We start from the raw sequence: 119,574 nt of genomic DNA, 5'->3' as shown, positions 1-119,574 counted from the left end.
TGATAATACAGGGATGTTTTCATTACCGCTGAGCAGGGCTTACACAGAGTCAAGGCCTTTTCTGCTCCTCACACTGCCCTGCCAGCGAGTAGTCTGGGGGGGCACAAGAAGTTGGGAGGGGACACAGCCGGGAAAGCTGACCCCAGCTGACCAAAGGGGTATCCCAGACTATATGGCATCATGCTCAGTATATAAAGCTGGGGGAAGAAGAAGGAAGGGGGGTACATTCGGCGTGATGGCATTTGTCTTCCCAAGTAGGCGTTACGTGTGATGGAGTCCTGCTTTCCTGGAGATGGCTGAACACCTGCCTGACGATGGGAAGCAGTGAGTGAATTCCGTGTTTTGCTTTGCTTGTGTGTGCGGCTTTTGCTCAACCTATTAAACTGTCTTTATCTCAACCATGGGTTTTCTCACTTCTACTCTTCGATTCACTCCCCCATCCCTCTGGAGCGGAGTGAGCGAGCGGTGCTGTGGTGCCTAGTTGCCAGCTGGGGCTAAACCACGACAACTTCAAATCTCTTAATTTGAAAAGCTGCAGAGGTAAAATAATGCACAGCTTAGAGGTATTAAAAGGAATCTAAAATCAATTTTAATAGCTAGTTGGTCAACTGCGTGTGTTTTCTTAAAGTAGTTGCCCAGCCATTCCTCACAGCCCAGGACAGGAACAGGCTGAATCACTTGTTTGTCTGGTTGTCACCTCGGTTACTAGTACGGAGTAAGGTAAATTCCAAGCAGCAAGTGATGGCATTCAGGCTAAAATCATTATGTATGAGCGATGCTTCAAAATCCCAGTGTTCTGAATTTTCTGAACATTTTTATTAAAAATAACCTTTATAAGTAAAGCTGCTAAACCGCTCAATACAACTAAAATACATTCCAAAAAGTTTTGAAGTTACAAACTAATGTATTTTCTTAGACAGAACTCTTACGGACTGAAACTGAGTTGTAGTCAAAATACTCCATGCCTCATTATCTTCCCTTTAGTGTCACACACATACCTTTTACTAGTGCAGTGACTTTCTCACACATGTACATTTTAAATAGTTTTCTTCAAAAATAATTTTACATTTTACAAAATTTTATTTCTGTTTGAAGATTTGTAAATATTTAAATATAATGCATGTCACATGAGTTCTAAATATGTATATTTAGCAGTATTATATATTATTTCTATTGGACATATTATAGTAAACATTTTAATATTTTGTTAATAATTAAAAATAAAGTTCAAAAATAGTTTTTCATTTTTAAACCTGTTTTGACAACAGTATCAATGGACAGGGCCCTAATTAGAAGTCATTACTAGACATCAGGGTTCTTTGTTGAATGAACATAGGTATCAGTTCACCAATATCTCCTATAGTCTGAAATTTTTAAATATTAAAAGAGTAACTGGCCATTATTTTTATCAGTAACGAGTGGTTGTGTGGTTAATTTTTTAGAAAACTACTTACATTTATAAGACTGAACAGAGAGAAGAGCTAAATCCTTAATTTTCCAATTGGTTAATAAGTAGCTAGAATTGGCAAGAACCACTTTTGTGTAAAAATCTTACTTACCTCCCCCTTTCTGCCCCCGCTGTATCCCTCCCTCTCCCAAGCGTGGTCACGGACTGGACCCCGGGACCCTGCAGAAGCTGGTTTCTCCAGGTGGCAAGTGTCAGCCCGCAGCTGCCCCAGGGACGAGCCCGGGGACTTTTCCACCTCTCCTTTTGGCCTGGGCCTGGCTGCCAGGTTTGGGATGTGCTGGCCAAGCAGGTAAGAGGGATGCCGGCGAGGAAGCTCAGCACCACGTGTCCCGGGGGTAAATCTCTATCGGCCAAACCCTGGTAAGGGTGAAAGCAGGGGTGATGCTGAAAATGCCAAAGGGGTTATCGGCTCGATGGCGGTTTGTGATCTGCAGGATTACCAACCGCTGTGGGGTAGGAGCAGCCTTTTATAAGGCTCTGCTTGGTTAGAGACACCTGCAGTGCAATTACCTAGTAGAGGCAGTGAGAAATAGGAACTGCATCAACACCTTTCAGATTTCTAACCAGCGCTTTAACTGAGGAGCCTGTAAAACCTAACTCACTGTGGCATCCCAAGGAAGACGTAGTCCCTCTCCTGGAGACCACCTGCATGCCACAATATTTTAACATAATATACATGTGTCTCAGTTAATATGCCTGCATGATTTCAGAAGGGAAAGGCTGGAGTGAGGAATCACCTTCAAATTCAATAATCCTCATTTTAAAGTGCATCCTATTGCAATTCATTGCTGAGTAAGAGAGATATGTACAGTTCTGATACTTAGATTCCACTGATGTTTCAAAATTAAATGCAATATATTATGTGAAGTACCTTTTTAAGACAACTGACTCCAGATTCGAAGACTATATTTAGTGTTAACTGTAACTTTCATTGCTCTAGCAGAGAAACTCTAATTCACAGGTTGTGTTAAAGAAATGCTTTGGGTTGGGGAGATTTTTTAACTGAAATGCAGACTCTGTGAAGGCTTCCAGGGAAGGGTACTTCACCTGGCAGGCCACATCAAAAGCTCTGCCCCGCTTCTAAACCACAGGCTTATTGCAAAGCATTGTGTGCCTTTCTACCGAAATTCAGTCTGATGCAAACCAGGTCTATTTGTATTCATACCTCTACCTAGTTCAGTTTCTGGCATATATTCAAAATGCTGGATGAAAATACACGGGTACGTGAGAAGTCCCCATCTGAACTGATCTCAAAGATTAAGTGAGGAAAATGCCTGAAAACTAGAATCAAAAACACTTACCGCCTCAGGAAAGTAGCAGGTTCTTTTGCTGGGTGTGGGCAACCTGAGGGGCTCTCGGGAGCTAAACATTAGATATATGATATGAACACAGAGGATGTTGGGAGAAGATGTTGGAGGACATAGGAGTTGTGTGACTGAAAGTTGGACAACTTCCATCAGTCCAGAATGGATCTCGTCGCCCTGCTCTCAATCACAGGTCTCAACTTGGCCAGCAGCCCCATCCTAAAAGCACTCCTTTCTTTCCAACCCAGCAACAATAAAGGGAGCCTGGCACAACTGCGTCAGCGATGGGTGCCTGGCTTGTAGGCACCTGGACTTCACTGAAGTGGCCCCCACCGAGCGCGGAGCGAGCTTTGCTTCTATCGGCTGCATGCTGAGGCGGCAGGCATCCAAGGTTTGCTGCCTTTTGCCACAAAGTGCCTCCTGGCGATGCTGATTTTTTTTCTCTCCAGCAGATGGCCCAGCCAGCCTTGTCTCGCTGTCCCTGGCACTCGCACCCCAGGTACGTTTCACGGTGGCCTCTGCACGTTGTTCTAGATCGGCACATTTGAAATCAGTCCGAGTTTTAGATGATACAGAAAAGTAATTTTACGTACACCCAACTGAATATTCATTAGTACCTTAGAAAACTGCGGTTTTGAGTTTGAAATGTTTTTAGCAATAGTGGCTCCATATCAATAATGACCCAATACCACCACTTCACAGCTGCTGAGTCTTCTGTGAAGAGATGGTCCCAGGTCAGTGGTGCCTGGCGAATTTACTTTCTGTAATAACAGAGACTGAAACGGAAAACATGCAGCTAATGCATCAATTCTGCTTTTTAATATGACTATCTTACTGTCTCCTCTAAGCTACTGGAAATACCTACATGATGTATTTCCCTTTCCAAAGATCAATACCTACAGAAATAAACACTGTTCTAGATGGAAAGCTGGCATTCAACAGCACTTGATTTTTCACTTGCTATTTGCTGTTTCCAGTAAAGCTAGATACATATCGAGACAAGACATGTACAACCATACGATCTGCGCTTTATATGAAGTGTTGACTTTTCCATAGAAAAATCTGTGCTATCTGTTAGCTCACTGGTCTCTAATGACAAAGTACACCACTTCATTAGTTAATTATGCTCCTTCGTGCTTTCCCCCCATAAGAATACAAGCCTGTCTTTTGTAAACCTTACTAATCCAATCGCTCATATTTCACGTGGATTTATCTCTATGTGTAAAGGGAAGGATGCGGAGTGTTTTAAGTAACATATTCTTTAAGAGAAGATGAACTGGAGTGGTGCGATGTATCGGCAAGCTGCCTCGCTGCACTAGTCATCCTGGGTCAGAGGCATGGAGAGCAAAGGGGACAGTGAGGCAGGAGAAGACTAATTCCGAAGTAACTGGAACTGTGAGAAACAAAATGGCAGCAACCGTGACCTGATCAACTGCTGTGTGATAAAAAGCGCAGGTCGGGAGACGGTGCTGCACTGGACCTTTACTCTCGAGTTCACATCCACAAGGCACAAGGCAGGATTCCACGAACTCTGATCCCAAGTGCTGGACGAGTGTTCTCACAGCATCAGACCTCTGGCTCTGGGCTTGGGGTTTGAGATTTGCATGTGTGTGCAAACCTGCACGGTGGCTCCATTCATGCAACATCCTGACCGCGTGCCAGGCACCGGAGTTGTAAACGGCATCACATCAAGGCACAAGGGGAATATTAAAGAGAGTAGGCTGGGTCTTGAGAAGTTTAAATATTCATTTATGTATTTCAGACAAATATTTAATTGCAACATCACACTGATGTAAACAAATTTCAGATTTAACACGTAACGACTTCTAGTCGTGTGTGTTTTGAAGCTAATGCTTCTAAAACGAGATGCTTTTTCTTGCAAAATTCAGCCATTACCAATAACTGAATGTAGTCTGAACTGAGAACAGCATATTATTCTACTTATCATTTGCATCATTTCTGTATATGCAAAATTGGGACTCTGCAGATTTGTTCCTGTACGTTTTCTTTGAATTAATAAATTGAATGATTCAACACTTACTACAGGTTAATCTCTCCAAAGTTACAAGGAAATATGGAAGTAAAGATTAGACAGTGATCCAAATTAACTACAGATGCTGATTTTATGATTAAGAAGTATGAAAACAGTCTCTTGATATTCTTAGGTAATTTTCACTTGAAGAATCATAAAAACTTTGTCAGACCAAATTTAGAAGACACACACTAACACCATGAAACTAAGATATAAAAGCCATTTATTCAAAAAAATGTGGTGGTGTCAAATCACATACACAAGCCAATATTGAGCTACAAACACAGACCAAACAGTTCTATAAACAGAAATTGGAGTGTTCATATACCATAGTACCTGAAAAAGACCGTTAATAAAAAGGAGTCCATAAGTATTTCATTTCACTTTTTCTATATGGCTCCTTGCTGAATGTCTTTGCCTAAGTTAGTGTACAATGAGCCAGAGGTAGAGTCCCAAGTAAAGCATCTAATGCCTCAGGGCTCCATTAAAAACCTTTATTCTTCTAAACAAAAGGAAAGCCTAGCCTATAGTTTTCTGTATGACACTGAAGTAAAGCCTCTTTGCTTGAACCGTACGGCATTCCCAAGCGCATTTGGCATTAACCTAGATTGAGACTGTGCTTTGTTGAAACCGTCTCAGTTCTCCTCCCCTTCGGACTCCGACTCTAGAAGAGAAGTAAAACACTTCATGTAGGTTACGCAAGGACAGCGATGTGAGCAATTCCGTAAAAATAACAGGATAATCCTTCCAAAATTCAAGCGAAAACTTTCATCGCACCTAGCACTTCCTAGGAAAGGTTGGCAGATTAAACAGAGCTAAGCCAGAAAGAAACTCACAGCTTCAGAAGACAAAGATCTACTCTGCTGCCCTCCACTGCCGAGCTCTTCGTTTACAGAGCTGTCACTAGAATTTTAACCAGACCACTATGAATTATTCTGGTCCTTGTCTGCAGAGCCATGCGATGCCTATCTGAGCTGAGTTTAATAAAGCACCGGCGTTATTTGCTCCCTCTTCTAATCTCCGTGAGGAGGCCGTACTCCTAGCATCCAGGAAGCACCCAGCAAACTATTTGCTCTGCAAATATCAGTCATCAAAGGCGCTCGTGGTGTTACCCCGTGGCAGGTATGAAACCTGTACAAACAACATTTTTAATGATTTATATAGCATAAGATAAAAGCAATTTAGAAGTAGCAGGAGAGGAAGTAGAAGTAAGAAAAGTAGAAGTAATTTAGAAGTAGGAACACACAGGGTGTTTTTGTCACCTAAAGCTACTTTGCATCATGCTGTATTTCTGTCTGTTCACCTGACAGGAAAAGGCTTGCTGCCAACAAATATTACACATCAGATCAGATTTCTCAGAGCAAACATGGTCTGCATGTTCTTACAGTAACATTTTGTCTCCATTTGTACTGGACTTTGTAATTAAGGACATCTGGCAGAGGGGACATGCAGGAAAGGATAAAAATAAAGAGCAACAGAAAGGCATACAAGCAGAAGATTAAAAGGGGGGAAAAAATACTTAATTAGACCAAGACTGCTAGTTCAAAGTCTCAAGTGTCGAGCTACCATTTTTATACTGCTGCCTGCACACGTGAATTGCTGCAGTCTTACCTGCTCCTTGGCATTACTACATATTCTAAAACCAATTATCTTAGAATCAGAGAATGGTTAGAGTTGGAGTTACATTAATTACATTTACATTTAATAAATACATTTAATTACATTAAATGGATGCAAATGAACACTAATAATTATATCCCTATCTATTACACATGGATTTATCTTCCCAACTGAGGTGGAACTGCTTTTCTATGCAAAAAAAAGATATCTTATTCATTCAAAGTATTTTCCTATACAGAACATGAGAAAAAGAAAGTTAAGGACTAAAGAAACCAGTTCCCCATCCCAATAACTGTTTTAAAGCAGTAAATACAGACCACGTATCTTAGCCTGATCATTCAGCTAAAAGCAATTTCAGCTGCAGTGGCACGGGCAGGTTGATGCTGCGCTCACGTCTCCAGAACAGATGATACTAGCAGGGAAAGCACTGAGAGAGAAACGCGTTGGGTTGCACATGCTAACAGCAAGGTACTTCACGCTGTCATCAGTGCAGCGTTCCTCCCTGCAGAAGCTTCAAGAATTTATCTACAGACAAGTGGTACCCGATGACTTAAGGACTTCACAAGGACACCACAAACATTAAAAAGCAGCAAGTGGTGTTAGGCTCGGGCATGACTGGAAACAATTTGGAGCAGTCATGCCTGCTGTTTTCTATTCTAAATCTGTACACTTCATAGAATCACAGAATGGTTCGGGTTGGAAGGGACCTTAAAGATCATCTAGTTCCAACCCCCTGCCATGGGCAGGGACACCTCCCACTAGACCAGGCTGCTCAAAGCCCCATCCAGCCTGGCCTTGAACACTTCCAGGATGGGACATCCACAGCTTCTCTGGGCAACCTGTTCCAGTGCCTCACCACCCTCACAATAAAGAATTTCTTCCTAATATCCAATCTAAATCTACCCACTTTCAGTTTGAGGCCGTTACCCCGTGTCCTATCATTACACTCCCTGATGAAGAGTCCCTCCCCATCCTTCCTGTAGCCCCCCTTTACATACTGGAAGGCCACTATAAGGTCTCCGCGGAGTCTTCTCTTCTCCAGGCAGAACAACCCCAACTCTCTCAACCTGTCAAATGTCTCTCAGCCTGTCATATGCACGGTACAATTAAAATCTGGAAAAATCAATTTTATTTGCCAAGACACTACCATATTTTTTTTTAATGAATCCGTACCTTCTTCAGCGTTTTGCAGCCACTCCACAAATTTCTTCATCTGGTCAAGAAAAACACTTTTGCCTTTAGCAACATGCGCTTCTTTATACCACTTGAGGATAGCTTCTTCACTCAGAACATCAGCTGAAATACAGATCAGTGTTTATAAAAAAATGAATGTATTTTTTTAGAGGTTAGAAGATTTTGAACATGAGGGAAGAAAGGGTTTTTTTTTTTAAAGGCAGCATAAAAAAAGTTAAATATGATCACAGTGGAACAAGCTTTGCATGAACTATATTAGGCTACAGCTACAGAATATCTGATGCATAAAAGGGATTCCAGATGCAATAAAATGTGCAATGTATTAGACTTAAAATAAAGTACCAAATGTTGAGCTTCTGTAAAGGACAGTTCTCTATTCATCTGCTTTAAATACACCATGTAAGATGGTTGGATAAAAAAAAATTAAAAACCCAAGTCAGTCTGCACATCTTGGAAGTTAGCACAATAAGAAATACCATGCTTTTTCTTGCTGTTTGATCACAAAACTGTGCATGGTTCTAGAAATGTGAAGTGACAGACACCTCCTGTTTGAACAGTTAAATGACAGCCAGGAGGGATTTTTTTTTTCTTTTGCAATCATTTTCCCCTAAAGGTTTTATATTGTTTTTAGCTAATAAGTTCTAAAGCCACTATTCAGACCACCCAATTTTAAGGGACTGGCTCAGACGGACAGCACAGCTGACATTTTTCTGTCAGGCACCAAGAATAAAATAGCTGTCAGTGAGGGAATGTGAGGCTGAGTGAGGCTGAGTGAGGCTGAGAATAAAGGAACCCTAACAAACAGCAAGGACACTTATTGTTTCCAACAGATACAAATTTAGGTCTAGCAACAGACCTCTAGCCCTAGGAACAAAGCTCCTGCGATCCAGCCAAGCCAAATATCTCAGTAATTGATGGCTGTGGAGGCAAAATCTGGGATCCACAATGGCATTTTGGCAGTTACGTAACGCCAGAACAAAAAAAAAAAAAATCCAACTGTATTTGTTCTATAAAAAGACTAAAGACAGCTTTCTACATCTCATTAAAATTTCCATTCTTTTGGTCTTTGAACAAACTACCCTCCCTTGCTCTGCAAAATCAACACATTTACATCGAGTTCTTCCTGGCTTCCTTGAGCTCCTCGGTGCCATCCCACCCATTTGGCACCGACCCTGACCATCACCTTCTGCTTCAGCCTAAAGGTTACAGCAGATGTGGCGGGGAAGGGAAGGCGGCAAACTGAAATAAATAACACCAAACCCCCAAAGCTTCTGATCAAACGAGACAGAGCAGACACATTTCACAGATGCTGTAAACAGATGGAAGCAACCAGGGATACGTCTGAACTTCATCAAAACTATCCCAAGACATCCAACAGTAACCAAATATGAAGTATCCCTGAAAATGTGGAATTTAGTGAGTGTGTGTGACTGGAAGTTACCTTGTCCCTCAGACACTTCTCCAAAATAAAACCTCTTCTGCAGTTTGCTGCAACTGACAGTAAGCTGAAAATGCAGGGAAAACAGGACTGCGCTGGCTCTGGGCTTTTTTCAGTACTTGTAAAGTTGCACTGAGGGAACCCTACAAGTGGCACATTAACCTGTATCTTCCGGAAATCACAACCCACCACAATAAACTTTTTTCCCAATGTAACACAAACACTGGAGCTAAGAGAGAGGTTTCAAACATGTTGCATTAAATACTTGCCATTAGTCTTTAGCAGCAGCTCAAAGGCATTAGAGCATTTAACAAATCCGGATTTTCACTTAGCAAACTTGGAAATATTTCACACAGACTCTTATGAAAATGCACTTTTATCCCTGCATGTAAAAAGCTTCAGTTCACACAACTACATCCGCAGAATTACTCAAGGTGTGATATGTTTTATGATCCTTAGGGACAGGCAAAGAAAATCAGGAGAGACTTCAGGAAAAAAAAAAGAAAAAAAAAAAGGAAAAAAAGTAAAAAAAAAGGAAAAAAAAGAAAAAAGAAAAAAGAAAAAAAAGAAAAAAAGAAAAAAAAGAAGAAAAAGAAGAAAGAAAAAGAAAAAAGAAGAAAAAAGAAAAAAAGAAAAAAAAAAAGAGTAGAGCAATCTCCTTTCTGGGGCTCAAGCAAGCTCTTGGGCATTGTGGATATTTAGAAACACGGAGATGCTGTATCGAAGCAGCTGCAGAAGCCCACTGCTGCATTACAGCTCATATTACAATACCGTACAAGGAAGCGCCTCCAGGTAGGCACATAATCTCAGTCCAAGAGTAATAGGATTTAGGTTTATTTTTCTGATCTGCAGACTGTAAGCTCAATGGGTTTGTTACCAAAGTGGAAGGAGGAACTTCTCCCTCCCTCCCTCCCTCCCTTCTCAAAACCCCAAACCTGATAACAGCAGCGTGCGATCTCGCTGCCTGCCTCGAAGACTAAAACATTCTCAAGTCAGGTGGATGAAAAATTTGCCTGTATGTAACTCCATAGCAATAAGCCTCCTGCACTAACACAGACGAACAAAATGCATTCAACTACAAAAAGGACAACTGCAACTCTCTCCTTTCATTTCTGAGCAATATTATTTGTAATACATTCATGCCTCCAGTGCTCCTAAGAGATGATATTCTCCTGTCAGCACAGAGATGCTCAATTAAACAATCATGCAGGACAGGGTGTAGTTAATCATACCTCTAGGTTGCTTTGAAGCAATGGGAACACTGAGGAGGAAGGGAATGATTCATTTTGTGTATATATATAGAGTTATTCCTCATTAAAGCTGATTATAGATGTATTTTAACAGCTGAACCTGAACACTGTGGTTTGTGGGTGTGTGCCCATCGTTTTCACTGCAGTCCCAGGTGATGTCAGCCCGAAAGAGCTGGTTTTCCTGCAGGTGCAGCCAAATGCCACTCAAACCACCCACAGCCAGAGCCTCTAGGGACGCCCCTCATGAAAGGGAGAAGCTGAAGAGCAGAGACTCTGAAGAGCCCAGCGCCTTTACTGCAGGCTTAACTGGGAAGTTACTTGGAGTTCAGGTCTCAGCTTTGTACGAAATCACCCGGTTCAAATGAGTTTCGGCTTTCAACTCAAACTGCATAGCCATCGGCAGTAAAGGGAAAAGCACACCCTTGTCAGCTGCCAACACAGTCAATCAATCTGCAAAATTCAACTCTATTGCAGCTAACTCAGTTGGGAGGACAGAGCCTTAAGGCAAAGGCTCTTTCAACGCAAGGAATGTCACCCACAGTACAGTTAAGGTCTTTATGATTGGGTTTTTTTTTTGCTGGGAAAATTTTGCATCCTGTACCAGAAGAAAGTAGTTGAATAATGAAGATATTTAAAGATAATTGTGTTCCATAAAAAACTCCAAAACCTGCGTATCGAGAGGAACTTGAAGATTTAGTTCTTTTAAGTGCAGGATTCCTGCAGCCTTTGAGAAGACAGTCTGCATCGTTTGGTTACGACATCTCTGTACTGCAAAAGAGTATCTCTGAGGCCTAATTATGCTGCCACGCTACTTCTCATGTACTTGTGATTTATTTTTTTTTTTTCGGTATTTCGTAAAGGTTGTCTTGAATTCTAATGCAAAAGTACACAGAGGCTTTGTGCCTGCTAACGACATTTGCTGTTCAAAGGGTGGAACTGTGATCCTTGTGAAAGGAATGGTAATTCATTCCAATAGCATCAAGATTTCACACTTGAAATTTCCAGGTTGGACACAAACTAAAAGAAAGGAGATTCTGCAAGTGAATATGATATATAGCACGTAATCCAATAACAACAATGTTTATTTTAGACAGAGTTGAGGGACACAGTGCAACATGGAATGGACTAAAGACCAATATACGTCTTACAGTGCAAGAATAACTAGCTAAGAGGCTGGCAAACTCAGCAGGTGTCACTCAGGAGATATCAGTAATTCTTATTCTGCAACTGGCTTTTAGATTATTGGTGAAAATGCAGTTGGTAGATTTACAATTGCACTGGCTTTTAAGTGATAACCAGAGAAGCAACATCACTGCCAGGGATCAGTACAGAACTGGACAGGTTTTTTTCCCTCTATACTGTACCAGGAACACAAAATAATAATAATAATAATAATGATGATGATGATGATGTCAAGAAGCCTTAACTGACTACAGAACTGCTTTTGCAGATTACATCTACAAGCTGGTACAAAGCTGCTACCACGTAAGGGAAAATGGGGCCTGGGCTTTCACTGGGGGAAAAGTGGATATTCCTCCTTGTTTAGAGACAGAATTAAAAAAACAACCAACACCACAGGCTTCCAAGACCTTCTAGGTGCTAATGAGTCCCGCCGTTCCTGTTAATATGTTTAGGTATTTCCGGGTAATTCCCAGGAAAGTGATTCAAGGGCTATTTCATGATGGAAATATGGGAAGGATTTAAATGTAAGATATTGGACATGCTGAGGAGAGCAACTAAATTTGTCAAAGCATGAGTGGCATTTGCTGCCTATCGTCACTGCTGATTATCTTCATGCCGAGGAAGCACTCCCTTATAATGAGTAATAAGCAATAAGTCCATATTCGTGCTGGTAGATAGCTGCATTTCTGTCTGCCCATCCACAGATAGAGTCATAGAATCACAGAATGGTTCAGGTTGGAAGGGACCTTAAAGATCATCTAGTTCCAGCCCCCCTGCCATGGGCAGGGACACCTCCCAGTAGACCAGGCTGCTCAAAGCCTCATCCAGCCTGGCCTCGAACGGTACTTCAGATGCCTTTATTTGTCACTAGAAAAAGTTCATTAGGTACCCTGAAACCTCTCCAGATCCTGTGCAGGTTACACCTGAAGCACAACAGAAAGGGAAATATGGGTGTCTGTGGTTCCCTCACCACCAACACAGCCAGTAATAGCTTTTGGGGGCTGTTTTCCTTGACTATTAGGAAACAGAAGACACGCTGTCAGCAGCAACTTATCTACAGTGAAGTGCATGTCTCTAAAAAGACTTGACGGCTTGCTTCTAGTGGATAGGTATGAACTGGGGAGAAGGAGAGGGTGAGATCTACCAGCATGAAAATGAAGCAGAGGCAGGCAAGCCAAAGCCACGAGCTGTTAAAGCTCAATAACATCATGTGGGAGAAAAGACGAATTGGAGGACTAGTGCTCCCAGAATCTTCCCTGGTTAACGCGTTAGCGTGTCCTCACCTAATGGACACTGTTTAACTCCAAAGCTGGCTTAAATAGATGGAACTAATGACTTCCTTACTGTGTCCAACACTCAGCTAGTGGCTGTAAAGTCAGGCAGGCAGTGGCTAGTAGGCAGCAGTAAGTCTGCCAAACAGGGGAGATCCAGCTCCAGCCTAAATGGGGTCAGGAAGGGCTGGCAGTTGCACCACCGCATGACTGCATCAGATGGCAGAGAGGCAGGTGCTCCGGCATGCCTGTCCGAGATATTCCAGGCAGGAATACGGGCACGGCGAGTACTGCACATACTGGACACTCTCAACTCACGGCTTCCATCGACAGGCCACGCTGTAGCTCCAAACACTCTTCTGGACATTGCGTGAATATCCTAAATGATATTGTGGCACCTGTAGTGCTGAGTCTTCTCACCCTCCCTAACAAGCCTGCCCGAGTACATCTCCAGAGTCAGAACAAGAGCGCGTGGGGTGAGCAAAGTAGGTGGGAACTGGGTTCTTGGGGCATGTTAAACCTAACGTACAATTTAGTTATTTATTTTCTTTTTTTAAAATACTTTGAATGTCAGGGTTGCTCTTGCAGGCTAATGCAGTAATTAATTTACAAAAATTCTGAAGGGAATCCTACACAAGACTATTTCTGGTTTAACTATCACTTACAATCTGACCGCACAGCAGCTACGGCGCTCATTCACCGTGCCCAAAGTGAATTTTCTTTTCCAGAGAAAACTGAATAAAGCGCTTGCTGTAGGTTGCAGTTTCAAGTTTGTCCTCAGTCATTAATAGCGTTTACAAATCATAGAATTTTAGAGCAGAGGGATAAGGTGTATTGCTTTTTCTTGTGATCATTGAGGCCATGCTATATTGACACAAGGATGGAAATAAATCCACACGATTCACTTCTACCTTCTGAAGCCATGAAACTATTTTAACAGCCTGAACTTGTTTGCCTTGAACATGTACCTGGACACAACAGGGTGAACAAAGATCAATATTGTGTTTCTACTCCTGCTGATTTTTCTCCTTCAACTATTTATAGCAAGAATGTCGGAACAAACTACTTGGCACCCACCCACCACATGCAGTGCAAGACCATTAGTCTCTATGACAACCTGATCAGAATAAACTTGCGAAGAAGTCAACTTCGCAATAAAAATTAAATCCCTCAAACTACGGCACCTGCAAGAAATTGGCAGGGAAAGGAAAAGAAGAATAAAGCAAGCTCCTTCTGGCGGGAAGGGAGTAACAAACAAAAACCACAAAACAACCCTGAAAAATCTTCCTGCCAAGAGGGTTTGCACTTTCAAGGTTTCCTAAAACCAAGCTCTAATCTACTTTTTAAATCTGTCAGGAATTTATAGAAATGTATTCCTAGAATCGGTTTTACACAAGGACTAAACTGCATTTGATCAGACTGTGGATGGTGCTTGGATCCTGTTCATGCTTCTTGACTACGGGATAAGCGCAACAGAGAGAGAAGGGCTTGTTTTGGCTTTTCCTGCTGCCACGTGCTCCTTTAAGCTATCAAAACATAAGGTATTTCAGAGTTCAACACAACCTTCTCCTATACAATACCCAGAGAACGTCCGTTTCCTATTACATTTTAGGTGAGTCGTTGGCATAGAGAATCCACGCATAGAACAGTGCAGAGAGACTTGTACCTTTATAAAAGAGTACCACGATCTTCTGAAAGGCTTTCATGAAGTGGATGTTGTCATAACAGTACTCCTGCACCTTCTGGAGAAGAATCAACTCTGACTGGCCTTGAGTGCTGAACACAGCAAGCAGGGGGGCATATTGCTGCAAAGAGGATAAAAAAACAAAAGGCATGTCAGTATACTGAAAATAAAAATAAATCAATTTTTTTTTTTAATGCAGGCATCATGAATTTAATCCCTGAAAATCTGTTTCACTGAAACCTTAGATTTACTCGCCAATTGCATTTCCTTAAAGATACTCAATGCATGTACATAAATATCCATCAGCTTTTGTGAGACATGCTGCATCCTGTGAGCTAAAATTCAGTATCACTTATAGATACTGAAGTTTGCATGATCAATTTATAAAGTCCATATCTTGGAGTACTGCTGTTCGTACGTTTCACAAGACAGCATGCTGCTGATTCAGGAGCGATACTTTATTGATGTTGGTAACGTAAGACATCCAAAGATGAAGCACATGAAAATACAAATCTGTAGTTTCACAGGGGTTTCAAAAGTGCCAGGAAATTGAATTACATTAAATTATTTCAGGCTAACTGTGATCAAGTGTCATTATTTTTTCTTGTTATCACCATCAGAGTATCACGACAACCTTTGCTTTGGTAAACAGCAATGTTTTCAAAGCACAGCATTAACTGCTAAGTTTATTCTGAAAAAACAGTAGCAGTATATTTCATTATCTTTTCCCAGAATTTATTAATATAATAAAAGATAAAGCAAAAACTTCTTTGGTATGATTTTTTTTCCCTCTAATTTCAGATCTTAAAGAGTTATGTCAGAGGACCATATCCCGTTCATTCTTTCCTTAAAAAATATGGTGTTTAATATCCATATCTCTCCAATTTCCTTTCCTCTTAGCTTGTAGTGAGTCCAGCTAAGACTGCAATCTTAAATTTAAGTAATATTAACAGCATTTTTCAGAGCTGAAGGAAGATAAATAACCCTTAATCTTCAGAGCCCCATGCCAAATAAGGTTACTATTGTTCTTGCACTGCTCAGTTCACTTTTCATTGTTTTCAGTTACACTGTCAGTTTGGCATTTTTCAGCTGGATTTGCAATGGCAAATGGTCTGCTGATGGACGCAGTCAGGTAGCAAATCACCCACCAGCCACAGCACCGATGGACGCGTTAAAGAGTGCGTACACTTCAGGGCTTCTTTACCCAGAGCTAAATCCTGAGGGTTTTACTCAACATGATCCGTGGAAAAAAACCAACTATTAAAACACATGAAAATTGACTAAAATATGAAAAGTCGGTCCAGAATGTCTTTTCCAAAATAATGATCGTCTATTAATTTAAAGACAGAGAGCGCAAGAAATCACACAGCAACTGTAACAGGAGCAGCGAGGCAGGCAGACAGCATTATTACTTTGGGAAGAAACTTCCTTAACAAAGTAACCATGAGAAATTACCAGAAGTAGCTAACATCGGAGGGCGAGTTTTTCACTTCTGGCAGGTATAGCCACATCTTTAGAAACAACGTTACTGTTTTGGTAAAAGCACTGCAAAACTTGTGCAGGCTTTGGGTAACAAGACTCTCTTTTTCCCCTTTTGGCCCTTGATGCATCCGGCGGGGATCTAGGCAAGTTGCAGGGAGGCAGGGCAATATACAGTGCAGTTCCTGTATTTAACAGCATCAGCAGAACCCACTCCCATCCACAGGTCTGTGAAGTGCTGTTGCCTATAAGCGTTAAGTAATTTATAAAAAAAATTCCTATCTTTTCAGTTTAGAAGAGAGATACCTTCATTTTGCCACATCTGACTGACTCCTTTCGCGTTCTTATCTCCTCAACTGGTACAGACTTAAAATTATAAGTTTCACAAGTGCTAAGGAACCGTAAAATAAGCTTCCTCTCATCGCCAGCTGAGCTCAGTGGCATTATTTTCCATTTGCCTCAGGTTAGGTAGCAGTGGGTCAGCAGCTGCAGTGCCATGAAGGTCAGACCAAAGCAGCGTGAATTGTCTGGAGGCTTCTCCCCACCCGCAGGGAATGTCTCTTCTCTGCACTGCAGATGGCCTAGGGGCCAAGCCCCAGTGTCACAGCAAGGTTACTGGGACGATAAAAAGCTTATCCTGTATGATTCAGGATTTAACAGCTTGCCCTGTCTCCTCTTCAGTTCAGCGCCTGCCAGTCCTGCCATGCGGATGGCACACGTGGCATTTACTGGTTCATGGTTGCCCACCACCTCCATTAGGAAGCCACCCATCCAGTAAAGTTTGTTAAGGAACTGTAAACTAGGTCAATATTCTGTGCCTTGACATATCTTTTCAGGGACCCCTCGTATACAGCTTACTAAAAGAAATTTAATAAATCCAAGAGACTAGTATCCAGATGTCAAAGCTTTGGGAACTGCGCTTTGTGAAAGTTATCTGTCAGGTACAGCCATACAAGAATAAATCCCACCACCTGAAAGGTCCTATGTCCAGTATGTATTTACACACATCCTGACTCATGCCACCAGGGCAAAATAACTCCAGGATTGTTTCAGGGCAGGTCGGCACACAGGAGGGCACAGGAACTAGGCTCTGTGTCAGGCTAACAGCGTTAATCTCGTTTCTGGAGTTCACTGACACATTGGGTCAGCTGAGAGCCCACTGAGAAGAATCCAAGATCTGTCTACCTATCCATAAAGGAAGGACGTGAAACAGATGCTGTTCATATTTGAACACTGAAATGTAAAGACGCAGCTAGCAATGTCTAAATTTCTACTTCTACTGCTTCTTTTAAAATCTTACCTCTAAACGCAAACAGTAAATACCCCATACAAATTTGTCCTCTGTTTTTAAACAGTAGATGTAGCTAGAAAGATACCTATCTTATATAAGCAAGATGTTTTACCTAATTTAGTAGGGTTACATACATAGCTGATGTCTTGTGTCATTGAGATGCACAGGACTAAGCACCCAGCCAACAATATTTGTACAAAGCCAGCCATGTTTCTCTTTTCCCAATGTTCAAATATTCCAAAAAGTGTTTGTTAATTTGCCCTGCAGTACTGGACCATAAATCTCAATGGATACTCTGTTACAGCTGAGAGAGATATGATCTTTTTTTTTTTACATCAAAAGAACAAGAAAAACGATGTCTTCTCCTCCTTCTGGAAACTATCTCGTCTTTCTACTGCTGTTTGGGTCACTTGAGAAGACTTCAAGGCATTTAGTTTTACCATCAAAGACTACACAAGATCCCAAGCAACTACATTTCTAAGATGACTGATTGGGAAACCAAATTCAGATGAAAGGACAGCAGTAGTAGGAGCTAAACCAACGTGGGAACTCCAAGTATGGAGAGGCATCCAATATGAAGAAGAAAGGAATTCAGATCAAGCTTAAGATCCATTTTACCATAAAGAATAAAGTAGAGATTGCTTCTGTCCTAGGGCAAATCTTTGTAGCCTTGGCTACGAGGAAGTATTCTCTTGCTCATGGTTTACCAGCTTAAAAGGACTAATTCTGCCAAAAAGCCTCTCTGCCTCTGTTCTCAGTTCAAGTGTCTTGCACTGCACAATTCCTTCAGACTTAGATGAGGAATACCGACCATAGCAATGACTCCGATGCCTCTGCACTTTTTTTAGGTTTGGGTGTTTTTTTCCACTCCAAAGTCATAAGAGTTTTTGTACCAACGTGCAACTGTGATACTGCAATCTGTCACCACTTAGCAAACCACAGCCCGTCTTTCTATGCTTTCAGTTCCCTCATCCACAAGGACATACCTGGATCAGAGATGACCCACGCTATAGAGCGCGCATGCTCTCAAGCCAGCTCCTGGCTTATTAGTTGACAAGTTGCTGAGTATCCAGCTCCTACAGACAACATCGGTAACAACCATTTCACTGATTCTGAGCTCTGCCTGGATCTAACTAACTGTGCAAAGCCAGCAGAGGTGTCACCACCTCACCATGCTCCCAAAACTTCTTTGCTTCTGGCAAAGACATCGCACAGGCGGTTCCTGCAGGCTTACTAGTCAGATGTGTGCAGATCTGAGTCTCAGCATTGTCCCCAAGGAAAAGAGCCCCTCAGGATCCGGTACATTGAGGAAGCACGAGGCAGAGGCGCTCAGGCTGTGACTACCTCCGTTTGCCCTGGTTCTCTGCACTCTGTGCCTCAGGGTATCCCATAATCTGAACTACCTCAATTTTGCATTCATTTGACTAAAGCAGAAGGGACTATACACAACGCTTGGTGTGCCCGGTGTCAGCCTTCAAAACTCTAGATCTCCTGGATTTAAAAGGTAAAAATTTGACAGCTGTAGAACGTATTCTGGTAATTCACAGCAGCCCCCTCCCCACCCACACACACACCTTTAGATGTTTGAGGGCTTGCTCTGCAACCAGCTCTTCTTTCTTGTTCCATTCCACAGCATTCATGACACAGGTCCACAGGAGACCGATCACTGCCGGCTCTGGCAGCTCATTTCTTTTCATTTCCTCTTTTACATAGAGCACTACCTGGAGCAGGAAATAAACTGCTGTCATAAGCAACGCTCCCAATCAACCAGAAACGATGCTGACATACCAAATACTTGCAGTCATTTACAAATAACATCATGTTATAGAAGTAATAGGAAAGGAAATTAGAACAAGAATAAAAAAGGAAGCGTTTAGCATGTTTTTATTTAGCAACATTACTATTACTTGACTACAAGTTTTGTCCCTCCCCTCCAACCTGACTCTTAATGCAGTTAAGTGAAATACATTCTCATCAAGCCTAGCTGAACAGAGAAAACCAAACCCCATAGTGGGCTGCACTCGCAAATCCAGAGGATGTTTTGTTGCTTTACTCTTAAGCACAGAGTGAACTGATGAATAAATTAAAATAATTTAAAGAAAAGCAGCGGAAATCTACGCAGAGGTGCTCATATCTGTTCCTCTTCACTTACTGTTAAGTCTTTGACTATTATTATATAAACAGAAGTCATAAAACCCCCCACTTTTTACCTCTTTAATTGGGCATTCCTGAGAGAGACGTTCTTGTAGCTCTTTTTGAAGTTCTTTACGAGTCCCCAGTGACTGCTGAACTCTAAGGAAATCTGAGAGCTCTTTTAGACCTGCTTCAGTGAAATACTTGGCAAAATGGTCCACATTCTGCCGGTTGGCTGGAAATAGTTCCTAAAAAGACAGGAATGCTCTCTGTTAAATAAATAACCAATGATGACTCTTGACAGAATGGAAGGAACAATTTTTAAGAATGAACAGTGGGAATCACCTGGTACTGCACTTAAAAAAAAGCCGATGCTTGTATTAATGCTGGAAAAGTCAACACTTCAGTCATAGTGTGTTTCGTCATAGTGAAGGGAAAAATGATGGTCAGTGGCACAAATAACCTAACACCCTCTCCACACAAAGTGCACGTACTTATGAATAGCTGTGAGCTTATGATGTCGCTCAAAACAGTCCTCAAAGAAATTGCGCCTTTTCCAGATTCCAAGAGTCTTGTAGGGAAAGCACAAAGGAATAGATGGTAAAGCCATTACATGCAAAGCACATTTATCGTGCCCTCCCCGTGCATCCACACATTTACCCCTTAAGAAAAATACACTTAGCAATACATACATGGCCCAGCATCCTGGCCTGATGTCGCTACTCTGCTGAGCAATGATTAACACTAATGCATCATGTCACAAAAATCACAAAATCCACTTTGTACTGTTAACATTAACTCCTGCAGGCATTTCTAATTTGAAGACACTGTCATTCTATGATTTGCGGAAGTCCAGATACTTAGAAAAGGTAAAATAATTCTTTAGAACAGCAAATGCCCCATCTTGGCAAGGATTCTATGGCATTTGCTTACCATCCAGTTCTTGGTGGTTAACAATGACCTGTGGGATGGATAGAACTTTTTTGACAAAGAAGCTAGAGACCCTCAATCTGTCCACTTACCTAAAATGAGATTAAGAAGGCATGTATGCCTAAAGTATCATCTGATACTTTATAGTTCTTTAATGAGCATAATGAGAGCCAACAGCTGAAATCTTAAATCAGTCAAGTTTGAAATAGAAATAAGATGCAGTTTGCTTCCCCCCCCTCAATAAAAAGTGTCATTAGCCCACTTCCCAGATTTATGGCAAATTATTTATGACTTGGACTCTTAAAATCAAATACCAATTGAAGAGATGAAGGGGTGTGGGAGGTTGCTTCACTTTTGAAATTTTCTTGCCTAATCATAAATTATTGAGGTAGAAACAGGAAATACTGCTGAAATTCTGCAGGCAGGATGTAGCACATTTGATTAGATTATCGCAGCAGCAATCTTTTTGAGGATTAAAAAAGCCCTATTGATCTTCAGAAAGACACTGGGAGAGAAAGGCACATGACACTGATGCATATTCATATATACTCTAAATACCTCAGGCCATTGCTACAAACCCAGAACACAGGTTTTAAGTCCTGCCTTCCTGCATTGCTCCTACTGGGTCTGCTGTCATCACTCCAAGAGCATTTATACTATCCAGATGGCTGTTGCTGCAGAAAATTAGCTTACTGTGCTTTTGCTATACTATTTAAATGCTGTCGCTTTGGAAACTTATATTCTAATCATAACCCTTTATACTTTATTTATTATTTACAAAAGTAAAACATATTTCAAAAAATAAAAGTCCTCACGCACAGTCGCTGGTGGTGTGTGTTTTGTTAGCAGTGGTTAGAGAAAAAAACCCCACACATTTAATTAATTCCCAAGCCCCATATATACAGTATTGCAGAAGGCATTTTACTACAGGAAAAATAGCGACAGAATGTAAAAGCATGCGATATTTAATATTCCTGAACCTGTATCAATGCTACAGCCATAACAATATTGCTGTGATTCATAATATTTAAAAAATGCTAAGAGAGTCTGAGGGGAAGTTAACATGCTTACAGCAAACTACCATCTGCATTTTATTTCCTTCTCTTTCCCAAGGAGAGATAAGGATAATTGAAAATATATTGTACTTACTAGCAATCTCTTATCGAGGTTGGCTTTCCTTAAAGCAGAGGTAACAGAATTGGCATCTTTCTCTGCCATCCATGCTTTAAAAAGCTTTACAGCAAAAGAGGCTGCAATCCCTGTTTCAGAAAAAACACAAAACATGCTTAAGCAATTTTCAACATGAATTAGAGATGGCTATAAGAATTACAAGGTTACAAAATGGTTACAAGAATACGGAACGAAAATACACTTACGACAACAGGACCAAACACACAGAGCTGAAATGCTCCACAGAGCTGAAATGCTCATTTTTCTCTTTAATGCAGTATTAATTTCCTGAAGTATGCTAGATTGTTTGAAAATCTTTTCATTCTGTATCACCCATCTCCATTCAATTATTCAAAGATTTTCTTTACAATTATTTTTCCTACCTCTCCAATTTACCGACCAAGTCCAATGCATAAGGAAAAATTATGCGTTAAATCAGTGAGGAAATGAAGGTACAAAATAATAAAGGACAGTCAGGATTAAGAACTGAAAAAAACCCATCTCTTCAAAGGGCTTTTCAGCAAGTCCTGGAACAGGGTTAAATAACTTTGCAACTTCAAGGTAACTGTTTGTACCCCATTCTCCTTGGAGGCATTTAGTAGCTGGCAGGACCAGGCACAAATGCTATTTTAAGTGTAAAAATTCCTTCCTCGAGGCGCAACTTAGTATTTTGTGCGTTAAATCAAACAAACTCTGCCTCCAGTAGCTGTAGCTTTCCCAGGGGAGCTAAGAAACCATTAGCCCCATACCTCTTACTTCTCTGTTTCCTAGAGCAGCACCGCCACGGCTCTGCTCCAGCTTCTCGCCTGCAAGCGGCAAGTGCAGGGAGCTGAAGGAAGCTGAAAGGTCTCAGAGACGGAGACCCAGCTCATCCTTGAGGAAGGTCCCCTGCAGGCCAGTTAAGCTTCTCCATACTACACTCATGTCAACATTTACAGCACTACAGAGGGGGGTGATAATGATAGTGGTACACTATGTTACAGCCAGTCATTATAATTTTCTGTTTCACCTCCAAACAGTCCTGAAGCTCTGAGAGCTAGATGGGACCTACTGGTAGGAAGTAGCTTTGTCATTCTTAGCCACTTTCTAGACAGATATCCATTCTTTTTATTTCTAGGATGCACTGACTAAATGAGTCATCAAACAAGAATGGAAGAGATTATTCCCAGAGAAGCGTGAACTTCATTAACATTCATTACAGACCTTGACTGTTATGACAGTTTTGGCAACCTTATTTCAAGAGCTTAGTCGTAAGACATGATCCTCGGAAAAGTACTATATATGGAACCATGATTGCACAATGCCACTCCAAGAGAGGCCTACAAATACGACTTTGGGCTTGTTTTACATGTTGTACAGCAGGTTCCAAGTGAAACCAGCACGATGAAGCGATCGTGAAGTTCTGTGGGCTGACATGTCAAGGCTGACAAAGCCTGGCCAACCAACAGGGAACCTAGGTGTAATGTCAACCTGTAATTTCTGACCTGCAGACATAGTTCAGCGTATCTGATGTGCTTATGAGTTCAATACCAACATCTCTGGTCTCTGTCACCAAGCACTGTCCCCAGTACCCATGTCCTAAACCCTTTTTCAAGTTTTAGCTTAAAACAAAACAAGTTTTATGCCAGTACAAATATTAGAGAGAGGCTGCTCCAGGGCTTCACTACCCACATTGTTTTCAAACTTACTTCTAATTTAAAGTTCAAATTTATTGTTGTCCAGTTCCTATACTCTATTCGTGTGCTGCCACTGTCTTTTCCCATAAATAGCTCTTATCTTTTTCTGGTGTTTCTCCTATTTGCAGAAAACAACTTCAACCATTCATTTTATTGATTAACGCTGTTCGCTGATCTTTACATTTACATTGGTTTTTCAGCATGGGTGACAAGAAGGGTATACTTAACCCTCATGAAGTTTCACCACTGCCTAGACCTTTCTCTGTCTCTGCTAGAATTACGTCAGCAATCCCCAAAAAGACATTTTTTCCCACCTATACATCACAGTAAAAGTAATGACAACACTGAAAAAGGGTAATCCTAAAATGGATTAGGTATTTGTCCTCAAGCTTGATAGATCAGCACAATCTATTCTCTCTCCCTTTCAGCCAACTCTTTGCCAATGTTAACAATTGCCATGCTGATCAATAACTCCCTCAGATAATTTTTTCCTCATTTATTTTAACCTCATTTGCCTGCAGCATTGTTTTTTGTAAATCAAAGTAAGTATCAAGTTTATTTTTAGATCTACCTGTTTTAAGCCTTGATCATTTTCCTGTTTTTCATTTATCTTTGCATCTTTAATTATTCTTCCATAAAAGCTCTATTCCAGAACACTGATTGAACAATCTTGTCCTCAAATGCTGACACATCTACATTTTTAGTATACATAAACCAAGAACCAACAGTATATGTAAGCTCCCAACAAAAGTTTAGGGTTCCTAGAAACAGAAGTTCATAATGCAAATGGAATTTGTTCTAGGAATTGTACGTAACAATTGTATTCCTAAAATATTAAATTTTAAATATAACAAACTACTTGCGTTTTAAAGATTTGAGTTTTCAGAAGCCTCTTGTCTTCCCATAACTACGAACAGACTTTGACTTAAAAACATTGCAGGCAACCTCCCTAAGACATGGATTAGTGCTTTTGTTTAAATTTTCTCCTGGTTTAATTCTGATTCCAAAAGCTGTGGGTGATGACAGAGCAAAGCTGCAGCTGTGGCTTTTCTTTCTGCAGCATTTAAAAAACAAATGCAATGGCTAACATGCTGCAAATGAGAACACGAAGTTAGAATACTTTTTTTTTTTTAAATGAAAGTTAGAATACATTTTAGCTAATACATAGCTCTAACAAAACCAAATGATTTCAAGAAAAATGTTCAACGCTGACAATGCATTTGCAATTATTCCAGGTAGTAACTGGCAGAGAAAGACACTGTTGAGCAATCATTTGGAAAATCAAGACTCCAAGGTAGGTGGCTATAAATGAATAACTAAATAAAAACCCTTAAAAAGAAAAAGCAAAAAAAGTAATCTCAAAAAGGCATTATACCCTGAGACTGAAAGAGCAGTTACTCATCATATGGTACACAAAAGTCCACGGGAAAATGTATCAATCACTGATCACTACTGGTATCAAGGCAAAATGAGGGTTTGAATTATTATTATTTTTTTCTTCTGCAATATCCCATTGACCTCCATGTGCTCTCTGTGCCACTTCACACTCATGTGCACAAGATATTGGCAACACTTGAAAAAATGCTAGTAGCCATATCTCAGGAATAGATGTTATACTTCACACTTTAATAGTATCACAATAATACATATATTCTACAATTTTGCACACACATGTATAACTTTCAAAAACCATAAATCCTTGGGGATTTGTTTTTGCTTTTTTCCTATGTTTGACTGCCCTCTTATTAGATTTCACAAAGTATGTTGGCCATTGCTACCTGTATACACATCTGCTTTAAAATACTGATTTCCGTTGTGCAGTTTCAGGCTTCCAACATACAAAGTATACTGCAATAAATACATCTCCGATTAAAGCCAATGTAAAAAAAAAAGATCATATAGAAAATTACCTTCTTTGACTATATTGTCAGTGAAGAGACTTGTTAAAATTGTAGCAGGAAGAGTCCCGTTGGCTAACAGGATGCCAGAAAGCATTGCCAGCTTTGTCTGTTCTGTCTCAGTAAAGGCTTTAAGAAACAGCAGAAGCTGTGGGTCAGACAAGAAAAATAAAATAAAAAAAAAAGATACATTTGAGCCATGGGCAATGATAACAGGTAGAGACGAGTATTAGCAGTTTAATTTCTTATTTCTCAAGAAGTCCCACCATAAATAATAGCAATCACGTCACAATCACGGCAGTGCTATTTCACTAATCGCTTATAACTTCACGTTCCGTAAGAACGCAAGCATGTGGAATATGGCCTTACTAAGGGAAATAAGGCCTGCCTTCTCCAGATATAGGTACACATGTATAAAAATAAAAGTGCTTGTTAAAGGCTTGAGACCCACAGAAATTCTGGGATCACAGACTTGCTGATTTCAACAGGCTGACAGGAGCCTGCCCATTCACGTCTTCTGACTTCGGACTAAGCCCCACACAGTTGCAGTTGATCTTCTAGCTTACAAAAGCTATTACTCATGTGAACAATAAAAGGATGAGAAAGTTTCCTGTTTTCCTTTTGGGGAAGGGAACACAGCACAATTACGATAGTTTTTTCTATTGACTAAAATAAGAAATATATTTCAAGTTCAGACATTCTTGATAAAGCTGACAAAGGAGAGACGGGAACAAAAGCTGCTTTAAGACCTTGCCATTCCCACTACTAATTACAAGAGGAAAAAAATAGCTTGAGAAAAAATTACAAGTCTCACAATCTTAACTGCTAATAAATCTGACATATGTATTTACCTCTTACAAGTCTAAAAATGGCAACTAAGTCTATTTTAAATATCTTAATTTCATATGTTAAAATGAATGATTTGAAAGCGTACCACTGAAGTACACTACACCTCTTTTCCTTTACATCAGGAAAAAAAATGTGCAAAAGCAGGTTTTGTCAATAGCATTCCTGTTAACAATAATGTTTTCTCAACATGTTGTTAGCAATCACAACATGGGTGATGGGAAAAAGGAGGCTGGACAGCAAAGGGCAGCTTCATTCATTGCGAAAAGCTGCTGACTCCATCAGAAGCTAGCTTACAAATTTACCATCCCCACAAGCAAAAAAAGAAAAAAAAAAAGAAAAAAAAAAAAAAGACTGCAGACATCCATTTCTGAAGTTAAAAAACCAATACTCATCTCCCTCTTCAACTACCAGCACTTTATTCACCTACCTTCTGCTGTCATTACGCCCTCCTTCCTTCTCCAAATAAGCAATAAACACAATCAAAGCAGAACAGCTCATTCTGATGGAAAAGTCCCACCTGGTCTCCAAATTAAGGGTATTTCTTAATTATAAAATCCTACCCATACAAAGGGACAGAATATCACACATGTCCCTGGGCTTGTTTGTCACCGTGGACACTGAGAGCTCTTCTCCAAGATCACAGAATCTTCATGGTTGGAAAGGACCCTTAAGATCATCGAGTCCAACCAAACAACCTACAATCTCTGCCACTAGAGCACGCCCTGAAGTGCCACATCTAGACGTTTCTTAAACACCTCTAGGGATGGTGACTCAACCACCTCCCTGGGCAGGCTGTTCCAGGGCCTGACCACTCTTTCAGTAAAGTCATTCTTCCTAATATCTAATCTAAACCCCCCCTGCCACAACTTCAGACCATTTCCTCTGGTCCTGTCATTATTCACCTGGGAGAAGAGGCCAACACCCACCTCTCTACGACCTCCTTTCAGGTAGTTGTAGAGGGCAATGAGGTCTCCCCTCAGCCTCCTCTTCTCCAAGCTGAACATGCCCAGCTCCCTCAGCCTCTCCTCATGTGACCTGGTCTCCAGACCCCTCACCAGCCTGGTAGCTCTCCTCTGGACACGCTCCAGCACTTCAATGTCCCTCTTGTACAGAGGGGCCCAGAACTGAACTCAGTACTCGAGGTGAGGCCTCACCAGTGCGGAGTACAGAGGCATGATGACTTCCCTACTCCTGCTGGCCACGCTATTCCTGATACAAGCCAGAATGCTGTTGGCCTTCTTGGCCACCTGGGCACACTGCTGGCTCATGTTAAGCTGGCCGTCCACCAGCACCCCCAGGTCCTTTTCTGCTGGGCAGCTTTCCAGCCACTCTGCCCCAAGCCTGTAGCATTGCTTGGGGTTGTTGTGACCAAAATGCAGGACCCGGCACTTGGCCTTGTTAAACCTCACACAGCATCGATCCAGCCTGTCCAGGTCCCTCTGTAGAGCCTTCCTACCCTCAAGCAGATCAACATGCCCGCCTAGTTTGGTGTCGTCTGCAAACTTACTGAGGGTGCACTCAATCCCCTCATCCAAATCATTGATAATATCAGCTATCTAAGTAGCTTATCATTAATTGTAAAGCTTTCTCAACATAGTGATATTTTTAAAATCCAGATAACTAATGAAGCAAGTTATTAAAACTCACGCAGTGTTTTATGAATAGCTCTGCTCTGTATCAGTGAACAGAACTGATAAAAACCTCATTCATACGGTAGTACTTACATAACAACATCACTTTTAAATTACAGCTTACACAGGCCTGAATGATTCAGCCACAGACTAATCATTTGGCTGAAGCCCACTTGAAAAAACCCAACCAAACAAATGAGCGCAACATGCAGTTTTAGCTTAAAAGAAAAATTATGAAACTATAAAATCTCAAGGTGTAATTTTATTTCGGCAAACTGTGACTCACAACCAAAAAATGTACGAAAATTTGGGACGCAGATGAATGGAATTATAGTTTCTAAATATACGTGTGAGAAACAAGTGGTGTGCTGTGTTTCCAAATGCAGCAATTAACTGGCATATATAATAGTGCAGGTAAAGGAACTCCAGGGCCACATTTAATGGGAAGAATGAAAACATTTTTACAGGATTTCAATATAAACCTAGTACAAAATGGAGGCCTGGTGATTTAAACCTTTCTTTATATAAGCTTTACCAACAATACTGTACCAAAATGAGATCTGCACAAGAAAAAATTGGAGTTAGACCTTTTGCTCTTCACTGTAAGTACTGAGACTGTTAATAAAGAGGAAACAGCTTTAGATTTCTGTGTAGCCTACTTTAACTCTTTTTCCTTCTGCTCCCATATAAGTAAGAGATGTGGGTTTTGATTAGAAAGTGGTCACACTGACTACTTTAACATGACAAACCAGGTTTTGACATACTTCTGAGCTGTAACCTCCCTTGGGTTTTGTCAGTAACGAGTAGGTCATGAACAGTTCTACCCCTTCAGATCAGATTTGAGTCACGAAAGCAACAACGGCAGGAAATCCAGCTGCAAAGCTGGGGTTACGCAGCCCAAGGTGGAGAAGGATTCTAAGAGAAGGACATCCAAATATTTATCAGCTTCAGTTTTGAGAAATACACATTTGTTCAAACGTTTTGCAAGGTCTGAAATCACATATCTACGAAGTTCACAGCCCCACCCTCTTCCCTTTCCTTTGAAATACGGTTCTTGAAAGTCTCTTAGCATGAATCTGCATTATGGTGTTCTTGAACTGTACCCCATTGCAGTATGTTTTGAGCAGGAGCCTTGTCTTCTACACGTCTCTCACTATTTAAAGTACTGCTTGGTGCTACTAGCATGATTTTTGTTTTACTAACATTTTTGAAAAGCAGCTCAAATAAACTTATACATGTCATTTTCTGCTGCTCAAGGACATTATTCTATATTTTCAAGCAATTGTGAAACATAGTTTCACAATTAAACATAATTTAGGGGGAGAATGGGTGATAAGGAGAATGAAAAGCTTTAATAAACCCACTTAAAAACCACCAAAAAGAACAAAACATTCAGTTCAAAGCTGTTGTTTCAGATTTTTACTGCTAATTACTTCAGGAGCTCTTCTTTTACCACCACTATTACAAACCTCAGCAGGGAAGTCACAAAATGTCCAAGTCACTTCAGAATAGTATCAAACCACCCACAGAAAGTTCCCGCTGATGCTTAGCCAAGGATTGGAATTACTGCTTTTGTTAGCTACAGACTGATTGCAGGCATAAAATGCGCAGTTCTGGCTCAGAATTTTGTATTTCTCTCATAGCTATAAGAACTCCCACCTATTTAAGTGGGAGTTCAGAATGCCTAATAAGCACAAGACCAGACCTAATGTGCTGTTCCATGCTATTTTTGTCTTTAAAGAAAAAGTCTTTTAGGCACAAAGTGTGGGCATAAAAGATACGCACAAGTAAAGATACGCACGGAACATTAAAAAGCATATAAGAAAAGTGCTTCTGCTCTCTTGCGATCTGGAAAACTTAATAGTGAAAATTAAGGAATTTTATCCACACAGGGAGTGTGGTGTCTTTTTATATCTTCGTTATCTGAAGTGGTCTGTTGCTTTAGCATCTGAGAGTTTGTCACATCTGTAGACAAGCAGCAATGGAGAAGGTAGCTAACATAACAACAGATACCCGCTGACTGATTCTTGCCTTTCATTTAGCTGACTTAAAGCATCTCTGTTTACGCCCCATTTGATCTCAGAATGTTAGTCTCTTCTTATTTCATAATCCCCAGCTTGATTTAGGGTTGCTTCGTTAGGAAAATTGGAACACAAACAAAGGACCTCATAACGTCTCCCAGTACTTCAGACATTCTCATAAGACTCCATAATATTTACCACCGTTAGGACAAAAACATACTTACCTGTACTTTTTCCCAATTCTGATAAAAAATCCCCCAACAGCATATAGAATGCCACTTAAACATGCAAACACACTATATAGAAAGCTAATAGTGCATTCTTTATCCGCTGACCTGAACAGAAATACATACATAAGAAAGATGAACACAAATTTGGAACTGAGAATTTTGCTAAAATTATTGTAAAATGTTGTTATAGGTCTATGCTGGTACACTGGGCAGTGCTCACATGAACTTAAGCTGCCTATATCAAAGCCCAACGGGTGAGAAATGCATATAAACATCTTTGTCTTTTGTTGAAATTGCTTGCACAAAATAATTCAGATGTAAAAATTTCGATGTATGGTTTGCTTATGTCACTAGAACAAAGAATAACTGGCAATTTTGGAGGGAGAGAGTTAAGAAATAAAACATTTGAAAGCCAGAAGCAGACAAAAAAAGGGAAAGGTGCTGGAAAATAATAATGTCCTAACAACAAAATTATGAACTAGAAGACATAAAAGCAAATACTTGTACAAATACTGCCATTTAAGACAATCTCTCTTGAAAGAGAAGTCCCACTGACACCATCTGCTTCTTTAGAGTGAAACTGCTGGTTTTGCCTTGTTTTTTTTAGCATGACTTTTTCTGTGAGAAGAGCTAATTTTCCCCCCAAGTGCCCTCGCTGCCTAACGCATCTGCCAGAAAAATCACTTTCATTGCTGGGACAGTGACCCATGAAACAACATCAAGGAGTTGCTCTCTTGCTTTTCTAACTACCAACTAACTGCAGTAGTCTTTGAACTATTAAATCTTGCAGAACCACCTTCTAGAAATACTAATGTATCTATCTTCTGACCGTCTGTGAGCAGCTACTCTCACACAAGTTACTGCACATGGGGATTAAAGCATTAAATAGTTAAAAACCCAGCAGCCTCATCAGCGAGAAGACAGTCACTTGGTGGGTTCACGCAAGCAGGGTGAGGAAGAAAGTAAGCAAAAGGCATCTACCAATAGTCCTCAAGGTTTTTAAGGCAATGACCACACAGGTGTGATACGCAGGCCCAGACTTTCACAACCACCTTCCCAGTTTGTCATTGTCAGATAAACTGCCTTAACTGAGGAAGAGAGTGCACCCAGCACCCCCGCCGAAAGGCCAGGTCCCCAGGAGCCACGCTGAGATTCACACCAGAGCTAAGGGTGGTGATGGAAGGGCAGATGGAAAAATTACCCCCCAGCCTAGGACCCCTATGCAAACCTCATCTTGTGATCAGGATATAATCTGACACTGAAAACTATAAAAAAGATGTATGCAGAATTGAGATTTGCAGTCTGTAAAGTGAACAAGCCCACTCTGACCCTGTGCTACCATGGCTAGGGTGCTTCCAATGCTTTTAAATGAGCATCATGACTCCAGTCACACAGTACCTCAAATTATTTGCATTCTCTCAAGCTGGTTTCTTCCTCAACTAGAGAGTCAAATTATTATACATCTACCGTAGTCTCATCTTGTTATTAAGTGCGCAAAGTGAATTCTTAGAAACTTAAAGGACTCAAACCCAGGCAAGTTACAGAAGAGCAAGGAGGCGGCTTGAATTGACATGGCACTTGCTTAATATGCTGAACACTCTCTGAAACTTGAATGCTATGAGTCAGCGCTTCTCATGTCAATGATTATAGTAATTAACAGCAAGAACATTAGATTTGTGTGGGGAAAGAGGTAAATTTAGGTCTTTAGAAGGATGTACTGAGCAATCAGCATCAGTTAATAGGCATGCTGGCCACAAGCGTGAAAATAATTTCCTATATGAGCAAGAATGTATAAATCAGAGCCAAATTTATCAGAGCCACAAGAGGTGGCGGGGAGGCATCGTGCTCCAGACTTACCCTCACTTGACCCTTGAAGCAATCTTTCTAATGCTTAAATGATATGGAAACACACTTTTACTTTTAACAAACATGGTATTTTAGTCACAGGACAGGTTTTGTCATTATCAGCATGCCTGTTAACTCACAGCACAGCACAGTGATTATTACTTGTTCAGGCCATTAGAAAAAGATATTTACATCTGTTACTAGGAACTCAAAATAGACAAAATAAATCTGTATTTTGTTTTTCAAAAATTTCTACCCAGGTTTCTCCTGTCTCCTTAGAATTCAGTATCACAAAACAAAACAGTTTCCATAAATATCCAGTACAGTCTAAGAGGCAAATCCTGTGCACTCTGACAGTGGTGATGACTTTCTCTTGCACATATCTATGCCCTCAAATATGCAAACTTGTGGTCAGGATTCATTCCACAATGCAGGAGTAGTTTAACACTCATACATCAAGTGACGTTCTGCACAGCAGACTTGCATTTAATTCTATAGAAGAAAGCCACGGACAGCTGTTCTCTTAGCAGGATAGCAACACTACCTCTCATTAAGAGCTATACCCCAAAGCATATCGAAGTTCTGCACAGAAAATCCTGGGAGAAGAAGATGAGTTTGGTCAAAGCAACCAAAGGAAGCACTAATTTAGAATTACTATACACCGAGTGTTGCCAGCAGTATTCCCACAGAGATAAATTTGCAGATGAAAGCTGCCACCTCTAGATTCCACCCTCTTTTCCAGCGGAGATAAATAAAATACATAACAGTGCCGCATTTATACAGCTAAAGTTATATTAGACATAGGTTAAAAAATATTAGCACTCAAGAGGAGACTGCCACCAACATTACCTTTTTGATTTCATCTTCAAATGCTTTCTCCAGGTATTTGTATCTCCTGATAAGTTTATTGAAGACCTAAACATAAACACAGATTAACATAAAAAAATGTAACAATTGCAGCAATCCTGCTCTACAAAAAGGCAAAGGGAAATAAGACTGCTTCTACAGAATCCATAAAGAGTATCTTTGATTAGTCCATGATAAGACAATTTTTTTTCTTTTTATTATCTCCACAACAGGAAAGATAAAGTAAGAAACACTGCTGGCTGCTGATACTCTACTATTCCACTGCACAATTATTCTTTAGACGTTGTTTCCAGGAAATAAGCAGCCAGCGGAATGATATTTCTCCAGTCATCTGTGGCGTTCTCTGTCTCATGGCAGAGCATGAAACATCCTTCTCTATTAGTTTGTTCGCAAGCGGAAAAATACAATTTTTGCAATTCTTCCTTCAGAGTGCGATGTTTGAATTGGAGAATTTCCTGCAGGTTTGAGAGTCGTCTTTTTCATATTTCTCAAAATTTTATCCCTACACTACTTTTCACCCTATCCATAGATCAAAAGCAGGGGGGAAAGGAGCAGGAAACTCTGCACCCTTCCCCTGGGTAATGGCAGCTCTCCGGGGAAGCTGTCAGGTGTAAACCGATGGAGCGCGGCAGTCAGGTAGCACTGCTGGCCATCTTCATAGATGCAGAATCTTTGTCAAATCCACTAACACAAATGCTTACAACAAAACACACTACTGCCAGGCAAAGAGGAAGAACATTTGACAGTTTGTACAAGTATGTTCTTCGAAACACTTGTTCTCCGGTTTTCACCATGTGTTTCCCATCATGCGACCACAGATTATGAAAGCAGAAGCAGCACAGGTGCAGGGTGCATTCAAATGGAAGAAGGGAGAGATAAGAAATTAAATAAAAAAATCACTGCTCTCACTACTGCACAAAGGGCACAAAACACGAGACTCACTGCCACAGCTAAAAAGGTTTGTATGGGGAACAAATGACATTATTGTCAGGCTGGATGGTGGTGGGGGGAGAAATTAAGTTTAGAAAGTTTCAATTCATTTTCCAAAGAATGAAAAATACATCCAGACATCCCAAATGGTAGGATTTTTGGCTCAGAACAAGTGAAAATCAAATTGCGTACATGCTGAGAGGCAGAGAGATGCAGAATTCTTAAAAAATAAGGTGTAGAATAAGGTATAAGACAAAAATGTAAGCTAGCATCTTGTTCATATTTCCAAACAAAATTTTGTATATTTTTGTAAGTTCCTGTAAGTGACAGAAGTACACTTCATAAGCAAATAGTCTGCTAAAATATCAACACTTGCTTTAGTCTTTTTTGTTGAAGACTTTTCACTCTTTGAATTTTTTCCGTGACTAAAACCACAAAAACCGAGCCACACTACTGGTTTATGTGGGACTCAGAGTAAAAAATTACCTAGAAGATAAGGAAGATCCAAACACTATTTTAGCCTAGCTCCACTCTTTCATAATACAGAAAGAGCTCTATTTTCCACTATGCATGAAAAAAAACAGGTGAAGTCTATAAAAGGACACATCTCTTCAGGCATTAACTACAAAATGTTGACTTAGTTTGGTGGCTTTTGGTTTGAAATGCAGAGAATACATTGAAAATTCCACTGCTTCAAATCCTGAAGCCTTTCTTTCAATTTTCCAATGTGTAACCTTTTATTTTAAAGTTAAATTTCTCCCTGGAGGACTGGTACTGCCAATTTTTGTGATCAAACCATTAAAATATTAAAATCCAAGATGACAGAATCAACACAAGATATATCGACCCCTTTTCCTGAAATAAGTATATTTCACTTCCTCAGATTATCAAAGATGCGTTTTCAAAGGAGCTTTCTGCTATTTAACAAACATTTGTTACTGATGCAGATTCTGATCCCAGCACCCTTTAATTCAACCATGCACCTTTTCAGCAACTTACCACCCTCAACACCTTAGCAGGGACAGGGACTTTTATGCTTTCAATCCCAATAATAACTAGTTATTTAAAAAGATAAATATGTGACTCAACTAACAATAGACTTTTGACACATGGGAGTTTCAATGGTATTGCATTTTAATGCAATACTACTCGTATCCAAAATTGTGTGGTGGCTTTGAACTTTCAATAGAATTCTTACTGTATTTTCTCATATAATATTATCTTCCATTAAGGAGTTACGCAACATTAGCTTCTCTTCAATAATGTTTTAGGCTTCGTTGCTTATTTGTGTTAATTTCACATAGGCCTATTTGTGCAAGCCTCATTCCTGCAAAAAGAAATTATATATAACTTACACAGGAGAAATGAAAGCTCTTGGAATAATATGCCCTATTCCTAACTAGTTATACAACTAAAGGTTGGAGGCGTAAGCTTTATATTTTTTGTCATTCATATACTTCATGTGTTTCTAAAAATACGTTCATACAAATCTTTCAGGCTGAATACAGAAAAGGTCAACAAAAATAATAAGGATGGTGTCTAAAAATATACTGGACCAACAGCAGAATGAATTAAGTAAGACCCTGTAAAAGAAAGCATTGCTAACTGTGCTCAGACTATCTCAGACATCCAATTTTCTTACCTAAAATTTATAGGTTAGGGTAGATTACTGGTTAACTGGATTTTCAATTGCCCTGTAAGTAGCCTATTGCAGCCTAGACAGTCTGCAGATGTTCCACGATAATCCCTTTTCATACATAAACAGAAAACAGCAATCAACCACGCCTTTATTGACCTGAGCATAATTTCGGATGGCATCATGATCTTCATCTGCAAAAAATACACAGTGGTTGGTCATCTTGGTCTTGTCATTGTCATCTATGCGTGTGCCTCCAGGAGCTAAAAGAAAGAAAGAAAAAAAGAAAGGCAAGAAACAATTTCTCACTTTAGAGAATGTTCTATAATTACAAGATTTAATAAGTCTTATGTTAGTATTACTTAGGCAAAAGGCAAGAGTAAGAGCTAGCGGGGGGAGGGGAGGAGAGAGAGAGACAGAGCTTTGCCAGGCTGTGGTGGCACCGGACAGAAGGGACAGCTGGCTGATATGCTGCATCTTAGATCACACAGACCTCACACGACTGAGACATTCAGGACTTAGCTGTTTTTGAGAGCACTGAGTATGATCCAATAAGCACGGGCTGGAGCATAACCCTTGCGCATATTTTAACTACTACTTCTTTAAACACCACAATGACGTAAATCCTTTCCAAAGAGAAAAGTATTAGCACTCTGTTACTAATTTGAGGACTTGGAACATCTGATATCTTTGGAACAATGGTATCCTGGGGTGCACTATAAAAAGCGTGGCCAGCAGCTCAAGGGAGGTCATCCTCCCCCTCTACTCTGCCCTGGTGAGGCCACATCTGGAGTACTGTGTCCAGTTCTGGGCTCCCCGGTTCAAGAAGGACAGGGAATTATTGGAGAGGGTTCAGCAGAGGGCTACAAAGATAATCAAGGGACTGGAGCATCTCTCTTATGAGGAAAGGCTGAGACACCTGTTTAGCCTGGAGAAGAGAAGACTGAGAGGGGATCTCATCAATGCTTATAAATATCTAAATGGCAGGTGATAAGAGGATGGGGCCAGGCTCTTTTCAGTGGTGCCCGGACACAGGGCAAGAGGTAACGGGCACAAACTAGAACACAGGAAATTCCATCTAAACGTGAGGAAAAACTTTACTCTGAGGGTGGCAGAGCACTGGAACAGGCTGCCCAGGGAGGTGGTGGAGTCTACTTCTCTGGAGACATTCAAAACCCACCTGGACGCGTTCCTGTGTAACCTGCTCTAGGTGACCCTGTTCCAGCAGGGGGGTTGGACTAGATGATCTCCAGAGGTCCTTTCCAACCCCTGTGATTCTGTGTGATCTCCCTAACCCCTCCAATGCTTACCAGGCCCACGTAAACACTCAAAACACCGCTGCAAAAGTTTTCTCCCAGCTTATTTTGTTGAGAGCTTTTTTCCTAGATACTTCCGCTGGCTTTTGTGTCCTGCGTTACCTCAAGTCTTACAAAAACACCTTTTATTTTTACATACCAAAGAGCAGGAAGCAGGAATCAAATGAACATGACCAGTAAAAAGAGCCACTTGTTCAAAATACAGAGCAAGGCGAAAGACATTTTTTTGCCCATGCTGCCAGTGACACCTAGGAGAAATGCCATGTGAACATGCACTAGGCACTCATTATCCTTCACTTCTCTTAGCTAGCCTTTGTTGCAATGTCTACAAAGCAAGCTTTGCAACAGATAATAACCTGGAGTGCTGTATTACACCTTTTCAGGCTAACAAATTCCTCTGTTACCCCTAGTTAGCATCTCTCTCACTTTCTTTGCTGTTGCATTTATGTGCTCTTGCAGCTCAGACTGACGGCTTCTCAGAGCAGCGTCCATTTTTTCTGGTATTTGCAGAATGCCTCACACAATCAAACGCCTAGGTATTGCCGCACTACAAGCAATAAACAGTTCTATGATACGAGATCCAAGAAGTATATAGGTAAGTGAAATAGTAACACAGTTTATAGTTTCCACTTTGTAAAGGAAGACAGCATGTTAAAAGAAACAAGGCTGATCCTCAAAATTCTGCATCAGGTACACTGCAGTTTACCTAGCATGCTGCCAGCTACCAAAATATCAAAGAGTGTGTCAGCATAGCGGCGATAATCAAGCCGTGAGCCAGTTGCATCCAGAAACTTGGCTATAGCCTCCAGGTCATTCCCAGCTTCATTGAGGCCTTGGACAATCGTATCCCTGAAGACTGTGGGTTCAAATTTCTCCTTTTCATCTGGAACAGAGATAAAGGCAAAGGACAGAGTGTCAGTTTGAAACTTTCTGTTTAAAATCCCCTATCAGCCAGAAATTGAAATGACCGTGGCACCTAAGCATATTCTTCCTGTTCTGGTCAATGCACCAAGAGTTTTGTTGGTTGGCTTTTATTGTCTTTGGGAATTTTGCAGTGTTTACCCTTGCTCCCGTCTCCTCCTCATCCCTCCAAAATTCCAAAACACATACAAACATACAGGAATAAATAATTAAAAGGGAGAAAAAGCAACTATTGAAATTGTTTTCAAATTTCATACTCTTGCTTCTCTTGTTGAAGATATCGTTGAATGTGCATATCATTATGCATCGCTAAATCTGATAGCAGATTAAAGGGTATGTCAGTTATATGTAAACAATCTCACTGTAGGAACATTTCTGGATATTTTTCTTTAAATAACTACGGTTGCGTATCTCAAATGTTTTCAAAAAGACAAGTCTTCAGGAAAAGAGGAGATCAAGGTATTCATAACAACACTTTTTATGTAAACATTTAGGACTCTGCCACATGGCGTAACCAAGAATTTATCTTCCATATTCACAAACCTAAGCAGGGCTATGAACACAGAAATGCAGTGCTCACATCACATTTTCTACAGCTGTCCCTGGTTGAACTCAATTAAGGTACAGTCTGACCTCCAGACAACGTCCCTATGTCAAGGCCATTAGCCACGACAGATGTAACTGCAACCTCCAGACAAAGCTAGGTGGATTTACCCCTACCTCCTGCTGCTTTTTCTTGCAGGCTGTTAACAGCTTACCAGACACTTGAAGCTTCTTAGCAAAGCAAGTCCTGACTTTATACAAGGGCACATACGAAATGCTCGTTACCGTCAAAATAATGCTGAAGTTCATAAACACAACTGTGAACTGTTCTGTGACACTCAAAAACCAAAACAAGTTTGTTATCACCTGCTGACACAAATGTTGACACAAGTTCTTGAAAACACCTGCACATGTTATATCCAGAAGATAAATCCAGGGTTTTTATTTACTAAGACGAATGAGGATTGGTAAAATTCCTGTCTGAACATGTGCACTCTGAAACGTGCCAGCTGCAACCTTCACAGGCTGTTTGGGAGAAGAGGTTCTAGACATTACACATCCTTTGGCTGCAGGTTTCCTTTCTCTGCGACTCAGTGCAGTGTTTTATACCAAATATTAACCAGAAGACCTTGGTTTCCAATAGCCTTTCTTCCCCTAATCCCTTTTCTCCAGCCACATGAGCCTCACGGCAATTAAATAACTATTATACACACAATGCCTACTTTTATCAGCTTTAATATTTCTAATACATTGTTCTCTCTTCTTATTCCCCTGCACATACCTGGGATGTGCTCATTCTATCATCTTCAGTGCATCCCTTGCACATTCTCCCTCTCTTTCAATGCATTCCCTTCCCCTATAACAACTGTACCCAAAAAGCACAAGCTGTCCCTCCCACTCAGTGTCCCAGGCCACTGGGGAAGCTCAGGGGTCCAGTCAACCCATCCTTCCAGCATGCAGCAACAGCAGCTCCAGGCTGTCTGTCAAGTGCTCAGCAGCACTGTAAAAATGAGGCATCACCTTTTTTTCCAGAAATCCCCTGCTATGCCTGGCTTTTAGTGGCTTGTTGTTTCTGTTGCCTATCTCCAAGCAGGGTGCTGCCCCATCCCCTGAAGCTGACCTTCTCAGACCAAAGCTGAGGGTTACTCAGCTCCACGGATACCCACATACATGTGGCACTATGACTGTGTGCATTGCTCGTGCAACCACCTGTTCCCAACCCCAGCTCACCCTGAAGCCATGCACACAATCATAGTGCCAACATTGCTTCTCCCCTACCACACTCTCAGCATCCAATAAACTACTCAATATGCCCCTTCTCTGAACGGTAAGTGACTTCACAGGCTTTTACTTCACCCCAGACCTTGGAGATATTCAGGGTCTTAGTTGTGTTACCTCGACTTTCAGCTGTGATGAAGATCTGGAGTCCGCCGTTTGAGTAACCACCTCTCGTATCTGCAGGGCATGCCCGTGGTGGACAACCAGAGAGGGTCAGGTGGGGAAACTGAAGGACCGTGCCTTTGCTCTGGGAAAATGCCTACAGAGAAGTGTACCACCGGAATCCCACCTGAGCTATCAGACTGGTTGCCAAATACTCAGTTGCAGCTCTCTTCCAACTTGAAGCACTAAAACAATCCGAAGCAAGCAACAAACCAACCAACCCACAAACAAACAAGCCCTTTACTGGAGTAAGCGTAAGTACTTCAGTGTGTATACTTCAGGCAGTTGTATTTCCGCACAAGAAACCCAGATCCACCCATAAGTAAGTATCTGAGTATAACTGTTCTCTTTCGGGTTACCAAATACGTATGTAATATTTGCAGGGGGTGTGTGGGGGGAGCTTGATGACTCATTAACCAGTGAAATGACAGAGTTCTGTTAAGAGATGAGTTAAAAAAAATAACGCTATTTTACTTTTTCATTGGTATTTTGTCTAAAAATTTAAGATGCTCAAATCTAAACTGAAAGGTGTTACATGCTTGGTATCATGGGTACACAGTGCTCAGTACAAACACAGTGTGATTAACGTTTCTTAGCTATTTTAAAGAGATTCTTCTCCTGCCCCAGAAGTCCTCCTCTCATCTGGAGCACCCTACTATTTTCTAGTCTATCACAATCTAAAAATCTACACAGGAAGAGGAGGTAAACTCATTGCATGAAAAATGATTTATAATTTTATTGAATCATTTTCCTACCAAGCTAATATACTGAAGAGGAATATGCTGATGTAGTACAACAGGGTGAGTAAGAAGCCATCATCAAGAACTGGTGACAGTATGTTGAGCTGTGAAGTACATAATTACTAAACAAGCAGAGTTTCAATCACGGGCTAGCGGAGGCAGGTGTAGCTTGCAGATGTGATGCATACAATACCCAATGCAGCAGTGCTACACACAGCTTTTCATTTTCATCAGGTTCCCAGATCCTTATTTCCTTTCTTTTGCTTCTAAGAAAATCACAAGGCACACTTATACCTCCCTCCTTAAGAATGAATCTTAACTCTTAAACAGAAGGCCTGCAGTTATATCTCTGGAAGAAAAACGAGATGCCCTCTTTGGCTCCCTTTCTGCCTTCATGTTCACATTCAAGGTGTTAATATTGACTTTTTACTAGATAATTTTCATTCTGTAAGTAATATGCATTGTTTAGCTTTCCTTCTTTTTATGCTACCATTTGCCTTCTTGCACATTTTTTAGCAGATATTAACTCTATGTTATCTATACCCCGGGAAAAAACTTGAGTCTCAGCCTACTTGAAACAATATGCACTGTTTGTTCCTGTTAATGCTACAGGGTGAAAAGCTTCCTGGAGGTGTCAACAGTCTGGATACATACATTTTCCTTATTTCCTATGGGCAGTTTTGCTACTCCTACTTCCTCTTCTTCCATTTCAGAAGACACAAAGACACCGATTTGCATATGTGCAAGTACAGCACAGTCAACACAATCCACATTCCATGTATCTGCACCATAAGCACAAATCCCAGCCAGATGCCAACTACTGCTGACCTTCACCAAAAAAGCAGTATTCAACAGGTACAGAGACTATACTAAGAACTAACCAAACTTTTTCATTGCCCAGATTGCTAAAAACTTGGTATGGAACTGTGAGATGTCTCCTTCCCTCGGAGGGTTTTTCCCTTTACAACATCATTTTTCTTCTTTCAAATCTTTTTAAAGTTATTTTAATGCCTGCTACTCTATATGCTGGAGGCAAGGTTCATACCTTTTATTAGGTCAACTAATAGACCTGGAAGGAGTGGGATTTACAAGCTCTTCCTTCATAGTCCTCTCTCAAAAATGTTTTAGACACTAAGCACAATTTCAAACTTTAAAGAAAAAAAAAAAATCACATTCCTTTTTTGCTCAGTGACAGCTCAAAAATGGTTTGCATTCAGAGATTAGTGTCAGTAATAAGAGTTCATATGGACAATTGCAGCGCTCCTGGGAGCTGCAGAAGAGGAAAGAGAATATTGAAAGACACAAATTAACTGGTAAGAACAGACAATCATCTCTCAAGCAGCTCACTCCCCCCACCATTTGCACATTTCAGACCCCCCTGCCTGCCTGCCTGCTACACACAACAGAATAGCCTCAGAGGGCTGAAATGCCATGTTCAGCCACAGCCACTGCACTCCTTCCTGCCTGGGTGAAATATCATGACTCCCTGATATACTGAAAGTCAAAAGAAAAAAAACTAATAGCATCTTCTAGTCTAAGTCTAAGACATACCAATCTGTGATACTGCTATGGTACAAAAAGTATATACAAACAGGAGGGAATAAACATGCTAGGAAGCCATTTCTCTTCCTTGAGCCCTCTGCCTCCAGAAAGAAAATAGGTATCTACAATCCTCAAATATTAAGGCACCCAGGATCCCACTGTATTTGAAGAAGAGATTTTATGTTTTAAGCACATAAAGAAGTGTTTGCATGTTAAGATTTCTATATCCCCAATCTCGTTTAAGTAATCCCTCAAAAAAATCCAAAATCTAGCCCTCCAATCTTCCAGGCTTCCCCAAGTCTTTTCCTTCTTCCATCTAGTCAACACGTCTCTATTGTCACTTCCAACCACTGTAGCAGACATTCAAGAGATAGGCACAGAATTACAAATAAAAGCTCTTTATTTATTCTAATTATTACTTGCATTAAATAGGAGTCAAAGACCAAATCTGTATTAGGACCCATTATGCCAAATACATATGCAAAACAGGGACTGAAAAGAAAATATTTATGAGAGAGAAAATGTTTTCTAAGACAATTTTAGCAAATAACATATGTACCATAATCAACTAACCTAGACTGAATAACACGTTGGTTCAATCCAGCAGTATGCATATCTGATTCCTTTTACTGGTTGATCTGACAGGTATTTCTTTAGGGATTGTTAATTCCACTCCTCCAGCTACATCTACGCTGTTGGTAGTTAATGAAGTGTACAGCTACTGCACAGTGCTCTGGAACATGCTGATAGAAAGTTAATCCCAATAATTACTGGAGCATTGTGACATTTATATACAAACAATACCTGTTTTTTTAATTAGTTATACCTACAGACGTTGTATGTACATCATAGAAAAGACATTTTCCATTTAAGAGACCGCACCAGTCAAACTAACTGAGGAAGTGATGTGTGCAAGGGAGGAAAGACGAGAGAAAGCTGGCACTGCTTTTTAACATGACTGAAAGCAAACTATTTTGCAATTTTTATCCAAGCTTCATGATCATCCTAAATCCTAAGACTCTCGCTGAGCACTTCAGACTATGACAGAATTTGTAATTTTCTGAGAAAGGTTACAAGCTCTTTTTGTTTCTCTCACGCACACTGAGAAAATGCTCTTATTTACATTTTCTGTCACAAGACCTTAAGACCAAGCATGAGCTTTTGATCACAAACAGGAAAGTCAAGATGGAAAAAGTCTGTTACATGACAGACAGGAACCCCACACCTGCGTGTGCTATAATAATCTGCTATTACAACAGCAAAAAACCTAAGCCTTCTTTTCACAAACCCGACTTTTTTTTTTCTGAAAAAAAAAAAAAAAAAAATAATCATTGATTTCATATAGTTTTGCTCTCTGCCTCAAAGTGTTGGGCATTCATCTCAGACACCTAAACCATGACAAATGAGCTCTGAGTACAGTATGAGCAGGCACGTTAGGATGACACTCGCTGTAGAGAACACCTGCATGATCGCTATAATTAGCACCACTTAGCTTTCTTTAACAATTGATGCAATATTGTTCATAAGGAAAGAGAGTGTTAGTCACGTTTACAGAAAATCAGTATCACAATGAGTAAAATGGGTCTTAGGCAATGGTAATTGTTTTATTTTAACAAGAAAAAAACAAAACTACGCTAACACAGCAGAAACAAATATTTGTGAAAAAGGAGCTTTCTGACTTCTATTGTTACAGAAAGCAGGGCTACATGATGATCTGATCATCTCACAGAGAAGGAAGGTGAGGGAATTGCTTTTTAGATGTGAAAGGTTCAGTTATAGAGATGGTATTGATTTGAGTCAAAGAAATAAAAATAAAAATCAAAACCAAAAAAGCTACATTTTCTATATGCAACCTTTAAATAAAAGCTTATATTTTGCTTTCTTAGTTGAAAGGGACATTCTAGAAAACACCTGAAACAAACATCTAATACAAACATCTAAGAGTTTTCTTCCTCGTATGTAAATATACCATAAACCCAGCAAGAATGTGATGTTTTAACTAAGGCTTCTGCAAGACTTAATAGCTACTAAACCCAAATTTTATAGAAAGCTCTAAGATATATAAAGAAAATAATTAAAAGAGTTTAATTAAAAATAACATCTACTCTCTTAATGTGGCTGAAGAGAAAGGGAGAAAAACTGTAATCCTATTGAACTCTCAGTTTTTCCACTTGCCTGGTTACTAGTAACTTTAACAAAGAGGAAAATAAAGTTAAAAATGCAACATAACCTACCCCTCTTCCTAGTTTTGAACCGCTGGCCTGTTAGCACCGGCTTCTGATTCTTATTCATAAAATTTCTGGAGAAAAAAAGAGAAAAATATATTTTTACTATGGCATTTACAGACAACAGCTTAACCTAAAGGCAAAATAAACATCCAGTGTAGGAAAATCCCAACATGTGAAAGTTCGTTCTTGACATATACTCAAAGAGTACTTCACATTATTTCAAAGACGAAGAACACTGTGATCCAAGAATAACTTTGATGAGACGTGCTTCTCTCAAAACCTGGCTCTTAGCATCCCTACAGAAACCGTGAAGGTTCCAACCCGAGCAGGAAGAAGATGGAGCCTCTGTCCCTACTGCGGGGCAGGGGTACAGCTGCGCTGCCCACGCAGCTGATTGGGATGCCTGGGGGCACAGAAGCCTCTAGGGACACAAGATTTGGAATGATCCCAGCAGGGCTCCACGCCACACAGGTCTTGCCCTCTGACACGTTCCCCGGGCAATCAGATTCCCAGAGCTACACGCCATCCTTCTGAAGAAATGGCTGTGGTCTAACCACAAAGACAATGTTTTAACAATCAAATCCCTCTCAAGTGTTTCTTCCAAGCACCACTGTATCTTAGGAACTTTTAGTTCCTAAAAACCTGTATGTGTTGTACAATTAATAAAAGATAATCAACTTCTCCCCCCATTAATTTGTGTATAAATACATAGTTATGGACCTACATGGCATGTCATATAACAACAACAGTAAAAAAAAAAAATTGAGCTTCTATTACTTCAGACCCTAATGGCAAATCTCAACATGCAACATTAAAAAAATTGGGAAGTAATCAGATATTAATGCCATTTTATCTAAAGAAAACAAAACTATTTTTCAGCTTTGGATAGAATTAGTTTAATCCCACGAGACGCAGCTTGAGCAATGAGCAGCTAGATCGACAGCTGAATGCAAACAGCAGCGAACACAAGGAAGCGTGGCAGCACGTGGCAATGGTCACGGGTCATCCCCTGTCCTGCCAACAGCAGATGCCAGCGCTGGGATTCACGGGACACCTATTTCACAGCCCGCAGGTCATTAGGCCACTGTTACATACGATTTGCTTGTCCGGAATTACCATGCAAGAACCTTTCTCCTTTAGGCATGCTCTTCTAGTAAGTTTAGTTTTACAAAAATTTATATTATTTTTATTTCTTCACTGTGGACTGCATGTCTAGTTTAAAAGTACATACATTTGCCAACACTTTTTCCTACCATGAGCAAAGATAAACTCCATGGCTAGAAAGACGCCATCAATCACACGTTACTATCCAATTAATGCTCTCTCTATCCCTGAAAGTTAATTTAACAACTCTGTTAATGATGCTCCAGTTATGCAATATGTTCCCATTCACCAGACTACCTCTTCTAGTTGCAGCATCACCAACTGGCCATTTCTGCAGCATTTGAAATGTTTAACGTGGCAAACCACTGCTTTTCTAGCCTAGGTCTACCATTTATCCGCAGTCAAAAACTGCCCGCATGCACTGGCAATAGCCAGTAAAGTTCGGAGTGGAGACTGGTTTTGCTTCCTGCAAGTCATAAAAAATACAAAGATGCAACAAGCAGTTAAACTGAGAGGTTCACATTCATCACCGAGACTTAAAGCTACTGTTTTAACAGACCAAGGAACATTTAAAAACAACTGCAACACTGAATACCCTTCTGGAAAAATGATTTGCCCATCTGCAGAGAGAGTTAAAAATGGCAAACCATGATATCACAGATCTTTTAAAGTGCTGTAGGATCCAAGCCTCCCTTCACAACAGAGCTCAGAAGTGTCTTTCCCCACTTAGCTGTCTCAGTGGCAGAGGAACAGGAGGTGCTTTACAAGTTAATTAGGCAGATAATCTAGCAGTCAACAGGGATAAAGCAACAGCCCAGCCTCTAGCCAGTGACCGGCTAGATTTGACGTACTTATCTGTTTTGTCTTTTTGGCCTTCAGTTATTTGTAAGAGACTGATCTCTAAAATATAATATTCATCCAGGCATTTTTGATTGTTTTTATGCTTGGCCCCAATACTTTATGCCTTGTTCTGGGTCTAATCACGTTCATTACAATTGATTGCAGGAGGAGCCCATGAGGTTTGGAAAGAAAGTATCAAGCAAGTGACACAGCAGTAAGAATTAATCCTCTTATCACAGCTCTTTCAGAGCACAAACATACTGTCGGGCTGGGATCCACACTGCCCACATCCTTAATGAAGTTAAAAATGGCAAAAAAACTTCTTTAACACAGAAGCCGTGGGGACAATGAAATGAATGATACCTGACCTTCAAACTCAGCCATACTGGTATGGTTTCCTAGTTGCTATAAAAGATATAACTGCATATGCTGAATTTCTAGCACTAGACTTCTCCTTTCCTCTGGTGCAGCGTCTTGTTTTTAAGCTGCGAGAAGAGCTGCACTCACCTGAAGCTTGACTGTCGGATTTTAAAACCCTTCCCTGTGAATACAAAATATGCCCTTTAAGACAGCTGGGAACAAGATTTTAAAAAAAGACTCACCACTTGTGGCAGATTTAATGACTAGAGGTTCTGCCCAACAGAACAGACTCTTGAACAGTTAATTACTAGGAACACAGGATCTGCCGCCTTCTATATTTAGCTTTAAATGCACTGCGCTCTAATCTGCTGGAGTGAGGGTCAGGCTTTATAAGGCACTCGCTCCCTCAAGCTCTGGCCCAGGGAGAGCACAGACACTTTCATGAAGAAACTAAACTGCAGCATGAGCCTGAACAAAACCAACCCAGTGATCTATACGACAGCCCAGGATGTATCTACACCACAAATGACACCAGCTACAACTACAGGTGCCTGGATGATAGTTTAAAATTTACAAAAGTGAATGCAATGCAAAGACATTTTTTTTTAATTGAGAACACATCGTCAACAGCAGAAAAGCAATGGCTGGAGGTTGTAAATTCAGGGTGGCAGCATATAAACTTGCACAGCACATTTGATTGCATTGCAGTGCAGCTTGCCTCTCAGGTGTCGTGTAGCTACGAAGCCTTGAAATCATAAAAGACCTTGAACAATTACATATATTCTCCATTTTGAATGGTACGGGATCTGGATAGGTCAAAGCCACAGGCAAATTTTGAAATGCCAGCTAGAGAAGTCTTCGTGGTTTCAGAGGAGTAAAGATCTTAAGGATGGGTATGGGTAGGAAGGAAATAGCCTCAAAAATAAAACCCAAACCACCAGTCAAACTTTTATATTGCAGTCCAACATCCTCCAGGATTCGTATGAACTACCAGCAGGAATGAGAGCAAAAGATGTGGAAATGATAGCTCCTTAGCACACTCCTTTCACAGACTCCACTCTTCTACGGAGGCTCAGCAATAGATGCTTTACTCTTGATTCTCCCTTTGGGAGCCAGAAAACCTCTTGTAGAAAACTCATGTGTTCAACTTACATACCCAAATACTTTTTATTTTATAAGCAGGTAACTCAGAAGCTGGGTTGACTCAAGCAGGAGATGACAGAGAGCAGTAGAGGACCAGGCATCACACTCCAGAACAGGCTCATTTTCCATAAAAACCTCAAAATGCTGATAACTAACTTGCAGCTACGAAATTCTTCAGAAAAATAAAAAAAATGCATAACTTAAAACAGTTTCACAAATTCCACTCCCACTCTTGTTACCAGGCTTCTACAGAACAGATTCATACTTAAAAAATACACAAGTTGTTGAGTTGTTACATCTTCCTGAAAATGCCTGAAGTCCACAAGTTCAGCTTTCTCTACAGTTGCTTCTCATTTACATGCTAAAGACCCTAAACAGTTAAAATAAAAATGAGGGACATCTACAGTTGTAGATATCTAGACCTATATGATATAGCAGTTTCTATGATCGACCAATCCTCAGACAATTAAAATTGTAACAGATTTAACTAATAAACCCAGCGTTAATTAATAAAATTAATTTATAAAACCAGCAACAGATGAGGTAAAAGTTACTTCAGAGCTTCAGCAAGTTTGAACTTGCTTCACAAGTTCAAAAAATGTAGTCTTTTATCCATACCACAGGGAAATTCTTATGATGATTAACCCTAAATTATTTAAAGCTTTGATAAGGCTGAAGTTTCTACCAAGCTAAAATACTGGAAACATTTGTTCTTGGAAACATATTGCTCAAACTGAAAAAAAAGGAGTACTAAAAACCTTTATCCATACCAATACTATTTTTCTAAGCATCATTTTACACTTCTTTTAACCAAAATCTCAGAATCGTCTGAGATTCTTCAAACATTAACATGCTCATGATGAATTCAAGAACAGTTGCTTCACAGCAGCGAAACTTCACTGCCCTACTTACAGAGAGAAGGAAATCAATGCCAGACAACATAAAAAAAAAAAAAGAACAAGCATTTAATAAAACTCCCTACCAATATTTTATGGCTCTATGTATGCAGGGCACTGTAAAAATGGCGAGGGAGCCTACAGGCGCAGGCAGTGACCATTTGGGCAGCCCACTGGTAGGCTCCAGGGGATGCTGCTGCTGCAGGGACTCATGCCGATGGCATTCGATTGACAGGGTGCTGGGGCGAGCTGCCAGAGCACCACCAACACAGGAACACCAGCTTTCACAGGAACAGATGCTTGGCAGGAATTATTCCCATCCCCTTCCCTTGCTCAGACATCATGCAAGACGGGAGCACTCATCACAAAGTCAAATAAAATAAAAGCATAGACGGGGAGAGTTTCTATGAAGGAAAAACTCCAACCCACATATCAAGGTCAGTCTTTTTCTCCCCCAAGAAGTGAAATACCCAGGATATTAAAAGGCTTTATTGGGTCTTTTTTGTCCAGCAATGTTACTAGGCGTTTTTATCCTCTCACTGTTACAGCTCCAGGCTTAGGATGAAAACCTAAAGAGGGTTTTCCCCTTCTTTCAGCAGCAAGCCAAGGAGTTATGTTAAAAACAAATTACCAAACTCAAGCTGCATGGAGGAAGAGCTGCCCTTGCACTTCTGCTGGAGAGGAAACATGTCAGCACACAGCCAGCAGCTGCCTCCGCTCCCCGGCAAGGCAGCGGGCAGCGATATTATGAGCTAACAAAATCTGTAGGTGGAAAACTCATAAATTATTACCAGTACAGAGGAACAGAGCGACGTGAGGGGACGACAGGACAAAGCGGATGCAATGCAGCCGCTGGTTCTCGCCTAAATCCTCATCAGGCTTCCCACTTTCCACCCAGACACTGAGTCCCTGTGAGGGCTCTCACAGCTCCTCCTTTTCCACAGACACTTCTCAACTCCTGGGTGCGGCGAGAGGCAAGCGACGGCAACGCACATCGCTCCCGCAGCCTGCACGGGTGTTGCAGTGGTCACTGCTGCGACTGCTGTGAAGCATTTTCTGCTTTAACACAGTTTTCGCACCCTTGTAAGGCTATGAAATCCATCTCGGCTGCTGACATTTTCCAGGTTCAGTCAGCGTGAAGGAAAAGCTCTTTATTTACACACTGGAGGCAGTATGATGGCTAGCCCTCAACATGAAGAGCGGCGGCGATGCTCCCTACCTCCTGCTAAAGCTCACTTCAATATTGTTGAAAAATAAGGAAATAAGAAGCTCTATTTGCTGCTTCCCAGGGTCGCAAGTGCCGAGGATGGGACCAGAGCTGCATTACGAAGCCACCTCTCCTTTTTCCTTCACTGCACATCTGGGGAGCTGCCAAGACCAAGCCCCTACACTTGGTGAGACTCAGCAGGTTTTCTTTACACAGATTGACTTGTGCTATTTCATCACCATTTTCTGAATTTTGCCTTTTGTTCCTAAAACATAGGGTTATTTAAAAAGTGACTAATAACTTGGAGGTCTGTAACTTCAGCAGTGGCACAAATCAGCAGGAAGGGAAGCGCCGCCAGCCGGAAAGTTTATCTTGCTATTTTGTCACACAGGCCACCAACAGTTACAATGATTATGAAACCTTTACCCCAAAAGTCTTGTTCAGTACAAATAGTAAAGCCCGAGCCAGACTCTCACCATGTTAAAATCCCCTCACTGATTTTATGGCACAAACCACCTCAATGGCAACATGCAGGGACTAAGCAGTCACATAACGATGTGCAGGGTAAATACAATCAACCTCGAGTTTTAATACTTACATGAAAAAAGGATACTGCTAATCCACAGGTTTATTGCTGAAAAATACATCTTCTGTTATGGATTTATTTTGCTTATGACATTAGAGTACATGAAGCAGCTAGATACCGACCTTTGATTTCATACTTGGAAGCATGCCCTAGTCACCAGTGGCTATCATATGTAGTATCTTAAGATAGTGTTGTAGCAGGTTTTCCACACACACTGAACATCCTCTTTCCCAAAAGAGCCTTCCAGAAGCTTTTAAGGCCCTTAATCTTTTTGTTTGGTTGGTTGCTTTTTTGTAATCACAGGACAGTGTTTTTCCACAGTAAAGAACAAGTGTCCACTCCAATAAAAGTACTTGTCCTTTATTAGTATGTCTACTGGGAGAGAGAAAACAAAGAGATGAAAGAAGTGGAATTGGTTTCATTCTGCAGCAAGTAAAAACAAATACCAAAAGAGAATTAAACTTACCACACGTTAAATAAAAAATAAAAAAACGTGCTCATGCAAGATTCTCCAGCCAAGAATTGTGTAACCTATGAGTAGTTACCCAGGTAAGAAATAAGTAAACCCAGACAAAAATGAGAAACTCACCGAAATTTGTACCATAAATCTCATCACCTAACTGCTAAACTGAGATGCACTGGAATATGTTTCTTGAAAAACAGTCAAAAAACCCACACTGTCATCAATTAATGTGCAATCACACAGTGCATTAGAGATCCAACCCGCTGCACTTTATTTTGGGAGAGCAGGTATTTCTCCGGTCACTAACCAAGAATTTCTACAGAAGTGGCTCAGCTGAATAACAACGTATGAACAAGACAGAAACCTACTACGACCGAAGCACTCCAGATGCACTTCACAAGGTCAAGAGAACTGTAAATTTAACCACTGAGGCAATGGACTTCTGTGTCTCGTAATCAGCAACCATATGAAATACGCATGAGTCATGGCACAGTCAGTGGAAAAAAAAAAAAAAACAACAAAAAACCACGAAAAAATTCTTAATCATTGACAGGTGAAAACAGACTCATAGAATAGTTTGGGTTGGAAGGGACCTTTAAAGGTCACCTACTCCAACCCCCCTGCAATGAGTGGGGACATCTTCAACTAGATCAGGTGAACTGATCAAAATACAAGTCAAGAAAATGAATCATATACTTGGGTTGACACACACAAAAAAATATCTTTCAGTAAGAAGGTTTCTTTCAGCAACTAAGAGGATGAATTAGATATAATTATTCAAGGACAAGGTATTAGTAGGAGCTTTTCTCAGACTGTTGAGAGCTCTTTTAGGCTGCTGTTCTCCTAACTAGAGGACCCTGAAATAATGGAGACAGTGTATTGATATAGATCAGCTCATACTCTAAATCATTCATTTTAACGTGATGGTTAGTCATTGAACTCCAAGCTTGATAGAAGGACAATCTCTTAGAAAAAGAAGGGGATGAAAAGCATCAGCAGAGATCAGGGTCAGGTGAACTTAGAAAACAAGCAGAAGACGGTACGATTCCAAAGCTAATAATGTTTTTTTTCTTATGCAAGACACCCCTTTCAATGGACTGTGTAGATGTTAGAACAGACTTCTTGAACTCAGAGGGACACTGGATACGCTGTTTATCCTGAAACATATATCCATCTCAGGTATCGCCATAGAGATGATGTTGCTAAAGGAAAAATGGCGTAGCTAAAATTCTGCAAAAATGGTTACAAAAGTACTGCTGCAATTTACCTCAGTCCTTCATTAATGTTTGTCAGAGAGAGTTGTACTAGCCACTGTTCACAGTACACTTGGAAGAAATCATTAATGGAGTTACTTTCTAGGGTCCCCCTGAACCAGGTCTCCAATAAATCAATAAATGCAAGTATTCAGAAGGAAACACATTAAAAAAAAAAAAAATTATGAGAGATGCTTCATTCCTAGCAACGAAGTCTGTCGGACACAAGACAACACAAGAACAGCTCAGTAATGAAGGCCAGTGGAGAAAGAGCAGCTTTTTGATGTAGTGTACCACTCCTCTACTCAAGTCCACCCTGCTTCTCTTTTTTAATGTATCAGCCCACTGAAAAGCATTTTTATGGTGTCGACCCTATTCATACAATTCAAATACCACAACAATAAAATCAGAAGATGTGCCACTTCCATTCTTTCTTGCTACCTCAAAGCTCTGAGCAGCAGTAAAAGCACAGGAGATCACCAGTGTCTCCAATGTCTCCAGAATACAGCGCTGCAGCATTTGAAAACCCATAAATTGTCTTCGAAATTACAAGGACCAAGCTTAAAAATAAAAAAAATAAAACCAAAGTGTGCATTCCCCAGAAAGCAATGCCTCCCAGTTGCTAACAGTTTATTATTTCATGAACTAAATACAATAATCAGAGGAGGGATATATTAATAGCCAGTACCTCTTACACACTTGCAAGCAGTGAAGGCCATGGCTTCAATAAAACAACTGCTTTAAGCAGTGAAGCAAGTTTCAACTTAGAACTCCCTAATTATTTCTTCAAAGCGTGTACAACGCAAAGGAGTTCACTAAACTAACACATGGCTTTTTACCTGCAGGATAGTGAGTCAGCTTCCAGATACCTGCATTCTGATGTTTCTGGATAAAAAGAGATGGCACAAAGAGCCAGCAGTGGAAATGCACAATGCTTTGCACCATGTCAACTATTCCAAACACACCAGCTAACATGGATTATGCTGTTAGCAGCATTCATTTGGATGAAAAAGGAGTCTGTAACTGACTTGTATCATTCTGCATCCCAAAAGCAGTCCCATGTTCCCCATGGCTGCTGCCTCCTCCTCCTCCTTGGAGCGGGCTGAACATTTTGACAGAACACATTAATTTTGGTGAACAAACTCCTGAAGTGGGGGATAAAAGTACTCAATGCTCAGATTGCTTCAACCTGCAAACAGTTATTTTCTAGGCAATGATGGATACAATCCCTCTCAGATGAAGCCGAGATAATTCTATGGCAATAGATAGTCACTCATACCCACAAGTTGACTGTTGAAAAAAAAAAAAAAAAAAAAAAACGGGAAAAAAAAGAAAAAAACCAAAAAACACAACCCAACAGTGCATGGCACAGGGTGCCTACACAAACAACTATTATCCTGGGTGAGTCAGAGAAATAGCTATTACAGGCTGAACACGCAGAGAGGGGGCACAGACTTGCTAAGCTACCCACTGCTTGGCAGCTCGCACACCAGCGCTCTCAGCCTGACTTCAGAAAGTCATTTCTTCACCCCTGCATGGAAGCCTGAAAGCTCTTAGATGGATTCATGGAAGAAGAGTCTATCAAGGGCTATTAAACATAGGGATGTTACAACCTTCTAAGCTGAAAATTGATGTAAGTATGACAAGAGCATGAAAGAAAGAAATGTAGGACTCCCATCTATCTATATTTTTATACTATGGCATCTTCCCCCACACCTTTTTTCTCTCTCTTCCCCCCCGCCCCCCTGCCTACCCAACTCCACTAGCCACTTTCAGAGACCAGACTCTGGACCAAAGGCCAGTTCCTCTCAGTAAGTTCAGCTTTGGTATGAGGTCAGGTAACTTTTAGGCATCATGTATCCCACGTAGCTCCATCTCACTCTGTACTTCAAGAAAAGCTGTCTCTTAAATCCACAAAAGCACAAGACAAGCATTGCTCACCCATGACGGCATTATCCACTTGGAAGTACTACGCCAACAGCACTCAGAGCTGGGTGGCAATTCAGAGAGGCCAAGTGAAGAGAAGTAGTAAACAAAAATGCCAAGAGGACTGACCTGGGTCAGCATGTTGCATTACTAATTTTGTAGGAGGACTTAAGGTTGCTTCTTTTGAGATGAGGGGAAAACATTGAAATTATTTGTCTTCAGTGATGAAAACAAAAACCTTTGACCCAGTCTGCATAGAATACTGTGATTCAACCCACGTATTTCTTCCCAGTGATTGAGGATGTCCAGCGTTGTGACAGTGAGCATATTGTAGAGACTGGTAATAGGAATTACATTGGTATTGTGATTGAACTGTGTACTGCAATTGCTTGATTTTGTTACATGTAACTTACATTTATATTGTGTTTTCAGTATATTTTGTATCACTCTGCTAAATAAGAAATCCCATGTAACATCAACTACCTTCAGATAATTAAATTAGATAGCAAACATCACACCCTCCACGTGTGCAATACCTAAAAGATGCTAGACAGAGAGTACTGGACCTCGACACTATTCACACATCAGAACAAACTAGGAGGTCAGTCTTGGTTTGGTCATCAAGAAGCTCAAATGTTAAGCTATCATGGATGGCACGGTTTCCTCTATTTTGATATACCATGCATGGACAGAGCCACTGAAGTGCTCAAAACACCACACCTTCTCTCAGTTTCAACAGTTCAGCTCCCCTTTTCCTAATCTTCTTCCATGCTGTATCTGGACATAAATGACATTAAATGCAACACTTTTCTGAAAATATAAATGCATGAAACCAAGAATGTGTCTTTGCTGGTAATCCAGATTCAGAAGACTTTGAAGTCCATCCAACTAACACAAATAATTCACACTCTATCCATAAACACAGCATTGCAAGCAATAGATATTAAGAATGCTATGAATGCATCTTGATAGTTTTGTTCCTGAAAACGATATATTTATAAGCAATTTTGATCATAATTGCAACCAGATGAAAACTCAGTTCTCGAAAATACATTTATATACACAGGTGGCCAGAATGTCAGATTTAAGAAATATTGCCATGAAAGGAAGTTAAATAAAGTAGCAATATAAATCACACAAGCTAAGGGGAAAAAAAAAATTATCCTGTTGCTTCACTAATTTGTATCTATTTTCCAGTATCAGCGTCATGCGCTAACAGCATAATGACATTACAAGAAGCTAGTAGAAGTTAGTGAGAGACATCTGCTTCAGCCAGATGTAGACCAGAACAGATATATAATATTTTACCCCACTCCATCACAGAGGCAGCAAATCCCACCTGCGGACACTGCTGTTTACACTGCAGCAGTTCCTGAAGCGCTTCGTGCCCACGCATTAGCAGTGGAAGCACGGACACCTGTCAGTCAGCTCAGTCCAACGCAAAACCCAACAGTTTAAGTGATGCTCTTGGTTGTGAGGACCACTACCTATTTTGCTGTCAATCATTTTAGGAGGCAATCAGCTAAGTCAAAACCCATAATCACTTTTCTTGACCAAACAGCCAACTGTCAGAATCCAAAAATGGGGGGCACTTGACCTAATTTTAGAAATGAATGACAACAGACACCCAAATCTGACCCTGTGATCGTTGCCTCTTTTCACCATCAATGGAGGAACACACATTTCCAGAAAATAACTTATCTAAAATTTTCTGCTTGCCCATCTTAGGGGGAGATCTTCAGGAAGTCTTCAGCTTTAGGCACTCTAGATATTTGTACTAGATCAAACTTCCTCCATCGGTTTCTACAACAGGAATTCACACCTGCAGATTGGCAATCTGTGCAAAAGCGAATGACAACTCGATGACAACTGAAAACATCTCAGGCAGAGTTAAGAGTTTAATTACGCACCCAAAATTAACAATGGGACAATTACTAATGGTATATTTTGCAGTTCTGTAGTTAATTCAGTAGACCTGCCTGTTTATCTTTCTGAAATGGTTCACAGAACTTCCATCGTTGGCTGGGAAGTTTCAAAATCCAGGGTACCACAAAGAACAGGCTCCGCATCAGACCACAAACACTCACCCGCACCCAACCCAGCTTCTGAAGCCAAGCATTACTGCAGGGGTTATGGATTTCTAACCAGAATAGGTTTAATATCTTTTTAAACGAGCATAAAACATCACTACGCCAGCCAGCCAGGCTTCCTTTGGGAGAAAAAGCATATATCCGCTTTGCGGTTGTTTGGGCTGTATCAACGTCAGCTCGGCACAATGATATTTGACATTATTAATAAGGAAATCTATTTCCTTCTTTACAAGATCATTGTTCATGCTCTGCAAAGACCAGTATCAGCAACCTAATTTTGCAGATAACCTAATAAAGGTTCCACCGAATGTATGTGTGTAGGCGTATGCATACATATGTACATGCAACAGAGTAAGAATGCCAATAAAAGCTACATTAGATTTCTACAACCCACTTCCTACGAGAATGCAAGATATGAAGAATTTAAAAGGTTTATGGATGGAGACAGCTAAAGGATTGATTTTTTTTTTTCCTGAACTGAGAAAACACAATGAAAGGCTTGGCTGGTTTCTCTGAGGACTTCAGAAAGACGTGACAGTTAACCTAGGGCTCTTGAATGCAGATCTAGAAAGGGATTCTACAAAATACACTAACTTTCAGTGAAAAAGGGGCATACGCTTTTCACTTCTACACCTCCTGTCCTTTTGAAAGAAACAGCAGCTTTCAAAAGCCAAAAAACCATTAACAGCTACTGCGTCTATAGTACAATAAGGAAAAAAAAATAATTCTAATTTTAAGAAGTGAACTGATGCTGAATTCCAAAACGTAGATCTGTTCAGCCAAACTCAAAGTGAATGAACTGACTGTTAAAGCCCGTGCAGACCAACACATTTACATCCCACCTCAAATGTTGCTGTGCCTAGTTTGATATGCTCTGTAGAGTTGAAAAACTAGAAAACCTGGCATATGTTCTTTGCTAATGCAAGATAAAATGCAAAGGTAATAGAAGGGCCAACCTAAATTTATTTTTAAAAAAATCTAAAATAAAAGAAAGCAGATATTCAACATGACTCTCTATCGGGGGCTTTGCAACAGTAGGCAATGTTCCTGACAATGCTGCAAAAACAGAGTTGATATTTCAGAGTAAGAATATGTTGATATGAACTTTTATTAACCAATTGCTGAGAACACCAATTAAGGTAGCCATTCAGTAATCTAATAACCTAGTTATTAACAAAACCAGAGTAATTTATACTCGGATTACAAAAAATTAAAAAGTAACAAGGGATGTTGAAAAGAATAAATGGGGAACATCTTGGTCTACATTACAAAGACAGCGCCCTTTTCCCCATCACCAACATCTTGCTCTCCCTCAGCTTCAAAAGATTTTTTGGGGTTGTCTCCTCATACCATAACACTGCTTTTGCAGCGCTGATACCCACCCGGTCAGACTGAAAAGGTCAACAACTGTTTAAACTGAGAAGACAAGGCAAAGGGAAATAGGAAAAGAATCAGGTCTTCCTCTAAGCAGGAAATAAAAGCCACTCAGGGAGGGCACTAAGCTACTAAACTAGTCCTAGCATCAAACAGGCTACCCACGAAATGCTTTGGCTTGACACATTTGGCTTCAAGGAGCTGTGGATCACTGCTTACAGATGAAAGTTCAAGAATCACACAACTTCATCACATGAGAGACCCAATAGTCTGGTGCCTTGATGATTGAGTAGTGTAGGTCACCAAACAACCAGTCCACTATTGTAGTGAAGGATCTTGGGAGGCACAACTGCAATGCAAATAAATTGACATACTGATGGCAGGGCACGTTGGGAAGAAGTCACCACGACTTTCCAGCATACGCCTACAAACATTTTAACAGGAATACAAAAATAAAAAATATAAAGCCCTTCCCTTGGCTCCTTTGGAAAAGCATATTATGATTATGTTTTCCTTTCTCTAATTCAAGTAAAAGTCTTCTAATAAAGTTCCACAAAACAAGAACCAAAGATTCAGGCGGCCCTGGGGACATGCTGACCGGGGCCTGTTTTGGACACAAAATGCAGGAAAAAAAACCCATGTCAGATGGAATATGGAATTCAACAGCACAACACCGGGCTTCCAAAGCACTGGCTGATGTTTGGGGATCCTCAGGTCTCGGTCACAGAAAACCATGCATTAAGATAACATAGTCAAAGCAGACCTAAGACAGAAAGGAGACTACCAGCACAGGCTTCAGGAGCAACCTCAGAGAGGTGCAGAGACACGGGACAAAACCAGCAACAAGACTCTAACCAAATTCATCATATCAATATTGGCTTGTAGGGTTGCAGTTTGAGAAGAAACTCACCATCCCCTCTTCTTCTTAAAGGGTTGACTGCTCCTTGAGTATTTAAAACAAATAACATACTTTGTTTTTCTAATTTCCTATTGCTTGAGGCATAAAATGGTAGTGAAAATAAATGACTAGCCCTGTAACTGCTAATGCTCATACCACATTACGAAGATTTAACCTCCTGTGCCTTATCAGAAGAAAAATGACTAACATATAACTTGAATGCACTGAATGAATATTTCCTTTTAAAAAAAACATTTCTAGAGAAGTAGGGGATTTTATTTATGGAAACAGCACCGAAAAATGATCACTTCAGATTACAAATTACAAACGGAACTGCTTAGACTTCTTTTTCTACATGAAAAGAAAACACATTTAAGGAAAACATGTGAAATAGTGGTTATTAAAATGAAGTACAACCCCAAAGCCATATTTAATTGTTGTGCCTGCAGTAGTTGAAGGAGTTGTAGAAGGGCGTAACTCGCTGCGATTCAAGACATCACAGGAGATGCTTCCTTCCTGTGTCCCTGACCAACCTCTCTGTCGCTGACTGCGTCTAGCATTTTCCTTGCCTGACCTGTCTCTCCTCAATTATAATTCTCACCAGAGGTAATCCACTCCTCTTACAGGCTGACTAAAAGCAATAATCTTTGTCCACTAATATGAATCTGCAATAACTGCAAGCAATCTCTATACAAAACTTCTCCATCTGACCTAAGAATAAGTCAGCTTTTGCACAGCAAATCCTTATACGGTACTTCGAAATATGCCTACGTATGAAGTACTCAATGAATTTAAAAATTCCTGCAGAAAACTCTATGTGAATACCACGGCAAAACCACATTTTTAATTTCAAAAGCTCTTAAACACATAGCAACAAACACCTCTTATAAACAACATCCCTATTACAGTTGGAATTACCGATTTAGTTCCTGGAAATATTTTCCTGACTTCTGGGAAATTTAAAACCAAAATACATAACTCGACAAAAGACAATTTGTTTTATATGGCACATGAGGAAGATTTTTTACTATATTAAAACATACTTAGTGATAAAAGCATATCTAAAAATGGAATGGGAACAAGACTGAACAACAGGGGGGAAAAAGCTCTTACCACATGTATTAGCCATTACCCAGGTTTCAGCTTCTGTACTGACTCGTGACCAGCTTACCTCTTAATTACTTTCCCTTTGCCTAGGAAGTACGCACCAAGCACCTCCTAGTCCTGCAATCTGATCTACATGAGCTGCCACTTGCACTTATTCAGCCCCATCACAAAACTGTGATCCAAGTCAGAAGGTCTACCAGCAATATGTTAGAAATACATAATTTCCCTTTATTGTGCTTGCACTATACAACCACACTTTACAGAAGACCAAAGCTGTTAAACCCTAAAACTCGAGCGTTTCGTTCTGCTCTTGGCTTTACAGCACGTAAGAACCTTGAGGAGCACTATGCTGCTGTAAATACGGCCACCACACCACTGTACCCATCCACTTGGTCACTGGACTCTCTCTCTAATTTGCTTTTTATTTTGGAATAACTTTTATTTTAACTTTGCAGTCTCTTACAAGACCTAGAGCTAGATTTAAGAGGTATGATACGGCAAGTTGAAAAGGTTTTCAGGCATGCCAGAATATTATTGCACTCCGCAGACTTCTCTCTTTAGAAGAAGCAATAGATTTTTTCCATTTATCAATTTTCCTCTCACACACCAGCGGTACCTCTGAGTGATCCCTGAGTATCCTAGTTATCTTTGAACAGATAATTACTATTTTAAATTAACAAGTACACACTGCTGTACTCATATTTAATCAAGAATGGATCACACAGAAGAAGAAATCAAATCCACAGTTTAACAGGCAACATGGCAGTTCACCGGTGAGATTTATTGCACGCGACATATCAGAATGGAATTACTTTACCAGTAGGCTCAGGCAGTGAGACAGACATAGGTGACAGCCTATTGCCTTATGTGCAACACAGACAAAAGAATTCTTGAATTTGAACAGGAGGAACCAGGACAGAAAATAAGCTGAGGAGTAAAAAATGATGTCTCTTAAAGCAAACTGAACTTAATAGCACATATCCATTCAACGCATAATGTTATTCCTCTGTCCTAAACAATCACCTTAAGCCTGCAAATGTACATGTATCTGTACATGACTGTATTACGTTAGCAGAGCTTAAATAAACATATTAAAAAATTACTCAGAGTTTAGATCAAATTAGATATGTTTAACCCAACTGCCTCCACCATTCTTCACCAGATAGAAAGTTTGATTGTCACTGACTAACTGCTGCTGACACATAACGCTCCCAGGGACTTTATTTTTCACAGCATCATACTCACAATTCCCAAAAGGTGGAGTGGGGTCTATACATGCTGTAAAGTTTTTCAAAGTTCTTCTACATGAAGGTGTGTTTCCTTTACAGCTTTATGTACTTTTATTTATTTTACATCTCTGAAGCTTTGAATTTATTTTAGCAACACCTGTCTGCAAAGCCATTGCAAATCAACTCTTACAGAAACTGTGCTAATGCATGACTGGGTTACTGCCAACACTTGCAATGCTTAAGTGGGAAAAAACTTGGTCTTGCAAAGGTGCTCAACTGGCCCTCTGATACATATTGCTCTGCAGTCACTAACCACATCTCAGACCTTTATCAGCAAAAAGCTGCTTGTCCTATTACACTCACAAAAAAATTAAAGTATCTACCTACATGGAATTAATTTGCATGAAACAATTTGTTTAAAGCTTGGATTTTTCTTAATCAAAAAGAATCATAATGACTTAAAGTCTCATATGAAAAACGAGAAAGGTGTATTGTCTGAGCAAGCTGTTCATATCAGGACCATCTAGAACAACTAAGAGAATATGAAATCAACCTGCAAAGGAACAATTTTTTTTTTTCCCTAAATTACAGATACAATGTTGAGTATATAAATGGAGCAAGGGGTGCACATATCAAATATATGGTTTTGTTATGAAAGTAAGGCTGATTTTTTTTAAAGAGCCTTTTAACCATCTAGTACAAATGCACGCTTATCTAAGGCACTTACCATTGCCCTCATCGTAACAATACCTGAGTGCCTCAAAATTCCTTCTTTGCACTATTAACCCTCCCTTTCTGTGGGATGATTATGTGAGTTTTCCTTGCACAATTAGCAGTTAAAGATATACAAGAAAATAAAAGCATATACTCAAAAATACACTTTGCAGCCAATACAAATGAACTCTCAGGCAGTTTACTGTAAAGAAACCTCTATAGCTGGCTTCTATGCTGGCTATAATCAGGGTGCAAACCCACCAAAGCTGGCTCTGCTCAGTCAGATCAGGTCTCGGGGCAAACCACCAACACTCGTGCTAAATCAGACTAATAAACCCTGTCAGGAGGACCATATCCTTATGTGAACCTTCAGGTCCCAAACTGGCACTTTTGCACTGCTCTGTCCTGTATTTCCCACTGGAGAACATGCTCATCTCAACACCGATTACCCAATATTCCAGAGCACACAATCCCTTGGAGGATACTTCAGTTCAAGAGAAGGTGAAGAGAGCACCAGTCTCATCTTGCCAGACTTTGGATATAGCTAGAGTCAAATACTGGGATTTGCTCCTGAATTTCAAAGTTCCAGGCTAACTTTGTGCAAGGTCCCACAGGGAATTGGTAGCAGATGGAGATATCTCTCTATCCATGTCTCAGATGAGCACCCTGGTTATAACAATACCCTGTCATTCAAAGACATAATACCTATTGTGTTCAAACGCGTATTGTGCACGCCAGTCTCTGGTTGCTTTCAGTTGTTCTTTTGTGGTCTTTTTGTAATCTATCTTCTGGTACAAAATAAGACTTGGCAACATTGACAGATCGTATCATAGGTCCAGTGGCTGTCCTGAGATCCAAATACAGATGAAACCTAACAAGCCCTCCACTTACAATAAAATAAAAATACTAAGGAAGTCAAAGAGTTATACAATGCCAATCAACTGGGGGAAAAACAGTGACCTACCCACAGATTAGTATCTGAGAGGAAAAAACAGAGGATGTTTCTAGCGATAAAAAACCCTTAAACTTGCATGAACTTGAATTGATCTAAATGAATAATCCTATTAGATATTCCTCACTTTGTCCAGGAGATAACTATCAGGATTGGAGCCAGCAGGACCAAATCCTGGTCGAGGTCTGTCTGAAAGGCTCAACTCCACGTGAAGGAGATTTCCCATAGTCCAGAACATGCAGGAGACAGAACCATTTTACAAAAACACACCTGAGAACCATATGAAATGGCTTTTATATAGGAAAGACTAAATAGACCTAAGACTTCAGGTTGCCAAAAAAACAGTGGCGGGGGATAACACAGGTCTGTCTAGGCACAGATGCACACTAAGGGTGAACCAGGAACAATTCTTCATCGTCTCCCAAAACAGGAACTGGGAGTGTAGGGGTGGGGAATCAAATGAAACTGTGAAGTAGCAGGTTCAAAAAGAAAAAAAAAAAAAAAAAGAAGTTCCTTTTTCAAGCATCTGTGAAAGTTATAATCACAGAATGCTGCAGACACTAAGTTTACCTAAATTAAAAAAAAAAAAAACAAACCACTACAGGCTGTCAAATACAAAGGTAAACACAAAGGTACCAGTTCTTTGCTGAGGAAGTCCTTAGCTGTGAACCAGTGGGATGGGAGCTAGGAGAATAAGTCATAGGAATATCAGTACTTGTTTCACCCATTCTGCTATTTTTCCCTAGATAAAGTGTAGTGGGTCAGATCAAGCTTCTCATCGTGCCAAGCCCAGGCACAGGAGGAGGCTATAGGATCTTTGATGCATGCTACCATTAGCAGAGAGCAGAGTACGTGGTCATAATTCAAGCAAGCCTCCAAGACACAAGCAAAGGTTAGTCACTTGAGAAAAAACAGTTTGAAACCAGTGAAACCAGTTCAGTATCTCCTTTTCCTCTCTTCCATGTCCGAAGACTGAGAGTTTCATGGTGCACTCTCCAAGGCATAAGGCGGTCTTTTCTCCCCTAGCTTGACCCAAGAAAAAGCTTATTGTTTTGCATATTCACTAAAAGTGTATATTACTCAGTTAAAGAATTCTTTGTTATTTTCTTGCATGAATCTTGCTCTCAACAAGTGCGAAAACCATCAGGTGTTTAGGAACACCTATACATTGATTACAACAGCCATCATAAATTCCCACAAGCAGACCTGTACACACTAGAACCAGCAAACCACAGGGAAAATTGTCACCACTGGTACCTACTTCACAAATCGAAAGTACGAGATGTATCACCTGACAAGGAAATATGGAATTTTTTTATATGTAATTCTTATCATTTGAAATCTAAACAATATATTGAGTCGCAGTGAGGTTAACATTTCCTCTCCCTCTGTAATACCCCAAACTTAAATTATTAATTATTATACAGTAATACTCACAACTTAAATACACAAAACAAACAGAAGCGGCAGACAAAAGAAAATACATTAAGAGGCAAGACACAAAGGTACAGAACATTTTCATGTTCCAGTTCCCTGCTCTAACACAGACTCCCTGCGCTGCCTTGGAAAAATCACTTGCTGCCTCCACGCTTCAAATTCTATACATAAAATGGAGGCAATGCCACTTCATTACCTCATCACGATCTCGCAAAGATAACCGAAGATTGTGAAATGTCTGCAAACTACTGGACTGAAGGTCATACAGAAGCCTTCTATAGGTAAGAAGACGACACATTTTTAGCTAGTGTTAAAGTACTTTATTACTTTTACAAATGGAGCACTCCTGCAGACTTAGTCACCAAGTGAGCTCCAGTGAGGCTGCCAAGGAAAAATTGCGTTTGCCTGTTCACTCTGTGAACTAGGGTGCAATGACAGTACTGACATTCTCACATTAAAAGAAAAGAATGTAATATGCATACTTCTGTACACTGAATGCCTGACAGGGTTTGGGGTTTTTTTTGAAATATGAAAGGAAGCTTGTAGGCTCTTGTTATTTAATAGTGTCACAGAGATTATCAGCACACTATAATATCACAAAATTTGTTCACAGCGGGTAAAATTCATACCCTGCAGCGAACCAACAAAAGACCACTTAAACCCTAATTTCAGCCTTCACGGTTGAACCAGTGACAGACTTCTGTTAGCACTACACAGGGATATCTTTCTGGACCAGAAAATAAAAAGCACTTTTGTCTTGAGGGCACTTCTTTCAAGACTTTTTTTGTTTCCCACAAAAAACGTCAAGGGAAACTGTTATGATCTTAAGTCCAAAGCACTCTCTCTTATTTACACTTGTTGATTCAAGTAAAACTAGACGGCAGCACATCCGTGTATTTCTGTGACTTTTAAAATCAGGAAGACACACAGAATTGGACTGTTTTGCTGGAAAAAAAAATCATATCAGATTTTGGGTTTGTATCCAAATAGTTATGAAGATACACTAGATTCAGAGAGGGTGCTCTTCTCTCAACCAGGAAGCATACAGCGGGACTTCACCATTTCTGAAAGTCCGTCAAGCAATTAACAAATGTGAAAACAGAGAATAAGATTCGTATTTAAGAGAGATTCCAAGAAATAAGCAGCCAGGAGATGACCTGCAATTACTATGGAAAGAAAAAAAAAAAAATCAGCCTGCCGGTAAGGCTACGCCTTCAGAAATTAGTTACAGGAAAAAAAAAATTGGTTCCTTAAAAGACAGGATATAAAAATTTTACACTGAAGAGTAGGACAAAGGAGGGTAAAAAGTAGCACCGTGCCCGAGGGTTCTGCTTCTCCCTCTCGCAGACCCGGGGGCAGGAATCGCGGTGGCCAGAGCCCCTCCTGTCCCCCGCCGGGACGCGCGGGATCCCCCTGCGCCCACCCCGCCTCAGCCGCAGCAGCGGAAAGTTGGAGCCGTAACAAAGATCGTTTTTCCACCGACGGTTTAATTTTAGAAAGGCGCTAACAAAAGGCAACGGCTCCGGACACCTCGAGCGCCTCGCTTCCCTTCCCAACGCACCAAAGTCCGCTTCCTTCTGGGGACGCGATGCCGCGATACAACCACGGCTTCAATCGGCCGCTTTAGGCGAAAAAACACCTTTTACTGCCTAGAACAAAACACCCCGCAAAACGATGCCACAAAAAGGCAAGACGGCAGCCCCCGGGGAAGGAGGGAAGGGGGGAAGGAAGGGTGGCCGGGCACCGGGGCTGCCAGCGGCGGGTGCCAGCCCGCACCGCCCGGCGCCGTCCGTCCCGGGGCCCCGGGGGCTTCCAGCGGGCTCAGCAGCACAGGACCTTCCCCCCCCGCGCAGCGACGGGGCAGGGACGCGCACAAACAGCCGGACAGCGGCATTCCCACCCGCCGGCACCCCCTCGATCCCACCCGGACCCGCCATGGCCGCCGCCACCGCCACACAGGCCCGGCGCCTCGCCCGCCCGCCCGCCCGCCCGGTGCTGCCCCGCCGCCGCCCGCCGGGGCAGCACCGCCGCGGGGCTGAGGAGCCTCTCCCGTCCGGCGGCGGCCCGGCCGTGAGGGGCGGCTCGCCCGCCCGCCCGCCCGCCCGCACCTGTCGGGTGGTTGCGCGGTCCGGGGAGGGGAGGGCAGGCGCGACGGCGGCAGCAGCGGCGGCGGGAGACAATGGAGGAGTGAAGGACAGACACATTGACACACGGGCGCCGCTGCGGCCGCCCCCTCCGCCCGCCCGCACCACTCCCGGCGCCTCCCCGGGGGGGTGCCAGGGGGCACGGAGGAGGAGCCGGAGGGAAGCCAGAAAGAATGGGGAAAAGAAAAGCAAACCCCGTTTCTCAGCTTCACAAATAGGGAGAAGAGAGGAGCAGTCTCCGTCTCTCCGGCAGCGCCGAGCCGGGGAGTCGGCAGAGGAGGGACAGCCTGCACCCAATCCCCCCCCACGCCGTGGAGAGAATGGTTTACGCGGCGGCCGGCCCCTGCCGAGGCGGGGCTGAGGGAGGAAGTCGCCATGAGGAGCGGGGCGGGGGCAGGCGAGGTGGCCGCGGAGAGGGGGCGGGCAGTGTCGGGCCTGGGCTGCTATCGCCAGCGGGCTGAGCTCGCCTCGCCGGGCGGTACCGTCCCGAGTCCGCCTTACCATCAGCGGGAGGTAGGGGGGACGCGATGGCTCCCCCCAGGAGAGGTGACCTGAGCCCGGAGGAGAAGGACTTACTGGGAGTGATCGCCACAGGTGAGCCCGGCCCCTCGGCGGCGGTGGGCGGTAGCGCCGCCCCGGCGGGCCTGGCCCCGGTGCCCTCACCTCCTCGTCGCGGCCTGGCGAGGCTGCCGCCGGCGCCCCTCTGGGCGGAGGCCGTGCGGCGCCGCGCCCTGTCCTGCCGCCGCGGGACGGGCCGTGTGGCAGCTCCCGCGGGCCTTGTAGAGCCCGGGCGCCCCCCCCCGCCAGCCGCGCCGCCCCGGCCCTGCCGGCTGTACCCCGGGAGGGTTTGCGTACACAGCCGGCGGTAGGCGAAGGGCAGGCCGCCGCTCCTCGGCGGGGGTGCTGGAGCCGTTACCCGTCGTGCTGCCGCTTGGCGCGGGCAAGGCAGGGCTCGGCTCCTCGGGTCGCCGTTCCCGGGGGCCGTGGTAAGCGCCTGCCTGCCTTCCAGCCCTTGGGCCCGGTCCCCCTTCTCCCAGACGGGCTGTTACCCCGGAAGGGAGAGTCCGCGTCTCTCCCGCTGGCCGTGCGTGGGGCAGGCCTGAGTCCTCCCGGGAGCGCACAGGGGCCCGGCGTGGAGGGGGCGCGCGTCGGTGTACCGTTCGGGCTGGGGAAGCCTCGCTGTGGGGGCCTAACTGCCAGGGAAAGGTTATGTCTTATGTGTCTTCGTATTTGTCAGGGGCGTTGACATTTATCTATTGACTTGTCTACTTGGAAAAATAATGTTTTCTTGGGGATAATCCAGTTCTTTAGCCTGTTACAGGTTTTCCGTATGTGTTCTTGCCAGAGCAGGATGTCCTTGTAGACAGGACATTCTTAAATTAACAGAACTTGAGCTTGTCCAGGGTATTCTGCACCTCTTATCCCTTCTAATGTTTTATTTTGCATTCCATGTAAGCATTGCAGTTTCGCCGTGTGGTGCATATGCTTATTGATGGGGGGCTGTCTGCCATGCGTATCATAACAGCTGGATTTCATGGTCCAGCAAGGTGAATTTCACAGCCCTGTCTAAATAGTTATACTCCAAACAGTATTTTGAAAACTGTGAGTAATGTTTGTTATTTGGACATAAACTAAAAACACCTGACGTGCTCCATGCATTTCTATATGTAGTTTTGAGGCAATTTGAACCCATAAGAAATGTTATTTATAGTTTTGGGGCTTCACTCTCAATTATATTAAAATGTTCTCTGTGTCAGAGATACAAGAGTAGGACAGTCAGCAGTTAATTTATTGTGGATCAGAATCAGTTTGATTGATTCACTTTTATCGGAATTTCAGGCCTTCATCTTGCAGACGCTTCTGTCTAACTTACCTGATGCTTATGATTAGGGTCATGGGATAATTCAGGTTGGAAGGGACCTCAGAAGGTCTCTAGGCCAACCTCCTGCTCAAAATAGGTCAGTTGTGAGGTCAAATGAGATTGCACAGGGCTTTATCCTATCAGGCCTTGAAAGCATCCAAGGATGGAGACTGCACAGTGTCTCTGGGCAACCGCTTCTTCTGCCTTACTGGAATAGTGAAAATGTCTCTTGGCCTCCTACCATGCACCACTATGAAGAGCCTGGCTCCAACTTTAAGCCGTAGCCAATTCTAGAAGTCTGACTTCTGTCAGTTTAGTGTCTTGTTTGGAAGTCCTTCAATGTTTTGTTGTACGGAACTCTGAACTTGTAAGTGCAGCTTTGCTCTGCTTTACTTTCATTAAAAGAAACTTGTTCAGTATAGTTAAACTACACCAAAAACTTTATTAAAATAAACTAATTCTAGTATTTGTAACGTTCTTTTGAAAGAAAATGAGCAAAAGCTGAAGTTGCAAGAGCTGCTTTGCTGAAAATTTGCTGGAAGAGCACCTCCTTGTGATATAGTGAAGATAAACATGAAGCCTGTCATTAAAATGAGGGATGTAATGCTTATTTTTATTAAGCACATCACTGCTGAAAGAGCTTTGCTTATGATTGAATCATAAGTTTCTGTTAATTTGCAATAAACTTAATTCCCCAAACTTAGAGTTTTTGAATGTTCTTTTATTTCTATTTGTTCGAACGCCTGTTGAAGCTGCTACTGAATAATGGTCCTTCAATGGGCTTTAAATCAGGTTCTTAGATCTGTGGCTTAGCTGAAAGGAATCTTGTAGCAAATTGAAAAATACAAAGTTATGACCTATTTTTACTTGCATAGATTTTCTTTCAGACTTCAGTTTACTTATGCATTTGGCGATTTTTAGAAATGTCAGTGATCAAGCTACCTTGGTCCTTGTCCTTTCCATCTCTATTCTCTGTTACCAAAAGCAAATGCTTTCAATTTTGTGGACCTGGGAGCTGGAATGTTGCAAACTTCAAATTAAAACAGGAAAGGAGATGTGAGTAAATGATAAAGCATGTTTCATTCAGACCAGAAAAATCTTTGAAATGGGATAATGTCCTTTTGTGAAAATTTCAATAGCTCTTTTGGACATAAGCTGCTCCAAAAGAGGTCAAAGTACAGAATGTGTTAAAATGCTCAGTATCATTTTACTCATTCAGAATTGTTATGGTGATATCTATGAAGAGACTTATTAGTGTCCTGTTCTTGTGTGCATGTAGATCAGTTACTTCACAGAAAAAGGATGTTTACTTTGAGTGCATGCTTACAGACTACTCTTTGATGTTGTGACTTCTTGCCTTTTAGCTTCTAGAACAGACCAGTGTTCATTCCTGAGCCTCTTCACGATGTGCGATTGATTTATTGATGGTTAATCTACATCCCAAACAGTTAGTCTACAAAGATTTTGATTCTAATCGGGAATGGAACTGATCTTTTTCCTCTTGATTCTCAATATATTCCCTTTCTCACCCCCCTTTTCTCTCTTTGTGTCTTTTCTTTTTTTTTTTTTTTTTCTTCAACTAAAGGAAACACCGAGGAGGCTGGAAGGCTACTGGGCAGCAAGAATGTCCGTGTCAATTGCTTGGATGAGGTACAGCAAAACTGTATAAGCATTATGCTGGGTTTAGCAAGGAAAATACTAGGTCTGAAGGCCTTCTTGTTGATAATTAACGTTGTTATACAGACTCCTGGAAATCAGAGTTATTCTCAAGATATTTCCAGCCTGCAGATGAATAATGAACCTTTAAAAAGTTCTTACTTTTTTTTAAGGAAGTTTAAAGATTAATGTTACTTAAGGTACTACACTGTTTGTATTTTCTCTTGAGTTCAAGCATGAACTTTGGTGTCTGTAAGCTAAGATGAACACTGCAGCAAGATACATTGGGGTGCTCCCTGACTTCTTGTCACTTCCACCAAACTGTAGTCCCTTTGCTTAGATAGCAGCAATGTGGATAAAGAATACCCATTCCCATCTCCTGCTGGCATCTCATCACCCAAAGCCTTAGCTTTGCAGAACCATAAACATACTTGGAGAGTGAGCAGCAGGGTCAGAAGTGGAAAACACACTGTCTTTTGCAAAGGCAGATGTGATAGGCATGTAGAAGATAAAATCCTTAAGTGCTACCTGAAGACGGGAGGAAATTTGTGGAGAAAGGAACCTTGTGTGATGTTCGTATGTTTCCTGTTCTTTTTGCAATGTTTTCCTAAAGCATGCAACGTTAATATCAAGTGTAACATGGAAGCAAAACTGTAATTGCCCACCATGCATATTAGATCAATGTGTAATTTATAAATTTAGATGTCAATTTGTGCTTTTCCCCAAACTTATAATTTCATAGGATAACTGGGAGATTCATGCTAGAAAGGACCTCAGAAGGTCTCTAGTGCAGCCTCCCCCTCAAATCAGCTTCAGCTCTGAGGTTGGATGAGGTTGCTCTGTGCTTTATCAATATTTCTGGGCAACTTGTTCCACTGCCTTACTGTGCTTACAGTGAAAAATGTTTTTCCCTTATGTCTGAACAGCTCTTTCAACTTAGGCTCATTGTCTCTTACCCTCCTGCCACCATAACTGAAGAATGTGGCTGTCTTATCAATGATCTTCCTGTAGGCACTGGCAGACTGCGGTTGGGTCCCACTGAAGTCATCTCTTCTCCAGGCTGAACAAGCCTAGTTCCCGCAGCCACTCTTCACTGCATGAGTGCTAAAGTTCCCACCATGTCTTGGTGGTACTCCACTGAACTCGCTGCGCTTTATCCATGTCTTTGTTGTACTGGAAGGCCCAACATTGGACAGGGTATTGTAGATGTGTCCCTTGAATGCTGAGTGGAGGAAAATTATCGCTTCATCTACTGGCTATCTTCATGGAATATTGTTAGCCCTTTTTGTGCTGCCAACAGATCCATTTTCTGATTGTTTTTAAATACAGTTATATATTTAAACCTTAATTTCTAATGTATGAATTTCAACAAGCTTCTGACAAACTAGTCAAACTCAACTTTAGAGTAAACTTTAGGAACCCAGGATACAATGTAAGTATGTTTGCAAGTGTGCTTTATTCTGTGGACTTCAAAAGCTTGTCTTTCAATCTAATTGCAGAAATAGTGCTGAACGACTGCACACTTGATGCGGTATTAGCGCAATATGCAGGATTACTGTTGAGAGGATATGATTTATTAATAGAAACTGTAACTGAGTTATGCCTCAGGCTATTGTTAAAGAAGAAATAGTATTAACAACACTTGCCTAATGCTTACATCTGACTAAATACACACAAGGCACATAAGGTTTAAAGTTCATGCAATGGGCTTCTTGCAGTCTCCTTTTTATCCCCAAGAGTGGTGTGTAATGATGCATATTGAACAGGAAAGGTTTGGATTTTTTTAGGATTCTTCATCCATCAGTCATCTTAGGTCAACTTTTAGAATTTTTCTGTTAAAAGTGTTTTCTCTTTAATGTGTTATTCTAATATCTATACATAAATAGAGCTTGTGAAACCCCAGCTAAACATTAGCTTCATCTGTTATTCGATGTTGCCATGACTGGAGACTGCTTTGAATGAATCGGGTCTTATTTTCCTCCTCTGCGGCCTTAGCTGTTTATCCTGAAATTCACATTATTATTTATATTACTATTGTTACTTATTTCATTAATGTTAAGAAATGAGGAAACAGAGCCCTGAAAATTGAATGCTTAGATATTGAAATAGAAGCACAATTCAACCGGGAACTACGAACTCATTGCCTTCCTTAAAGTCCTTTTTACGTGAGAGAATCCACAGAACGAGCACAGGTTTAATGTAATTCTCTCTTCTACTTGTGGTATAGCAGACATGCAGTCACAATTTAAATTTCCACAGGCTGGAGAATCCACAGCATTCAGTAGCAGGCTGTTATATATTGCGCTTCCTGATTTAAAAAAATAAACACAAAAGAGGTCCCTTTAATTTTTGGTTTGACTACATATTCTAACTGCTTAGATCTACTTCTAGATTAAAGCCTACTGACAATCAGCAGTCTTTTCTCTATGTGCCTTTAGAAAAGGACCAACTAACAATTTAACATTTTCCAAGTGCATTGACTTTTTAAGTGTCATGCCTAAAGTTATGTTTCTTCAGTAACTGAGCTATAATCATGGCTCTTTTCCAAATCCTTTCCAGTTGTTTCATCTTTTTCCTTCAAAAATTTAGGCATGAGCTGGACACAGTGTTTCAGCATTGCTTCTGCTGTTGTTACATGCATTTAAAAACCAAAAAATCGTTCCTCTAAGTTTACTTGCTTTTCCTGCCCGTGTGCCAAGACTCATTCACGCTTCATCTCCTCCTTTCTGCAGTGCTCTACTGGGAGCAGTGGGTCGCTTGAAAGCAGAGTAAGACCCCTTTATTCAAATTAGTTTCACAGATGCCCATCTTCCAGAAGGTTGTAGATACTCAGCAGATACAGTCCTGTTTTTTCCCAGTGTCCTTTCTGATCAATTGTTTTGTTGTTGTTTGTGGATTTAGATAGTTTGAATAAAGGAAAAGTATTTAGGCTTAATCACTGTCTGTATGAAAACAGAAGTACATAGCTCTTCCACAAAACTTGTCTTTAACAGTTTGACTCCAGCAACTTTAAAGCTTCAGGGGCGTTTAAGCTCAGGTGTCCCAAAATATTAGGAGAAATAGATGGGAAATGGATGCAAAATAAACATAAATAGATGTAATTTAAGCACACACTTCTTAGTCACTTTTTGTCCCGTTTTAGATGGAGTGTTTGCTAATTTGGAAACATAGTATGGAAGAAAGTGTTCAGGAATTTTTCTTTGCCCTGGGAGTACAGAGCTTGTAAATAGTGTTGTGACTTCATGTTGGCAGTTTGCTGACTCTTAACTCTATCCATTTGCAGGGTGTGGCTAAAATCTTTCAGATTATTACAGAAAGGCAGTCTAGAGGAAGCACATGGGTCTTCTAGCTGTGGAAGTTTCCTCCAGTCATGTTGGTAGTTAAGGTTGCAAAGGAGTGCTGTAGTACTACAATCCCATATTTTCTGCAGATCAAGCAGAGACACTTGACCTGAAAAGACTTCACAGTTTTTCGGTATTTAAAATAATTTTAAGGTCATTTATAATCTTCTTATATACAGAACTATCATTTGGCATTAGCAGCATTACTTTTTTGCCTCTAGTTTGGTAATTCAGCTGTTCGCTTCTGTAATAAAATACATCTTTTAGAAACAGTCCACTTCTATATGCTAATTACAGAACAGAATACTTTCTGTGGATTACAGCAGCAGTCTGCTTGTTAGTGTATGAGGTATGTGTAGCTTTACTCATACTGATTATGTTCAGTGCAGGGTTCTTCAGTTAATCTATCTTGCTGTTCCAGTGTGAACTTCCTGTGCTAGCAGAAAATGCCCAGATCCTTGGCCTTTACTGAGGAGAAAGAGTTCGGTCTCTTGATGTTTTTTACGTAGTATTTCAAAATACACAAACCAAAGAAAATTCAGCAGCTATTAAGAATTGTCTGATTTCAATTCAGGTTGCTGACTGACGTAGACTTTAACTTTTCATCACTGCAGATGAACAGAAAGATCATCAGAGGAATCTAATGTGTGACATATGTGAAACCAACAGCTCAGCAGGATGACTATAAAGGAGAAGAACTATAGCTATGATCAACACTCACTGAACTGTATTTCGTATTCTAATTAGTTCATACTTAGCTATAGCTAAAATTATTTGTGCAGTATCTGTTGACTACCTTCCAAATCCTGCTTGCAGTAAGTTTAAGATAGGTAAGGGTGATCTTATTCAAAAGCTTTAAGGATGAAATTTATAAAGGCTTTCATCCAATGAAAATTCAAGTCACGTATTTCTAGACTAGCAGCATTCAGGACCATTTCTGTTAAGTCAGAGACATTTTTACAATCCAGTTCCAAATACCTACCTGAACCAGTCTTAATGAGTTGACTTAATTTCAGTAGTGCTCTTCCTTTTTATTTAGGAGAGTTGATTTTTGAAGACATACGTCAACTAGTATTTCTGTGTTCCTGCTCTTTTTGCATCATTTGTTTCCTTTTTAGTAACTTCCCAAATTTTGTCTCAAATGAAAGCGAAACCTGCAATCTATGTGCTTAGTTTGTAATTTTCTGAATGAATAGAACTGGTATAGTTGCCTGACTTTAAATAATAATGTAAGGCACTCTTTCCATGTTAACGTGGGTCTGGGTTCCTCACTGCAGAATCGTAGGGTAGTTTAGGTTGGAAGGGACCTTTAAAGATGATCTATTCCAACGCCCCCCTGCGATGGGCAGGGACATCTTCAACTGGAGCAGGTTGCTCAGAGCCCTGTTCAACTTGACCTTGAATGTTTCCAGAGATGGGGCATGCATCTCCCACCTCTCTGGGCAACTTGTTCTAGTGTTTCACCACCCTCATTGTAAAAAACTTCTTCCTTATATCTAGTCTAAGTCTTCTCTCTCTTAGTTTAAAACCATTACCCCTTGTCCTAGCGCAACAGGCCCTGCTATAAAGTTTGTCCTGTAGGTCCCCTTTAAGTACTGTAAGGCTGCAATAAGGTCTCTCCAGAGCCTTCTCTTCTCCAGGCTGAATAACCCCAACTCTTTTGGCCTGTCCGGGCTGGGATAGGGAGAGCTGGATGCTTTAACGCTATCATCATAGAGGAGTGTCTACAGCGATTTTTCAGCTAGGGTTTTTACAGCCCTTTCCCACTCTATCTATCTAGGTAGCTGGTATTCATATGTGCAATGTTGTGGTGGACCCCAGTACCTGCTGAGGGAGCTGCTCCAGTGTGATCTAGCTGATGCGTGCCACATCTTGGACAAGTTTCCATGGCTGAGAAGGGCGAAGTGAGCATGAGAAGTGTAACACACTGTCAATGTTGGGACCACTTGGATTCCCTTTTTATCTTGAGTAACACGAGCCTATGTGGCTACTTCAGTAGCGAATCATCAGTGTGTTATCCGCAAAACAATGGCTTTTAAAAATAAACATGTATGGTGTCTGTGTGCTTACACAGCATGAGTGTTTAAATGTTTGCAACATAGTTTTTCTGTCAAACACAGAGGTCACTGGGATGTGAGATGGTCTGTGTATTTATTTTTTTTTTTTTTGTTTGTCCTGACTCTTGTTCCCTGGCCACCCCACACTCCTTAAGTCCTCTGGTCAACAAAGGCTGAGAAACAGTGTTGTTGAAAACTTCCTCCATAGCTCCTAGAAGGCAGAAGGTTGCTTTTCCAGTTTATTATCCGTATGTGTTCAGTTTTGCTCGTCCTGTGGAAGCACGCCCCTTCCAGGTGCTGAAGATGGATAGACTGACCTGCTTGCTTCTTCCCCTGCTTCGGGCAGCGGAGTCTAACTTCTCCCTGTTTCTAGTACTCATCTGCCCCTCCTGCGTCCTCATACGTCCTTGTCTTCCCTTCTTAGCTGATTCAGCCCACTGACCCTGTAGTGTGTTGTTTTTTTTTTTTTTTCCTTCAGTTTCCCCCACCATGGCAGCATTATGTCAACTTGGCTCATGGAATCGCATCCCTCAGTCTGCTTCTGGTATATTTTCAACATCAGGAACTGGGAAAGGTGGTGTGTAATGGCTGGTCTCGTTGTGCCATGAGGCATAGCCCCATTGTTCCAGCAAGCCCTTGTTGGTTGATGAGCTGAAGGGTCAAGCTGATGGTCAAGGGAAGTGCCAAGCAATTTCTAGAGGCACTGCAAACTCTGTTCCCTTTGTACAGTAACATATACAGGGAACACTTACAGCTCTGTAGAAGACAGGAGATGTCGGTTCTGCTCCCACTAAATCATGTAACATCCCTGTAAAGTAAACAAGAAACTGGGAAAGACTCATTTCTGTCCTAGGGAATGAGGTTAAAAGACTGAATTTCTGGTCAGGAGAATGTTACATAGTAGCTGCTAGAAAATGGATTATTCATCCTATGTTCCATACTGGAGCAATACATATTTTTTCATCTGTATGCTTAATAAACTGTCTGCTAGTTTAGTCTTTTAAACATGTTATATTGACAATCCAAATGTCATCTGGCAGAAAACAGACTGTTGCTGGACCTGTCTTTGATATTCACTCTGAGAAGAGTATTTTCAGTCATTTCAGTTTCTGCATAGGGACATAATACGGGACACCAAGCTTTTCCGGATTTTCAAACAACTGTCCACGTTTTCTGCTTGTGTGTTTTTTTGATCCACACCACAGGCTGACACTTCCAAAGTTTAATCAAAGGCTTTTGAAAAAAGTTTCCCAGGAGGCGGGCATGACAAAAAGAATCCAAACCACCCAACCCTTTCTTTTGTCCTATAATCTTCAGATAGATTTATTTTTTTTTTTTAAATTGAAACAATTGGCATTCAAGATATAACCAAACTCAAAGTCATTGTTTTCTTAAAGTTCCTTCTCCAGTCAAAAAACCTTACTGAGCTAAGGCAAATCTGTACTATGACTCCAGACTGAGACTGGCCCATAAAAATTGCTGTCAGCATAACACAACACGTATTTTATATGTTAGGATAGAAAGCCTTTACTTACCTTTATAGGACCACAAATGAAACCTAGCAAAAACAATTACAAATTTGTTTCATGTTGTGAAGTGATCTCTTCAGGTCTTTTTGTTTCTTTAATGGCAGTTTATATTGCAGTTTACAAAAATATTCTGGGGTACTAAAATATAAGTCATCAAGTAATCATTTTTTTTATTGTTTTCAGTTAGGAAAGGGAGTAATGAAAATGTAATACTTAAAAAATTGTTATAATTTTAACTTGCCCAATTTCCCTCACCTGTAGGAATTTTTTGAAAATCGTACTGATAAATTTAACCAAATCCATTGGGTTTTATTCTATCAATAAATTGAAGCGAGAAATATATTAAGGCTCAAACTGACAAATACGTTATTTCAGAGTATCATGTTACCATGCGTTTACAGAGCTGCAGTAATGGTGTACTTGAGTGTATTCATGCACACAGCCTTAACCTGCAAAAGAAGGAAAAAAATGCCATTTTGATTTCCTTCAGGGACAAACTAAAGCACGCTCCCTTGTATTCAGTGTTAGAGAATGTTCTTGGGCAATTCCTATGTCTTGGCTGCTAACGTGAGTCCTGACCGGATATTAAGTGAAAACAAACAGTGTATTGGAAAAAGCGTATCAAATTGTAAAAACAGAATGTCCTACAATTTTCTCAGAGCTGTGCTTCTCCCTGCCCTTTGAGAGGGACGGAGCCTGCACTAACAATTCACCCCAGTTCTGAAAATTCCCCCTGGGCTTTGCAGAGGTTTGCATTTATAGTTACAGCAGTGCAACTCTAATGGAAACGCAGTGCCTCCCTTGCTGAAGCTACTCCAGTTTGTACTGGCGCAGTTTATCAAAAGGCAAGGTTTGAGCCTGTGTGGTTGTTCAAATCTAGTTAGAGATGTGTATCTTTACAAGGGCTTTTGGAGCTCTGACTGATGCAAGATCACAGACACGATACCAAAAGGGTGGATAAATGGGAGAGAGGAGGATAGCACAGTTACTAGTAATCATGACTAAAAATGAGCAAAATGGGTTTTAGAAACTGCAAATCTTTGTAATGGCAAAAACAACAAGAGCCTATTCCTGATTTTCCTGTTGCTTATCAGATAATGCAGGTGAAAAAAGAAATAATTTAGGAACCTAACAAATTTTCTAAAACAAGCTTTTCCGGCTAGTAGAAGCATTAGTTGTTTTTAATACTAATGTCTTATACAAAAGGCCAGCGACAAATGGGCACTAAATGGTTTTCATTTATTTAGCACTGCTCTGTTTTCAAGTATATAGCACAGCATAATCAGAAGTGACATGGGAATGGAAAATATACTGCATATTGGTAACTGTATATTTTCACGAAGATTTAGTGAGTTTTTTTGTTGTTGCTAACTTAAATATTATGTGAGGCGTTGGTAGTTATACTGAATATGTATGTACAAGTAAAAAATTATCAATGGTATGAAGATCAAGAGATATACCTAATTTTTTTTGTATGCTACTTCCTTCCTCTTTCTTCTGTTAGCATGGCATGACCCCTCTAATGCATGCAGCGTACAAAGGGAAAATAGACATGTGCAGGTTGCTCTTGCGACATGGGGCTGATGTTAACTGCAACGAACATGAGCATGGATACACTGCCTTGATGTTTGCTGGACTTTCAGGTAACTTCTTACTAAACTTGGGTCGCGGATTTTTCTGACATCAATGGGTACAATTTGCCATAAATTAATTATTTAAAGGAAAATGTTGACACCTTTTTATTATTCAGGTTTACTGTTACTTATGTGAACCATGCAAATATGTCAAGACCAGTGGAATAGGAGACTTACCGTGCAGGCTTGCGATCTCTTTTCATATAAAAGTTGGTTTTGTTCAGCATTTTGAGGCATATAGTCTGTCTGTACTTTGCCCTGTTTGTTACAGATCTCAAAATCATGTCTCCTGTGACAGTTTTCTTGTGCAGAGGGATACATTCTATTTAATTATACTGTTACACTGAAAAAGATGCTGCACCAAACTGCCTTTTTTTTAGGACTACAAATCTGTAGCTTTTAGTAATACTTGAGGCTTGTAAAATGAATTCAGTATTTTTCAAATGTTGCCTTTCTCCTACATTATTTTTGCAATTATCTTATGGGCATTTAAAAATGTATTTAGTAAATTTTAAAAGCATGTTTTCTCACATTAATTTTCCCTCTCTTCTTACATGTTTTTTTTTTTTTTCATGGGAGTGCTTATAGCTGTATATATCTCCTGTCTCAGGTGGTGGTTTGCAGCTTTCCTCTTGCTATTCTTTTTCCCTGATGAAACAAACAATTATTTCCTTGAGCGAGAAAAAGACACTACATAAAAACATTGTTTCTTTTGGGGAAAAGATTAGATTTGGGAATATTAGGTTATTTTAAGTATCTTCTTTACTAGACCACTTATGTCTTCCCAGAAAGGAGATTCTAGGGAAGTACGATTTCTTAGCAGGTAGAGTTTAAACTCTGCCTCTTTCATCATAAGTATAAAAAAAAGAAAGGCGCATGCATGTATATGAACCTTAACTGAATCTCAGATTGCTTTCCTGCTAAAACTTTGGTAAAAGGATTTGGGAAATTTCAGCATTCTGTGGCATTCAGCAATATCAGAGCTGCAGCAGATAGATGGGAACAAACTCCTAGAGGCTGTTAAATGACTGCAGCTTTATGGAAAATGCTGGATTTTCACCACTTTCTCGCAGCTGAGCTTTTAACCTGTCATCCTGGGTTTGAATGCTTCTGAATATTGACTTTAAGGTCTGTTATCTGTGAGTGCAAAAGGTACATGAGCACTACTGACACACCACCTTCGTTTTTGAATCAGAAACATTCATTTCCATCCACCACCCCCTTCTTTTTTTATATTCACTTTTCTGTACTTAGTATATGCACAAAAACTGATAAAGTAAGAATACCTTTGAAAGCAGAACCAGCATGAGTGGTGACAAGTGTCCTTATTAGTCTCTGAAGGGCACCAATTAAGTCATCTAATCTTCCCATCAAATTTTAGCTGCATTTTACTTGGTATTTAGCCCAGTCTGAACACCCAGTTCCCGCTGTGGAGCAAGGAACAATCTGTTCCCTTCTCTATCTATGCTCCTGCTACATAATAGTACTGGATTTGTTTTTCTTCTTAGAATAGCAAATGTTGTAGTTGAACTGTCAAACTAGATTAGAAGAATTTGCTTCTATATTGCTATCCAGAGGGACCAAGCTCTAGTGTACTTATATGCATTTGTCTCCCATAAGCTCCATGGGGAGCTGAATGTGCATTAGAGAGAGCAGAGTTATACCCTGTATGAATTTAGTTTTTACTTTGATTTGGCCCTCTGGAACCATAAAAAAAGAGGCAGCACTGTGCCTTTCTCTTAATCCATTCTTAAAATTAATGACATTAAGAACGTTTATTTCCCTCGGTGTTATTCCTGGTCTTTAAGAAAATTCACTCCTTGGTTTTCTACAACATAAAGAATTACAAATTGTGGTTTGTTCTCTCTCATTCCATATATCTTCTCCCCAAATTCAGGAAACAAAGAAATCACCTGGATGATGTTAGAGGCTGGAGCAGAGACTGATGTTGTCAACTCTGTGGGAAGGACAGCAGCTCAGATGGCTGCTTTTGTGGGTAAGGTGAAAGTCTATTATCATTTTCTAAATTCCTAAAGAAGTAAAATGTTAGTTTCTGAGTCTTTTTATTGGAGAAACATTATTTAATGACCTGTTCTGAACTGAGACAGTTGTTCAGCTTTTGTTCCACATCTCATCCTATAACAGAGTCAATTTGTGTTCTATTCCCATGCTTTGTTTTATAAAAGCACAAACAATCTTATCTATAAGAACAGATGCTGCTGTTCTCCAGGTGTGCAAGGTTTTGCAATGTCATCACTTTTCGAATAGTAAGAGGAAGCTGGTAGCGTCTGGGGTGTCTGAAGTGCAGGAGGTACGTGCTTCTGCAGTACAAAGTGCATAACTGGAGCCTCCTCTGGAGGAAGGGATGAAGGTAGCGCCAGGAGTCAGGAACTCTCATCTGAGCTTTACCAGGAGCGTGCTGTGTGCTAGTGGTGTGTCACCTCCTGCATGTGGCCGAGGGAGACGTCTCGGAACCTGTTCTGAGGTAGTCAGTACTTACTGACCTGAACTTGACTAGAACAAGATGAAAGATTTGTCACTCCATTATGCAGTCTGAGCCTGGTCAAAAAATGGAACCAGGCTTTTTTCTGCTGATATGTTTCTTTTTCTTGTCTTTTTTTTTTCTAAGCCCTTTTTAATCCTTAATTTGACAGTGCTGGGAGATTCCTGGATTAATGTTCCCAAATATACCACTTTTTTCTCTACTTCTAGCAAGGACATGTGATCAAATATTACCAGAAAAAGTGGAGTAATTTTAATGACTCAGCTATTGCTGTCCAGATAACCTTCCCAACAACTAAAAATAAGGACCTGTATTTTCACTTCAACACAACCTTCTCGTATTGTTAAAGCGTCCGACAACTCTCTTCCAAGTCTATTAGGTGTTCTGGATTCAAGAGCCTACCTTGACATTTAGATTTACTTCCCTGAATAGTGAGTTAGTGCAGTTTCAATTTCAATCATCTCTCATTCTGATTTTTTTAAAGAGGAAAAGATTGACATTACCCACTTGAGGTTCGAGCAGCAAAACCTTATTCCCTTAATATGTCAGAGAAGTCCATTCCTATTAATTATACTTTGGATTTGGAGGGTCTTTTCCAATGTGATGCTGAATTCAGTTATTAGTGAATGGGGAATGCTATCTCCAACATAATTTTGGAGAATTCTTGTTTAAAATCTCATCATGTCACCAAGAATGAATAAATATTTCCAGGCATACTGAGACATGTGCTACTCTGTAAAAGCCTGAACGTTGGAATCCATTCCTGTTCTCTTTTATTCTCTGTCCAATCAACATTAATTCATCTGTCTGTGTGTGGGAAGTGAGGATACTTCTTCCCCTGTCATTTGTCTTACACTGTGCTCCATTAGCTTAGAACAGTCTCTTCTAAGGAGGGTTTTAAATGCTGGAATGTGGTTGGCTGTGTCATCTTCTACTGATTAATAGTATTAGTGCCAAGATAAATCAATCAATTTAAAGAATGTGGTCCTGAACTAGAGAAGCTAAATTTTTACTTTCCCTTTAGCCAAGTAATCCATCATTTTGTCAGATGTAGAAAACAATAAGGGGGTATAACTTCTCTCATCTTGTTACTTTCATCACAGTCTTTTTTTTTTTTTTGGTAAATTTTGGGCATGTTCTGTTCTTGTAATTTTTTCTGCATTAGGTTAATAAACTAGTATGTGTTTCAAGTCTGAAAACTTACAAGTCCCAATACAAACGTCATTAATTTTTGAAAGTACGATGTGGAGAGAACTTTTCTTGAGAAATTTTAACGCCAGTATGACACTCCTAATGTAGTATAAGTCTGGGGAGAAACACCTGTTCTCTTAGTTTTGGCTTACCAGGGAAAGAGGATGAGAGAATGGGATGGAGTTCTCAAAATGAAATTTCAAGAAGTCATTCCCTGCTGGGAGTCAGTAAGTTACACTTACTGAATGTAAAAGTTACACTTACTGAATGTAAAAGAATGGCAAAGCATATCGTGCTCAGCTACTGTGTGGCTGTCACCTGTATTGCTTACATTTGATTTAGGTTTAGGCCTTTTTTGTTTTGTTTTGTTATTATTTCATTGGTGATATTTTTTTCTTGTATGCCTCTGCCTCTAGGTCAACATGACTGTGTGACTGTCATCAACAACTTCTTTCCACGTGAAAGGCTGGATTACTATACTAAACCACAAGGCTTAGATAAAGAACCGAAACTGCCAGTAAAATTAGCTGGGCCTCTACATAAAATTATTACTACTACTAACATGCATCCTGTTAAGGTGGAGTAATATGTAAATCGTATGTTTGTTGGCATGGGAACTTTTTATTTTTGTTAGAAAGCATTCAACTCTTCAGAGTCCAATTGAGATCAAAAGTGTCATCCATTAATTCAGATGCTTCTGAAAATGAGAAAGAATCGGGCTCCACATTTGGACGTGACTCAAAAATGAAGCTATTTCAGTGTTTATATACACCAGATTCTTGAAATAACACCTCTAAGTGGAGAGATTCTTATTTTTTGCATCAATAGACATAAATAGCTTTTGGTTCTGGCTTTGTTTTTTTTCCTAGCCCCACTTGAAGTGGAAACATAAAACAATTTCCCGTCTTAACAAAATCTCGTTGCTCCCTCACTGCTTGTCTCAGCATGTTTCTTCCTACCTTCATCACTGGTTCACCACAGTAACATCTACTGCTGCTGCTCTTTCTGAAAGTATGGGCAAGAGAGGTTTGTTTCTACTTGCCAGTATATTTGCTGAAAATAATGCCTTTTGTGGTTTGCTTTTCCAGCGTAGTTCAGAGAAATTGATACACCTAAGTTCAAAGACAAGTTCCTCGGGCTTGCCATTCAAAGTCAGGAATTTGTCAGCAGTTGCCAGGCAGGTATCTGCAGTACATACAAACAGTAATGCAACAGTGGCAGCTAATTCAGTGAGTAGAGTATACAGTTTCCTCTTAAAATGGTTAGTTCAGTGCTTTACTGGTCTACCTGAGGTGCTCCAAGAGCATGTGAGGTCAATGTGTTCTGTGAAACTGCTTAAATCATGTAAGTCCCGTTTATTTTGGGTGTTCAAAAGGAAAGAGATTTTTATGACAGTGTATGGTCGTTTCTGTAACTGTTTCTTTTGAAATGGTTTTGATTCATCAGGTTCTTATTTTGGAAGAATTCTTAATGTTTTTAATATTAGTCTTAATTTGGAATGTTTCTTTTGTGGGAACTGTGAATTACAGTGTACTAAATAGCAATACTAAATAATGACTGAAAAAAGAATGGGAAAACTGCATAAGGTGGAAGTAGAGGAGTATTAGAAACTCCACTGAAATTTGGCTACAATGAGCTATATAACCTTTAACACTAATGCACAAGTTTAAAAATATTAGTTCCTAATTGGATTACGTTTTCTTCAATCTTTCTCATAGATTGTGTTGCTGGTAAAAGAGAACCCTCTATTGGCCGAAGTAGAAGCACTGCAGAAATGCTATAGGGTTCTGGATCTAATTTGTGAGAAATGTATGAAGCAGAAAGATATGAATGAAGTACTTGCTATGAAAATGCACTACATCAGTTGCATCTTCCAGAAATGTATTACATTCTTAAAAGAGCGAGAAGATAAACTAGATGGATTTATCAAAAGGTACGTATTTCTAGAGAGTCATAGAATCATAGAATCATAGGGTTGGAAGGGACCTCTGGAGATCATCTAGTCCAACCCCCCTGCCAGAGCAGGGTCACCTAGAGCAGGTTACACAGGAACATGTCCAGGCGGGTTTTGAATGTCTCCAGAGTTGGAGACTCCACCACCTCTCTGGGCAGCCTGTTCCAGTGCTCTGTCACCCTCAGGGTAAAGAAGTTCCTCCTCATGTTTAGGTGGAACTTCCTATGTTCAAGTTTGTGCCCATTGCCTCTTGTCCTGTCCCCGGGCACCACTGAAAAGAGCCTGGCCCCATCCTCCTGACACTCACCCTTTAAGTATTTATAAGCGTTGATAAGGTCACCCCTCAGCCGTCTTTTTTCCAGACTGAAGAGACCCAAATCCCTCAGCCTTTCCTCATAAGAGAGGTGTTCCAGTCCCCCAATCATCTTTGTAGCCCTCTGCTGCACCCTTTCCAGCAGTTCCCTGTCCCTCTTGAACCGGGGAGCCCAGAACTGGACACAGTACTCCAGGTGCGGCCTCACCAAGGCAGAGTAGAGGGGGAGGATGACCTCCCTCGACCTGCTGGCCACGCTCTTCTTGATGCAGCCCAGGATGCCATTGGCCTTCTTGGCCACAAGGGCACATTGCTGACTCATGGTCATCCTGTTGTCCACCAGGACTCCCAGGTCTCTTTCCACAGAGCTGCTCTCCAGCAGGTCAGCACCCAACCTGTACTGGTGCATGGGGTTGTTCCTTCCCAGGTGCAGCACCCTACACTTGCCCTTGTTGAACTTCATAAGGTTTCTCTCTGCCCAGATCTCCAACCTGTCCAGGTCTCTCTGTATGGCGGCACAGCCTTCCGGTGTGTCAGCCACCCCACCCAGCTTGGTGTCATCAGCAAACTTGCTGAGGGCGCACTCTATCCCCTCATCCAGGTCATTGATGAATATGTTGAAGAGGACTGGACCCAGTACTGACCCCTGGGGAACACCACTCGTCACTGGTCTCCAACTAGACTCTGTGCCCCTAATCACAACCCTCTGAGCTCTATCTTTCAACCAGTTTTCTATCCACCCCACTGTCCATTCATCTAACCCACACTTCCTAAGCTTCCCTATGAGGATGCTGTGGGAGACCGTGTCAAACGCCTTGCTTAAGTCAAGGTAGACCACATCTACCGCCCTCCCCTCATCTATCCATCTAGTCATGCCATCGTAGAAGGCTATCAGATTAGTCAGACATGATTTCCCCTTGGTGAATCCATGCTGAGTACTTCTGATAGCTTTCCTTTCCTCCACGTGCCTTGAGATGACACCCAGAACGAGCTGTTCCATCATCTTTCCAGGGATGGAGGTGAGGCTGACCGGCCTGTAGTTCCCCGGCTCTTCCTTCTTGCCTTTCTTGAAGACTGGAGTGACATTGGCTTTCCTCCAGTCCCCAGGCACCTCGCCTGTTCTCCAGGACTTTTCAAAGATGATGGAGAGCGGCCCAGCAATGACTTCTGCCAGCTCCCTCAGCACTCTTGGGTGCATCCCATCAGGGCCCATGGACTTGTGAATATCTAGATGATCTAATTGGTCCCTCACTCGCTCCTCCTCAACCCAAGGGAAGTCGTCTTCTTTCCCTGTTACTTTATTCAATGCCTGGGACTCCTGAGGGCTGGGCCGAGCAGAAAAGACCGAAGCAAAGAAGGCATTCAGTAACTCTGCCTTCTCCACATCCTCCGTCACCATGACTCCTGCCTCATTCAGCAGTGGGCCTACAACTTCTCTGGTCTTCCTTTTGCTTCCAATATACTTGTAGAAGCTCTTTTTGTTGTGCTTGATGTCCCTAGCCAGGTCTAATTCCAAGGCGGCCTTGGCTTTCCTTGTTTCATCCCTGCACGCTCTGGTGGCATTCTTGTAATCCTCCCAAGGGGTCAGTCCCTTCTTCCACTTATTATAAACTTCCTTCTTCCACTTGAGCTTTTTCTGAAGCTCCCTGCTCAACCATGCAGGTCTCCTGCGTCCCTTGGCCGATTTCTTTCTCTTAGGGATGCACCGATCCTGAGCTTGGAGGAAGTGGTCTTTGAATATCAACCAGCTTTCTTGAGCCCCTTTGCCTTCCAGAGCCCTAGCCCACGGGATCTCTCCAAGCAGTTTCTTGAAGAGGTCGAAGTTAGCCCTCCTGAAATCCAAGGTTGTAATTTTACTTCTTGTTGTTGTTTTGTGGATAGTACCCATGATCCTGAACTCAATCATTTCATGATCACTACAACCTAGGGTGCCCCCAACCTTAATGTCCTCCACCAATCCCTCTGTGTTTGTCAGTACCAGGTCTAGAAGTGCTCCTCTCCTTGTTGGCTCCTGTACCACCTGTGTCAAAAAGTTATCATCAATGCACTGGAGGAGCCTCCTGGACTGTGCATGCCTGGCTGTGTGGTCTTCCCAGCAGATATCGGGGTGATTGAAGTCCCCCATGAGAACCAGGGCCTGCGCTTGCGAGGCTACCTTCAGTTGTCTGTAGAAAGCCTCATCAGTCTCCCCATCCTGATCAGGTGGCCTGTAATAAACACCCACAACAGTGTCCCTCATATTTGCCTGTCCCTTAATCCTCACCCATAAGCTCTCAACCCGCTCTTCATCTGCCCCTAGTGAGAGCTCGATGCATTCCAAATGCTCTCTCACATAGAGTGCAATTCCACCACCACGCCTTGCTGGTCTGTCTTTCCTGAAAAGGACATAGCCATCCATGACAGCATTCCAGTCATGTGAGTTGTCCCACCACGTCTCAGTAATTGCAATGAGATCATGGCCCCGCAACCGCACACAGACCTCCAGCTCTTCCTGCTTATTCCCCATGCTGCGTGCATTGGTGTATAAGCATTTCAGAGAGGGAGTTGTGTGTGTAGTTTTGACCCTTGAGATGTGGTGTGCCTTCTGGCTTTCAGAAATACTGGCACACTGGCCCACGAGCGCTGAGCAACTACACCCTGGCACCTCACCAGCAAGCCCAGTACCATCCCCACACCCCTTCAGATCTAGTTTAAAGCCCTCTCAATGAGCCCCGATAACTCTTGTCCTAGAACCCTTTTTCCCCTGGAGGTCAAGGTATTCCTGCCTGTTACCAGCAGGCCAGGCGTTTTGTAGATCAGGCCATGATCAAAGAACCCAAAGTCCTGCCGGCAGCACCAAGCTCGAAGCCAGGCATTGATCTGCTGGGTCCTTCTATTTAGCCCCTCATCATTCCCCGCAACTGGGGGAATAGACGAGAACACAACTTGCGCTCCCGATCCCTTGACCAGCCGTCCCAGGGTCTTGAAATCTTTCTTCATTGCCCTTGGACGACTTCTTGTTACCTCGTCGCTGCCTACCTGAAAGAGCAAAAGTGGATAGTAGTCTGAGGGCCGTACCAGGGAAGGAAGCATCCTCTTCACGTCCTTGACCCGGGCCCCAGGGAGGCAGCAGACCTCCCTATGTACCGGGTCCAGCCTGCATATTGGGCCTTCTGTTCCTTTCAGTAATGAGTCACCTATGACAAGGACCCGTCTTTTCTTCTTTACCACAGAGGTTTTGATGCAGGGGGAGGTCTGACTAGACCTTGCTGACGGCTCCAGGGTAGGAGAAATAGGAGAAATATTGTGCTCGTCATCATCCAGGTTCCTCTGTAGAGCACTGTACCTGTTAAGTAATGGCACCTGGGAAGATGGGGTAGTCATCGGGCAGTCTCGAGTGCAGCGCCTGTTGCGCCGCGCAGGAACTTCCTGCCATTGCCCCCTGTCCTCCAGGTTACCGCCTTCAGTTGAGGTGAGAGAGGATATGGAGCTCTCTGTTGCAGGGGTTTTATCTGCCTGCTGGGTTTCTGTCATGGGATGCAGGATTCTGCTCCAGGAATCTATCTCCCTCTCACATTCCCTGATGCTCCTCAACCTACTTACCTCCTCCCTGAGCTCCATGACTAATTGGAGAAGATCCTCTACCTGAGCACATCTCCTACAGGTATGCCCATCATTGCCATCCGACACTGGCGTAAGAGTAGGGCATACCCTACAGCCCGATGTCTGTGTGGTAGCATGTTCCCACAAGAGCTCCGTCTGAGAGGCGGCATCAGACCTGGCGGTTGTGGAGCTCATGGACGCCACAGTCATCTTGCGAGTAGTTACCATCACTACCTAGCCGGGTTAGCAGTCTTTCAGCTCTGTCCTGCACGAACTGCTGTGCAGACCGCAGTGATTGGACTGGTGTGTCACACCCTGCTTGGCCGCCCCCTTCTCCAGCCCAGGAAGTACACTCTCATTGTGGTGCACCTGGGTGATACCTCGGGTCACACCCAGGGAACGCCCACTTGCAGCTCGCTTGCTCAGTGTTTTGCTCAGTTTCTTTTATGAGGGGGGAGAGTGGTCCCACCCTCTGCTCGTTAACACCTGCCGCCGGGGGTGGTGGCTCCGCCCTCGGCTCCTCAGCTGTCCCCGCTCCCCAGAAGGGCCGGGTACCGGCTCGGGCTGGCCCCTTTTCCTGGCTTTAAAAGCCTCAAAAACGAGCCCCTGGCCGTTTCTTTGCCGCGATTTCCTTCCCCAGCACAGACTTACCTGCACTGGAGCTGATCTCCTCGGCAAATGTTTCAGCTGTCTGAAACAGCTTTACGGATAGCAGAAAAAGACAACTGTAACAATAGATTGGATTGTCCTGGATAAAGGCTATGCCCAGTTGCAGCCACTTCAGGGTGGCACTGACTCCCTTTTTTCTGTCTGAAGCGGCATTGCCCTTTCCTGGGATACAAAGGAAACATTCCTAGAGTTTCAGCTCCCTGCTGGAACTGGTTAGAGCTGGCCAATCACACATAGGCTATGAAGCAGCAGAGAGCAACGTGTAGTGGAGAAAAAGGGGAGTGATAGGCTTGAAAAAAGAATTTCTCACTGTCCGATATGGATCATTTGGGAATATTTCTCTTGTCATTTTGCTCTCCAGCAGTCATACAGGGCAAGATTTTTTTTCAAAAACAATTAAGCAACCAAGAGCTGCAAATCCCCCTGGCTCTGGATGAGACTTGGACTCTTAAATCACTTAGACAGATCTTCAGAACCTACTCAGAGTTACAAAACCAGCTGTCTGATCGTCAGTATCAAAGTAAATTGCCTGGCTTTTAGAAGGGTCACATTCCCCGTAGACCTCAGCATATTTCTGTGTGATACTGAAAATAAATTAAGAAGTCGGCTTTCCCATACTGAAATCAAATAGTTCATCAGTGATCCACATAAAAAAGTAGGAGCCAACCAGATAAATACAGAAGCATCAGGACTATAAAACATTATACATAAGGAAAGCAGAATTTGTATTTTAAAGTATTGTGTATTATTCAGTGTTTATTTTTACAGTGCTCATTTTTAAACAAAACATAGCATTTTGCTACTTCAGTCTGATGTAGATACTAGTCTTCCTGTAGATTTTTATTTTCCTCTCTGTGGCTGAATGAGTAGTAGTGGTTTCAGAGCACATATTTAGTTATTTTTATATTTCATAATGACTGTGCATTAGAATAAAAATAATTTCATTTGCATTTTAAACACTGTTATGTTTCAAGTTGTGGAATAATTTTGAATTGTAATTCTCTATAATTTGGTAGAGGACAGAGTTACAGCGTGCTCTGTATTTGTTCTTGAACATTTACTATGTGATTTCTTATTTGACTTTGGTTTTAAAAAAATTCAGTCTCTTGAAAGGGAGAGATAAAGATGGTTTCCCTGTATATCAAGAGAAGCTAATTCGAGAAAGTATCCGAAAGTTTCCTTACTGCGAAACTACATTGCTCCAGCAGCTTGTGAGAAGTATCGCTCCTGTTGAAATAGTAAGTTTTTCCTATCAAGAAAATACTTTCTAAGCAACTTGCGTAGTAAATCTGGTTTAAACTAAGTCGTCTTCTTGTTTTTCAGATTCTGCAATGTATTATATTAAGCAAAGGTTTTTGAATGTCCCTGAACTCTCTGGCAAACTGGAATTTTATTTTACATATTACAGGAAAATGCTCTAAAATACTTCAACTAGTAGTTTTTTTCCTATGCCCATAATGAATGCTTAAATACCTCAGCTTTTAAAGAAAATTGGAACAGGTTGTTTCTGTGTCAGAGCTTTCTTTTTCTACTCTGTGTTGTCTGTTTCTTTGCCGATTTGCTTTTACAACTGTAGATTCAGATGAAACCCATTTTGCACTCTTTTTTCACAATATCTAAATTCAATTTAAGATCAAATAATTTCCTGGATTTAATGCATTTCTAGTGTACTCAAACAGTTGGTAATATATGATGGTAGAAAAAGGGAAAACATTCTGTGAAGCTCCCTTTATCACAGAGAGAAGCGAGATGATGCAATATAGAGTAAAACGTGTATCTAAATTAGGAAATCAAAATTACAAGTAAAAAAATCTACCTTCAGTTTTCCTCCTATATCTTTGCTAACACACTCTTCATTATAGTACTGTTAATTACCTCCTAATGAATCTTACACGAGAGTTGTTACTCATTTTTAAGAATGTTCTGTCTGGTCCCTGAGAGCTAGATGTTCTATGCACTAACACTGGGGGAGTGGAACAATTTTGTGATGTGTTTGGATTATGCCGAGTGAATTAAAAATAGCTTCCATCTTAAGTGGCTCCAGTCTACTAAAGCGTCCTGAGGCTTAACGCAATCCCTACTGTTTGTCTAAGCCAGAAAAATAAACACAGTGTGAAAATATAAGCCATCATGATGCATTATGACTTGCTTCAGAGTAAACATTTTCCTTCCTGTCCCTCTTTTCTTAGCAGAGCTTGCAGTCTTTTCTGCCTTCTCCCTTTAAAGAAGTACAGTTTGTTGCATTGGATTTCTGTCCGTTATGCAGAACCGGGAAGGAGGAGATGCTATAAACTTTTAGTTGTCTGGAACGCCTTGACCTTTAGCATGCACCATTACTTGGATTCAGTCTGGGCATCTCAGCATTGGCATAGTAGTTATGATCGGGCATATTCCATGGTAGTCTAACAGTTCAAGGATTTACTTAGTGTTGGAGCAACTTGGTTTTTTTCCCTCTAATGTTTACATCATTGTCCAAAAGAATAGTCGTAACTTACGGTTATCAGTAATACATACTAAATCTTACTGCTTGTATTGCATGGGAAAGATACTGCAAGTAATATCTAAATGATAATATGCAAATAATTGTTTTGAAGATTCTGAGTTCTGACCATTTGGTCTGTAGTATCTGAGTACACTGAGCACAAAAGTATTTTAGTGATAAGAAAATATCTTTCTGTGTACCAGCACAGAGGCTAATCTGTGGAAACCCGCTGCATATGATCTACTAGCGGATGACAATGTGTAACGAACACTGAGTTCATTAATAGTATTATTAATAATTTACAGAGTAAAAAAAATGATAATTTTTATCCTCCCTTCTACAGAAGCTAAGGACTAAGTTAACTTTATATATAAGAATTTATCTAACTGTATAGATGTTAAGTTGTGGATGTTAATCGATGTTCTATGATTCAGGTTTATGTTCTTGCTGCTAGGGCATCTTCAGTGAGACTGCAGCTGGCTGCTTGGCAGCTTGCATTGCTTGTTTTGGTTTTTCTCTTGGGCGTCCCTCTTCATGACAGTGTTGTCTTTTAATCTCCTTACCACCTCTTGTCTTACCTTTCAGGGTTCTGATCCTACAGCTTTTTCTGTACTGACACAAGCTATTACCGGCCAAGTGGGCTTTGTGGATGCTGAATTCTGTACGACTTGTGGGGGAAAGGGAGCAGACAAAAGATGTTCAGTATGTAAAATGGTAAGAATCCATAAACAGTTATAATGAATCAAAAATATAGTGACACTGAGGTGCTGAGGATTTTGAATGCTTGACTATTTACTGTGTAGACTGTGAGGAAGTGTTCCCTGGAAGTGTTCATGGCCAGGCTGGATGGGGCATTTTGCAGCCTGGTCTAGTGGGAGGTGCCCCTGCCCATGGCAGGGGGGCTGGAACTAGGTGATCTTTAAGGTCTGTTCCAACCCGAACCATTCTGTGATTCTATGAATGGCATGTATGCCTGCACTGAAAATGTGCAAGCCATCTACTTCTGGGAGAGGTGCCTGAAATTCAGAAGTAGGGGTACTTGGATTTCTAAATGTGTATGTTTAAGAATTAAGAAAGAGTAAAATTTCTGTATGTTCAGAGTTAACAAAATAAACTATTCTTTATAGAGTTTTATATACGCTAGAACCACTCCATATGACCTTATAAATTGCTTAAAAATACCATTAAGTAATATACATAGAGAGCTTTAACTTGGTACCCTATAAAATGCAAGAATGTTGTTTATTTTATAGTACATGAAGATGAATTGATAGCTCTGGTAACTTTCAGGTGATGTACTGCGACCAGAACTGCCAGAAAATACACTGGTTTACCCACAAAAAAGTCTGCAAGACCTTGAAGGAAATTCATGAGAAACAAGAACTAGAAGCTGCCAAAGAAAAAAGGAAACAAGAAAAAAAGCAAAAGAAAGGTTAGGATCTATAGTTTGCTTGTTGAAATTAATGCTGCATTAACTGCACCACAACAAACAACAGCAACAGGTCTTAAAATCTGTAACAGCTGAGGTTGAAAGTAAAGTCTGTTCCACTATAACAGCATGCTTGCGTTTATTGCAATTCTACTCTTTCAATTTAGAAATGTTACGTACATTCTAAAATCTGGGTTTTAATGCTGGAGTTACACAGGTTTCTACAACTAAAGCATTCTGAGATACACTGCACTGCTTCAAAATCCGAATCTTTCATCAAAATCATGCAGAAGTTTCATGCTACTCTTCCTTTCGTTGTATGTGTAAGGACAAGTTGGGTAATAAGAAAGCAGCCCACTCCTTCCAGTTGCAAAGGTTAACGCAGATGTTAATTCTCCTGTAACACTTTCTTCTTCATAATCACCGTATCAAGTTGTGTTGTGTATTGAATGTGAAGGAAGAAAGCATTTCTCTTTAAACTGTTAATGTTTTTCTCCCTTCAATAAGCAAATAATTAATACATAGTGACAGAAAAAAACACTGTATCTCTCACACACACACACACCCCAACTTTCTCTGATACGTTGTTTCTGTAAGTGAAATAATAGCAAAATTTGGAGTGAAATCACTTTTTCTCTTTTACAACTTCCTAGAGTTCCCTTCCCTTATTTTAAGGGTTGTAGAAGTGCACTGGACAAATCCCACTTCTCTTATAATGGCAGTACTCTTCACTTCAGCTGGACTGTAAAAACTGTAGTGGGACATAAACAGCTTCCTGTGGTGATCCTGTTACAAGAGTTGCTGTTGTATGGCACCAAGGTGACTATGGAAGTTGGAGGCAAAGATACTAGAAATCCCTGACTATATTGGATACCAAATCAGCAAAACATGAGCCCTGAGTGCTCTGAGTTGCCCTGAGCAGTGCGGTACCTCACACTGGTGACAAACACACACACCGGGGGGTTCATATGGACTGAACAAGTCAGTGGCTGAAGAGGTGCTGTCCTCTTCAGCGGGAAACACAGGATCTTGGTGGGTGGCTCTTCTCCCTCCCTTCCTAAAAAGGGAAGCTAACATTTTCTGACATTTTACTACTGCACTATCTACATATTAATCTTCACGAACTTCTTCAGATACTTGGCCAATACACTGTAGACGTACCAGATTACGCATTGTTAGCACGACAGTGAGTTCATCCTAGCTGCGTGTCACCTTGTGAATGGTGGTGTATCAAAGCTCTTCATATCAACAGCAGCTTTATTTCAAATAGCTAATAATACCCCCTACAAATCCTATACATCAGGGGAAGAAAAAAAAACTAGAAAAAATCCCACAGCTGCAACTACAAGCAAAACCAAGAGTTTGAGTGTTTCCGCTGTACAAGTGTGAGTGCTAAGGAAGTCTGCTTCAGCCTGTGCTTAAGGCAGGCAGCTCCCTAGCAAATGAGACCTTGGCAGGGCTTTGGCAGTGTTGTGGCCTGCTGTGATAGTGCTTTCAGCCGGCTATCAATCATGACAGAGAATAAGAAACCAAGATGAACTGCTTTAGAAGGTGCTGGGGACTGCAATCAGGCTTTCCCCTCTTTCTTTTCAGAATTGCTTGGCAGAATCAGGGCAAAAAGTTATTTAACAATTTTTTTTCTGTGAAAGCATTGCTTGAAAAATAAAGGTGCAATAGCTGATTCCGTTCCACGCAGTCAGGTTATAAATTTTAGGATGACTCACTTCAGCCAGAGTTCATTGTGGTCAACATGTAAAAATTCTTCCTACATAATCATGTACATGCCTCTTCTTTTTTTTTTCTTTTCTTTAAGAAAAACAAAACCCACCTGTACTCTCCGTTTAACCAGCCTGTAGCCATTCTTTGAAAAGCTAACTGTAGGAATAGTGTCAATGAAGCATGTTTTAATTGAAAGTCAAAATAACTGTAATGTCCTCCTCTGCATATCAAAAAGAAGGGTGGCAAAATTGAAGGTAAATTAATGCCTGCTTTGTGTAGGGTTAGTTTCAGAGTAATCCTACACCAACTTAAGCAGAATTCTAGTGGTTTAGATCTTTTTTGATGAAGCTTGGTTAAATTAATCACTTCTGTAATTGATGAAAAGTTTCCTCATGTTTATTACTCTTCAACAATAAAAATGTTTGCTTGCAGGTGAGTTCGGTATTTACTGATGATGTGATTTCTCTCTTCTTTAGATGAAGCGCAACTAGTAGAGGGTAGTTCTACAAGTGAAGAACAGTCAGATCCTGGTCAAGATGCTACCAAAGAAGTGGATCCAAATCATTCTACTGACCCAGCGGAAGAACCTGAATTCACCAAAGAGACGGAGGCACTAGCCCTGCATCCTGAAAGTCCTCTGGAAAGTGAGACTGGCTTAGCTGATATTGCTCTTCAAAAAATTCAAGATTCTGAGGAGTAAGAAGAGTGTAGGAAGGGACGACGTGTTCTGCCTACGTCCCTGTACCTCAAGGGTCCTAAAGATTTTTTTTATGCTGACCATGTCTGAGTTCTTACAGCATGGCTTATGCAAGACAGCATGTCTCTGTTCATCGTGAGATGAAATACTGGCTAATTTGTCTATAAATACTTCAGGTTCTGTTGTAGGTTGTCAAAACGTCTATTTATTATCTGATAAAAACCAGAGTGGCATAGATCCATCTGTGTGTGTACCAACAGTAAGCACAGTAAAAATCTATGAGTGTCTGCAGTTTATTTGCCACTTAGTGAAAAATAAAAAGCATTTGATTTGGATTATTCATGTTTTCAGAACCTAAAATCTATTTTAATTGTAATTGAAATACTACTTTGTGCAAGTACACAGAACTGTAGTGAAAAGCATTGGGAAGCCAACTGTTAAATTGCTTTTTTACATCATTTTATGCAGCTTTATCTGAAGGAATTCAGTAGCAGTTAAGTTTCTGAAGATACTCACCTGAACTTTTCATGACATTACTGTAAATATTTTTGACTAGTGAGTGCACAACAATAGCATTATCTATTCTGTGGCAATTTTATTAAATGAAACTGCTGGTTTAGATGTCTCAAGCTGACTGTGAAATGTGTGTTTCAGCAGAATTATTTCACTATTGCTGTGGTCAAAAATATTCCAAGTTTGTCAAAGTCTAATGAAGGGAAGACAAGAATGATTTAAAATATTTTGACAAGAATAGTAGCTTCTACAGGTAAAGATGTCTTAGAGCACACTGGGATGTTGCTTATGAATTATTTCATAAACAAAAGAGATGCTTCGTATTGCTCACACTGGACCTGGTCACAGTGAATTAAATGGGAAAATTCCTGTATGCATTGATGCAACTGGGATTTCACTTAGCTTTCAACTAAATATCTTATCTAGTAAATACCTTCCCGTAAGTGTGTTGTTTTCACTCATATTTACTACTGTGTCCTGAAATCAATGGGAAACAACAACCAAAAATATCACTTGCTGCATAACAATGGGAAAATTTGAGATTCTCTAATTGTTGGATGAATAACTGGTGTTTTGAACATGGCAATATCCTTCAAGTTAGAGGAATAAGGACCATCCTCAAAGCAGAGGAAAAATGCTATTAATTTTTTACTATTTAATATACTGAAAGTTTTTGTTTAATATTCTGAAAACTATAAGAGTTGAGGATACATAAATGCACCTGTGCGGGCAATGTACCTGTGTTTTAATTTCAAGGATTAGAAGAATAAATTCTGAAGAATAAAGGGAAGTTTTTTAAAAGAACGGAGCTGAGTGGCAATTCTTGTTTACTGCATCTGTTAATGCCTGTTGGAACATAAGGTGACATTCTTATTTGACATGCACAGGCTTCCTGTAGCTTAGGCGTACAAGTTTGATTTCGTGACAATTGGCACGCAAGAAATGCATTCCTGGAACTTAGATATGGAGTCATGCTGTCCTTGCCATTCACTCTTGGATCTGGGAATGCAGAAATGCTGCTGGTTCCCTATTCTACACGTAGCATTTGGGGCTCAGGGGAACGTGTTGCTCCTTAAGGTTTCTCTGAAAACGCAGAAGCCCTTTAGGACAAACGATACACGATTTCCGAAGTGTGGTAAAACCCACAGCAGAAATCCTGCTTTCATTCTGCCAGCAACGCTTTTTCTTGATAAAGAAGAAAAGCCCAAGCAATAGGAGAAAGTATGAACATTGGAAATAGGTGCGGTGGGGGGTTGTTGATGCAGATTATGCAGTTGTCTTCTCATTCTAACTTGAAAAGGCTTCAAAGTCACTGTGAGCGGAAGTTGCCACACTCCCCTCTTTGCAGCGAGTCTCAGAGGAGAGCAATTGCAATCCGAGTTATAATCCTGATGTGCTGATGCTCCAGAGCTACCTCTGCCTTCCTCAGCCTGAGCTGGCAACAGCTCTTCTGGTGGAAAATCATAGTTGATAGGTCCTGCGTAATTACCTTGGAGTAATGACTAGCTCTTGCATAATCATGAATCGGAGGAACCATCTCATGTCACACGTTACTTACAAGGAACTTAAAGTAGAATGAAAATTCATACGCAATTGACTGATTCCTTAAGCAAGGTTTTAAGTGGCAAGACAGCTGTGGAGCGCAAAGCCAACAGACACGCTCTTGCACCTTCAAGGGTGTGGGATTTTCCTCTCCACTAGTAGAGATGGAGTTCTCGCTTCTTCAGCTGTTTTGCAAGATATAAGAACATGGTAGGTGTGAATCTGTCTAGCCTCCTTCATCACAGTTCTTCCTCCCTAGTTCACTTTCAGGCTAAGTGTTTTTTCATATCTACTCTCTCTTCCACTGTTTTCTTCACCTCAGGAAATCTGATTGAATTAAGAATATTTTAAAAGCTTCTGAGCTTAACTATCTTAATTAAATATCTTAAATATCTTAATAAAAAAATCTTAAAAAACTGTCTGAGCATATCTTCTAGCGAACTAAATGTTGCATGTTCAAATCACTTTAGAATTTTGATGCAGGTAGATTTTGAAGGGTTTTCTTCATCTAACTAAGGGGAATTACCAAAATTTGAAATTACCGTCATAATTTGAGTATTTCTTCATATATAAATAGCTAACGTTACTCCCTTTTCACTAATGGCTCTAAAACAGACTCAAACCCTTTGACAAAGGTTGAGTATATGGAAAGCGTTGCCTTGTCAAGTACGGTGGACATGGTGGTGGTTCTACCGTCTTGTGGCTGGTTGGACAGCATGCAACATCTGCAAACTACGTATGTGAACAGAGAGCAAACACTACAATGAAGAGCTTCTGGATGCCATGGCAGGGTGGGTTCTTTTGTTTAATCTGTTCATTCCTGGGACACCTGTGTGCAACAATGCAAAATCTAAGAGATTTTGATGGACTTCTCACCATCAAAGATTACATATGCATAAATTAACTCATTGTCTTCTTCTCTGAGGCCATCTATATACTCAAAAAGATTATAAGAAGTCATTTTATTCCTGTAAAATGTATATTTTCTTTTCAAAATCTATATTCTTTGGGGAAAATGTTAAATTAGTTGTTAAAGATTCTGTAATGAAATTCTTTATGTTGAAACACTGCACTGCAGCATTTTCTGAACAGAAAACAAACAATTCTTCATTTCACTTTAATTTTTCTTTAATCAAAAGAAGACAGGGGCAGAAAAACATTCCAGGCCGGAAATACTGTGCCTCTAATTTGATCCAAATATTTAAAATCAATGAAATTTACTCTGAAATGACATTGCTTGCTACCTTAGTCTAGCTCCAAGTTCCAAGTGGGATACAGTCTGCTTTCAGAGAAACTCTTAAATTCAGCCTCTTCCATGTCTATTTTGACGTGTAAAATCTACAGATTCTGGGATTGTGAAATTTCCACCAGGAAATGATTACATCATAGACTACCTCCATGAGCACAGTCAGCTGTCAAAAGTTCAAAAGACTCAAGAAAAACTAGGGATTACATCTACTAAATCCTAACAGACAAGTAATTTAGGGAGGACCTCTTTAAGAAAACACGTTAACCGAAGCTCAGTTTGGTCTAGCTTCTGATTGACTGATTCAATTTGAGAAATTAAACATTCTTGAAACCTAATCAAAACCAAGGTGTTGATGTACCTTTTAAAACCACAAAGATGTGGCTAGTTTAAGGACATTTACAAAATGCATGGAACTTTAAGCAAGAAAAATAGGGAAGCAGAAAAAAAAAGGAAGGAATCTAACATCAAAAAGGTGAAAGGAATTAGGAGATTTAACAAAGATAAAGTCCTGTACCTGGGATGGAGTCATCCCAAGCAGCAGCACAGACTGGGATGTGTCTGGGTCTGCTGAAAAGGACCTGGAGGTCCTGGTGGGCAGCAAGCTCACCTGGAGCCAGCTGCATGCCCTGGCAGCACCCAAGGTAAATGGTGCCATACATCGGTCCAGACAAAAGTATAGTTCAGCCAGCAGATCAAAGGTGTCATTACTCCACTTGACAGTTGCTAGGCCACATCTGGAGTACTGTGTCCCATTTTGGTCAACTCAGTTCAAGAGAAACATTAAAAAACAAGAGAGGTCTAGCGAGGGTGCCACCATGATGATCAGAGGCTTGGAGGAATTTGGTTTGTTCAGCCCAGAGAAAAGAAGACTTCGGGAGATCTAATCACAGTCTTACAATACCTAGAGGCAGTTATAGAGGTAGGGGATGCACAGTGACAGAACAATAGCCAACAGGACCAACTTGTTGCAGGTGAAATTCCATCTGAATATCAGAAAAAATGTTCTGGAGTACAACTGAACACTGGAGGAGATTGCCAAGAAATGGTGGCATCTCCCTCACTGGAAAAACTTGCCTCACCTTGACAGGGCACTGGATAACTGAATCTCAGACCTGCATTCAATAGGAACATTGGACTAGATGAGCTCCAGAGATCCCTGCCAACCTTGACTGTCCTCTGACTCTGTGCTAAACTAAGAAAGAAAGAAGGAACTCAGACGACAAGCCACAGGCTGATGAGGCACTTTGATAGGTCAGTAGCATTGACCTTAAGCCTTTGGCAGAATGGAGGGAGAAAGATGTAAGGAAATGTGTTAATTTCCATCTATATGCCCATCTGGCCCTTGCTTCCTTTAGTGGTAACAGGCTTTAGACGCTGAGTGTGTCAGGTGTAGTGCTACAGCACTGTATGACCCCTGTGGTTGTAAAGGAGAGTGTGTTAAAACCATTCGGCAGTCTTCTGGCAGGGCATTGTGGACAGCACGTCCTGTCTCTCCAAAAGGACCAGACGCAGGGGCTGCATCCCGGGAGATAATATATTCGCAGCCACCGACGAGAGCTAGACATCAGCAAGCTTAAGAGCTCCTGGTTCCACGGTACTGAGGCCAAATGAGCACACTGATAAAACTAAGAGCTGTCAGTGCCTTCCTGCAGCACACAAATTAGCAAATTGAAACTTAAATCCCTCTCAGAAATGAGAAAAGCTCAGCCGTTGCTTTCTCCTATCTTAATTTTGAGGGAGGAAGACAAATTACTGCTAGTGAACACGGTAAGTCTAAATCTCCAGTAAAAACTATAAGGAATTAAATTACTTATCCTTATGTTTCTTAAAAATTAACTTGCTGTTTAGCTTTAATAATTTCTGATAAGAAAAGCATGGTAAGAATTCCAAGCAACTTTTACTGTAACATTGCCACTATTTATCATTTATTTTCTTAATTTCTTCGCTCTCCATATTACATATCTGATGATAAAAGGAATGTTACACTAATACTTTTTTTGCTGGAAGTTCCTTCAATTAGATGCATGTTTTACCGTACTTGTTTCATAGAGATATTAACTTACTTAACAGGCTGATCTTCATACTAGAGAGAAGAATAATTTTTTTCTTAAGAAAGCACTCATCTAAATTGGATTGTCAGCTTCTCATGGGGTTCTTCCGCTTTGTTTTCAAGCCGTCTTTCTTGACAGGTGGCTACTTTGTTCCAGTCAACAGAGGAAAATTCCATTAGAGATCTTGTCATTGCCCGTACTAAAACGGCATCTTCGAGGTTCTCAAATGGTACTCTGCAAAAAGAACAAAGCGAATGCGCATTATCTCAATGTTTCCAAACTACTTTGGAGCTAATTTACTAGACCCGCTCTGTGTAGACATTGAAGTTAGAAATCATAATGACAATAATAGTGAGGATTTGAAAATTTTAAATATTTATAAGGCTTCCTTCTGTTAAAAAATTTAAGAAAGCAAAACAAAATGAGAAAAGGTCAAAATCACAGGATCCTAATGTAAAAAAACCATGCCATAAATTATTTAAAATACATTTTTAGTAGACTTTAAAATGTTATTTTGTTTTCACTGCCTTTTTTCTCCCCCAAATTATAATTGTTGTATACTTTTAATGCTCTGATTCAATGGAAATCATACAACTAATTTTATGATTTCATAGTGATATGATACCCATTAATGCAAATGCACATTTATTTCAACATAGACCTTTTAACCAGCCACCAGGCAAATATCCCTTCTCCAAGCTCTGAATCCAGAAACACTGTGAGCTCGTGCCGTTCATGTATCCTGCCACAGCTGCAGTCTGGGAGAGAAAAGTGGCACTCACAACATCAGTGCAGAATTGATAAGGACTTCATGTTCGACCAAAACCTCTTAACTGCGATACAATATTAAAATCTGATCTTATAAGAACTTATTTCATAAAGATGTACTTGTAGCAACACACACCTAATATAAACCGTGTGACTATTTCCACTGAGAACAACACACTTAGTCATTGCAAAGCCTAAGCTGCTGCATTAAAAAAACCCAGAGGAATGTAAAACTGTCCAGACATAGAATCATAGAATCTTCACGGTTGGACAGGACCTTTGAGATCATTGAGTCCAATCATACACACAAAAAAACCCCCCCTACAATCTCTGCCACTAGAGCACGCCCTGAAGTGCCACATCTAGACATTTCTTACATACCTCTAGGGATGGTGACTCAACCACCTCCCTGGGCAGGCTGTTCCAGTGCCTGACCACTCTTTCAGTAAAGTCATTCTTCCTAATATCTAATCTAAACCCCCCCTGCCACAACTTCAGACCATTTCCTCTGGTCCTGTCATTATTCACCTGGGAGAAGAGGCCAACACCCACCTCTCTCCAACCTCCTTTCAGGTAGTTGTAGAGGGCAATGAGGTCTCCCCTCAGCCTCCTCTTCTCCAAGCTAACCATGCCCAGCTCCCTCAGCCTCTCCTCATATGACCTGGTCTCCAGCCCCCTCACCAGCCTGGTAGCTCTCCTCTGGACACGCTCCAGCACTTCAATGTCCCTCTTGTACAGAGGGGCCCAGAACTGAACTCAGTACTCGAGGTGAGGCCTCACCAGTGCGGAGTACAGAGGCATGATGACTTCCCTACTCCTGCTGGCCACGCTATTCCTGATACAAGCCAGGATGCTGTTGGCCTTCTTGGCCACCTGGGCACACTGCTGGCTCATGTTAAGCTGGCCATCCACCAGCACCCCCAGGTCCTTTTCTGCTGGGCAGCTTTCCAGCCACTCTGCCCCAAGCCTGTAGCGTTGCTTGAGGTTGTTGTGACCAAAATGCAGGACCCAGCACTTGTCATTGTTAAACCTCATGCAGTTGGCCTTGGCCCATCGATCCAGCCTGTCCAGGTCCCTCTGTAGAGCCTTCCTACCCTCAAGCAGATCAACATGCCCACCTAGTTTGGTGGTGTCTGCAAACTTACTGAGGGTGCACTCAATCCCCTCATCCAGATCATTGATAAAGATATTAAACAAAACTGGCCCCAGAACTGAGCCCTGAGGGACACCACTGGTGACCAGCCACCAAGAGGATTTCACCCCATTAATCACAACTCTCTGGGCGCAGCCATCCAGCCAGTTTTTAACACAGCGAAGAGTACACATGTACATCCATTCTATCAATGAGGACACTCTACTGAAGGCAGGTAAGAATTCATTTTTAAACATAAAACAGCTTGATTGCAAAGATCTGTACTCAAAGTGAGTACCTATATAAAATTAAATTGTTAAAGGATATCATCATATGTAGGCTTTTACTATTTTCTTTAATAAAATTTTCAAATATTTTCACATGTAAAGCCACAAAGTAGAAAACAAACCTGATATCTGAAGTTTGTAAATTTACTCTTATAAAGATAGCATCTAAAAATGTCATCACATCAAAATGCAACCTTTATACTGTCTCAATCCAGACACAGAGATAACAGAGATAAGTTTTACATTTATTTCTATGATTTTGAAACCAAACAGAATAAAAGTAACATCAAGTACAGACTAAAAGAGTTTCATTCTACAACTCATAATATTTTCCAGACAGTATGTGTTTTTGAACAGACAGTCAGGAGAAAGTTTTCAGGGACATAATACAGAACAGCTATTCTGATGCTCTAATACTTAAAGTGCGCTTTTTCTAGTGCTCAGTATTTGATCTTATAAATAAATAGCATTTTTATATACCCATTTCCAAATGTGGAATACCTTTCAATATTAAATGTCAGACAGCAGTGGCTAGTTTGTGTCATCGGAATAGTATAGAGTTGTGACTATGTTAAATACAAATACCAGAATTTTTTTCAGAAGCTCATTTTTACTGGATGTTTTCTCTGGTTAGGGTATTTTTTTTAGGCACGAGAAGAGGAAATTAAGTAAATGTTTCAGAGATGCAAAAGAAAAACAAAATTTAAAAAATTACTTACCTATTTGTGTGATTGCCAAATTCACAACCTGTAACAAAAAGTTCAAATTAAGACATTAATGGCTGAGCAGCATTTTGATTAGCTGAGGATTACCATCGTGATCCTAAATTACTTATTCAAATGAACTGAAAACTAGCAGATGTTCAAGATAATCTTTTATTAAATTAATGTGGAAACAAATATCTGTGGGTTTTTTTTAAGTTTATGTAGTTCTTGTATTTTATTTCCTGTAGACATACATTTCCATGCATTTTTTTTTCTTTCACAGAAAAATGATGCCCCTGTCTATATAAGTGAATGATTGCATGGCAGAGATCAAGACAATTGTATGCCTACTTTGATAATTATCAGTAAAACAAATAAATTATCAAATATGATTAAACTATCCTTTTTTTCCCAAACTTTTCAAAATTATTGCTAAATACACTGCTTTCAGGTTTAATAATGTGATATATACATTTAAAAAAATTTGCAGGTATTTCATTACTGTTCCAAACTTCATCGAAACTACTTTTAAAATGCTACCACTTCAGTCATCTATGCATAATATTGTTTTTCTTATCTTCAAAACATATAAAAAGCCAACAAGACTGTGGCATTTCAGGGTTTGTTCTGGATTGTCACACAGTACAAGTCACAAGGTGCCAGGTGGTATTCACCTGTTTTCTTGTGCCAGGATCATGCTGCCTTCCAGATCTGAGTGTTTTAAGAACTCTAAAAATTACTTTATATGCTATTATAAGACATCATTAAAATATTCTCAGCTTGGAAAGCATAAAAAAGGATCTGCTTACAAAACTAGGTAAGATATGTAAAATTTAAAATGCTATTTAGAAGAAAATACTTTATTCAAGAGATTATTCTATAAAAGCACTAGAGGGCATCAAAACTCTACGATGCTCATCACTGTCTAAGAGCTTAGCAGTGCACTGAGACGTTTTTAATTAAATAAAAGTAAAACTAAACACTCACAAGACACATATTGAAAAAAAAAGAAATTTTGTTTGTTCAGCCACCTTTAGACACAATTCTGTGTAGGATTCGTTGCCTGTTGCTGCTACTACCACTTACATTATGAAGCAATTTGGTTGAGTGCCTAATGCACTTATACTTTATTACTGAAACCAGTAACTTTTTATCAGATGAATGAAAAGAACTTTTTCTAATTCAAATCACCCAAAAATGTATGCTTTCCCTTATGTTGTTATAAATACCTGAGGGCATCGTGAGCCTTCTGGCTGGCTGAGTGCATCTGCTAGATCCCGCTGTAGTTCCTAGGGGTGTATTTACTCGCTTTCCAAAAGCTATTGACTGCACAAGACAAGACCTTTCGCGGTTATAAAGATGAAGCGCCGACTCCCTCTCTTTTTGTGTAACTGCTGTTTAAAGGGATATAAAAATGTTATTTTTTCTACCAACTTAAAAGGCTGATGTTATCTATCTGCATGCAGAAGGTGATTCACTTTTTTTTTGTGGAGTTTTGTAACAACAGCGGTGTAAATCTGCATAATTACTCAACAATTCAGAGTGGGAACATGGAGTGACACTTCCTAAGGTTTTAGGGTGAAGACCTGTCGTTTGAGTGCAGTAGGACCAGAAGCTTAAAACCAAGAAACCAGAAAGTAAGACTTTTCATACCGCTGAAATGAGACCTACTGCAGAAGTTAGTAAAGATTTGGAAGTTTCTTTATGAATAGCACAAACAAGTCTTGTTTCAAGGCCAGTTCAATTCCCATTGCTCAATTACAGAGAAAACTGTAGGAGTGCAATCAAAAGAAAAGCTTCAAATTTTCCTGTTTTGCACTTTAATTCAAAAATAATTTTAAATTTCAAACAGTTTGAGACTGTTACGTCAAATAGGGGATTTTAACTTCCGGTGATATGAACTGCATACTAATCCAGTACTTCAGCTACGGAACAGAAGTGAGTTAAAGGTTTCGAACAAGTAACTAATTCTGGCAGAAGCATTTTGAATTCAGGGAAGTTTTTAAGTCATGGTGTCTAGGGGACCAATTAGGAAGGAACTGCAGTAGTCGTGCCTGGAAGTAACAGAAGTGTGAGCACATGTCTTGTGTAAAGGAGACAGCCAGTACTATGCTGCGGTAATGTTCCACAGATGGTGAAGAAGCTTTGTAATGTTACAGAAATAGTTCACTGAATAGAAAGTCCAGGGTACAGCTTGATACAAATTAATGCCTCAAGTCTTAATCCAGGACTGATTACAGAATAACTGTATTTAGGAGATTAAGTCCAGGAAGTTTTACGGAAGTGTTTCTAGACCTGTAAATGCAACACGTATTTTCCGGCACATTAAGCTTCAGTCATCACTCCCTAGTCAAAAATGATCACTAATAAAACAGCCTGACAGATGTGCTAAGCACAAATGTAACACAAGAACAAATATTCAAGAGACTGGAGGTACCAGTGCAAAAAGAATGTGTAAGCAAATGGCCACGTGGTCAGATCCAGCAGCTCCTCATCAACCCCTGCCACATGCTGTGGTCCATCCGCCAGCTTTCCTTCATGACAAAGCCACACAGTCTGCCAGCACCTGCAGATGCCCCGTGGCCACCTCGCTCAAATCCTGCATCCTCATTCTCCTAGAGACTGGGGACGAGATGACCTTGTTTCTCCTTGCTACTTTCTTGCGAGGTAGAGCTGGGGTAAGAATCAACACCTTTCTCAGTGCTCTCCACTAATTTTCAGTCCTCCTGCCAATCACGCAGCTCTCCAAACACCAGAGACAAAAATAACCAAAGCTGATTTTCTGTGTGAGCTGCGGCACATTTATGGATCGACTGATTTATCATCTGGCTGTTCTTAAGACAATTTTTTCCTTTTCCTGTAGAATTTACAGTAGACAAGCTGTGAAAGATCTCTTACTAATTTATGAAGATTTATATTTGAAAGTTTGGTCAGCATGTATCTCATCAAGAAATGTGCATATACATATTTAAACTGTACGGAAACATGTAGATAGCTGAGGATATTATCCATATCTAAGTAAACACACTCACCCAAGCGAATATACCAGTTTGCATGGACAAATGTAGGTACTTGTTTCTAAGCACAGGCTTTTATCTGTCTTACCCCAAAATATATAGACCAAGATACAAGATAAACATATAGAATTTAAAAAGAAAAAGGCAGAAATCAAAAGCATTTGGCGAAGTGAACTGTTTATGCCATGCAAACTCTATTTGCTTGACAAATGTGACAAAAAATGTGTGTCTGTTCATTAAATATTTTCCTGTATCAACAAATGCATGTAAAAGAACAGGCAACATTAATTCACCTATTTTCCAAACTGATTAAAATTAAAAGTGATTGTCAATGCTTTGTGAGAAGAGGAAAGCAATCCTTACACTTCCTGTCAAGGAGCTGTACCGAAGGAAGGAAGTATACCACATAAAGCCGGTAGTCTGGGTCTTGCGCCAGAGGGTTATGGAATAGGTCTGCAAAATTTATACAGAAAAAAACCAAACATCATCACAGAAAACCAAATCCAGCAAAAGAAAAACATCTAACTTAGCAAGGCAAGCAAATTAAAAATCACTAGATTTTATACAAAATGTTATCAAATTCAAATTGTTCTTATGCTGGGTAAACAAAGTAAACCACGCACAGCCTTCAAAACACATGAAAAATTACGCAACTAAACACAGACTGCAGAAGTGGCTTATAGCAGGGTATGCAAAATACCACAGGCAAGAACCGAGTAAAGGTGCCATCATGCACTCCACACCTTTGGAGGCTTTTTTCTATTTTTTATGACATACAGATAAAAACACTAAGTGTTTGCCTTTGATTTCCTTACGTATTGTTAGCTGATGCTTATTTTAAATAATGGTAGTCTTTTAGGTGTGCCAGCTTAAAGGTAAGATGCAAAATTTGTAAGGGGAGAGTTATTAAAACCAGACGAGCCTTGGACACCTAAGGCTTTGTCATAGATGATAGGAAGTTTTTATCCCATGGACACAATATAAAACGTAAACATCCACTCTTCTGATGTTTTCCCACTAACTTTCATCGAGACTCGAGGTACCAAGCCCCAAAAGCCCATTAGCAACTTGACTAAAACACTGAAGTTCAGGTTCCCATTACGTGACTAACCAAACCTTTGCAACACAGAGACAGGTATCAACGCTGTGCTGCTGCTTTGCCAGATGTGGAATATTTGCCTACCTGACATGCCAGATCAGTTTGTTTCAAGAGAGTGATATCTGAGGTTGATTAAAATAGAAACCGGCTCATTCCCAGATCAGCTAACAAACAAACAAGTGGTGTTGGGTGTGGGCTTTTCTCTAAATGAAAAACATAATAATCCTCTTTTTCTCCTTACGGAAATGCTGTTCTTCTGAGACAGTAAAAATAATCAGGAGGCTGCTACCTTGAGATCAGAGCAGAGAAAAAATATATCCTAAATTGATAATTTTGACAACTTCTACCAAGGTCTACACTGGTCTGCTTTTCTCTTTTTGAGGAAAGACTGTGGCTAATATTCACTCTAGGATAAAAAAACCCTGTCACATGTAATTTTAGCAGTTAGGGAGGGAAAGATGGTATTACAGAAGCAAATAAGAGATAACAGAAGAAGAAAAAAGTCTGTATATATTCCACACAGATTTGTAAACTGCAAGATGCCTTTGCATTGTGTTCAGGATGAGCGCCAAAGAGGGCTCAGTGCTTGATGTGATTTAGCAGTTATTTCGGGGGTGCAGTAAGGCTGGAATAAGCATTTGGTATCTCCTCCACAAAAAACACCTGCTCGTGTATTCAGAGGAGAACTTCAAATATTTTAATTCTTTAACAAATTTTAAAAGAACACTGTACTTAGAAGTTGTAAGAGACCCACAAGGTGGCAGCAAAAGAAAGTTCCATTTTTACCAAACAAAGTAGTATATAGTTATTTTTTCTAGAAAGTGTTAATCAGAAAGAATATTAGGTATATACCTGATAAGTCTGTTCTTAAGTCAAGAAAATATGTGATAGCATTCCAGAGAGAAAAATGTTTCAGAAAGATGTCTAAAAGCAGGTATGTTTGGTAGTGGAATGGAATGAAGGTCCGATGCACAAACCAGGGCCGATACTATGTACTCCTGAATCTGGATCCTACTTGGAGCCCGTCCCTCCTCATCAACACTGATTTGTCGGTTTGTCTTAGAGTAAATTAATTTTTCTACTCCTCATTCTTACAATAAATCCGACCGTTGTATGGATCAAGACAGTCTTATTTTACAAAACATCTGGGATCAATTCTTGGCTCTGCTATCTACTTTTTTGTTAAGGTCATGCAATTTTACTTCTACAAATTAGGGATAATGCTTTCTTCCTCCACAGTTTTGTCTGTTTTCTCTATTTGGAGTGTAGGAAAACAGTGTGCCTAACCCACATGGGGCAGAACGGAACTACTGTGGTAGAAACATATTGAAGAAGAAAAGGAGTCTTCTGAGGTCTAGCTGCAAGATGTTATCAGCTGTGGATAATAAATCAGTTGAGGCAATTTACAGAGCTCATAACAAAAATCTTGGATTCCAAAAGGGAGATGTGAGCACAAGGTGAGCCCATAAAGAAACCCTCCGTATCTCCCAACAGGCTGCACTTGTGAGCAACTCACTCAGTAAACCTTTAGAAGCTGAGTGTCTTCCCTAAACGCCTGGTGAAGAACGGTGTTATGCTCCAAATCCAGTGCGGGGCAGTGGCTAAAAGTCACGAGAGCCTTAAGGGAAGAGAAACGCACCATTTTGGCAGCTGGATGTTACTTCTGAAGTGAACAATAATAGTGTATTAGACTGCTCCATTGTAATAGTTCTAACGTCCCCAAGAGCCACAAAATAATAAAATGTTATTATGCATCCAAAAATTCTGTCGAAGGCCAGCAAGTGGGTTTTTTTAATCAGACTGTCCAGCAATAAAAAAGATCTACCTCACAACAGTGACAACTCTCCCATTCTCAAAACAGATTTTGAAAATTTATTTTGTTCATTTACTGCTGTCATTTACTTCAAATATGACAGCGCATTTTATTAAACCAGTAAGAGTCCTGTTAATTTGAGAACTCATTATTATGAAATTTCTTTGAAACAAACACATTGACATTTATTTCATGACAGCAAAGGTCAAAAAGGAATGACTATAAAGTTATTAAATTTCTTCCACCGATTAGCATTCACTTTTGTATCTTTGAACTAAAGAACAATTTTTTTATGAGGGTAGATGGGTATATTCTATATATCGTTTGAAAATTCTCATAAACGCTTGCTTTTCTATGGTGGCAGCTAGTCCAATATGCAGCCGATTTTCACTGTGTCTTTGTGACTGCCATTCATAATAACTCAGCAGCACTTTAACTATCTTCTATTTGTCTTTATTTCCCACAGATGGTTGCAACAAGTACAACAAACTCCCTGTGCTTGCTGAAGCTCCTTATTAATTGGTAGAGCTATAACATTAAATTCAAGTGACTGCACCATTCATACATAGGATGTCTGTCCAGACCTTGCCTAATCATTTCCAACAACTCCATTCTTAAATGGACTATTTTTTCAACCTTGCATATAATGAAAAAAATTACAATAATTTGGCTGGCATGCTGTCTTCCTAAACACTCGATTTGTTTTTTAATTTTGGCCCAGTGTCAAGTTCAATTAAAAGTGTACTTTTCAAGCCATATTTTCCTTTCCCGTAATCAGACATTCCATTTTTTGAATGCGTAAGGAGGTATGGCTTGATGACATTCACCTCTATTAATTGTGTCACTAAGATGTGAAACATGTTTCCTGTTTTCTCAAAGTACTGAGCGTTTGGCATGACCTATGATGACATTCCTTTAGGAACCATGGAAGAAGACTGCTTACGCTTTCACTTTGAATAGGTTAATACCATATAATCCTACTTTCCCTGGAGGCTAATTCTTACCCTGTAACTTAGTGGCACTAACACTGTCTTGTGTAACTTAATTTTAAATTTCAGAGCCTATGCTACTTTCATTTCCAGCCAGTATATGAAAAAGTATGTTACTTAACAGATATTGTTATACTTAGTATCTAAAGCATATTTATTCTTAGACTCTAGAAATCCATAGTCTGCCAAAAAGATGCAGAAACTAAGTTCTACAAGCACCAGAATTAATGAGGCGGAATTTGGGTTCTATAACCTATCACTCACACTTTCAACAGCAACAACATCCGCTTCTCAACTCCCTTCACCTCTGTGATAATCTCACTGTACTCCCATGTTCCCTTACAAAAAGGTAGCAGTAAACTGCTTTGACTGCCTCCAAGCTACTTATCCAGGAGACTGGGGAACCAGCAGCCAAGAAGAGTTAAACTTCTGAACTCATTTGGCAGTTTCTTCTGAGTTGAGGTACTCTCTATGGAATTTTTGTGTCTTAGAGATCTCTTTGTTCTGTCAAATTTGGTTGAAATTGACAATTAGCTTCAAAAGCTACTGGCAAATGATGCGGAAACAGACAAGAAATATCCTGGTAAGAAATACTAAAAAACTAATGCTCACTATTCTGCAAAATAAAAATAAGATATTACTTAAGGTCTGCAAGCTTATCATTCCTTCCAATTCCTTCACTGTTTTGTCAAGTTTTTTTAACTGGTTGCTGTGAAGCAAGAGAATCTGTAATGCACGTAAGTGTTTCAGAGCACCTGAAATAAAATGAAAAACAATGAATTATTCTCACCATACCTGACTGCCTTTATTAAATAATTACTTTGTTATGCTGCATGCTTAATTCAAAATTCTAGTTATCCATCTATGTCTGCCTTTTGGTAATACCTTGCATGAGATTAGTATAATAAAAATTATCAGAGATTTCAATATCCCTTTCATCTTTCTAGTCACATCCTTTGAACATATACCTAACCTTTTTCATTCCAGTTCCTTCCATTTGTGCCCATCACCCTTCCCTCAACAAATCAACACCAACTACACCCTCTCTTCTTCCTCTCTTCCTTCCTCCTATATCCCAGTAATCTTTGATTGTCATCTTCACTTCCTTTTACCCTTACCTAATACTACCTTTGCCTCACAAACAATAGTCTATCCCTAACACTACCTTTGCCTCACAAGCAATAAATATTGAATTCCTTAGAAAATAGTTCAATTTTAAATAATTATTAATGTATTAAAAAGTTACTACCAAAATATTGTTGTGGCTGACTCAGACTATGTGTGCACGTCGTCACACCACATTAGGTGTAGACACCTCATTTTCTAAATTCTCTACAGTATTTCTCATCCACATTTCTCTACCACTGATACTTGCCCTCTGTTTCTATTGGCCCATATTTGGCTATCTCCTGTACTGTCTCTTCTGCCCACGTTTCTTTCTTTCAAGCATCCATTTTTCTCAAAATCTCACAGAAACCAATCAACATCATTTCTCATCCCAACATCTTATAAGGACCGAGGAAAGTAAAATATTAACATTTAAAATGGCTAGAATATAGACAAATTTTACACTTTGGCCTCTTTATTCACAAATTCACTAATCTGGTACAGCCACTTTAATCTACAAGAGCAAGCAAAACTGAAATAGAAGTGTAACACATGCAATTTTAAAATAAAACAGTTTTGCGGTAACTTTACAAAAGACTTCTGATTATAAATGTAACTACATCATGAAGAAACTGCAGAACCTTAGTGACTACCTTATAAGTGGGACAACTTACTAATTTATTACGCTTTTATTTTCATGTTAAGTCTGTCAGCACTGCTATTAGGTTTTCATCATATAAACAGAAATGGCTCCCAAAAGCTACTTCTATCAGCTTTTGCAGTACCTGGTCAGCAAGAGAACTACAAATCATCATGTAAAAAGAGCTTTGCGTGTTCATTTTCAATATGAAATATGGTCATGTAAGATCAAAAATATTTTACAATTGCCTGACATTGAAGTGAATGACATTTCATCCTTTAGACCAGGATAAACATATCACTGTATAGCTACTCAAAGATGCTGGAACAATTAAATCTCTAAGAAAAAAATAATTAACGTGTATTGTCATGCATTCATAGGAGCTTTCAACCATGCAGTTACCTATGTTGTCCACTTTTATAAATCTGAATGCCAATACACAGAAAAGAAAGCACAGGCCTCTGCTTAACAGTCTAAAAAGGGAATATTGGTACCTGAGATATCTGTCAGTTCATTATTGTTGAGATAGAGTTCAGTCAAGCAATAGTTTTTGATCAAGAAGGTTAAATCTTGAATCTGAAATTAGAGTTAGGAAAACTGCCATATGTCAGTCTAAATTTAACTTTGGACAAGTATAAACACAGCATCTTGAAAACTGTTTAGCTACAGGTAGTTTCTTATATTTCTCTTGACAGCTGAACCTTTATTAGAAATACTAACTACACATCAAATACGTGTAGCACAGCCTTACCTCATTTCTTGAACTAAAAATTTAATATTTGTATTTGGAAAGATTTAATTGAATTACTGGTCTCCACATTTTGGTTTATTTCTATTCATATTTGAAATATTTTTTACTGTGAGAGCATTCTTGTAGGATGTAATAATACCACGTTAAGAATACTGCTGAAATATATAATTGGAATAAGCCCAGCATCTAGTTTTAAAGTTATTTCTTCATCAGCAGGTCCAAAGATCACGTATTTGCTCTAAATTTCCAAAAATTATATTTAACTGCATTTACAGAATCAATTACAGTTACAGAAAAAAACATGTATGTATGGGTATATTCCCAATAAAGAGTTCTTTTCAGTTCCTATGAAATCTCATCGCCTTGCTTGGAGCTCAGTTCCAATATTGTCCTGACTCCAATGTAAGGTAAAGTACATGTCACGGGATATCAAACTGACCATTGTAACAGTCGAGAACTGAGAGTACTAATGGTGCCTAAGTATTTATCCTACAGTTTAAATGCAAGAACAACAAACAGAACTTTGTTCCTGACACTATTTTGATTTCTGTGAGGCAAAGCCACTTGTTAGTAGGGGAAGGATTTCAGCCCTTTAATTGGGCCACTGATTTTAAAACAAATGCGCTTTGCTCTTTGTATTAACAGCATCTGAAAGTTGGAAGCAGGAGAATAAGACAGAGGTTTTTTCCATTCCTAAAATTGTCTTGAATCCTCTGAGAAAAGATACTTTAAAGTTCAAAATAATACCATTCTCTGAGTTTTCCTTCATCTCAGAAAAAAATGGTTCAGTGAAAACAGCAATATTCTACAAATAAAAAAATCCTATTCTTCACAATGGTTACTGTATCTAGTACAGTGTACAGCCCACACATACCTGTTCTATATAGTGGTGTTTCCCTACCTTTGACAAGTTTGGTTTTTTTAGGATTAACTGAAATTTACTTTTTTAGTGACAAAATTATTGTGATCCATCTTTAAGGTAAGAAAAAAAGATCTCGGATCTTCTGAATTCATAAAAATATCCTCCCCCTATTAGAGCACAGGAAAAGCCTATGCTCTAGGGAAAAGACACTGAGTGGCTTCTCCATGCAAATTATATAGAAAATGACATTTCCACACCATTTATATAGAACAACAGAAGAAGGTTCTTTGTTACTGCTTAGGTAGGAAAGTTAGATCTGTGCAAAAATCAGATTTATTTATCTTTTATGGTCAGCAAGATCAGTTCTGCTCAGTCAACAAGCCATTTCCTCTTATGCTTCAGTGTCCTTTAGAAATACAAGGGAAAGTCTATTATATCCGTGATTTTAGTTCAACCTTTTAATGTATCCATATTTTTGCCTTTTTTGAAAATAGTTGGATAACCACAGGTCTTGCAATGAAGTCGACATAAGATGCTATATAATTGATGTTAGCCTGGGGCAGCAGATATACATACACTCCTAAGTGACATGGAATGTAAATTTATTTTTTCTGCTGCTCACAGAGCTACTTATTTACCCGAGCAAGAAATGCTGGTCTTTTAAGAACTTGAACCCATTGTGAAAGTCATGTAAACTACTGTACAGTAACATATTTAAAAACAGGTTAGAAATTCATTGGTTTTATCACTTTTCTTGCTTTTTTATTACCAGTGGCTAATGGTGAAGGTTTGGATTCGATTTAACCATTTAATAATGGTTGGCTATGTATTTGCAGATTTCTAAATCAGATAATTCTACTGTCAAATAGATGATTTTGTGTAAGATACAATGTGCTTAGACTTGGCTGGAAACTGTAGTGTACGGAGATTTTGACAGAGCATTGTCTTAAAACCCCTACAGGATATAATAAACACTATCATCTAGGTTTGCACAGATGGAGAAAGTAAGACACTGGAAACTGCTATCCCAGACCTCAGGTATCAGGATGCTATCAGGCAATTTTGCCAATAACTTATTTCTAAATATACTCAATCTTTCCTTTTATTGCTAAAGTATTAGCACAAAACCTCAGCTTCTTAAATCCACAAAATTTATAAATGTGATGTGAATCTAACGGAAAATGTATCAGCTTACACTCTGTAATGTAAAACAAAATACCGTTTCTTCAAAACTGTCATATTTAAATCAGTTAAATTTGCCTGGAAATCAAAAATAATTTATTAGCTTGAAAATTACATAACACTTCATGTTAGAAAAATCATGAAATAATAATCAGGGATTATAGATGCATTGTTCTGTTCTTTAAAGGTATACCTTATTACCTTATTGTTGTTAATCCACAAATACCTTAATCTATGAAACCGTGACAGACTTGGGATAATTCTTAGTCCTCTGGTGGAAGAAAAAAAAAAAAGAGTAAAAAATTTCTTAACATTAATGGTGCTTAATCACTTAATAAATGGAATAAATGGTTGAATTTTTTATAAAGACTATAATACAAGCACTAAAAAGCCACACTTCTGTAGAAATCTGCAGAAGACAAGATGGCAGAGATGGTGTAAGCATTCTACACACCTGAAAGCATAAAAAAGCAGCAGGTGGTAAAGAAATGGGAACAAACTTTTTTTTCCCATTTATTTTCCAGGGAGAATGAGTCCCACGTACTTTGCAGTTTGTAGAAACTGCTCAGAACACAAGTGGAGATGTTTGCCATCCTGGGGACACAAACCCAAAATGAAAATTGCTACGAAGGTGCCGTGTGGATTGTCCAGCCCCAATACCAGAGAAGCCAAGAGAAGGCAGACACCAAGGACATCCATGTACATTTGTTTTTTCATACTAGCCCATATTGTGAAATCTTTTGCCCTTTTTTCACCCCTCGTCTCTCCTGTCCTCATATAAACTCATACTCATTAAGTCTTGTTTTAAATAAAACTGCACATCCACTGAGGCTGGAACTATCTCCTATGTGCTGGTAGGGTTTTTTTTGTTTAGTTGTGTATCTAGCACTTTGAGCTTGCTAGTGTACTATAAATAACAAATTACCTACTAACCAGAGAATATTAGGGAGCTGCCAAGTAATTTTTACTAATTGCTCCTCCTTATTTTTCATTGCTTTAAATAAATGTTCCTGATTTCCGCTAGAATAATTATAGATGACCTTTTAATGACAAATTTTAATAGACTTAATAAAACTTTCTTTGTGGATTTTAACATGTTACAAGACTTTGTTTCAGAAAAGTAGTTAACAGTGTTTCAGAAAGAACTAATAGAATTGATGAAAACTAACCTCACATCATCAGCCTAAAATGATCTGCCTGTTTTCCAACTGCGAAGCTTAGTCTCTAGTTTCCCATGGTTTTTTTGGTTTTGTTGTTTTTTGGGTTTTTTTTACATACCCTCCAGTTACAGACAAACGGGGAGTGGACACCTTTTCTGATCTTGCATTTAAGAAGAAAAAAATCTGTCAAGAGCAAACCCTACAAAGTTGAGGTGCTGTTCATTTATTCTCCTATATTTCTGAAAATCAGATTCTCCCATGCTGCTACTTTGTGTATTTGGCTCCCTCAAATAGTTCATAAAAATGAACCCTGCAAACACGTATTTACGTTTCTAGTAACAAGAAAATACATTACTGCAAGTAGTACAGACAAGCAGATAAGGATGTGTTGACAGGACATACAGAATTCTTACAGAGCTACTATCTAATTCTTCTGTTCAGTTCTACCTGTACACTATTTCTGAGGTAGCAAAGTCAAAATTTCTTCATATTCTTTGTCACTGCCATTCTAAACCTAGTTTACAGGTTTACATTTTAATTGGCTTTACTCCCTCTCTAGTAACAGCCTCATCTTGACTATCTCCAAGCCTTGATCTGTTTGGTTTGTGGGTTTTTTTTAAGGCATTTAATTTGCCCCAGGTAGAGCTTAATTCCTTTAACATTTAAAAAAAGCCTGTCCCTTTCTGTATGCCTTCCAGACTTAGCATGTCTCTTACAAACTGATCCTTTTTGGCCTGCAGCACTCTTTTCGTACCTACTGCTAAGTTAATCAGTTTTCCGAAGATGACAGCTTTCAGTGTCCAAAAGTACTTTTTTTTTATGTCCCTTTAATAGTAGTGGTTTAAAAATATAATCTCATTCCCTCTTATTTGATTGACTTTAATTATTATTTTTTCATTTTCTTATTTTAGCCAGCAGAAAATCATGTCAAACCAACAGTTAAGGAGGCATGATCTGATATTGAGGTTGGCTGAGCTTCAAGGTTTATATAAATTGGTATAGAATAAAAGGAATTCACTTCTCTCCCATCATCAAAGAAGCCAGCTTGCATCATCTTTCTCAAAATGGTTTCATGGGAAGACAGATCACTTCTGTATCTGCCATCTGAACATTTCTTTTCATTCCATACCAAAAAAAAATTTCAAAGCCAGTGAAGGCAACATGTAAGAATTTAAAATCAGAAAATATGCCTATTAAGACTGCATATACAGTCATAATTCTTTTACACATATGCACGAAAATATTTTTCTTGTAGTGTTTAGAAAATGTATATATGCATCTTGTAATTTTCTCATTATTGAAACTTCTCCCTTAGATTTTATGTACTTTTTCTTCTTTCTAAAATACCCATTTTAATAATTTTGACTGTAAATATAGGTTTTATTTTCTTTTCACAAAGTGTCAAATGTAAATCAGGAGATGTGCTAAGGAATTTAAAGATACCAGTGGGCACCTTTAGATTTTCAAGACAACCTGATTTCCACTAAAAACAGGCTAGATAACACTGAAATCCCTTAACACTTTTTTTTTTTTTTGCATTCACAGGACCTAGAGAGCTTGAAAACTTTGTCCCTAAATTATTAAACTACATTTAGTTCTTTATATATGATATCAACCGTACAAACACTAGATGCAGTTGTGAGGCTGCAGACAGGTATGCAACACTTGGAATTATGCCCTGGCCAGAAATTCAAAGTATGCTTTTCAGAAACTTTGAAGTATGCCCTGTCACGTATCCATCTTTCTATGGTAGCCTCTCAGCATGTTCATTCTACAGCACACACCTCTATCAACCTACATCACCCACAGGTTCATGAAAGCTTTGCCTTCCTTCACTTAGCAGGGTTTCTTCTCCTCATCTGCCCTACATCTTAGGCTGTTTCATAAAGCTCTGAGAGATCAGTTCTCTGATCAGTACTGCCAGCCCCAAACAAGTGTTCTTGTACTCCCTTCATATTGCCCTGCCCTCCCTTCAGTTCTTAACAGTAGAGGTGCAGGTAATTTCAAAGGTGCTAAAGGAGTTTACTGTTGCAGTAACAGATTTCTTCAGGGAGGTCAGAAATTCGGCAGTTCTTAGACTGGGCAGGTCCTGTGCTTGTTCATTTGCCTTCTTGATACTCTTTCCACCCAGCCTCACGAGCCAGTTGGAACAGGCAGAGCTCAGCCCATTAAGCCTCACTCCTCTGCTCCCTGTGGTAGACGTTCACGCACAACCCTGTGAACTCACAGACCCTCGAGCAATTCTGGGTTGGTGGAGAAGGATTGTGTATCTAGGGCTGAGGCTGTTAACTACCTCACTGTGAGCAGAGCTCTGCTGCGTATGTCAGTACAGCTTCACCATTCTTCCTACACAACACGTATGGACTAGGTATAAATACGATTTATTGATATTTTACATACAAATGATGTTCAGAGAGTATCTGATACAGAAAGCACTATGAAAGGCTACCGTTTACCGTGCTCTACTTTTAGTAAAAGCCAGAGAGAAACATATTTTACTTACTGTCCAGCCAGATACAATACTAAGACGTCCACATTCCTCTTAAAGCCACAGATCTTCAGCTGTTTTTCCACTGCCTGACAGCATACAGTACATTTGTCAGCATAATATACTGCACAACTACAGATTCATTACATTATAATGTATACACATTGTGTCTAAATTAATATGCATACCAAAGTTAATATATCATTAATATATCAGTCTCTATTTAAAATTGATAAAAATACTCCAACAGTTATGTTACACTTAACGCTAGTTTTCTTTTCTTGCGGAGAATCATAGTTCACAGTCGTGAAGTAAAAAAGTAATGTCTGCTGAATGGGCTTCTCACCCAGGTCAGCCAGCCCACTACAGGTGATCAACAACAGCTCACCTTGCAATACAGTTGCAACTGTACTTTATAGAACTTTACTTTACGCACACAATGTTTTAAAACTGTGCACCCAGAAAGCTCTTCTTGTACATTTAACGTTGAAAAATGTAGGCACAATTTTGATTTTCAGAGTATACTACTGATGTGCTATAATTTGTAAAAGCAACAAATCCTAGTAACATAAGGGTTATGGATCGGAGTTACTAGTGGTTGATAAGAAGTAAAATGTCTATCAGAAAAAAAATGGTTTTACTACATGAGTTATTACGCCCAACACCATTCAGACCACCATTGTTTAAAACACGAAACTGGTATAGCTTTGCAAACACAAAATGGCCCGGAAGCACCGATGGGCATGTCTAGAGCAGCCTGCATTGGCTGCGCAGAGACTCCAGCGTGTTCTGGGCACACTGAATATACACACAGTAACCGCGGGTCCACCTGCAGATGTGCCGGGCCTGTGGCACGTCCTGAGGAGAGGAAGCAGGAGCTCGGGGACCTGCAGTGGGCAATTGCCACTTACTCCTCACAGCTCCTGTTGGGACAGTGGCCATTTGCCCAGGAACTCGGTACGGCCAGCAGCCTGACAGCTGCCGCCAGGCAGGGGAAGAAAGCTGGGCCGTATTTTTCTTTCTACACAGACAAAACCTACCGATGGAGCAGGAGGTGTTGTCTGGAGGACAGCAGCTGTGCCACAACCCCAGGCGCGTAGGCGCGTTGGTCTGCCCCAGGCACCGCCAGCAGGCCGGGCGGCTGCTGGACAGACACACGGCCGGGGAGCGCAGGCCGACTGCACACACAGGCCCCAAACAGCTCGACGGCCACACTCAGACGGCCGTGCCCCGAGTTCTGTGTTTCTCGAACCCCATTATTTGAGATGGCCTCCTGCCCCGCCCCGCCTCGGGAATCTCCCCCCGCGCCACCCCCGGCTCACACCACACACCACGCCACGGCCCCGGGGCTCGGCCGGGCGCCCCGCCGCTCCCGGCCAAATCCTTCCCCCAAGGCCAGGCTGCCTCGGAGGAGCCGAGCACAGCCCAGCCACCGCCCCAGGCCGTTCCGCGCCGCCAGGGCGAGTGGGGAACGCGCCCCCGTTTGCTGTGGGGTGCCAAGAGCTTCCCCCGCTCCTCTGCGCCCCTGGCCCGGCAGAGGGAGGGGGCGAGGCCGGCGCCCCCCGCCTTGCGGGGCCGGGCCGGGAGCGCTGCGGGGGCGGGCGGGCTGCGCGGGGCCTGGCGGGGTGGGCAGAGGGGGGAGGCCGCCGCTCTGCTCACCTGCCCGCCGGCGGCTGCCGCCATTTTAGCGTCCCGTTCCTAGGCGGCGGGAGGAGGGAGGGCGAGCCCTAGGGGAAGGGGGGGACGGCCCGGCCTCGGTGCTCCCTGAAAGGCGGCGGCTCTGCTCTAGAGCCGGAACGGGAGCCTGGGCCTCTGCCGGGCAGCCCCAGAGTTAATGCAGCCGGGGCTTGGCGGGCGGCTCGGGCGTCCCTGCGGGAGGGCCCGGACGGCGGCGGCTGAGGGAGGTGGGGGAGACGCACCTCACCCCTGCCTCATTCCTTGTGGGGTTTTGGGCCTTCTGTGTTTGGCTTTTTTTTTATTATTTATTTAAAGCACAAATCCTTCTTGCATGTATGTATCGGTCACCTATGTATCAGGAGAACACTTGTGACTTGAATTTACAACTACTTTACACCGTATGCACTACTCATTTGCAGGTCACCCTGGTGCCTGAGGAAGCGT

The 119,574-nt window shown here is 40.7% G+C and overlaps 3 protein-coding genes across 7 annotated transcripts; 1 reads left to right on the top strand and 2 right to left on the bottom strand.

Annotated features, from left to right (window-relative positions):
* Positions 1-5,010: 5,010 nt before the first annotated feature.
* Positions 5,011-65,589, bottom strand: BZW2 (basic leucine zipper and W2 domains 2). 4 transcript variants are annotated; one of them, XM_074574807.1, is made up of 12 exons: positions 65,447-65,589; positions 43,766-43,830; positions 37,052-37,228; positions 35,189-35,292; positions 32,446-32,511; positions 25,033-25,168; positions 21,426-21,535; positions 19,424-19,594; positions 18,788-18,934; positions 14,426-14,564; positions 7,598-7,720; positions 5,011-5,468 (listed from the first exon to the last, which is right to left on the bottom strand). In XM_074574807.1, exons 2-12 carry the CDS (start codon positions 43,821-43,823, stop codon positions 5,440-5,442), a joined length of 1,260 nt encoding a protein of 419 aa, XP_074430908.1. In that variant the 5' UTR covers positions 43,824-43,830; positions 65,447-65,589; the 3' UTR covers positions 5,011-5,439. The 4 variants fall into 4 exon arrangements, with proteins under 4 accessions (XP_074430908.1, XP_074430909.1, XP_074430907.1 ...); XM_074574808.1 differs by having other exon boundaries at positions 35,036-35,292; positions 65,447-65,572; XM_074574806.1 differs by lacking the exon at positions 43,766-43,830 and having other exon boundaries at positions 65,447-65,573.
* A 262-nt stretch (positions 65,590-65,851) lies between these two features.
* Positions 65,852-94,720, top strand: ANKMY2 (ankyrin repeat and MYND domain containing 2). Its single transcript, XM_074574805.1, has 10 exons — positions 65,852-66,076; positions 68,929-68,993; positions 77,431-77,569; positions 79,458-79,556; positions 81,671-81,831; positions 82,973-83,187; positions 88,875-89,010; positions 90,840-90,968; positions 91,545-91,686; positions 93,879-94,720. The coding sequence occupies exons 1-10, from the start codon at positions 66,010-66,012 to the stop codon at positions 94,100-94,102; spliced, it is 1,377 nt and encodes a 458-aa protein (XP_074430906.1). The 5' UTR covers positions 65,852-66,009; the 3' UTR covers positions 94,103-94,720.
* A 4,582-nt stretch (positions 94,721-99,302) lies between these two features.
* LRRC72 (leucine rich repeat containing 72) lies at positions 99,303-119,151 on the bottom strand. 2 transcript variants are annotated; one of them, XM_074573444.1, is made up of 9 exons: positions 119,113-119,151; positions 117,469-117,542; positions 114,007-114,076; positions 111,505-111,586; positions 109,905-110,018; positions 105,726-105,815; positions 103,575-103,739; positions 102,361-102,388; positions 99,303-99,688 (listed from the first exon to the last, which is right to left on the bottom strand). In XM_074573444.1, exons 1-9 carry the CDS (start codon positions 119,134-119,136, stop codon positions 99,523-99,525), a joined length of 813 nt encoding a protein of 270 aa, XP_074429545.1. In that variant the 5' UTR covers positions 119,137-119,151; the 3' UTR covers positions 99,303-99,522. The 2 variants fall into 2 exon arrangements, with proteins under 2 accessions (XP_074429545.1, XP_074429546.1); XM_074573445.1 differs by lacking the exon at positions 109,905-110,018 and having other exon boundaries at positions 99,304-99,688.
* Between the last annotated feature and the right edge of the window lie 423 nt (positions 119,152-119,574).

The sequence above is a fragment of the Larus michahellis genome, chromosome 2 (assembly GCF_964199755.1).
Source record: "Larus michahellis chromosome 2, bLarMic1.1, whole genome shotgun sequence".
Classification (NCBI taxonomy): Eukaryota; Metazoa; Chordata; class Aves; order Charadriiformes; family Laridae; genus Larus; species Larus michahellis.
The sequence above is the reverse complement of the archived record's forward strand: the minus strand, read 5'-3'. Positions and strand labels throughout refer to the sequence as shown.

Coding starts and splice junctions, on each gene's coding strand:
- BZW2 (XM_074574807.1), bottom strand. CDS start 43,823: ATGAATAAGAATCAGAAGCCGGTGCTAACAGGCCAGCGGTTCAAAACT. Junction 14,565..18,787: donor AAGCCCTCAAACATCTAAAG/GTGTGTGTGTGG, acceptor TCCTCTTTGCAG/CAATATGCCCCCCTGCTTGC. Junction 7,721..14,425: donor CGTGGTACTCTTTTATAAAG/GTACAAGTCTCT, acceptor TCTGTATTTCAG/CTGATGTTCTGAGTGAAGAA.
- ANKMY2 (XM_074574805.1), top strand. CDS start 66,010: ATGGCTCCCCCCAGGAGAGGTGACCTGAGCCCGGAGGAGAAGGACTTA. Junction 68,994..77,430: donor GTGTCAATTGCTTGGATGAG/GTACAGCAAAAC, acceptor TTCTTCTGTTAG/CATGGCATGACCCCTCTAAT. Junction 83,188..88,874: donor CTAGATGGATTTATCAAAAG/GTACGTATTTCT, acceptor AAAAAAATTCAG/TCTCTTGAAAGGGAGAGATA.
- LRRC72 (XM_074573444.1), bottom strand. CDS start 119,136: ATGGCGGCAGCCGCCGGCGGGCAG. Junction 111,587..114,006: donor TGTGGATTAACAACAATAAG/GTAATAAGGTAT, acceptor CTCTAATTTCAG/ATTCAAGATTTAACCTTCTT. Junction 103,740..105,725: donor ACAGCTCCTTGACAGGAAGT/GTAAGGATTGCT, acceptor CCCTTTAAACAG/CAGTTACACAAAAAGAGAGG.